This window comes from Schistocerca piceifrons, chromosome 1 (genome assembly GCF_021461385.2).
Source record: "Schistocerca piceifrons isolate TAMUIC-IGC-003096 chromosome 1, iqSchPice1.1, whole genome shotgun sequence".
Lineage (NCBI taxonomy): Eukaryota > Metazoa > Arthropoda > Insecta > Orthoptera > Acrididae > Schistocerca > Schistocerca piceifrons.
This window is the reverse complement of record NC_060138.1, coordinates 526,920,590-527,064,768: the sequence shown is the minus strand read 5'-3', so window position 1 is coordinate 527,064,768 and position 144,179 is coordinate 526,920,590. Positions and strand designations below refer to the sequence as shown.

Sequence of the window (144,179 nt, the reverse complement as noted above, 5' to 3'; positions counted from 1 at the left end):
AAATGCACGTGGTGGTTCACGTCGGTACCCATGATGTGTATCACTGTGGATCAGAAAAGATTCTCTCTCGTTTCGAGCGGCTAAAAGAAGTGGTAAAGGCTGACAGTCTTGCTTGCAAGATGAAAGCAGAGCTTACCATTTGCAGCATAGTCGACTGCAGACCTCTGGTACAGAGCCGAGTGGAGGTTCTGAATCAGAGTCTCAGACGGTTCTACGATCGTGTAGGCTGCAGATTCCTCGACTTACGCCAAAGGGTGGTTGGGTTTCAGGTTCCGCTGAATAGGTCACGAGTCCACTATACGCACGAGGCGGCTACACGGGTAGCAGGGACTGTGTGGTGTGGACTGGGCGGTTTTTTAGGTTAGAGGGTCTCGGTAAAACACAAAAAGAGCTTCAGTCACAAAGGGTGCAGGCCGAACACAGGAAGAAAGTAGATACGGGAACCATTGGTGTAACAGTTGTAAATTGTCGGAGCTGTGTTGGGAAAGTAACACGGCTCCAAGCGCTAGCAGAAAGCGCTGATGCTCAAATAGTTATAGGCACTGAAAGCTGGCTAAAGCCGGATACAAGCTCAGCCGAAATTTTTACGAACAACCTAACGGTGTTCCGAAATGATAGGCTAAATACGGTTGGCGGTAGCGTGTTTGTTGCTGTTAGAAGTAGTTTATCCTGTCGCGAAATTCATGTAGATAGTTCCTGTGAGTTAGTATGGGCAGAAGTCATTGTTGGCAACAGCAATAAAATAATAATTGGATCCTTTTACCGACCTCTCAATTCAGATGATACAATTGCTTAAAGGTTCGAAGAAAACTTGAGTTTGATTTCAAACACGTACCCGATTCATACGATTATAGTTGGTGGTGATTTTAATTTACCCTAGATATGTTGGCGAAAATATTCCGAAGGTACGCATAAAACATCATCCGAAATTACGCTAAACGCATTCTCTGAAAATTATTTCGAGTAGTTACTTCATGGGTAAAATAGTAAACAGTTGTGAAAACACACTTGACCTCTTAGCAACAAATAATTGTGAGTTAATAACGAGCATCAAAACGGTTACAGGAATTAGTGAACACAGCGTTGTCGTAGCGAGACTGAATATAGTTACACCCAAATCCTCCAAAAATAAATGAAAAATATATCTATTCAAAAAAGGAGATAAAAATCACTTGATGCCTTCCTGAGAGACAACTTCACTCCTTCTCTCAAATTAACAATATAAATGTAGATCAGATGTGGCTTAAATTCAACGAAATAGTATCGGCAGCAATTGAGAGATTTATATCATATAAATTAACAAACGACTGAACAGATCCTACATGGTGCGCAAAACGGGTCAGAACACTGTTCCAGAAACAACGAAACAAACATACTAAATTCAAACAGACGCAAAATCCCCAAGATTGGCGATCTTTTAAAGAAGCTCGAAATTTAGAGCGGACTTCAATGCGAGATGCTTATAACAGTTTCCATAACGAAACTTCGTCTCGCAACCTGGCAGAAAATCCAAAGAGATTCTGATCGTATGTGGCAAGAAAAAATCAGTGCCTTCTCTGCGCAGTAGCAATGGAGATACTATTGAAGACATTGCTGCCAAAGCAGACATACTAAAACAGGCTTCCGAAATGCCTTCACAAAAGAAGACGAAGTAAATATTCCAGAATTCGAATCAAGGACAGCTGCCAACATGAGTAACGTACAAATACACTCCTGGAAATTGAAATAAGAACACCGTGAATTCATTGTCCCAGGAAGGGGAAACTTTATTGACACATTCCTGGGGTCAGATACATCACATGATCACACTGACAGAACCACAGGCACATAGACACAGGCAACAGAGCATGCACAATGTCGGCACTAGTACAGCGTATATCCACCTTTCGCAGCAATGCAAGCTGCTATTCTCCCATGGAGACGATCGTAGAGATGCTGGATGTAGTCCTGTGGAACGGCTTGCCATGCCATTTCCACCTGGCGCCTCAGTTGGACCAGCGTTCGTGCTGGACGTGCAGACCGCGTGAGACGATGCTTCATCCAGTCCCAAACATGCTCAATGGGGGACAGATCCGGAGATCTTGCTGGTCAGGGTAGTTGACTTACACCTTCTAGAGCACGTTGGGTGGCACGGGATACATGCGGACGTGCATTGTCCTGTTGGAACAGCAAGTTCCCTTGCCGGTCTAGGAATGGTAGAACGATGGGTTCGATGACGGTTTGGATGTACCGTGCACTATTCAGTGTCCCCTCGACGATCACCAGTGGTGTACGGCCAGTGTAGGAGATCGCTCCCCACACCATGATGCCGGGTGTTGGCCCTGTGTGCCTCGGTCGTATGCAGTCCTGATTGTGGCGCTCACCTGCACGGCGCCAAACACGCATACGACCATCATTGGCACCAAGCCAGAAGCGACTCTCATCGCTGAAGACGACACGTCTCCATTCGTCCCTCCATTCACGCCTGTCGCGACACCACTGGAGGCGGGCTGCACGATGTTGGGGCATGAGCGGAAGACGGCCTAACGGTGTGCGGGACCGTAGCCCAGCTTCATGGAGACGGTTGCGAATGGTCCTCGCCGATACCCCAGGAGCAACAGTGTCCCTAATTCGCTGGGAAGTGGCGGTGCGGTCCCCTACGGCACTGCGTAGGATCCTACGGTCTTGGCGTGCATCCGTGCGTCGCTGCGGTCCGGTCCCAGGTCGACGGGCACGTGCACCTTCCGCCGACCACTGGCGACAACATCGATGTACTGTGGAGACCTCACGCCCCACGTGTTGAGCAATTCGGCGGTACGTCCACCCGGCCTCCCGCATGCCCACTATACGCCCTCGCTCAAAGTCCGTCAACTGCACATACGGTTCACGTCCACGCTGTCGCGGCATGCTACCAGTGTTAAAGACTGCGATGGAGCTCCAAATGCCACGGCAAACTGGCTGACACTGACGGCGGCGGTGCACAAATGCTGCGCAGCTACCGCCATTCGACGGCCAACACCGCGGTTCCTGGTGTGTCCGCTGTGCCGTGCGTGTGATCATTGCTTGTACAGCCCTCTCGCAGTGTCCGGAGCAAGTATGGTGGGTCTGACACACCGGTGTCAATGTGTTCTTTTTTCCATTTCCAGGAGTGTAGATATCCTCGGAGTAGTGACGCAACTTAAATCACTTAATAAAAGCAAGTCTTCTAGTCCACACTGTATACCAATCAGGTTCCTTTCAGAGTATGCTGATGCAATAGCTCCATACTTAATAATCATATACAACCGTTCGCTACACAAAGGATCCGTGCCCAAAGACTGGAAAGTTGCACAGGTCACACCAGTATTCAAGAAAGGTAGTAGGAGTAATCCACTAAATTACAGGCCCATCATTAATGTTGATATGCAGCAGGATTTTGAAACATATACTGTGTTCGAACGTTATGAATTACCTCAAAGAAAACAGTCTATTCACACATACTCAACAGGGGTTTACAAAACATCGTTTTTGTGAAACACAACTAGCTCTTTACTCGCATGAAGTGTTGAGCGCTATTGACAAGGGATTTCAGACTGATTCGGTATTTCTGGATTTCCGGAAGGCTGTACCACACAAGCGGCTTGTAGCGAAATTGCGTGTTTATGGAATATCGTCTCAGTTATGTGACTGGATTCGTGGCTTCCTGTCATCGAGTAAAACAGAAGTGATTTCTGGCGTTCCCCAAGGTAGTGTTATAAGCCCTTTGCTGTTCCTTATCTATATAAACGATTTGGGAGACAATCTGAGCAGCCGTCTTAGGTTGTTTGCAGATAATACTGTCTTTTATCGACTAATAAAGTCATCAGAATACCAAAACGATTTAGAAAAGATACCTGTATGGAGCGACAATTGGTAATTGGCCGTAAATAACGAAAAGTGTGAGGTTATCCACATAAGTGCTAAAGGAATCCGTTGAACTTCGGTTACACGACAAACCAGTCAAATCTAAAGGCCGTAAATTCAATTAAATACCTAGGAGATATCGATTACGGGCAACTTAAATTGGAAGGAACACACAGAAAATGTTGTGGGGAAGGCTAACCAAAGCTTGCGTTTTATTGGCAGAACACTTAGAAAATGTAACAGATCTACTAAGGAGACACTACGCTTGTCCGTTCTCTTTTAGACTACTGCTGCGCGGTGTGGAATCCTTACCAGATAGGATTGACGGAGTACATCGAGAAAGTTGAAAGTAGGGCAGCATGTTTTGTATTATCACGAAAGCGGGGAGAGAGTATCACTGAAATTTTACAGAATTTGGGGTGGACATCATAAAACAAAGGCGTTTTTCGTTGCGGGGGAATCTTCTCACTAAATTCCAGTCAGCAACTTTCTCCTCCGAATGTGAAAATATTTGGTTGAAACCGAGCTACATAAGGAGAAACGACCACCATGATAAAATAAGGGAATTCAGACCTCTTACGGAAAGATACAGGTGTTCGTTCTTTCCGCGCGCTAAACGAGATTGGAATAATAGAGATTTATGAAGGTGCTTCGATGAACCCTCTGCCAGGCACTTAAATATGATTTGCAGAGTATCCATGTAGATGTAGAGGTATAATAATGTAATCCTCAGGAAAGTAACTATGTGTCACCATTACATTTTTTTGATGTACTTGAAATTCTTCCTGTGTAATAGGCATTGTGCACAGGAAAGCTCGTCGATATAGATTAACTCTTATATAGAAGTAAACAGCAACCAGCCACTTTTTACAATTATATTTATTTATTTAAATAGCTCCGTTACTGGTTTCGAATATTACTGTTCATCTCTAGACGGCTAGTTCGCGTTAAGATACATTTTACATTAGGTTTCGCTTTTTGTTTTCCCAAATAATGAAATGAACAAAAAGTGAAAGCTAATGTAAAATGTATCTTAACGTGAACTAGCCGTCTGAAGATGAACTGTAATGTTCGAAACCGGTAAGGGCGCTATTCAAATAAATAAATGACATTGTAAAAAGTGGCTGGTTGAGGAGTCAACCTTTATTTTGTACGCAGCCACAGTCTCAGAATGTCAGTTTTCGACAAAATAACATAAAGCTCGTCGATACCTTTTATGTTTCTGTCGCAGCCGAAATCTCACTTTTCCCAGCAGTTGTTCTTAATGTATTTGAGGAAGCTTCCTCTACTAAAGACGAGTGTAGCCGTATTAAAATTGCGTGTCAGCAGACAATTCGTGCCATGGAATTTGGCCTCTCCAATCAGAGTTCACAACGTCACACGCGGACTGTCGTAGTTGCCAGTGCGACACAAAACAGTGTGACTTCGCTTGCAGTTGTCGAGTTATGTGGCGTGCTGGAGCAATGCGTTATCGAACACTGCAGAAAGCCAGTTTAACTGTCCACGGCTGCAGTGAGTAAAATCGCGTTCTGTTCGTGCCGGCAGCCTGCACTTTGTTGTTTCCATAGCGATGTTCCAAAACTAGATTCGATACGATATGTGGCGTCGATAGCAATATCTAAACCTCGACGATACTGGAACAAAAAATATCATTACCAACAGTACTGCAGAGTACTGAGCAATTTTATATGTTTTTAAGCTTTTCTAACGCCAAGATACTTATTTAGAACAGAAAGCATAATATGGATGTTATGCATGTTTGCATGAATCAAGGCGTCTGAAGTCAAACACAAATGTAAACATTAAAGTACAAATAAAAACACTTTAATAAAATATACTTTTATGTACTAATTTTATGTTCTGCATCTGTGGCTTTATTACGATACTTATTACAAGTTAATTTAGATCAAAAGCACTACCTCACAATGACATTTTTTTAAAAGACAAGAAGTACTCACTTTGAAAAATAAGGAAAAATATGGCATGTTGCTTGCATAAACTGACTTCAATCAAAAAAACCAACAACCAAATAGCTTTTCCAAGATAATCAGTACATGCTTAATGTCATTGGTTTATTAATAGTTTGGCAGCAAATATATAAATATTAGTTTATAAACTTAGACGCCTTTTTCTTGCTGCAATGTAAAATTTATTTGCGTCCCAGATGCGTTTCGCCTTCAAATTGAAGTAGAGTATTGCAGCAAGAAAAAGTCATTTGAATTTATAAAAAAAATATTACTGGTATATGTTGCTGAAAACAGTTATGATCATTATACAGAATAAGATATTTCAAACAGAATTATCTACTGACGTGCCGATCGATATGGATTTCAAAAACACCGGCCATGTGAAACCAGACTCATGCTTTATCACATATCCTAAGGCGATGGAGCGAGGCATACAGGTGCATGCCGAATTTATGGACTTCTGAAAACCATTTGACTCAGTGCCATACCAACGCCTAATTAGGAGAAGTAATACATATAGGGCACCAAACTTAATTTGTGACTTGATTGAAGATTTCGTATTAGTGAGGACGCAGCCTATTATTTTAGATGGGTAGTCATCGCCAGGTGTAAAAGTAACTTAGGTCATGCCGCACATAAGTGTATTCAGATCATTTATGTTCACGTTCTGTATTAATGATTTGACACACAGTATTAATAGTAACTTTATACTTCTTACATATGGTATAATTGCCTGTAATGGAGTACAATGTGGACTAAATAAAACTGAGGTGGAATATCCTTCTTGCATCTTAAGATGGCAACTTATTCGCATCCAGGTGACACGGGCTGGTGAATCTGGAAGGCTTTGGCCCACAGCGGACGATGGAAGTTAGGTTCTTTCAATTTGACACCCGTTATTGATTTTCCTACTCGGGTGGTAAAGGATAGCAGCTCACTGATAGATAACTTCTTTATAGACCAAGATCAGTTTAACCAGATAAATGCTCAGCCTGTTGAGAATGGTCTTTCTGATCATGGTGCACAGCTAGTTACAATATATGACATAGCTCCATTCAGCAATACTAAACAGTCCTCCAAAGTAGTACGTTCAGTCAACGATTTAACAATTGCAAATTTCAGGGAAAGCCTACAGCAGTTAGACTGGGATGAGGTGTACCGTCAACCTGATGCCAATTTAAAATATAATTTATTTCATGACATTTTTGTAAATGCATTTGAAAACTGCTTCCCCAAGAAAATAGTTAAATATACTCGTAAGAAACCTTGTAACAAACCATGGCTTACTAAGGGTATAAAAATATCTTGTAACCAGAAAAGGGAAATGTATCTGACAGCAAGAAAGAGTAGTGACCCAGAAACTATCAAAAATTATAAAAACTACTGTGTTACATTAAGAAAAGTTATTAAAAAATCCAGGAGTATGTGTATCATGTCTGAAATCAGCAACTCTGATAATAAAATTAAAACAATTTGGAATATTATTAAAAGAGAAACAGGTCAACCAAGAGCAGAGGAAGACAGTATTACCATCAAATTGAATGAAAACTTTACGAACAAAAAGTCAGAAGTTGAAAATATTTTTAATAATCATTTTCTAAATGTTGTGGATATAGTAGGATCCAGGTGTTCATTAGAAGATGCTAGGCTGTTAATGGAAGAGGCCATACCTATGCAATTTGATACAATTGAAATCTCACCCACTTCTCCCTCTGAAATAAAGAAAATAATAAACTTGCTTAAAAGCAAAAACTCACATGGAATTGATGGCATTTCCAGCAAAATACTAAAAGCTTGTTCTCAACAGATAAGTAAGATTCTCAGCCATCTGTGTAATAGCTCTCTGGAACAGGGCATTTTCCCTGATAGACTGAAATATGCTATTGTTATACCTTTGCATAAAAAGGGGGATAGATCTGATTTCAACAATTACCGTCCAATGTCCCTTCTAACAGCTTTATCCAAAATTTTTGAGAAAGTAATGTATTCAAGAGTAGCTTCACATATCTGTAAAAATGAAGTACTAACAAAATGTCAGTTTGGTTTCCAGAAAGGTTTTTCAACAGAAAATGCCATATATGCTTTCACCAGTCAAATTTTGAATGATCTGAATAACCGAACACCACCCATTGGGATTTTTTGTGATCTCTCAAAGGCTTTTGATTGTGTAAATCATGAAATTCTGCTAGACAAGCTCAAGTATTGTGGCATGAGTGGGACAGTGCACAAATGGTTTAATTCATACCTAACTGGAAGAGTGCAGAAAGTTGAAATAAGTAGTTCTCATAACATGCAAAGATCAGCACATTCCTCAAACTGGGGAACTATCAAGAATGGGGTTCCACAAGGGTCAGTCTTGGGTCCTTTGTTGTTCTTAATATACATTAATGACTTGCCATTCTATATTCATGAAGAGGCAAAGTTAGTTCTCTTTGCTGATGATACAAGTATAGTAATCACACCTGAGAAACAAGAATTAACTGACGAAATTGTCAATACTGTCTATCAGAAAATTACTAAGTGGTTCCTTGTAAACGGACTCTCACTGAATTTTGATAAGACACAGTACGTACAGTTCCGTACAGTGAATGGTATGACGCCATTAATAAATATAGACCTTAATCAGAAGCATATAGCTAAGGTAGAATATTCCAAATTTTTAGGTATGTCCATTGATGAGAGATTAAATTGGAAGAAACACATTGATGATCTGCTGAAACGTTTGAGTTCAGCTACTTATGCAATAAGGGTCATTGCAAATTTTGGTGATAAACATCTTAGTAAATTAGCTTACTACGCCTATTTTCACTCATTGCTTTCATATGGCATCATATTTTGGGGTAATTCATCACTGAGGAATAAAGTATTTATTGCACAGAAGCGTGTAATCAGAATAATAGCTGGAGTCCACCCAAGATCATCCTGCAGACATTTATTTAAGGATCTAGGGATAGTCACAGTAGCTTCTCAATATATATACACTCTTATGAAATTTGTTATTAACAACCAAACCCAATTCAAAAGTAATAGCAGTGTGCATAACTACAATACTAGGAGAAAGGACGATCTTCACTATTCAAGATTAAATCTAACTTTGGCACAGAAAGGGGTGAATTATACTGGCACTAAAGTCTTTGGTCACTTACCAAATAGTATCAAAAGTCTGACAGATAACCAACAAGTATTTAAGAAGAAATTAAAAGAATTTCTGAATGACAACTCCTTCTACTCCATAGAGGAATTTTTAGATATAAATTAAGGAAAAAAAGAAAAAAAACAAAAAAAATATTAAAAAAAATAAAAATAAAAATAAAAAATAAAGAAAAACAAAAAACACAAAAAATAAAGTTGTTATATTAACTTAAGTATGTTGTTAAATTAACCTAATTATGTCATGTATTGGAAAATTCGACTCGTTCCACATCATTACGAAATATCGTATTCATGATCCATGCAACTAGTATTAATCTAATCTAATCTAATCTAAGGTTACGTATCTTCAGGTTCATGAAGTATTTCTAAGCCAGTTTTGTTTCGTCTAGCAAGTACTATCTGAAAAGAGCTGAATAAATATCCAGTAAGATCTTGGCGAGATGTCCAAGTGGAGAAAAGATTGGAAACTTGCATTAAAAGATTATGCATTTCACAAAGCCTAGAAGCGTAAAATCCTATTGCTACAGTATCAATACTACACTCACAAATAGAAACAGTCAGCTGATATCAAATGGAATGATCACGTAGGTTCAATTGTAAGTAAATTTGTGGCACATTCTAGAAAAAGGAAGTCAATCTACAAACCACAATCTACAAACCACAATCTACAAACCCCAATCTACAAACCCCAATCTGCAAACCCCAACGTAAAACATTGCTTAAGTGTGAGGGGCTTGTACCAAATAGACTATTCACATACGAGGGTAATTTTAGAAGTAAAGAACGTTTTGAAATGACAACCCGCAGCATTATCCCTCCACGACGAGTTGTAGACCTTCCTAAACAGGTGGAGCCAATATGATGCTAACAGTGAGAAAGAAAGGGCGTTTGCTGTTTATTTTTGCGATTTTAAAATGCTTTAGAAAATTAACGCTCCACTTCCCCCCCCCCCCCCCCCAAAGTGTGAGAGGTTCGTTGTGTAATACGGTCTCTGAATGCCAAAACGTATGCTCTGTCGATATTTGCAGATGAATAATCGAACTTTATGGAAATCTGATGCATGAAACTTCCGTTAGAAATAGTGCATCATGAAGGACGATAAGGCTGGTATATAGTTGTGACTGATGAACTAAGGTCAAGAATAGAGGAAAAATTCAACAGGAGACGCGTTTCATTATTGACGGACTGATCTTTTGTTTTCCTGAAATTTCAGGATCAATTATTTATCAAATACTAGTGGTGATCAGGGCTGTAGACAAGTGTTTGCCGGATGTGTTCCTCTCGACTCATGACAAACAGATACAACAAACGAGTGAGAGTTGCCCTGATTTGCGTTAGGCAGTACAAGAATAGCGAGGAATTTTTGAACCACACTGTTAACGGCGACGAGAATTGTGTTTCGCACAAAAGTTCACAAACAATGCGCCAGTCAAAGGAATACGGCCATTCACAGTCCTAAAAAAAAAATTCTGGGCCAACGAAGTTGCGGCCACATTGTTTTGTGACCGAAATGCCGTCCTACTCATCTGCTTCGCGCCAAGAGAGGAGACAATAAGTGCAGTGGACTACTTGTCAGACCCTTCACCGATCGCACCGCTGCGTGGATTGTTGTCTAGCGGCACTGTGCTGCACTACAACGTTCTCCCGCGTCCTGAAGATTTGCTTCAACAGATTAAGCGGAAAATTTTTGAACAGCCGTCTTATAACCCGAACTTGGCCCCGAGTGCAACCATCTATTTTCCCGAATCGAAAGACTTTTGGACGTGAAGCACTGCAGCAATGACAACGAACTACAAGAGGGCGTTATGATGCTCGTTCGACAATTTGATGGTAACTCAGCAAGCAGAAGGCATAGAAGAGCTTGTCAATGCTACGACAGGTGTTTCAGTTTGAACAGTAACCATGTAGAATAATGGCTAAGAAATCAAAAGACGTCGTAAAATATGTTTTCTTTCATTATCTTTCTTTTAGAATCACCCTCATAGAAGGTTGACAAGGACGGACACAGGTTTGTTCAGTTTGTTTGACTCACACAGAGACACGGAAACGCTGAAAACCTGGAATGGTAGGCGCTTGAACCAACGATTCTACATATTTAACAAAGTGTCACCGATCAGTGTTCCACATACATCCATATCTATACTCTGCAAATCACTGCGAAGTGCACGGCATAACTACATCCCATTGTACCTGTTATTAGGTTATTTTCAGTTCCGTTCATGTATGGGGCACGGAAGAATCATTGTTTAAATACCTCCATGCGTGATGTAATTAATCTAATCTTGTGACAAACTCTACGGTAGCAACACACAGGCGGCGCCGCGCGGGATTAGCCGAGCGGTCAGAGGCGCTACAGTCATGGACTGTGTATCTGGTCGCGGTGGAGGTTCGAGTCCTCCCCTCGGGCATGGGTGTGTGTGTTTGTCCTTAGGATAATTTAGGTTAAGTAGTGTGTAAGCTTAGGGACTGATGACCTGAGCAGCTAAGTCCCATAAGAATTCACACACATTTGAACATAGGCGGCCGTCATTTAAAGATGTTTCATGAACCTTTGTGAACAGACTTTCTCAGGATAGTTTATATCTGCATTCAGTAGTCTGCCACTTCAGTTTCTTTAGCAGGTCTGTGATGCTCTCCCATGGATGAAGTGAACCTGTGAGCATTCGTGCTGCTCTTCTCTGTATACGTTCAGTACCCCCCTTTTAGTCCTATTTGGTACCGGTCCCACACACTTCAACAGTATCAGATTTTTAAGCAATTTCCTTTGTAGGTTGATTACATTTCTCCAGTGTTCTACCAATAAACCGAAGTCTGCCATCTGATTTTCCCATATCCCTACAAAGTGTTATACTCAGGAACGAGGAGCGTTCAATAAGTAATGTAATTTTTTTCTCGGCCGATTTCAACTGAAAAAATGCCGAATTTGTTGTGGGACATCGTGGCATATTCCTACTTCAGCTCCTGTAGTTTCATGAATTTCCGATAGCTGACGGCGCTGTACGTATCCTTCAAAACAGCGTCTGTAACGGAGGTGGATTCCAAGCAGAGCGTCCCAGATATTCACAGACGCTTGTGGAATGTCTGTGGAGACCTAGGAGTGAACAAAAGCACAGTGAGTCGTTGAGCGAGGCGTCCTCCATCACCGCAACAAGGTCGCTCTATCCGACATCCAGCGTGCCGCCCGGCCGCACACAGCTGTGACTCCTACAATGTCGCAACGGATCTCGCACTTTCCGACTCCCATCTGTTTGGCCTAACGAAGGATGCATTCCGTGAAAAGCAGTACTTGGATGTTGGGGAGGTTACTGATGCAGCAAAACGTTGACTCCGACGTCGACCAGTAGAGTGGTACCATGCGGGCATACAAACACTCCCAGTAAGGTGACGTAAGGCCGTCGCATTGAACAGAGATTATGTTCAAAAATAGGGTTTTGTAGTCAGCCAAGGTTTTTAAAAGAATTGCACAAAATCGAATAAGTGAAAAGATAGAAAAGGAGCTGAGTGTAGAACAGCATGGGTTTAGGAAAGGAAGAAGCACGATTGACCTGATGTTTTCTATCCGTCAACTGTTGGAAAAAAGTTGAGAGTATAACAAAAGGTTGATATTGGTTTTCATAGACATAGAAAAGGCATATGACTCAGTTAACAAGGAAAGATTCTGGGAAGATATGAAGAAGATAGATATAGAAGATGGATACATTAATGTAATAAAGACAATGTACAGAGGACACAATTGTAGAATTAGAACACCATTGGGTTGGGAAACTCTGAATACTTCGAAATAAGACAAGGACTTAAGCAAGGAAGTATTCTATCTCCTGCACTTTTAAATGTTGTGATGGAGGGAATGAACAGGGCAGTTAAAGATATAGTAAAAGAAAAAGACAAAAAGACGATTTTTGCAGATGATATGGTAATATGGAGTGATAAAGAGGTAGATGTACAATTACAACTTGATGCGTGGAAGGATATAATGAAAAGGTATGGATTAAAAATAAATAAAGATTATACTGATGTAATGGTATTTGGAAGAGAGAAAGGGATCAACGGAAATATTATCTTGGATGGAGAACCCCTCAAAGTGGTAGAAAGCTTCACTTATTTAGGGAGTGAAATATCTAAGGATGAAAGAATAACCAACGAAATTAATGGGAGGTTACAGAAGGGAGGCAATTTCTACCAAACAATAAAACACCTGATTTGGAATAAGGAAGTTTCAGAAAAAGCAAACTCCTTATGTATAAGAATTATTATTTTCCTATTGTCACCTGTGGAGGAGAAACATGGACAATGACAGAAAGGGACTGGAGCAAACTGCAAGAAAGGACCTTAAACAAGAAAGTATGAGAGAAGAAATTGAAAAAAAAGAGATTAAGATAGTATGGGCATGTTAAGATGATGCATGGGCAGAGACTCCCCAAAATTATAGAAGAACTAAAGAGGGATGGAAAAACATCTAGAGGGCGCCCAAGAACACGGTGGAAAATGGAGTGAGAATATCTGTGGAAAGGAGAGGAGTGACCTGGCAGCAAGTGGAGGAAGAAAAGTGGTGGGAGGACCGAGCCATATGGAGAGGACTCGTCAGCACCCAGACCCGGCAGTAGCTGGAGCGGGATCCGGATAAGGATAGATAGAAAAGTGGGGAATAATATGATGTAATGGAATCCTGAATAACACAAACTCGCCTTCAGAAAAAAAGTGTTGCGTTATTTATTTAACGCCCCTCGTATTTGTATGAGTAGATCAATTCCAACTCTGACTTGGTGATATTATAGTCATAAGGTACTAAGTTTTTTTAGTTTTGTGAAGTGCACAGTTTCACATTTATGAACACATAAAGCAGGTTGCTAGTCCTTGCCCACTTCTAAATCTTATCAAGGTCTGACTGAATATTTGTGCAACTTCTTTCGGACAGTACTCTGTTATATATATAACTGCATCGTCCGTGAAAAGTCGAAGGTTAGTTTTAACATAGTCCGCAAGGTCATTAATATATAGGGCGTTTCCGTAAGAGCGTGACAAAATTTAACGGGACACAGAGGATGCTCCATTGAACAATTTGAGGTAGGCAACTTGGGGTCGGAGAAACCAGCTTAAGGGGATAATACGAATAAAATGACATTACTGAGTAGTTTTTTTTTACTTACATTAGTTATAGTTAGCTGCAAATATCATCACTGACACAATGAACGTACCATTTGTACTGTGTCTTCTGAAATGTGTTTAATATGACGGCTATCAACCTCAATGTAAGTATAATATCAGCGAGCAACATTCTGACACAACCTGACGAATATCTCCGGTGTAGTCTTCACGTTGGGACCGAGCGGTTCTAGGCGCTTCAGTCCGCAACCGCGCTGCTACTACGGTCGCAGGTTCGAATCCTGCCTCGGGCATGGATGTGTGTGATGTCCTTAGGTTAGTTAGGTTTAAGTAGCTCTAAGTCTAGGGGACTGATGACCTCAGATGTTAAGTCCCATAGTGCTTAGAGCCATTTGAACCATTTATGACCGGCCGGAGTGTCCGAGCGGTTCTAGGCGCTTCAGTCTGGAACCGCGCTACCGCTACGGTCGCAGGTTTGAATCCTGCCTCGAGTATGGGTGTGTGTGATGTCCTTAGGTTAGTTAGGTTTAAGCAGTTCTAAGTTTTAGGGGACTGATGACCTCAGAAGTTAAGTTCCATAGTACTCAGAGCCATTTGAACCATTTATGGTCCTCATTTTACCAGGTCCCTCGTTTCTTCTTTCCTATGAACCAGTCTCCCGCATTCGTCGATCTGGAGAAATAAACACTCCTCGTGACGGATGGTGCCTGTTAGGAAATCGTTCCCCTTACAGCCTTTCAGCAGCGAGAACTTTGCAAGGTACTTCCCCAGACACAAGATGCACGTCAGTGAGTTCTGCGAAACTGTACTGGTACTGCTCCATCGTATTGTACTGTACGTCTCTGAATAGCACCGAGTAATGAATGCATCTGTTGTTGATTCACGCCGGCCGGTATGGCCGAGCGGTTCTAGGCGCTTCAGTCTGGAACCGCGCGACCGCTACGGTCGCAGGTTCGAATCCTGCCTCGGGCATGGATGTGTGTGATGTCCTTAGGTTAGTTAGGTTTAAGTAGTTCTAAGTTCTAGGGGACTGATGACCTCAGATGTTAAGTGCTCAGAGCCATTTGAACCATTTTGTTGATTCACAGCACGCTCTGTAATGGGGCAATGTAAACACGGTACAACAAAGCCACCTTATGGACAAGTAAAGTAAACAAAATCTGTCTTAGTAATAAGGCTCGTCGTCCTTGGTTCCTTGCAGGAAATAAAGAATGTAATTGTAAATAAACAGCACAGTACGTGTAAACTAGTATGCATGTTAGTTGTAAACAAGTTGGAAAACGGAATTGCCAGACAATGCAGTAGACAAGTTCACTTCCATATCTCCTTAAGCTGGCTTCTTCCACCCCAGCTTCCCTGACTCAAATTGTTCAATGGAGCATTCTCTATGTCCTGAAACATTTTTGCGCTCTCTTAGGGAACCGCCCTGTAGAAAATAAACAGCCGGGCCCCAACACTCTTCTCTGGGCACACCAGAAGTTACTTCTACATCTGTGGATGACTGTCTATACAAGGTAACTGCCGCATCCTCCCCACCAAAAAAATCATCAGTCCAGAGGAATTTAGGAAGACGCGCCGCTTCCTATGTATAGCTCCTGTAGAAACTTCTTGGAGAAGATTGGACTAATTACGGCTCTCACAGAAGCATTTAATGAGCCATTCTTCTGTCGGTCCACACGCGAATGGAATGGCAACGAAATGGTACAATAACAAGTATCTTCTTGCCACGCAGTTCACAGTGATTTGCATAGAATATATGTGTGTAGGTATACTACACATGGTGCGTGCGTGGTATGTATTTTACTAGCGAACTTTGTTTCACGCTTTCTTAAGAGATATTTCATGCTTTTTAATCCTCATTAAGCTATTAGCGCCTGCTTATTTTCCTCTACACAGTTCGACACTTCCGTAACTCTAAGGGGACTGAGAAGTTATTGGACGTCGATACCATAGGTACTCATGACAAATGTCAGATAACAAGTAGTTTTCAGTGTGTCTTATAGGCTTCTGTCTCGAAGAAAATCTCTTCTGCAACTCCGAAGTCTCTTCGGTATCTTTTCGTACTTCCGCAGTTCGTTGGAATGGCCACGGGACATCGATCGGCGCGGTTCAGTGACGTCACTCTGACGTCACGCGGCCTGGGGCGAGTGAGTGACGTCCCAGCCCAGCGCGCTCTTCAAAGCGCGCTCGCTCTCGCGCACACCAGCACAAACAAAAACACACGCTCGCGCGCGCGCGCTCAGAGCTCGTCGCGGGCTACGGTTAATTAAAAGGAGGGAAGGACCGTCGCGCCTTCAGGCTGGGCAGCAGTGGCAGGGCGGGGAAAGGAGAGGGGGAAGCTGTCACAGCTTGCCAGAACAGAAGCGCGCACGGTCCCTGACAAGACAAAAGAAGCACACCGGCCATTGTGGATTCCGTGCTACAATGCATCGCGCGACCATGCGCCGCAATTGCGCTGCTCGTTGCTCTGCGTGTACTCGCTTTATATTCACACGTCCACAACGTCAAGGATATACTTACAAATGTATTTTAATCACAGATGCCCGCAGGCGCGGATGCAGGAGGGCTAGGTCGGTGGGTCGGAGGGATATGGTGGTGGACGGGGGGAAGGGGGGGGGGATGGGACGTCATGATCCTTCGCCCCGTCCCCAAGAAAATTCTACTAAAAGCGCTTGTATTTTTGTATGCAGCAGTTCTAAAATTCTTAAAATTCTCAGGTAGCTTTGGGAGAATAAAGCAGCACGAAAAACTAAAAGTAACCAAGTTTGCTGTGTGTGCATCTGTTGGAATGATTAGCCAGTGATTCAGTGTTGCCCATGGGATGCCCGGGCGTGAATATTATGTTTAGTGTAGGGTGACCAGACGTCCGGATTAATCCGGACATGTCCTCCTTTTTAGCTCTTTGTCCGGGGTCCGGGCGGATTTTTACAGTGTCCGGATTTTTCTCAAAGTTGAGCGTAATACAGTTAAATTCATAATTCGCCCCGTTCTCTTGCTCTTTTCTTAAATACTTTAACTATTGGCACAGCCTTCGTGATAAACACGCACGAAGGCGGTGTTAGTAGGTGGCACCAGGATCGTCGATGTTATCGTTGATCAACCTATAAGCGAATGCAAATATCGATTGTTTAAAATTTTCGTTTCATATCCTCGCTTCGTATTGGCTTGGCTTCCTGTAGTGCACGTTTGATTTGTGAATGTAATTTTTAACCGAGTGAGTTACGTAAAATATTTGGCTATGCCTAAACGAAAGTGTACATTTTCTGATGTCCTCTCCTGAAAATATCCGGCTTTCAAGAAAGGGAGAAATGAATTTGAAGCGGAATGTAAGATATGTGGAGCTGGAACGTACGTCTCAGTGGCCAATAAAGGTGAGAAACAACTCAACAGATTAACTGTCATGGTTTTATTTCATTGTTTCATAGTCATTCCATTTATTTGTATTCAGAAGGTTAAAGTGCAGTTTACATGTAGTCAGCTGCTGCTTGAATGGTAGATGTTGGTAGCGGTGCGTCGAATGAAGGGAGGTGAATGGTCTTACGTTTTTCACTTTGTAAACAATTCCGTGTTGTTGACATAACAAACAATTGACGCCACACAGTCACCCCAATCAATGTTTTTAATTTTTTTATTGCTCAGTTAACTACCACCGGACCATCAGCAACAATTGACAACTAGTTTTAATACCCGGCGGAGACATGCAATCTTATTAGGTACCTGAACGCTATAAAACGAAATGCATGTTGGTTTGTCACTGAAATGTTAAATTTTTTGCACAGGTGGGCAAGATCTTGAACATCACATTGCCACTCAGAAGCATAAAAAAACCTTCAGGCTTCCAGTTCAATGTCTAGGATAGAGACATTATTTCAGCAACAACAATCTACTTCTGCTATAAGCCACAGAGTTCTTGCTGGAGAAGGAGCATTAGCATTCCATAATGTTAGGCATCATTTTATCTACAGATCAATGGATTGTACGCCAAAGAATGTATGTATGTTATGTCTATAAATAATAAACTCATTTATTAAAATTGAATGTATGTTTGATGGGGAATACTGCAGATGAGGATACCACCCGTCAGCTTTGGACAAGTCACATGAAAATAGCCAACCAGGAGTGGCGTTTAGGCAGCCGTCTTCGTTAAATCGTGAAACTACGCGTAAATATGAAAACAATTGATGCCACACTGTCACCACAATCAATGTTTTTTTTAATTTAAAATAAAAAAAATATTGTTCTGGTAATCCCTACCTGACTACCACTAACAATTAACTACCAGTTTTACCGGTAGTCACGTGACTTGTCCAAAGCTGACGGGTGGTATCCTCATCTGCAGTTGACCCGTTTGATATGTCCTCTTTTTTCTTCCTTTGTCCTCCTTTTTGAAGCTGTTTGTCCTCCTTTTTAAACAATTGCTTCTGGTCACCCTAGTTTAGCGTACTCTCTGGGAAGGCTCCTTCCCCTACCCATAATGGGTGATTACTTCAAGGACTGGTGACAGAAGCCAAATCCATCTAAAACAGAGGTAAATGCATACCGTCTTAATAGCCATGAAGCGAATCGCAAATTAAATGCAGCATTTGAAAATAACTTAACCTAATTCCGCCCGAATAAGCCACGAAGGCCCAAAGGTACAGACCGGCCGCCGTGTCATCCTCAGCCCACAGGCGTCACTGGATGATGATATGGAGGGACATCTGCATCTACATTTATACTCCGCAAGCCACCCAACGGTGTGCCACTGTCATTACCCCCCTTTTCTGTTCCAGTCGCGTATGGTTCGCGGGAAGAATGACTGTCTGAAAGCCTCCGTGTGCGCTCGAATCTCTCTAATTTTACATTCGTGATCTCCTCCGGAGGTATAAGTAGGGGGAAGCAATATATTCGATACCTCATCCAGAAACACACCCTCTCGAAACCTGGCGAGCAAGCTACACCGCGATGCAGAGCGCCTCTCTTGCAGAGTCTGCCACTTGAGTTTGCTAAACATCTCCGTAACGCTATCACGGTTACCAAATAACCCTGTGACGAAACGCGCTGCTCTTCTTTGGATCTTCTCTATCTCCTCCGTCAACCCGATCTGGTACGGATCCCACACTGATGAACAATACTCAAGTATAGGTCGAACGAGTGTTTTGTAAGCCACCTCCTTTGTTGATGGACTACATTTTCTAAGGACTCTCCCAATGAATCTCAACCTGGTACCCGCCTTACTAACAATTAATTTTTTATGATCATTCCACTTCAAATCGTTCCGCACGCATACTCCCAGATATTTTACAGAAGTATCTGCTACCAGTGTTTGTTCCGCTATCATATAATCATACAATAAAGGATCCTACTTTCTATGTACTTGCAATACATTACATTTGTCTATGTTAAGGGTCAGTTGCCACTCCCTGCACCAAGTGCCTATCCGCTGCAGATCTTCCTGCATTTCGCTACAATTTTCTAATGCTGCAAACTTCTCTGTATACTACAGCATCATCCGCGAAAAGCCGCATAGAACTTCCGACACTATCTACTAAGTCATTTATATATATTGTGAAAAGCAATGGTCCCATAACACTCCCCTATGGCACGCCAGAGGTTACTTTAACGTCTGTAGACGTCTCTCCATTGATAACAACATGCTGTGTTCTGTTTGCTAAAAACTCTTCAATCCAGCCACACTGCTGGTCTGATATTCCGTAGGCTCTTACTTTGTTTATCAGGCGACAGTGCGGAACTGTATCGAACGCCTTCCGGAAGTCAAGGAAAATAGCATCTACCTGGGAGCCTGTATCTAATATTTTCTGGGTCTCGTGAACAAATAAAGCGAGTTGGGTCTCACACGATCGCTGTTTCCGGAATCCATGTTGATTCCTACAGAGTAGATTCTGGGTTTCCAAAAACGACATGATACTCGAGCAAAAAACATGTTCTAAAATTCTACAACAGATCGACGTCAGCGATATAGGTTTATAGTTTTGCGCATCTGCTCGACGACCCTTCTTGAAGACTGGGACTACCTGTGCTCTTTTCCAATCATTTGGAACATTCCGTTCCTCTAGAGACTTGCGGTACACGGCTGTTAGAAGGGGGGCAAGTTCTTTCGCTGAAATGTGGTCAGCACACCGCTCTCCCGGCCGTATGTCAGTTTCCGAGACCGGAGCCGCTACTTCTCAGTCTTACTTAGTTCCTCAGTTTGCCTCACAAGGGCTGAGTGCACCCCGCTTGCCAACAGCGCTCGGCAGATCTGATGGTGCCTAACTTCGGTGATCTGACGGGAACCGGTGTTACCACTGCGGTGGCATTTGAGAATGTTCCTATGGAACATAACGTGTATCCAAAATACTGGGAGTCATTTTGGACTGGGCCCTTACTTTCAAGAACTACTTGGAAAGTACAGCAGAAAAAGTGAACACCACTACTGATATCAACAGAAAATAGGTGAGTCAGGATGGGGTGCAAACGCACATACTACCTGTACTGCTACGTTGCCATTAGTTTACTCTATGGTAGAGTACTGTGCTCCAGTGTGCAAATACAGTGCACACGCATGCAAAGTTTTGTTAAGCTAAATCAAGCAATGAGAATAATTAGTGGCACTACTAAATCAACACAATTTCCAAGATTTCCTGCATTACGTTATATTGCACCACCACGAATTAGACGAGATGCAGCAGCTGTAAGAGACTTCCAGATGTGTGCTACTCATCAAAACTCACTTGTGTATATCCAGTTACTGAATATGCCGGACAGCAGATTTAAATCCAGAAAATCATCTCAGGCCAACGCGAGATTCGCCTCTTGGATATGGTGTGTTTTGCAGAAGTTTCCTCCAGCAAATTCTCGACTACAAAGAGTGTAAATGGGTTTGGTCTTCCCAGGAAATTACGGGCAGCTGTCAACCGATTTTGTACAGGGTGTGGAAGGTGTGGTGCCTGTTTGTATGACTGGGGGTTCTAGGATGCCCCGACGTGCGACTGTGCTGTCACTGTGAAGCTACACAGCACCTGGCTCAAAAATGTTAATGACGAAAATTTCCCGGTGGGCACATTTAACTGCATTTGTTGACACCAAGGTCTGTGGACTGGTTAAGTTTTCGAATGTTTTTTATTATCTTTGCTTAATGTATTTTAATGCTTATTGAAGCATTTTTATAAGAATGCAAAATGACCATGTACACCACGAATTAGAGATAAAAATTAAAAGTCTCTAAGACGGTAGAGTATCCTGCGAAATAACAAGCTATGTCCAACCTTCTCACTTGATTGCCTGATGGTTTACCCACATGGCTAGGTTTCCGGCCCGGCCGGTTGCAGGTAACGTTCCAACCAGGCATAGGAGAAAACAGACTGGCTCACCTTACCTTCTGCCATCGGCAAGTCAGACAAGATTCGTGAATCCACGGGTGTAAACGGCAAACTACAGGGAGGCGAGGTTGACAGGTCAGGACGATCGTATAAACATACCGTCGTTTGACTGTTGCATAGACTCTCGTATGGAGCACATAGTAACCACTGGCTTAGGGATCCGATGGAAAGGCCTGAAAACAAATAAGTCTCCAGGTCCGGATGGAATTCTAATTAAGTTTACCAGAGAATACTTTTCAGCATTTGCCCCTTACTTAGCTTGCATCTGTCGCGAATCTCTCTCTCAGTGCAAGATCCCACGTGACTGGAAAAAACAAACAGGAGACTCCTGTGTACTAGAAGGATAAAATACGGACCCGCAAAATTACATCGGTTTGCTGCAGATTTCTTGAAGACAGTCTGAGTTCGAATACAATAATTTTCCTTCGGATGTCACCCGTGCGAAACTTAGCTTTTCCCTTTTCTTATTTGATATCCTGTGAACAGTGGCTGAAGAGCACGAGGCAGATTCGATACTCTTAGATTTCCATATAGGTTCTGACTTGTGCTCCATGCAGACTGTCAACGAAGATGCGAGCTTACGGATTAGCTTCCCAAAAATGGGAGTGGCTCGGAGACTTCTTATACACTCCTGGAAATGGAAAAAAGAACACATTGACACCGGTGTGTCAGACCCACCATACTTGCTCCGGACACTGCGAGAGGGCTGTACAAGCAATGATCACACGCACGGCACAGCGGACACACCAGGAACCGCGGTGTTGGCCGTCGAATGGCGCTAGCTGCGCAGCATTTGTGCACCGGCGCCGTCAGTGTCAGCCAGTTTGCCGTGGCATACGGAGCTCCATCGCAGTCTTTAACACTGGTAGCATGCCGCGACAGCGTGGACGTGAACCGTATGTGCAGTTGACGGACTTTGAGCGAGGGCGTATAGTGGGCATGCGGGAGGCCGGGTGGACGTACCGCCGAATTGCTCAACACGTGGGGCGTGAGGTCTCCACAGTACATCGATGTTGTCGCCAGTGGTCGGCGGAAGGTGCACGTGCCCGTCGACCTGGGACCAGACCGCAGCGACGCACGGATGCACGCCAAGACCGTAGGATCCTACGCAGTGCCGTAGGGGACCGCACCGCCACTTCCCAGCAAATTAGGGACACTGTTGCTCCTGGGGTATCGGCGAGGACCATTCGCAACCGTCTCCATGAAGCTGGGCTACGGTCCCGCACACCGTTAGGCCGTCTTCCGCTCACGCCCCAACATCGTGCAGCCCGCCTCCAGTGGTGTCGCGACAGGCGTGAATGGAGGGACGAATGGAGACGTGTCGTCTTCAGCGATGAGAGTCGCTTCTGCCTTGGTGCCAATGATGGTCGTATGCGTGTTTGGCGCCGTGCAGGTGAGCGCCACAATCAGGACTGCATACGACCGAGGCACACAGGGCCAACACCCGGCATCATGGTGTGGGGAGAGATCTCCTACACTGGCCGTACACCACTGGTGATCGTCGAGGGGACACTGAATAGTGCACGGTACATCCAAACCGTCATCGAACCCATCGTTCTACCATTCCTAGACCGGCAAGGGAACTTGCTGTTCCAACAGGACAATGCACGTCCGCATGTATCCCGTGCCACCCAACGTGCTCTAGAAGGTGTAAGTCAACTACCCTGGCCAGCAAGATCTCCGGATCTGTCCCCCATTGAGCATGTTTGGGACTGGATGAAGCATCGTCTCACGCGGTCTGCACGTCCAGCACGAACGCTGGTCCAACTGAGGCGCGCAGGTGGAAATGGCATGGCAAGCCGTTCCACAGGACTACATCCAGCATCTCTACGATCGTCTCCATGGGAGAATAGCAGCCTGCATTGCTGCGAAAGGTGGATATACACTGTACTAGTGCCGACATTGTGCATGCTCTGTTGCCTATGTCTATGTGCCTGTGGTTCTGTCAGTGTGATCATGTGATGTATCTGACCCCAGGAATGTGTCAATAAAGTTTCCCCTTCCTGGGACAATGAATTCACGGTGTTCTTATTTCAATTTCCAGGAGTGTATAATAGAATCCAGTACGTTGTCCTCGACTGCGAGTGTTGATCACAGACAATGGTATCATTAGGAATGCACCAGTGAAGTGTGATAGCACCACTGTCATTCTCTTCACAGACAAATAATCTGATGGACAGGGTGAGCAGCAATCTCCGGCTTTTTGCCGTAGTCTACGAGAAGGTATCGTCGTTGAGTGACGGTAGGAGGATACAAGACGATTTTCGTATTTGTGGTCATTTTCTCCCTTTTCGCATTTCCATGAATTATGCCTACACACACTTATACTCTCACTATTAAATCTATCGCAAAAGATATAATACTGTATTCCACCTCAGAAAAAAACAAAAATCTAACGACGACTCGACATGATGCTTTTGGCTTAACACAACTCTGCCATCTTGTGGCGCGTAACACTAAATGACAGGTCCTGGTGATTAAAATTTCACACTCTTTTTTAGAAATCACGAGAAAAAAGAAAAGGCCACTTTCATCTACTTTTCACTCCTTAATTTCAGAGCACAAGGATTTTTGTCTTGGACTGCGGCTTCCTTATCTGAAGCATTGCGATCGACAATCGCACGTTATTTTCCTGATGCTTTGCCATTTGTTACTTTCCTTCCCTTCGTTTTATTATTTTTTTGTCGTTGCTGTGGTTTGTCTCATTCATTGGTGATGCACGAAAAACAAGGCACACAACGAAATAATAATGGAGCATTCAGTTTTACAATCTGTGCACAATATAATTATATTTTCATAAAAATCTTATCCTTTACTGATAATCCTCATCTGAAGTCGCCAATTATAACATTACCGCATGTACTTACTCGAAACTTGCCTTATATTCTGAATCTGATAATCAAGAGCATAAATTTTTCTAGACATTATTTATCGGAATTCTATCTTTGGCGGTGATATAGAAAAACTGGGGCCTATTTTTATGTTTAGTTTACTGTCACCTATTTCGTGAAAATCAAGAGTGATAATAATACTGTCGATTTTCATTTAGTTTAAAACTGCAAAATAGCTACGGCCCAAAGTTACCTTGGAAATAATTCGTTTGGTATTTTACCGACTATAGAAAGAAATGAACTTTACCTTCGTAATAAATGCACTCAGAAAAATTATCGGACTTCGGGAAAAATAAATGACTGCAGGTTCTAATGAATGTAATATGCAAGTAGTAATAACACATAAAATGAATTTTGAAATAATCGTGAACCAAATGAAAAGTTATGTATTTAATTTCCTCTGGCTCACCGTAAAAATAGTTTTCAGGCTTCTGTAAACGGTGAAGGTAGTTGGGAAGCCCGCACAGACAATTTAAGAGTGTTTTTCATAAAGACATAACAAAAGTAATGACCTTACTGATTATTTACCCGCCGCCCCACACTCGCACCGTCCAACACTGGTTTTGAAAGCACGGTCGCCAGATTCCAATATTATTAAACCTTTGTGGTCCGCTTTGGAGAGAAGGGGGCGCGATCGCTGTCCGTCTGCATCATTTTTATCTGAATTGGCCAATGTTTAGCAGGAGGAATGGTATGAGATTCCATTGAAAACCATACGGGTCCTATATCCATTCCAAGACGACTGCAAGCTGTTTTGAATAGCAACGGATCTCCTAGACCCTATCAGATATGGTAATGTGTTTTTGGTGTTCCCAAATTTCTGTCTGCCCCCTCCCCAGTTCATCTCTTAATTCCTCGACGGCTATCTACATGTGTTGGTGACTTAAACAGGGTGTTGTAACGCCGCTTCCTTTGGACGAAAAATGATGAATATAAAAAATAGTACCCCAAAGGCCAAAAGTCCCAAAAATCAAGTTCCAAATTTCATAAAAGAAAAGAAAAAAAAACAAAGACCCTTTTGGAATAATGTTACTTGAATAGTAGCACGTAGATAGAAAAGATATTCAGTAGGACGTAGCTTAGTGTTTTGAAAAAGAAAGAAATAAAAAAAATGGAATCCCATTAGTTTCATAATAAAATCATAGTAGATCGCAAAGTACCGTAATTAGAAATGACGGAGTAGGACGAACGATCTCAAAGAATACTCCTTATGAGTACTCTTTGAGAAGCGTGTGTAATACCTAAGAAAGAGCCATGCATTGTTACTATGTTACGAGAGTTCGAGAGTTTGCAGGAGCAAGTCGTACCTCAGCGTGTGCTCGTATACATGGGCTCGACGAGATCGTTTTTTGAAAGCTAAAGATTTGCGATCTACTACGGCGCACTGAACTTGTAAGAAGTAAATCAGTAACTTCAAATAGGATATCACGTAGAATCCAGATAGTGAAAGATTCGAAATTGTCTTAAATTGAATATTTTCAATAAAAGACTGGACATTAGCCAAAGTTAGAAACTATTAATGATGGACCGATATAGAGACTAAACTTTGAAACCGAATTGTGAGAAAAGAATTAACTTTCGTAAAATCAGTTAATGGACTCTGAAACTTGTATAAGATCTTGGACTGAAGTGTACGTCATTAATTCCACCCAGATAGGAAAAGCTACTACCTTACGGCAATGTTAGGATGTGAAAATAGTGCAATAAACCAGCATTCAGTGTTATTACTGCGTTAATAACTTCTTTCAATCCATTCAGTATTGTGTACTCAGTGTTATTATCTGTGCAACGACATTGGCTGTCCAAGGAACGCGGCGTGCATAAGTATTCTTTGCCGCATTAACAAATTATCGCTCTGTTACGAGCTATTAGGCTCTAGTAAACTGAAAAACTGTAGTGGAGATGTTGGTGTTGTGTATGTACTGAAGCTATGATTAATACCGGAATAGGAACTGATATATCCCTACGTGTAGCTGTGATTAAATACGCCGGGAAACACGTAATTGCTTAACCTGATCGAAACAAATAATACGCACTCGGTGGGATTTCAGCGCAGCCCAAATAGATTTTTTTATATAACGTCAATATATACAGCTCTATCGAGAGTTAGCCAGACTGCGACGTTATAGAGTCTTTTCTAACAGTCATTAGGCGCATTTTTTTCTGGTGTTTCGGCAGATATTTGCAATTCAGTTTTTCCGACGTGTAGGTGGAATCAGCCCAAACAATGCTGCTCTTCACGTCTTTTCATGCAACTTCCAGTGTCAAAGGATATCACCGGTTTGTTTCCCGTTACAAACGACATGACTTTTAATGCGCAATTGCGTGCACATTCGCTAGAGGGGTTCAGTATTAGCTTAGTGCGATTTTTGTTTTATCGATATATGTTAACAGGGACAGTAAAACACGAAGAATAACCAGTACGCCAGCAGCGACTGAGCAGTGCTGCAGCATGGCGATGACAATGCAGGCCATAGTAGTGCTGCCACTACTGGGCTGACTCCAGCTAAACACTGCAAAAACGAAATTGTGGATCTCTGCCGAAACACTAGAGGGAATGCGCCTGACGACTCTGTGTAGCGCAGCACAGTTTTCAGAACCTCCTCATAACAGAAAGAATATAGGTTTTCCTTAATACCGATTAATGGGGAATCTGTTGCCCACAGTACTTCAGGCACCTGAAGGTTGTACCACGGAATGCTCGCAGCTACCACAGGGGAGTAAATATCACAGGACAATTCATTTGTGGGGTTTGGAGTCACTTGCATTTGTATCAATAACATTTGCTTCTCAGACGATTGAGCTCACGATCTACTTAGTGTATCTTCGACACAGAACAATCCTTCCATCAGTTGTGAAAATGTCGTTCATCGTAAACCAAAATCTTAATTTAGATGATCCTGAACACAAACAATCATGAATTCTTAAGAAATACTATTAGCCAAACTTTTACTGCGCACTCACACCAAAGTTCCGACTCGGTCTCTTTGACTGTTCAGAGATGTCACTAAACCCTCCCAAAGATGTAAATAACCATGCATGAGCAGCGCCTATTAGACGGAGGGGTCCGACAGCCGATCAGTTCCAGTCATTTCACCAGGAATGAGGTACACGGCTTGTGTTGTCTGTAGTTCAACCATGCCTAGACAGTCAATATCGCGGTTCGATGAAGTCCGCATTGTTACTTAGTGCCAGTAAGGGCTCTCAACAAGGGAAGTGTTCAGGCGCCTCGGAGTGAACCAAAGCGATGTTGTTCGGACATGGAGGAGATACAGAGAGACAGGAACTGTCGATGACATGCCTCGCTCAGGCCGCCCAAGGTCTACTACTGCAGTGAATGGCCGCTATCAACGGATTATGGCTCGGAGGAGCCCTGACAGCAATGCCACCATGTTGAATAATGCTTTCCGTGCAGCCACATGGCATCGCGTCACGACTAAAAAAACTGTGCACAATCGGCGGCATGATGCGCAACTTCACTCCCGATGTCCAAGGCGAGGTCCATCTCTGCAACCACGACACCATGCAGCGCGGTAGAGATGGGCCCAACAACATGCCGAATAGACCGCTCAGGATTGGCATCACGTTCTATACACCGATAAGTGTAGCATATGTCTTCAACCAGACAGTCGTCGGAGACGTGCTTGGATGCAACCCGGTCAGGCTGAACGCCTTAGACACAGTGTCCAGCGAGTACAGCAAGGTGGAGGTTCCCTGCTGTTTTGGATTGGCATTATGTGGGGCCGACGTACGCATCTGGTGGTTATGGAAGGCGCCGTAACGGCTGTATGATACGTGAATGCCATCCTCCGACCGATAGTGCAATCATATCGACAGCATATTACCGAGGCATTCGTCTTCATGGACGACAATTCGCGCCCCCGCCGTGCACATATTGTGAGTGATTTCCTTCAGGATAGCGACATCGCTCGACTAGAGTGGCCAGCATGTTCTCCTGACATGAACCCTATCGAACATGCCTGGGATAGATTGAAAAGAGCTGTTTATGGACGACGTGACCTACTAACCACTCTGAGGGATCTACGCCGAATCGCCGTTGAGGAATGGGACAATCTGGACCAACAGTGCCTTGATGAACTTGAGGATAGTATGCCACGACGAATACAGGCATGCATCAACGGAAGAGGACATGCTACTGAGTATTAGAGGTACCGGTGTATACAGCAATCTGGACCACCACCTCCAGAGGTCTCGCTGTATGGTGGTACAACATGCAATGTGTGGGTTTCATGAGCAATGGAAAGGGCGGAAATGATGCTTATGTGATCTCTATTCCAATTTTCTGTACAGGTTCTGGAACTCTCGGAACCGTGGCGATGCACTACTTTTTTTGATGTGTATAGTTTTTCCTTAATACCGATTAGTGGTGAATCTGTTGCCACAGTACTTCAGGCACCTGAAGTTTGTACCACGGATTACTCGCAGCTACCATAGTGGAGTACATGTCACAGGAATATTCATTTGTGGGGTTTGGAGTCATTTGCATTTGTAGCAATAACATTTGCTTCTTAGACGATTGAGCTCACGATCTACTTAGTGCATCCTCGACATAGAATAATCCTTCCATCAGCCGTGAAAATGTCGTTCATCGTAAGCCAAAAACGTTAATTCAGATGATTCTGAACACAAACAAACGTGAATTCTTAAGAAATACTATTTGCCAAACTTTTATTGCGTACGCACACCTAAGTTCCGACTCGGTAGAAGTTGTTATGTAGTATTAGGCGGGCAGTATAACGTGGCAGCCCTCCGCGACCGTAAGCAAACGAGAACCACGATTGGTCGTGGGGAGAGGACGGTCCGGGGTAGTAAGCCCCGCCTCCCCCTCGAAGGGCTGCCATCGTACGTCCGCGTCCTGTGTTTCCACGAAAGCAGAACTGACATAAAAGTCATAGGGATCGCTGATCTTTTTGTTGTGGCGAGAGTCGCATTCAGATCGCTTTATGCACGAGGACTAGTCTCTTCGCTCATTTCAAAATAAGAATAAAAGCAAGCAATGCGCAACACAAAGCGAACTGAAGTACACAAACCATTTGGCAGTGGCTACAGCGCAATTGTTTGCTGCGGTTGGCAGTGGTAGTTCAGGCCCGACCTCTACCGGTATCTTACGCAGCCACAGGTCAAAACACTCCCCACCTAAAACTGCGACGATATAGTGTCCGTATAATAGTTGGAAAATTTGGGGCCGATAGTCTTTTGTTTGCCACGCTGCCAATGTCGACAGCGCGACTACACAGAATAACATCTGCAGCAACGCAACCTTGCTGCAGCAATAGACACGCAATATTATTGTGTCTGCTTTGCTTATGAAAACTGCAATTCCTAATCTTAGAAAATTAAGTAGAGGAAGGTCCACCATAATTCAACTCAAAGTGCAATTAACAATGGTTGCCACACCAAGTATCTTGATTCATCTCCCATTCTATCAAGAAATTAATCATATGAGAAAGATTGGTACTGCATTTATTCGACATCATAAGGATAACTAAGGAGGAAAATGAAGGACACATGGTATTTACAATTTCGAGATTTCGAAAGCTGATATTAAGCAGTGATGCCTACGTTGTCAGGTCTATAGCTCATTGGATTGTCTGATTACCAAAACGGCATCGGGGAAAACCATAATATTAGTAACTCAAAATACCCAAAATATTAGCAACTCAAGTTGCCAAAATATTAGCAGCTCAAATTCCAACGACCTCTGCAGATTCGGTAACAGTAAGACAAGAATTTGGGCGCTCTGCGCTGGGACTGAAGATACGAGCTGCACTGGTACAATGGCGATAAAACTGATCTGTCTTATTTAATTATATCCCAGTAGAAACAATAATTTCAGATTGTATTGCATTGCGTCCACAGGTTTTAAGACTCCTCTGGTTTGAACAGCAAATTAGTTTTCTAACGCAAAAGAAACAGCTTAGTATATATGAAATCCGTCTAAAATGTGTTACAAATCTTATAAAAAATGTATCGTTTATTAGGTGTATGTATAGAAAACTTATGCTTGAAAACACGATGCTGATACACTCAACTTGCTAAACATGGTTTGTATGAACGAATGTAAAAGTGCCCTTTGCACAGGAACTGCTTAGGAGAATGTGGAATTTGTAGTATTCCCTGTAATTACCAGATTTATAACAGTCTACCTTCTCCAACAAAAACTGCTTCAGGTAGTCTGCATGGCTAGTTTGCAAATTCAGATTACTCTGAATATAACTTCTGTATTCATTGCAGTTGTATGGCACTGAGAATTTATGTTGTGCATCTGCAGAAACTTGAAATCGATTTGACGCCTTGACGATTTGCCACGGTCCGTACTCCTACTGCATTATAGTTTTCCTAAGATTTTGCTAATTGGGAACAGATACATTCATGTTGCTCGTCAAGCGTCTCGTCTCAAATTGCTAAGAAAAGTTATGGCCTAACGCAGGGACCCATTTATTGTTGAGAACTGCGTCGCGTCACGATTCCTTGTTTACTTACGGAAAATAATAATCGCATTCTAAGGTAGCTATCCAGCGACAATAGCAGGGTGTAACTAGTCTGGGATATCTCGGGCAAAGCCCCGAGATCCCCAAGGACAAAGAGAAGGAAGGAAGGAAAATAAAAATTAAAATGGAAGGGAAAAGTGAAAAACAGCAAAATTGATCAATCAAATGACCTCTTTCGCCAAGTTCAAGTCGTAACAGATGGTTCTGAAAATTCCTTAGAGACACGGATACACGAATCATTTACTTTCTTCACTCAGGTCAAAGGTCAGTCTACAAGACCGTAGGACCAGAATGTCAGTTAACTGAATCAGAGAATGAAAGGGCCTAGACGTAAGGAAATACTGCGCCCAAGGGTAGGGGAGACGCCCGCCGCGAATGGAGTATACGACTGTGTGCAAAAAAGAATTTAGTTTGAAACATAAAATGTAATGTGATAGAAAATCAAACTTAATTCAAACAGTAACTTGATTCTTTTTTGCACACAGTTCTATACTCCACTAGCGACGGACGCGTCGCCTATCTTTGGCCGCGATATTTCTTTGCATCTAGGCGCTTTTGTTTGCTATATTCAGTTAACTGATGTTTGAGTCCTACAGTACTGTAGCCTGATCTTTGACCTGCGTGAAGAAAGTAAGTGATTCGCGAATCTGTGAATCTAAATATTCAGAACCATTTGTTACTATTTGAACATAGCGAAAGAGCTCGCTTGATTGATCACGCGCAGGCAGAGGGCCCCACAGTACTTGCCCAGGGACCACCATGATTATAGGGGAGACCGGGGACAAAAGTAACAGGGTATGAAAGTAACATCCCTCCCCTAACTTCGCATGTAGCGCCGAAAATCACGTGATTCAAACAATGTATTCCCTTCATGTTTCCCAAGTGCCAATACTTGGCCAGTATTGGAGAGTCTCTGTTGGGTGTGGTGCAGTAAAACGGTTTTTCAGTGTCTCACATTACGTTTTCTCAATTTTCTTAGTTTTGTGATAACGGTGGCATTACGCTGTAAACGTAAGTCTACTGTAATAATTTAACTATGTGAAACTTTCAGTTTTATGCCACCATTGTCAACTTTTTCATTACTTGTATAGATTGTGTCTAAAATATCAATTAAAAGATTGCTGTATGGTGTGGCAGGTGGCAGTTGACGCTTAATAACGAAGAGTGTGAGGTGATCCACATGAATTCCAAATGAAATCCGTTGGAATTCGATTACTCGATAAATAGTACAACTCTCAAGACTGTCAATTCAACTAAGTACCTGGGTGTTAAAATTACGAACAACTTCAGTTGGAAAGACCACATAGATAATATTGTGGGGAAGGCGAGCCAAAGGTTGCGTTTCATTGGCAGGACACTTAGAAGATGCAACAAGTCCACTAAAGAGACAGCTTACACTACACTCGTTCGTCCTCTGTTAGAATATTGCTGCGCGGTGTGGGATCCTTACCAGGTGGGATTGACGGAGGACATCGAAAGGGTGCAAAAAAGGGCAGCTCGTTTTGTATTATCACGTAATAGGGGAGAGAGTGTGGCAGATATGATACGCGAGTTGGGATGGAAGTCATTAAAGCAAAGACGTTTTTCGTCGCGGCGAGATCTATTTACGAAATTTCAGTCACCAACTTTCTCTTCCGAATGCGAAAATATTTTGTTGAGCCCAACCTACATAGGTAGGAATGATCATCAAAATTAAATAAGAGAAATCAGAGCTCGAACAGAAAGGTTTAGGTGTTCGTTTTTTCCGCGCGCTGTTCGGGAGTGGAATGGTAGAGAGATAGTATGATTGTGGTTCGATGAACCCTCTGCCAAGCACTTAAATGTGAATTGCAGAGTAATCATGTAGATGTAAACAGAAAAGCGTAGTCGGGGACAAAAGAAACATTACTGCTGGGGACGAAAGTAAAAGTGTTTCTTTCGTCCCGTAACTGAAAAAGTATTATTAGCTGCAGGTTCCCTTTTTTTCCCGTTAGCGAACAGTAAATTAGGAATGATACTATTAGGAGTAGCAGTGTCTTGCTGAAAAAAACTTGTTGTTACTGAACAGACTCGTTATTTACATAGTTATTTCGTTACAGGGAATTATGCCACGAACACGGGTTAGGACGACTACAAGAGGACTAACTCCTTCTGCTGTATATCAAACTGCAGCAGAAAATGTTGCAAATTATAGTATAAATATTTGAGCAGCAGCAAAGAAACACAATGTACGCCATGTGACTTTGCATCGGTACATTAAAAAGAAAGAGAAACGTATGAGTGATAGCAGCACACCAATGCCTCGTGTTGGATATAGAAGTGTAAAACGAGTGTTCTCTGATGAACAAGAAAAAATTATAACTGACTATGTGATTAAAGCGTCGGATATATTTTACGGACTTTGTCCTAAGGATGTCCGTAAATTAGCTCACGAACTGGCAACGACAACCAGTATATCAATTCCATCAACTTGGGTGTACAATCAAACTGCTGGTCCAGACTAGTTTTCAGCATTCATGAAGAGGAATCCCCAGTAATCTATTCGGTCGCCTCAACCCATAAGTCTTGCTCGAGCAACGAGCTTTAATCCAACAAATGTGAATGCCTTTTTCAACAACCTAGCTAGCGTTATGGAGAGATACAAGTTAGAGCCCATGGATTCTGGAATATGGACGAGACGGGTGTCACCAATGTTCAGAAACCAAACAGAATTGTTGATAATCGGAGAATAAAGCAGGTAGGAGTTATTACGTCGGCTGAAAGAGGCAAAATGGTTAGAATGGCTATGAGCACTTAACACCTGAGGTCATCAGTCCCCTAGAACTTAGAACTACTTAAATCTAACTAACCTAAGGACATCACACACATCCATGCCCGAGGCACGATTCGAGCCTGCGACCGTAGCAGTCCCGCGGTTCCGGACTGAAGCGCCTAGAACCGCTCGGTCACAGCAGCCGGCTGAAAGAGGTGCTCTTGTTGCTATTGCCATCAATATCACCTGTCTTTGTATTCCCTCGCTTGAGGTATCATGACCATTTTATTCGAGACGGTCCTATTGGTTCCACTGGAGCAGGAAATGCGAGTGGCTGGATGCCAGAGGAAGAATTTTTGTTATTCTTGCACCATTTCGTAATTGCTAAACCAATTTCTGAGCACAAATGTTTACTGCTTCTCGACAATCACGAATCTCATATATCCATCAGGAGCCTGAATTTTTGCAAAAGCAAGGGGATTGTTACGCTGTCATTCCCTCCGCACTGTACACACAGGATGCAGCCTCTAGATCGTTCAGTTTACGGTCCATTTAAAAAGATGGTGAATGCTTTTGCTGACAACTAGATCAAGAATCATCTGGGAAAGACCATGTCAATTTATGACTTCCCTTCAATTGTAAGGGAAGCACTTTCACTTGCTGCAACTGCCAAAAACGTTGCAGCAGGGTTTCACTGAACAGGCATAGTACACCATTTAATAGGAATGTGGTCAGTGAAATCGATTTTGCACTATCTTGTGTCACTGATCGTCCAGCACAAGCTTCCAATTATGGAAAGCAAACTATGTCCTTAGTAGAATCATTAGCGATTTCTAGTGACCCATCTGAAGCTGGGAGGACATCTAATCCTGATCCAGTAGCAACATGCGAGAAAACACTTTCAAAGGTCACAGCCTGTGATGCAGGACCTAGTGGTTTACAATCATCTTTAGTTCGCGCATCCTTTTCACTCGATGGTGTTCATCCGTTACCAAAAGCAGGTCCAAGGCAAGAAACAAGAAAAGGAAGAAAAAGGAGGAAGTCTGCAATTTTGACCGACACTCCAGAGAAACTGGTTATGGAAGAAGAGCTAAATGTCCATCCCCAGGCGAAAAAAAGCGGAAAAGAAGCTAAATTTAAAAAGCAGCTGGCCAAGAGTGCGAAAGCAGAAAAAACCTCAAGAATCGTCATCGGAAGACAATGATAGCTACTGCCTTGTATGTGTCGAGCCTTTCCGCCACAGTCGTCCCAAAGAGAAATGGATTCAGTGTTGGGAATGTCAGGGTTGGTCTCATGTTGCTGGTACCAAAGGGGGGGGGGTAGGGTATATTTACTTGTGCCACAATTGTGAATCTGAATAGGATTAAGATATGCATTACTTTTCTCTTTTATTGACTCACTGAACATTTACTCATAAAGCCTGAATTCGTTCAGTGGCTCAATGGCTCTGAGCACTATGGGACTCAACTGCTGTGGTCATCAGTCCCCTAGAACTTAGATTAAACATAACTAACCTAAGGACATCACACACACCCATGCCCGAGGCAGGATTCGAACCTGCGACCGTAGCAGCAGCGCGGCTCCGGACTGGAACGCCTAGAACCGCTCGGCCACCGAGGCCGGCAATTCGTTCAGTGCTATTAATTGCTATTTCAATTAATATAAGAATTGTAAAAGAATGAGAACTGAAGTGTATTGATGTTTAATTAATGTGTTGTAATGGTAATGTACTTTAAGTTACTGTATGAGTCCTTTAGGTAATAAAATGTGGCTTAACTTATTATGTTACTTTCGTAACCTACTTGTGTTACTATCGTTCCCGGTAACGGGGACAAAAGTAACAGGCACACTGATGCCTTAAAACTAGTTTTACAAATACCAAATATATGTAATTTTGTGGAAACTAAATTCATTTGTGTTAGGAAACCTTCAGAGAACACACACATTAGTTCCTTTTGTTTCAAAAGTGTATAGGGAGGATTTAAAAAAATGCAATATGCAAAATGTTACTTTTGTCCCCGGTCTCCCCTTCACATGGTCCTGCTAGAAAGAGCACTATAATTTAATGGAATGTATCAACGATGTAATCTCATATTTCTATTTTCTTTAAACATCAAAATTGTACCCAAAAAAGCTTTTGAGCCGATTTTCGTTACCAAACAAGATGCACACATTTTTATTTTTTATTACGTGAGCTGCAATAAACAGAGCCTGATCGCCAAATATTGGCGATAATGTAACAACAATGTATTTCAAACATACCACATTAAGGTTCTCGTTACAGTTTTTATTATTACGTAGATGACCTTTCAAGTTTCCACATTCCTTGTAATTATTTGTTTACAGATAAATCTAATAACATTTTGAAGACGTAATCTGAAGAAAAATCCATAAAATACACTACATTTCGCTACCGGTATGATTTTGACGGGTTACAGATTACGCAATCTGTATCGTAATAATACGCCGCAAATGTTGGGAGCCGGTGTTGTAATATCTTTGGTGGGTGGATGTCAGTGACGAGAAATATGGAAGGTTGTGAAGAATGACAGGATCTAAGTAAACATGTTGTTTTCTGTTATTTTCGAAATATTTCTGTCGTAGAATGGGAGGATGGTTATACGTAGGATAATTGATATATTTCTTTTAACAGTTTTCGCTGAAGGTACGTACTGGAAAGAATACAAACGAAGTTTCGCTTAGCTTAAATATATAATTACACGCTGAATGTGTCATCTACTTGTTTATGGTATGTAAATGTTTGAAAAGTAAAGTACTCATTTTCATGTATTGTTGATACTGTGTTTAGGATTTTGCTATGCCTCAGACATTCCGGAATTACAAGAACGTGCTGTAGATCTTGGTGGGAACATCACTCTTCCTTGTACAAAGTCTGATGAATCTTCGGCAGTGAATGACAGCATTGTTTCTTGGGTGAGAGAAGGAAGAGAAGAAATTCGACGGAGAAGAATTCAACCAGATGGAGCGCTTGTTCTTACAGATCTGGAAAGAGAAGATGCTGGAATTTATTTATGCATTGTTGACAGTAGGCCTGGTTTTTGGATAGAAAACGGAGATGTCAGGGCTAGAATCAGAGTGGAAGTTAGAAGTAAGTTAAATACCTTGCACGTTTACTGCATGGTGATATATACCCCATGAAATGCCACAAAACCCTCTCATGCTAGTCTGTATCCCTCTGTAAGGCAGATAAAGAGTTGTGTATATTTACAGTCTAATGATTTTACTTTTTTGTAAAAGTTGTAGAATTATCGCCTATTGTCAGTTAAATTATTCCTGTCCGTAAATTGATCTTTTTTTTTTGTTTCTAATGGTGAATTAACTAGGTTCATGGCATCCATCAAAACTGTCATGTCTGTATTACAGTTTGAGACTTGTGGTCTCTGATATTAATTTTGTGTGTGTACATATTGTCCGTTGTTCTGTGCATCTACAGTTAAATCTGAACATTATTCTCTCTAATGCAGGAGCTACCATCCAGTGACAAATGACATGCATAGGGTATGTATCTGTTTCTTTGTTAACGGTATTCTTGGGCTTTTCAACATTTAGATGCTTCATTAGTGGAAAAGCATTATCTTGGAATACACACACCCTTTTTTCCATAAATTTAAAATTTTGGAATTTAATTAGCATTGTTACCATCTGTACATTCATAACTGAAAAGGCAGTTGATGCAACATCATTTTACAGCAGTTTCTTCTTTAGAATGCTTTTGTCTACTGTTGATTTAGTGCAAAGTCAAAAACACATTTTCAATTGACAGCGATATTCCACTGTAAGGAGACATAAATTACATAATAATATGAGTTATTTATTTATTTATTTATTTATTTATTGCCTCAGTCCTCTGACTGGTTTGATGCTACCCTCTACAAATTCCTCCTTTGTGCCAGCTTCATCTCAGAGTAGCTTTTTCACCTCATGCCCCCATTATTTGTTGGCTGTTTTCCAGTGTCTGTCATTCCCTGCAGTTTTTACCATCTGCAGCTCCCTCTAGCATCATGGAAGTTATTCCCTGATGTCTTAACACATATTCAATCATCCTGTTCATTTTTATTGGCAGTGCTTTCCATATGTTCCTCTTGTTGCTGATTCTGCGGAAAACCTCATTCCTTCTGTTACCTGTCCAGCAAATTTTTAACATTCTTCTATAGCACCACATTTCAGTGGCTTTGATTCTTCGCGTTCGTGGTTTCTCACAATTCTGTGGTTCAAACGTACATACTTAGAAATTTCTTCCTTCCTTTCTTAATCAGATCAATGTTTGATACTAATAGACTTCTCTTGGCAAGGAATGCCCTCTTTGCCTGTACTCAACAGTTTTTTGTGTCCTCCTTGCTTCGTCTGTCACATTGTTTTCTTGCAAGATAGTAAAATTCCCTAACTTCATCTAGTCAGTGGTCACTAATATTGATGTTAAGTTTGTTTGCTAATCTCATTTCTGTTACTTCTCATTACTTTTGCCTTTCATCAGTTTACCCTCAATCCATGTTCTGTACTCATTAGACTGTTCATTCCATTTGATGTGTCCTATAATTCTCCTTCACATTTAGTGTGGATAGCTATGTAATCAGTGAATCTTATCATTGATATTTTTTCACTGTGAATTTTAAACCCACTATTCAACCTGAAGGGCTGCATTCCTGTCTTACACCGTTTGTAATCCAAACACTTCATTCTTGGTCTTCCATTCATATTGTTTCCTCTTGGTTCTTGCACATTTTGCATATGAATTGTCTGTCTTTCCTTTTAGTTAACTCATATGTTTTTCAGAATGTTGAAAATCTTGCACCATTTTATGTTGTCGAACACTTTTTCCAGGTTGACAGATCCTTTGAACCTCTCTTGATTTTTCTTCACTTTTGTTTCCATTATCAACATTATCAATTGCAATGTCAGAACTGCCTCTGTGGTGCCCTCACCATCTTAAGAGCCAAACTGATTTTCATCTAAGAGATTCTCAATTTTCTTCTCTGTTCTTCTGTATAATTTTCTTATAAACAACTTGGATACATGAGCCATTAGGCTGATTGGTTGGTAGTACATTACAGCACTTGATATTTCCCTCAGTAAGGTAAGATAATGGCTTAGGCATTGGGTTCATAATAAAAGTGACAAGGTTATACCTAAATATTCATATTAAATGGCAAGTGGACTTGTTCCTTTAACAAGGTGATGAATGATGCCATCATACATCCTTTCCTTACTTTGCTCAATGATATTTGTTTGATGAATTCGCTGTTTATAGAATGTTAAACTGTAGGTTGATGACACATTTGCTCAGTGGCTGAAATTTCTGCAGTAAGGGGCTGGGTAGTTTTTACTATTCAGCATTACTTCCAATTAAACTTGTGTGCGTGTTGAAATCACTGGATAGCAGACTGCATGGTTAAAATGTAAGAGTGCACTACACAAATTAAAATGTTTTGACTATGTGGAGTTTTTGGATATGGCTCCTATGAACATCATCCAACAGCCAACTTGTTGCATTTAACCAGTGGAAAAAGGTGAATGATGACTCATAAGACTTTATCAGACACTATCTTTCGCATGAGGGTTTCCTATTTCCCTGGTACAGTTAGATTTATTTATTCACAAACACACTCTTTAAAAACAACTGAAAAATTAGTTATCAGCTGTTAATCTTTTTTTCAGAAAGGATATTTTTAATGTCGTCTTCATCATCCCCATTACAGTCGGAGGAAGGCAATGGCAAACCACCTCCGCAAGGACCTTGCCTAGTACACTGATGTGGGTCTCCCGCATCGTCCCCTACGCTCCTCGGAATATGGGACCCCATCATCAGCATCATCATTTTTAATTATTTTCACATGACGGATTACCTATAATCTTTGGTTTTCTGGCACATTCTGTAAAAGTTTTGAAGTTGTGTGTGTTTGCAAAGAAATAGTGCAGCTATGTATTGAACATAGTCTGTCAAAGTAAAAGTTCCTTGTTGATTTCTGATTCAGCTGGTAGTGCTAAGCAGCTAGGAAGTTTTAAGGATCAGTACCTGTTGTGCAGATTTAATTTCTGTTTCCAGACATGATCTGTGACTTGGTCTGCCTTCTCTTTCCATCTCACTTATGTTCACTTGATCCATATGTAGGCAATAAACTGATTAGGTATTCTGGAGGATTTTAATCTGATATTTACAATTGCTTAAGCAAATGTTCGGAAGCTTGGAAGTAACCCTTGTTCATTTTTCGTTAAGGTCAATTTTCACTGGGACCTAAGGCATAATTTTCTAGCAGTAATAATGAACACTAGTTTATTATTCATTTCTTTGCACAAAGATTAACCGTAATTATTCAGTTTTTTAAAATACTGTTTCTCTGAAATTGTTTTGCTTACTAACTCAAATGCCTCTTTTTCAGAGTTGTTAGACATTTTTATAAACATAATAAAATCCATTTTCAAATCATTAAATAAATGACTTGGAGGATGTTGAAAGATCAAGGCTTACTCATTTGTACACCACCCCCTCCCCTTCACATTTGTTCATATCATTGAATATTACATGGTTCTCGAAGATCACTGCTGCACCCCATTACCAAAACATGAAAGGTTATGCTAGGAATGTTGTGTTTTAGGGTTTTAGGTTTTATAATAATGTTGTTGGAAACTGTGTTAAGTTGCTCTGTACTAACTTGGTCAAAACATGTGCAAACATGAAAAATTTATAAATTAGTTATAACCAAATAAGATAGTGCATATATTGAGACACTAGCCTCAGATTTAGGAGGATGGAGGCTGATTCTCTGTCTGACAATCCTCATTAGGATTTTCATGGTTTTCCTAAGTTGCTTCAGATGCAGGGATGTGTCCATCAATAAGGTCACGGTTAAACATATACTCTATTATCTCCTTATTAAATAGGTGTGTGAGATCATGCGGTTTTACAAATGAAATGTTTCCTTCTATTACGTTGACAAATTCTGTATCGGTGTAACATGCTTCTTGGACAAATAAATTACTAGTACTAGATGAAATGAACACTTTAATATTTGCTGGTGACTTTGTAATTTAATCAGAAACAGTGACAGACTGAACAGCATTAATAGTCTTGAAAGATGTTCCAAGAGTAACGTTAACAAAAGTACATTGGTGCGCAAAACTTAAGCAGGCATGATGTGTCGCTGCCAAGTAACATAACCTGATGAAACTTGAACCATACTTAGAAAGAATTGCTACTGTACAGTTGAGATGGTAACCGGAAGAAATATGCAATGAGACAAACAGAAATGACACGTTTATACAAAGACAATAATTATACTGAAGTCACTGTGATTTATAATGGTCTCCTGGATATAACAAAAGGTGGCACATGATTCTTAATAGAATTTATGATAGTCACAGATGCCAATGTATGCTCTCCAATGTGCTGTTGTGCTGGCCACAAGGATGGCAAGGAGTTTTTGTGGTAGGGAATTCCATTTCTCCACCATTATGGTTTACAACTACTGGACGGTCGTAGGTCCATGTGGACATGCTGCCATATGTCTCCTCAATACATACCACACCCACTTGATGGGATTTAAGTAGGGGGTTGGGCAGGCCAGTCTGTGTGCCATACACATTGTCATTCCAAGAACTATTGCACCTGTGTGGTTCGATGTGGTCGCACATTGTCGTCCATAAAAATGAAGTCAGGAATGAGTGAACCCCTGAAAAGGTGTGTATGTCACAATAAAATTTACAGTGATTGTACCTTGTTCAGAGATTTGGAGGTCAGTATGCCCATGCACCATAACACCTGGACAACCAAAGCAATCATGTTCGACAATATTCCTGGGTGAATTACAAACCCCCATATGGTGAGAGGGACACACAATGCACTCAGGAATATTGTTGAGTGTGATGCTTGTGGTGGTCCGGCTGTTACAGTGTCGGGAGGCATAATGTTGCATGGGCACACTGAACTCCAAATCTCCGAACATGTCACACTCACTCACTGTTACAACGTTATTGTGACATTGATGTCCTTCCCCATGAGTCTTTTCAGGGTGCATTTGATCCTGACTTCATTATATGGATGGCAAGGCATGACAGCATTGAACTGTGCAGATGGAGGACCTTTTGGAACAAGAGGATATTGAGCGAATGAATTGGCCTGCCCACTCTCGCGACATAAATCCCATCGAGCATATGTGGGATGCATTGGTGAGATGTATTGCAGCACGTTTACATGCATGAACAATGATCCAGCAGTCGTCAACTACGCTGGGGAGGGATGGAATGCCTTATCACAAGAAGCACATGGCAGAGAATGCTACGTGTGGTGAACACATGCCCTATTGAGAACCACGTCATGCCTTTTGTAATGTCCAGGGGGCCATCGTAAATTGCATTGGTTCCAAGGTAATTGTTGTCTTTGAATAAAAGTATAATTGCTGTTCATCTCATTGTGTATTTATTTCGGTTGCCTTCTGTGCTGTACTGTAGCAGTTCTTTCTGTGTACGTTTTTTTCATCAAGCTATGTTACTTGCCAATGGCACATCATGCAAAAGTTGCTATCATCCTTAAGTTTTGCACACTAGTTTAGAATGAGTGTGATAATGTGTTGCTGAATTTAATGACAGTATTATGGAAAAGGCAGATTTCTACTCATTACCCAGAGTTGATGTTGAGTTGCAGACAGCCACAATCAAAAGACTGCTAAACATTTAAACTTTCTGCCCTAAGCCCTTCTGTGGAAATAGGAAGCACATGCGCATTCACACACACACACACACACACACACACACACACACACACACACACACGGCAACTGTCTCTGGCCGCTGTGACCAGATTGCTGGCTGCAAGTGCATCGGATGAGACCAGCAATCTGAGTAGGATGATGGAGGTAAGGAGGTGGCATGCAATGGGGGGGGGGGGGGGGGGAGGGAGAGAGATCATGCAGGGTTGTGGTGGGAACAGGGTAGGGCTGCTGTTGCAGAGACGGAAGGCTGTGCTCGAGGGGTGGGGCAGAAAAGGGTGAGGAGAGAAATAGTAGAAGGTATGTGTTGTGTAGTGCTGGAATGGGAGCAGGGGAGGGGATAGGCATGTGGATGACTGGGACTAGCAGAAATGGAGGCAGGAGGATTGCTAGATCAAATGATATGTTGTCACGAAAGGACTTGCCTACACAATTGAGTTAGATGGTGGTATTAGGAAGGGCCCTGATGGTGCAGGCTGTGAAGCAGTCATTGAAGTGAGACACAGTGTGTTGGGCAGAATATTTAGCAACTGAGTGGTCCAACTTTCTCTTGGCCACAATTTTGTGATAGCGCAGACAGCTTGGTAGTCGTCAGGTCCATGTAGAAAGCACAGTGGTTGCAGCTTAGTTTGTAGGGTCCATGACAGTTTTTACAGGTTACCCTGCCTTTGATGGGATAAGGGGATGCCTGTGACAGGACGGGAGTATGTGGTAGTGAGACGTTGTATGGCACAGGTCTTACACTTAGGTCTATTGCAGGGATATGAGCCATGAGGCAATGGGTTAGGAGAGGGGTGGAGTAGGGATGTACAAGAATATTGTGCAGATTTGATGGGCAGAAGAACACCACTGTGATAGGGGTGACGAAAATAGTGGGCAACATGGGAGCATGTTACAGAGAATGCATATACACTGAGAGGTAGTTGGAATCTTGGTGGAGAATGTGGTTCAGTTGCTCCAGTCCTTGCTGGTACTGACTCATGGGAGAAGTGCTCCTGTTTTGCCACACATTGGGTATGTAGGAGGTACTAGGCCAATGGAAAGACAAAGCATAAGGTATCTGTTTCTGACCAAGGTTGGGAGGATAATTTTAGTCTATGAAGGCCTCAGTGAGACACTTGGCTTATTTGGAAAGGGACTCCTCATCCCTACAGTTGCTATGACTGTAGGTAGTTAGGCTGTATGGAAGGGACTCCTTGGTATGAAATGGGTGAAAACTGTGGCCAAGAGACAGCTGGGCACCCATTGCTGAACATGTTGCCCAACATGATGTACTTCACTTCGAGACTGCTTCACAGCCTGCACCATTTGAATCCTTCGAACAACACCAGCTTTTCTGACTTGCATAGGCGAGACCCTTCCTTACAACACAGTCTTCGTTCCTGTGATCTCCCTGACCTCTGTTTTTGCTAGTCTAGTCCATCAATCTGTTCCTTCCCTGCTCCCACTCCAGCACTACACAACACTACCTTCAATTCTGCCGGTTCTTCCTCATCTCTACTTCTCTCCTCAACCCTCCCACCTCCAGCACAGTGTTCCATCTCTGCAACAGCAATCCTATCCTGTTCCCACCACGTCCCTGCATGCTCTCAGAGGCAGCACAGTACCTTCCCCCCACCTGTACCATGCTATCTTTTGCCCTCCTCATCCAATGCCATCTCCTTACCCCCACAATCCACCTCAGATTGCTGGTCACATCAGATGCGTTTATTTTGTTCCAGACTTTCCATTGTTCAATTTAATCTGGTGGTCTGAAGAAATTATAGTACGAAATGACACTAAAAATAGTAGATGAGTTTGCTGTTTGGACAGCAAATTATCTCTCAATGGTAGAAGTAAGTTTGACTTAAATGCCAACTGATAAAATCAGAGAAGAGTTTTTGAAAGAGAAATATGTTAAGACAAAATGAAATTTGTCAGGAAATATTTATTCTGAAAATATTTCTGGAGTGTTGCATTATATGAATGCAAACTGTGGTTTATAAACACTGCAGACAAGTAGAGAATTTTTTGAAATATGGAGGTAACAAAGAAGTCCAACAATTAGATATACCAGATACCTAATGAAGAGGGTCCTGAATTGACTCAAAGAGAAAAGAAATTTGTGATCTGACTTAGCAAAATGAAGAATTGATTGATGGGAAACATTGAGGCATCAAAGAATAGTTAATTTGGTGATAGAGGGAAGTGTGTGTGGAGAGGGGGGGCGGGGGCGGTGTTAAACTAGGAAAGTACCAAGAAATGAAACATTAATCATACACAGTTGATGTTCCTGAGACATACTGTGTTTCACCTTTACCTACAATAATGGTGTTGGCAGAAGCAATGAATTAAAATTTATACCAGCATTGGGATTTGAACCCAGGTCTCTTGCTGTTTTTTTTTTAAATTTCATTTTGTTCGTTGAATCTGATCAGGGCGGATGTCGTAAGACACCCTTTTAAGTTCGTTGTTGATTTATTAACTCAGTTTTTTTATTACAGAGGGCAGCTAACCCTCTGACCGAACATGCTGAGCTACCATGCCAGCTGCTTATTAGGCAGATGCACTAACCACTGCGCTACACTGGTGCTGCAGCTTATGCGAGTTTAGAAGGGTAATAGCAATCGGTTGAGACTTGAAATGGAATTTGTGTTGAGGGAGGGAGACATACTAGGGTAAACTGCTGGGCCGTGGTAGCTGCAGTGCCAATGTGGTGCAGTAGTAAGCTAATATGGCTAGTAAGCAGGTGGCCTAAGTTCAAATCCCGGCACTGGTACAAATTTTAATTAATTGCTTCAGCCTACATCATTATCATACATAAAGATTAAAATCAATATCTCTCAAGAACATCAACCATTTATGAGTAATATTTGACCAGCATTAACGCCATTTTGCTCATTGCTAAGGTGCTTTCCCAATATTGGAGAGCCTCTACAGCATTGATGTGAATTTAGAAGGGGAATAGCAGTAGGCTGAGGCCTGAACTGTAATCTGTATCAGAAAGGAAGACATACTAGGGTAATCTGTGCAGCTGTACTAGCCGTTGTGCCAGTGTGGCGCAGCAGTTAGTGCATTTGCCTAGTAAGTGGGAGATCCAGGTTGAAATCCTGGCAATGGTAAAAATTTTGATTCATTGCTTCAGCCTACATCATTATTGTATAAATGAAATACTTCCACTGGATAGACTAGTGTTTTGACTGGAAACTACAACTAGAACAATGGCATTTAAGAAGCTCAAATCTGGGAGGACAATGTTGAAGAAGCAGAAATAAAAATTGCCACTTTTGAAGTAGAATTACTTTACATAATGACTGAAATGAGAAAGACAAGAAAAGCAGACTGCTCAAACTGAGTGAGGTGTAACAGTAAAGACCACACATTTTGAGGTACAATGGCTCAAATTTCTGGGTAGACAATCAGCTTTAGTTCTACAATGTAATGCCAGGATGTTTCTTTCAATCAGGCCTGACCATTTCCTTGTCCTCTTCTGTCCTTGCCCTGCTAAGAGAACACTGGATCAGTGGTTTTAATAAAATGTTTGTAATTTTGCCTACTTTCTCTCCTTCCTTCTTTCAGTCATACATAGAGCTAAAAGCAATAAAATACCTCCTTCAACGAACATCAAAATGTGTGGTGATACCCATTGTATAATTAAGGAATGTGTGTTAAATTGTATAAACTTATAATGTTAATGGTACTCAGTGTTATGCATATTTCCCTGCCATTAGTTTTGGAATTTGGATCAGCTATATACAAAACATTTTCATTTTCAATGATAAATATAAAACAAAGCTGTTTTACTTTAGGCAGACCTAATATCTAAAAACGTGAACTGTGTTGCAGACTCAACAGAGTAAAGAAGTTTGTGGATGGGATGAGATTTGATGCATTTGAAATGTGATACTATGTAGGAACTGAGTCATTGTAAGGAAAAAAATTTAAGATTTGGTATGTGGGATTAAGGCATCCAGAATTTGTTAGTTTGGTAATGGTGGGGGATGCCTTGGAGAGAGGAGGTTAGGGGTAGGCAATATGTATCTCTTTCTTTTGAAGAATGTGCGTGTGTGGGGAGGGGGGCCTGGGGGGGGGGGGGGGGGGGAGCAGGGAGGTTATGGATTGAAGTTTGGCTTAATAATAATATGTTTCAGCTCCTCCGCCAGCACTAGTTAATGTCACTGTTCGTCCCTCTACTGTATTGGCGCTTTTGATGTGGGATGTAGCTGAAGATGGAGGGTATGAAATCACACATTTCACTATTCGATTCCGCCAGAAGTATCCCTCTGATGATGGCCAACCTAACACCTGGCGCTCAACCCTTCCTGAACATATCAGTCCAACTGCTGTAAGTAATTAGTTTATTTTCAGAGGATTTTAGATAGATAATTTTTCTGTTGAGTGACTTGGATGGTTTCTTAGTCACATCTACTTAATAATGCCAATAAAAGAACATTTTTCTAGTACAGCTACTCTCGTTTCTATATTTCAGAAGTGTTCTTGAGATCGTTGTATCTTCTGACAGAGAAGTAAGTAATTCTGTGCTATGAAACACTTATCCTTGCATTGTAGTGCCACAGAATGGAGTGTGCAGAATACTTTACTGTAGAAAAATTGTTTTCCTGATTTTTGGTTTACTAATAGGATGGCTCACTGCATCTGTTAGTTGCATAGTTTAGTTTGTGACTGAAATTTCTAGATAAATATGTAGCTGGAAGCTAATGAACTTCATTGATGAGTGCAGCAGATCTTTGTACAGATTGTAAAAATCATTATTCTACTAATTCCTTATCCTTAGACAAAGTTTATTTGGGTTGAATATGTAAACTGGCGTAGACTTATGTCTTACTAGAAATAATTGTCTGTTTGGGTGTGCACCTCTTGGACAAACTGTCCCAACAATTTTTGTAAAATTACGTAAATTAATGACATTTCCAAATTCTCACTATTATTTTACTATTATTTTGCAACTGCAGTGAAGCATGGAGTGGTAAGAACACAGACAGTTTGCATTACTCTCTCTCTCTCTCTCTCTCTCTCTCTCTCTGTGTGTGTGTGTGTGTGTGTGTGTGTGTGTGAAGGAAATATGACAAAACAACAATAGGAAACAAAGTGCAGAACCACAGTAGTGTGTGTGTGTGTGTGTGTGTGTGTGTGTGTGTGAAGGAAATGTGGCAAAACAACAATAGGAAACTAAGTGTAGAACTACAGTAGTGTGTGTGTGTGTGTGTGTGTGTGTGTGTGTGTGTGTGTGAAGGAAACATGACAAAAGAATCATACGGCAAAAAGTGCAGAAATACAGTAAGGGTTGTAATTAAGGAAAAAATGTGTGAAAAGAGCATGATTTAAGTATTCATATTTGGTAATCACAAAACTGTCAAACTCAGGCTATATGTTTTAGTGAACTGGTCATTGATAAATCCACATTTTGTATCCTGATACTAGTGAATGCTTTAAACTGTTGTCACATCAATGTGCTTGTTGAAAATTTGAATTTGTATGTTCTTTTATTGTGTTCTTGTCATTACGATGTGCCTCCCATGTCTTTCCGATTATAGAACAAGAAGAAAAAGTTTAATGTGTGAATGTCAAGTGGATGTATACTTCACAGCCGTTGTTAAGTAAGGAGAGGCAGATTGTAGAAGAATTGTGATGGGTGTCTGAGTTATCCTGCATAGTAGTCAAACAAAACGCTCTTCACAGTTAATTTTGGTCTACTGTGAGAAATTTCTCATTACACATTAGGCTACAGTGTACTGTAAACAGTCTATGAGAATAGCCTTCTTAAGTTTTTACAAATGACAACTAGATGGTGCTGTTGAGATGTGACAGTACTGTTACCGTCTAGTCAGTGAAGGAAAGTTAGAGGAAAATTTCATGTAGTCACAAATTTTTGTGCAGTGGTATGGAGGGAGTGTTGTGAACAACATCTTAAAAATCCTGACTGGTGGAGTGTGAGCTTGAGGCTGGGGGAGTGTGAAGGTCACTTTTGTAGGCTTTTCATGAATGTCTTGACAGCCGCAGCTTCAAGTGAAACTTTTTCCCAGTACGAAATTAAATCATATTAATTTTTGTATAAAGAAAGGTCCTATTCATCTTTTCTCTAGGACTAATTATTTTCCCATTGCAAGGAATAATAGTGTTTTAATGGTGTGTGTGTGTGTGTGTGTGTGTGTGTGTGTGTGTGTGTGTGTGTGTGTCAAACATCATTTAAGTGGTTAGTATAACATCAAGAACACCAGAAGTACCATGTGGGTAATTTTTTACCCACAAGAGTTTTTCAAAGGCCTTAACCCCCTCCATAATCATCACAGGACCAAATGCTCCTGTGACTTTTCATCATTTATGGGGTTGTACAACTCACTAAAATTTTATCCCTCCAGCCCACCTAGAAGTATGAAACATTTATCAGTTCTTCTGGTAGCACCATGTGGATGATTTCTGACTCATACGCATTTTAGCGCAATTTGATATCAATAACACTAAATAGTTTCTGAGCATACCTTAACTCAATTCATGAGATGTTGGAGTGTATTAAGACACTTTGGGCCAAAAAGACCTTGAAATACAAAGAATTTGGAGGTCGGGCGATACTTTATATCAGTGTGGCTTTCCATTTTCTATGGTCTGGCAACATGCAGACCTATAAAGTGACACTGATGAGCCACAGAATAACATCCTACATCGCAGGCTGGGGCACTGCTAATAGTTCCCATACACAACAGCAAATGCCAGGTGTGTCATACTTAATGTTTCCTATCTGTACTTGACCTGAGTAGGCTGAGGCAGACCTGACACCAACAACGTAAGCTTGCAGTTTATTTTCATGAGTTTGTGTCACTGAAGCTACGATTGCAAGACGATGTGGCATTATGAAGAGCGAGATTCTCTACTGTCTGGAGAACATTTTACTGGTGCAATTGAGTGATGAATCCAGTAGTGAGACAATTCCATTGGAGGACAACAATTTGTTCCAGTGAAAACCGCTGACTCAAGTGATTCAGACACAGCAAATGAACAGTCAGCAGCATCTGATCCATCTGACGATGACCTTCTTCTTACACAACATAAGCATGAACCATTCTAGCTATATTTTTGAACCAAAGAGCACACAGTCAACTGTACAGCTTTCTTCCTTCTATTATTTAGATGTCAGATTTACAGATTCTACCCGAAGGTCTGAACATCCCTCTCAATGATGAGCCAAACATGCATACAATGTAAGACAAGGCCTTCAACAGGGACAAGGATGGTGGGGCAAAGGAGTTATCGGTCAGCCACCTGATGGAGTCAGCAAGTCACTGATAAATAAAACTTTATTCAAAACTCAAATGCAATGTCACTGATAATCTAATGTAAACACTTAAGTCAAATTGCGTCGTGGCTGATCTTTTGCCATTGTTCCCACTCTTTCACCGGTTACAAAGCATTTTGACATGTCACAAGACAGTGACGGCATGGCTGTTGGTGCAGTTCATGGAGCAGCGAAAGGTGGACTGGTCACAGTCACGGTATACTGAGTGCCACACGTTGTGCAACAGCTCATGTCAGTGATCCAATCCTGAAACTGATAAAGTACACTGAAGAAAACGCTCACAGCACAGTTGGTAATAATGAGTGATTCCTAAGCCTGGAAGAACTAGATGCTTTTATTGGATTACTTTAGACTTGTGGAGCATAGGGTGCTTGGGGAATTTCATACAAAGACATAAAGCAATAAGTGGGGACCTCCTTTCTTTCAAAGCACCGTGTCAAGTAACAAATTTGCAGAAATATGCAGTCATTTGTGTGTGATTATGTGTCATCAAGAAGACAACATAAGAAAACTGATAAATTTTGCCTTGCTTCAGAAATAAGGAATCTGTTTACTGCCAATTGCTTTGTCTGCTAAAAGCCAGACAAGACAATGACTGTCGACGACCAACTGTATCCTTGTGAGTGCAGGTGCCCATTCATACAATACTTGCTGCGTAAGCCTGATAAGTATGGGATAAAGTACTGGATTTTGTGTGATGCTGACAACTGCTACATCCTGAATAGATTCCCTTACCATGGCAAAGATGAAACTTGTGATCCAATCAAGAGTCTTGGTCACCATATCGGTATGAAAGTGGCACAGCCATTCCCCAACTGTGGTTGTAACATCAGCAACTGACAACTTCATCACCTCTGTGAAACAAGCGGATGAGCTGGAACAAAAAGGAACAAGTATAGTTGGCATGCTTTCAATTTCACTGAAGGAGATTCATCCTACGGTGCGGAGTGGAGGTAATGTATTGTATGCAACACACTTGTACAAGTCAGGTGACAATCTTTTCTCAGTATACCGAGAGAAAATGGAAAATATGTCCTTATTCTGATTGACATGCATGCTGGATGTCAGGTGAATGAGAATATTGAGCAGAAACTTCCGCAAAACTGTAAAGTCTTAAGGGTGGAGTCAGTGTAATTGCTCAAATGGCTAGATGCTGCAGTGTCTGAGCTGGAACCCACTGGTGGTGATGTTACCTTGATCAACACTAGCTTGAGTTTTAAGTTACTTAATTACTTACCTCTAAGAAGATTTGACGCTGAGAGATTATCCTCATAGTTGTAGATGGGCTTGCTGCTCCTTACAATCTGCAGTGAGGAGCTAGTCTCCCCTTGCAGGCACTCGATACTGGTGCTGGCCAATATGGAAATAGAAGGCGTTATCAAATTCACGCTTCCTGCAAATAACAAAAGTGAAATAAAATGTCAAACTTATGCTTCAAGTGCAACAAGGTTGTGTGCGAAAGCTGCTAAGTACAAACTCTTATCTGAACTGTGAGCCCATCCCAGATTAGACAATTCTGTCAACTCTTTGTTCCTAAATGTTTCTAAGTATAGACTAAAGTTGTTGATTCGAATGCTTTAATTCCCTGATTGCAATAAGCAAGAAAACATGCAGAGCGTTTTAGTCACCTGCTGCATTTTAGAATCTTTCACAAAAACCTGGTACTCAACGTATTTGTCTGTAAAAGTAAAAATACTACTAGTAATCACAAAAACAGTATGTTTTGGCTCTGTTTCAGTCTTTATTTATTTATTTATTTTTTTTTTTTAAAGGAAACATTGTAGCATTGTTTTACTTCTTTTGGTGATGATTTGTGAAACACTGTGGAATTTCTAGTGTAAAATGAAAAAGAAAAAATCTGAAAATTTATGTTTGACAGTGTGCTATTCATTTTAGAGACCAAATTATCCTTTGACTAAACTTTAGAGACTTCCTGAACGAATTGGCAACACGGCGACACTCAAAATCAAATACGAATAAAACTGTGGTTTCCTACTGTGGGTAAAAAAATCCCACATGGTACTACTAGGGGTACGGCAAAGTCCAGCACTTCTAGTGTTAAGGGATAAATTGTGTTCTGGGGGGTGTAACAGGGTGAAAATGTGGGGTGTAGGTTAAAAGTGTGAGGGAAAGTAGGATGCCGAACTGCGATCATGCACTTTCCTCCTCCATACGTCTGCCGAAGGACGAGAGAGTGGACAATTTCCAATTCTCTCTACCACATGGTCAAAAAAAAGTAACTCCAGGGTGTTTCACAAAGTTACACAGATCCTTTTGCAACTCGCGATATGAAACACTGGCATTGAAGTGTGCATACATGCATGGGAGTGTTTACTTTCCACAAAGTGAGGTAACACTACATGGAATGCAGATATGAGTTGCTGATAATACAACCCCAAGAAAAGCATATGGACAGATTCTACATAAATCTCTGTACAGTTTTCAACAAAGATAGAGGAAAATTGATTCTTAGCCATCCTGTACAGCAGATTGAATTTTTTTCTGGGAAAGGCAGCTTCCCCTCCCATGATTGCCACTCTCTTTTCAGTTAACAGACTGACTATACCTACCTAGCATTTCCTGTCCAGTTCTCTCATGTGAGGAGACAAAATAACTTCAATGAACTCATGTTTATATAGTGGAGCTATTTTCAGTTTATTTAGTGAGTATTTCACTGCTAAGTCAAAACATTATGACCACTGCCCACAGAAACATTGGATACTGCCTGGTGGCATTGTGGGCACACGATACAGTAACTAAAGAATGTAATCAGAGTAGACATGGCTGGGGGATCACCATAGCGAAGATGCGGGCTGGAAATGGGGAAATCCATTGGGATAAGCAACATTGACAAATAGCAGATTATTATTATTATTATGCAGAGCCTGTGAGTGAGTATCAAATGTTCATGTGCTACTGCCATGAGCCTCTGCGGAGAGAGGTAGAACAACAGTGAAACTGCCACTAGCTGCTAAATGGTTGGATGTCCACGTCTCTTCACAGAACATGTAGTTTGGAGGCTTGACTGCTTTGTAAAGGAGGATAGACGATGATCTGTGGCATCTCTGCTGAAAGAGCATAATGCTGATGCACGCACCAGTGTTTCAGAATACACCATTCATCGTACACTGTTGAATAAGTAGCTCCGCAGCAGACCACCCGTCCACATTCACAAATTGATCTACATCTACATCCACATCCATACTCCGCAAGCCACCTGACGGTGTGTGGCGGAGGGTACCCTGAGTACCTCTATCGGTTCTCCCTTCTATTCCAGTCTCGTATTGTTCGTGGAAAGAAGGATTGTCGATATGCTTCTATGTGGGCTCTAATCTCTCTGATTTTATCCTCATGGTCTCTTCACAAGAAATACGTAGGAGGGAGCAATATACTGCTTGACTCTTCAGTGAAGGTATGTTCTCAAAACTTTAAAAGCCCGTACCGAGCTACTGAGCGTCTCTCCTGCAGAGTCTTCCACTGTAGTTTATCTATCATCTCCGTAATGCTTTCGCGATTACTAAATGATCCTGTAACGAAGCGCGCTGCTCTCCGTTGGATCTTCTCTATCTCTTCTATCAACCCTATCTGGTACGGATCCCACAGTGCTGAGCAGTATTCAAGCAGTGGGCGAACAAGTGTACTGTAACCTACTTCCTTTGTTTTCGGATTGCATTTCCTTAGGATTCTTCCAATGAATCTCAGTCTGGCATCTGCTTTACCAACGATCAACTTTATATGATCATTCCATTTTAAATCACTCCTAATGCGTACTCCCAGATAATTTATGGAATTAACTGCTTTCAGTTGCTGACCTGCTATTTTGTAGCTAGATGATAAGGGATCTATCTTTCTATGTATTCGCAGCACATTACACTTGTCTACATTGAGATTCAATTGCCATTTCCTGCACCATGCGTCAATTCACTGCAGATCCTCCTGCATTTCAGTACAATTTTCCATTGGATCCAATGTTATCATCAATTTTGATTGCAGTGGGATCGGGGCCATCAGGATTTGACCATCAATCAATGGAAACATGTCAGCTCTTCAGGTGAATCACATTTTTGCTTCACTATGTCCCTAGTTGTGTCCACAAATGCTGTCATTGAGGTGAATGATGGCTTGAAATGTGCAGCATGCCACGGATGCAGGCTGGTGGGAGCAGTATTATGCTATGGGAGACCTCTCCTGCACTTGCATGGGACCTGTGGTAGTAATCAAAGACACTGTGACAGCTGCAAACTATGTGCTTCCCTTCATGCTTGATGTCTTCTCTGGCGGCAGTGTCATTTTTCAGCATGAAATCATGTTGATGTCTTGGTGACCAAATTTACCTGATATAAATCCTATGCAACCCCTCTGGATTGCTACCATGTACACAAATCAGTGGCCCATTCATCATCATCATCTTCGTTTCCCCTCTACCCAACATCTGGTCGGGTTGGGGAATCAATGGTACTTCACCATTTTACTCTCTCTTTCCACCATTCTTCTTCCACAATTTGGAACAGGTTTCTCCTCCTTAAACTCATCTGTTTCGTATCAATCCATCTTGTTCTTGGCCTCTTGCCTTCAATCTTGAACTCCAATGTTCTTCTTGGTATTCTTCTCTCTCCCATCCTCTTCACATGCCCAAACCATTTTAATCTATTCTAAGCGCCCCCCCCCCCCCCACACACACACACACCCGGGGTTCAAGGGCACCTTTCTTGATAAAAAGTGCAGTCATTGGTTAGAGTTGCACTTTCACAACATCCATGGCCTTTAAACCAAATAAATAAACTTTCAGAACTCATTTTCACAACATCCGTGGCCCTTACACCAATCAAATACACCTTTAGTACTCTCTACACTGCGTCTCCTATGAGTGTGGAGAGTTAAGGGCTTACCAGAATAGTAACAAGACCTAACCCAGATCCTTATTAACTGTCTCACCAATATGATAGATATGACAAGCAGTCACATTAGGAATCAAAACCGTGCAACCCAGCAGTGGCAGGAGCACTACTACCAGATTATTCAACAGCAACAGTAAACCAACTATTACTATGACTGAAGCTTTCATTATTTAGAGTACTAAAATTACAATTATGTCCTATAAATACACATGCTCCATCAAGAGTAGAAGTATTGGTGACTTAATGCAGTTTCGTTTTTGCAACAACCACTCTAGTGCCACTCTTTGTTTGTACGTTAATAACGCTCATGAAAACAGTAGCGCAATGACGCACATGTCGACAGCATCTGTTGTGCATCGTGATTCAGTAGCACCATCCAGTGCAGTTGCCTGTGCAGCAACCCAGTCCGATTCAGATTGGCAGTGAGACCAGATATGCCACTGCTTATAGAGCTGATTACACTTATCAACACTGCAACTTCTGGCTTTGGCCTCACATCACCCTCGGTGGCCAGAGAAACTAAGGCTGCTGAGTGGGCAGGACCACACTTTGTGAAAAGCAAACACCCAAAGGCATGTCTGCATAATGTGCCACCTGTGATTTATAAGACGAGCTGCAGAAGGGTTGGTATAACTTCGTGAAATACCCTGTAGTTGCCTTTTTGACAATGTGCTTTAGAGAGAAAGGGAAATTGCCTGCCCCTTTTCATTTTGCAGACCTATGAGGTAGGAAAGTGTATAATCACAATCTGGGAATCTAGCTTCCCTCATACTTCGAAACTCCACCCCTGCATTTCCACCCTGTTACCCTCCCAGAACACAGTTATCCCATAATAATGTTCAACTGCACTTAGATGTGCTAGAATAATTTAATGTTGGTTTTTATCAAGTTATTTAATAATAAACATCAGTGTTATACAATTGAAACAGTATTCAACAATCTATTTTAGGAAGTTTAATTTTGTACTGGAAAAAATTTTCACCATAAGTTGTGGTTTTCGATGTATTCATTAAAAGCCTAAACAAGTTACTTTCATGCCCCCACCTTTCCCCTATGTTCACATACCACTGGTTATGTTGTTCATGACACACTCTGCTACCACTGTACAAAAATATGGGACTACACAAATTTTTCCTTTTGTTGACATTTTTTGGTCTTTGGTGCCTTGGCAATTACTGTAAAATTTGTCATTCATTATCATTAAAACAATGTCAGCGAGAAATGAGTCAAGTACTTTGTTCACAGTAAGAATATAGAGAAACAGTGTTGTGAATAATGGAAATTACATGTGAGAATTTTCATTGGATGATTTTATACAATTTTCAGTGAATCCTAATTCAACATCACTGCCTCAAAGTGTTTCTTTCAACTTTGGTAATCTGTTGCCTCCAGTAAAGATAGTTTTCAGCTGGGTACATGGTGGGGAGGGGGGGGGGGGGCGATAGGTGGGGAGAAGAGCGCTATCTGGTGGTGGCATGATGAGTCTGCCACCAGGTGCATCATAAGGAGGCGGTGGGGAAGGGGGGGGGGGGAGGAGAGGACAGGCAAGGGGAAAAACAAGCATGTGCATTGGCAGAGGATGATGCACAATGAGGGTGAGTGGACATGAATAAAGGAGGTGATAGGACAGAGGGGGTGGAAACTGTAGGGTGTGGGGACAGTAGGTTACCATAGGTCAAGGCCAGGATAAGTTCGGGAGTGGAGAATATGTTTAAGGATAACTCCCATCTGCACATTTCAGAAGTGGTGGTGGAGATGAGGATCCAGATGGCCTGGATTGTGAAGCAGCTAGCCAGATATGACACGATTATTGTTGTCTAGCGTTCAAATTTCTATACTGTTCATCCAGGCATTCCCAACCCCTCCCCCCACCCCCACCCCTCCTCCCTCACCCCTCCTCCGCACCCTTCCCTTTTTAATCCCTTGATTAAATCCCTTCACTAAACAAGAGGAAATTCAGAGACAGGTTTGTTTGCGCAGGAGGCAGATGAGAAGGATGATGACACTAGCAGGCATGCACACAGGAATTTTTGGTGTGGGGCAAGGAAGGGGGAATACTGTAGAAATGAGTGGATGCCAATAGGGAAAAATCCTGGGGGAAAGAGGGAGGTGGGAAAAGTAGGGAGAGGTAGAAATTCTGGATGTGTGTAATTGATTGGGACAAGACAAAAGGGTAGAGACAGATGACTTGCAAGGGGGCAAGTTGAAGATAGGAAGCAGCAGTCTCCAGCTGATCTTGATGGTATAGTTGAGAAGCAGCTGTTAGTCATTTTTAAATAAAAGCTTTTTGGTATTCAAACCAAGTCATTTCAAATAAAATTCTGTAACTTTTAAAAGCTGTTTCTAGCATCATTGTCAAGTAAAACTACAAGTTGCCCTTGTTGGTTATGTGCCCTATTTACTGTATATAGGTAAGGCAGCAGCTTCTGGAACCTTTCAGAGGATGCTCGGAGATACACCTATGGGAATGCAAGGTGAAAAGCTTCTAGCTTCTCCCTTCAGACATGGCACCTGAACACTCAGTAGGTTTATTCTTGATGGTAGTAACAGAGACAGCTGTTGAAAAATCTATAATTTTACCTATAATGGCAGAGCTCAAATATCAAGAAGATGTAATAATTTTCATGTTGGCCAGCAATGAAACAGCAAAATTATATGCAGCATGGTTGTACTCACAAGTGGTTTGCTTCTGCTCTGATAGGCTGTATGCTTGTTTAGTAAGCACGAGAGGATTACAGAGATACTCAACAACATGTAGTGGCAGATGCTACAAGAGAGGTTTTGTGCATTACGAGAGATTTACTGTTGAAATTCTGTGCGCATACATTCCAAGAAGAGTTGGGCAACGTACTACTTCCTTCTTCGTACATTTGACAAATTAACCATGATGAGAGTATCAGAGAAACTAGAGCTCATACATAGGCTCACTGACAATTGTTCTTACCATGCACAATTTATGATTGAAACAAGGAATGGGAGAAGTATCCTCTGCCGTATGGTGTAACATGACCAGTAGAATATAGTGGTACTTATAGGCTAGAAGTTTTTCCCTTCATAAATGACAGAGGTTAAGAAGTATTGGTGTTTCGACAAGAACTGTGGCTCACCTGTAAACGGTGTGTAAAGCAGTCTTTCCCTCCCTCTTCCCTCCCTCCCCCTTCCCCCTCCCTCCCCCTTCCCCCTCCCTCCCCCTTCCCCCTCCCTCCCCCCTTCCCCCTCCCTCCCCTCCCTCCCCTTCCCCCCTCCCTCCCCCTCTCTCTCCCTCTCCCCCCCTCTCCTTCCCCCCCCCTCTCCCCCCCCCCCCCCTCTCTCTCTCTCTCTCCTCTCTCTCTCCTCTCTCTCTCTCTCTCTCTCTCTCTCCTCTCTCTCTCTCTCTCTCTCTTCCCCCCCCCCCCCTCTCTCTCACTTATAGTGCATTTGGTGCATAATAATGATCAGTTCTTGCAATCATACCACCAGTTATCAAAGCCTTTAGAGCAAGGAGGCAAGAGTATTGTCTCTGGGTAATTGCTGTGGATGAAATAATTCCACACATTTACCATACCAATAAATCACTCAATCGTCACCTTCTAACAAATAAATCAACACAACGTGCCTCTGCCCACATGTACAGGTGAAAATCCAAGAGTACAGCTTAACTGTATTTTTCATTGTTGATCAGTTAATCTGTGGCATGGTGTAAATGATATGTACAACTTTGTGTAGCCCCTGAAGTAGTAATCTGTTAATTTACTGACAACCCCAGTGTCCTCGTTTGTGACAGTTTCAAATACTGGTACCTTGGAAACAGTTGCTAATGGAACATATATTTATCCGATGTTTTCCGTTCAGAGTTATTGATACTATTTGTCTTAATATTTGTTGTTTTCCTTGTGAATCATCTGTAGAGAGAGAGAGAGAGAGAGAGAGAGAGAGAGAGAGAGAGAGAGAGAGAGAGAGATTGAAAATGCTCTTACATTTCCATGGGACATACCCGATGTTACTTAAGTTTATTTTGAAAGTTCTCTATCCATTATAATGAACTGGGTGTGTAGTCAAATACTCAGTTGCGTATCTTCAAAGATACCATACTTCACATGATTATATATTTGTTAGTAGTTGATGATGCAGTACAGTGTTGAACACCTTTTGGAAGTCCAAGATGATGGGCCCTAGCTAATCATCTGTCTGCTCTGAAGAATGTTTGTTTCAAGAATTTCATTTCATTTATTGTTTTATGCAGATTTACAGAGAACTATAGGGTTCCTACGTACAGCTAGTCCTGAAATTTCTCTAGGTGTTTCATCGCCAAATATTTACTAGGTAGCTGGCCAAAGTGGGGTTAAAACGACAGAAAAATTAGTTAATAGACACTGATTTTCCTTCCAAAAATTTGTCATGAAATTAACAAAATTTATATTGTCTATTTGATGGAAATGGTTGCATTGTTTTTGCTTCATTATAGATGATTTAATTTGGCAGATGAGTGAGAATCTCACAACTTCCTAAAAACGGCGTTTGAAGACAGTTTTTTTGTTTTTGCACTAAACTCAGTCTGTAGGCAAGTTATGAATAAAACTATAAATAATTTGTTGATGAGAGTTATTTCCCAAAATATCTGTGATCCTTTTCTGTCAGTTTCAAGGTATCAGTTGCAGTTTACTGCCAGGTCTATGTAAGTTTCACAATGTGGTTTTAAGTACAGTGTTTTATTGGCATGTGCATGTTATTAGAATACCTATATACCTTGGAATTCATCTCGTTTCTGCCAGATTAATTTACTTTATTGCCACATAGCACTATAATTCAAAAATAAAGAAAATCTTGTGCTGATAATTTAACAGCATAGGTGAAACAATCTGTCAGAATATTCAAGAGACTTAAACATATAGATGTGATGCAGGAACATTAGTCCTAAAATTAAATGTAAGTTTCCGAGTCACTTGTGAGTATTTGTCTTGTGCAGACAGAAGAAAACAGAAGTTGTGCACTGTAGTGAGCACAGTGATTTATTAATGGAAGAAATAGTGTTAGCACATAATGATTGTGCCTGTTGAAAATTGCACTGTACTACACCACAGATTTTTAAGTTAATGTACAGGAAACATATACTTTTTAATTTAACATATGCTGCAACTTGTTTTCAACAAAGAAGTAACCTACTCTGCTTGAAAACTCATACTGAAATAGACAAGTTGTTTACTTTAAACAGTTGTTTACTACTTAGTGTGTGCTACTTTTTCATCTTTGGTATTCCCTCACCTTGAACATTTAAGTCAGTTACTTTACACAGCTGATTAGTGTCTAATATAAGGTACTGTTTTGTCAGTGGCCATTATTGACATATCATCATATATATTTTGGCTGAACATAGTTCAAGAGGAAGTAGTCATAAATTATTAATAAGAAGTGGCTTGAACATTTTTGTGATTAATTTTTGTTAATCAGTTTCTGTAGCTTCATAGAAGCTATATCTAAAATTACCCAATTGTTTGCTTCTTGAATTCACAAAAAGGAATTGCATCTCAGATACTACGTATTTGGTGTTTCTGAGGTACATGTTTATCACATTTGTTTATGTGGTCTGGAAAGAATAAAGTTGTTCCTGTAGGTAGTCTAGATATATTTGTTTATTGCAATAATGAAAATTACAGACTGGAAATGATAACCACAACACATGGGCCCCTAAACACATCCACTCACAACTACTCCAGTAATAGTTACTGTTGATTTGTTCTGGTCATTGTCAGTATGCCCCTGTTACAAATGGAGTTGTGCACAAAACAAACCAGCAAAGAAAGTAATCTAAAAGTGTTGTGTAGGTTAATCACATTATCCAGGCATGTCCTGCTCTTATAGAAATGCAGGTTTTCTCAGTGGATTTAATTGATGAAATCTTCTTGGGTTATCAGTCTAGTCATGGCATCATATTGCCACAATGCCTGAAAGTGACAAGCGGGAAAATAATTGAAATGCATGACTAGGCTGATAACCCTGCAAGGTTTCATTTATATCATTATCTAGAGATCCTGAAGGTAGTTGTCAGATGTAGGGTAGGGGACAAAGAAAAGGCATTGATATTTTGTCCAACACTGTAAATAAAAACAAAGGCCTTCCAAACCACGCATAATAGAAGAAAAATGGCTATTTACCAATATTTAAAATGCAAGCAGTTCAAACAGAAGTGATAGAAATGCAAAAGTTATTAAATAAATGTATGGTAGCTGCTTAACAGAAGTAAAGACCAGAGAAGGAGATTAAAAGAATTGCAAGAATAATATGGAAAGGAATAATCACTCAGAAGCATGGACCCAAAATGTGTGTGATGACACGTTACTTAGAAGTAGGTGGTTCAAATCCTGGTGGTGGAAGAAATTTTCATCACTTTTATCTGACTTGGCAAGGGAAGGACATGGTGACATGGAGTTAGTGGCTTTCTATCACTGTCCTGTGTTCAATTTCTCCCCACAGTGTCTCATGAATAGATGGTGTGTAATACTGCTGATGGTGAACCATCCAACAGACAGTCTTGTTGATACTATTTGGCTGTGTGTTGGCACTGGGTTTCACCATGTCATCTCTCTCTCTGTCATCAGCAACACAAACACTACTCCGTACATACTCGAATCAGTCACCTACACTCAACAGACACGACTCTCACACTTTGTGAAGGAATGGTGTCATTTTCAAGTTAGCTGTCTGAACCTAGAATGCATACAATATTACTTGGCCACTAGTTGCGCAGAAGGCGTGGTAGGGGAGGGGACACCAGTAGTGGTGGGGGCTCCCTTGCGGACAGGACAGCGCGGTAGTGGAGGTGTTGCTCTACAGCAAAAGCCTTTGTGCAAACACGTACCTCACAGAACTTGTGAGCTACAGCTAGTGAGACTGAAAATGATCGTATTAACAGGTTAAGCCAGTACGATAAATAATCCAACAAGCCGACCATTTATTATTAAAACCACAATGGGTACAGGATCATGCTGAAATTCGATCAGAGAGAGCAATTTATTTTCACCTATCTTGTTCACCTTATTTTCTTTTTCATGTTGCCATGTTAAAATTAGCTTCTTTTCCCAAAACAAAACAGTGTTTACAAAGTTTCACCTCACTGACATGCTAATGCAGTTGCAACAGAATCCTGCAACAGTCTACTATTAATAAAACTGTCAAAGACAAATGAAGATCAGTAACTTAAGAAAAGCTCGTGCTTTGTATAAAAATAAGAGTGTGATTGCTTCATTTATGGTGTTACAAAATCCATACTAATTCTCATTTCGCCAGATATCGATAGCCCATCAAAGCATTACATTATTTCGTTGAAAAAAAATCTCTAGTCACTCGTATATCACAGTAGATAATAAAGTTTCACATGATGGATATATAACTTAATACCCTCCGCTTTTCATGCAATCATTTGCCAAAAATTCATTGCAATATTTCGAACCATGTATGAGATCTGAAGGATGATATGAATATTTCACCTCCTCTCTCATTTGAGCACATGACCAGAAATGAGTGCATTTCATACAGTCAGTTTCCTCAAGATTGGTGGCAGGTATAGATCTCGTCTCAAGTTTAAAGAAAAATCCAGTATGTTACTCCATGCCAGAGAATGTCTCTTTCGTAACAGCTGAAGCTCATAGCTCTGTAACCGATAACCAACTGAGGCAGCCATCCATTTGGAACACAGGGGTGGACTCACCCAGCACGGAGAGTGAGGATGTGCTTCTGTGGACCAGCCAAGTAATCCTGTGCAAGCTCTAACCCTTGGGGTCTCCCAGCCAATGATACCATACATCTTTAATGTACAGTACAAAAGAGTTTAGAAGCTAGAGTATTTGTACGAGAGTTACAGAGAAACGAGAATGCTAAGATGCAATCAGCAGAAATCATTTCTGATGCATTAATTTTAACTTGATACATGCTGGGAACATTTTTATTTATTTCTCTTTGCAATCAGCACTGATTCCTGTTGTTATGAGACCCTGATTGCCATCTTTTTTATCCCACTGTTAGAAGTGCTTTTCATATTCTTTCATCCACTGCCTCTTGAACCTCATCATCAGCAAAAGTTTTTCCCTGCAAGTCTTCCTTCAACATTGAAATAAGTGGAGAAATGATCATTGTGTATGTTTTGGATTGTACAATAGTGTGTGTATACTTCCCATCTGAAGGTAGTTCCTTGGTGCCACACACAGTGTACACATGGGTGCAGTCACAAAATACAGTTTTGTAATGTCTCAGAGTAGACATCATCATCATATTGTACCCCATAGCCAAGTATTTCTTAAGAACTGATTTTCCTGTCTCAAAAAATGATTATCATGATTAATTCATTTGCATGATATTGAGGTATGGAAATTGTTCCTTAATATTTCGAGAGTGGAATCATTCTAATGATTGTCACTTTTGTTCAGGAGTTTAGTGATCTAGGTATATGTTACTACAGTGTAGTCAAACAGATTTTCTTCTGCATAAATGCTGGTATGATAGCTAGTGAATTTCATTTTTGAGCTTCAACCAGTATGTGAAATTTCAGCTTTTCATGATGTATTGGCTGCTTGAAAAGCCCAAGTTATTGTAGCAGTGTACAATTATGTCTGGCACCTTATGTACACACATTTTCTGCTAACGCAGCATGTCTATCCATTTAATGAACCATTTTTGACACATCTGGACGTTGGCCGCAGTTTCTCATCTGTTAGTGTGTATGTTTTGAACAAGTTTTGTTGTCAGGGCTACAGGTGGCACTCCCTTCTTTGATACTTCTGAATATCGTTACTGACATTTTTTAAATGCAACACCATTTGACCACTGTTTGCTTGTTCAAAACATTTTCACCCAAAAAAAAAAATGAGCTGGCAAAAAAATTCAGCTGTTCTTTTCCTCTTCCATGCTGAAGATCAATTGCAGCCTAAATTTAATTCAAGTTAGTCAGTATAAATCTGGCATGAAATTATAGTCAGCAAACAGGAAAACTACTCTTTACGGAATATGCTTCAAATGACTACCATTGATGTTGATACATAATCTCATTATTGTTTAGATTATATTGTCATGATGTACCACTAAATGTTTTTCAGGCCAGTTTTAATTTAGCTACCCTGCACTTAGTGTAACATGGAGTAGTAGTAATTACTTTGAATTCACTTTACCTAAAACTAAAACCTAGTACAGCATAACATGTCACACGGGCAAAAGAATAAATGGCAGTATTGGAAACTCTGAATAAAATAACTTTTATTCAGTTTTTGTTTACATTGTGTCTTTACTGTTTTGATGAACAACATGCCATCTTATCATCCTCTTCAACAAACCATTCTATTTCTTTCTTTTGATTTTTATGCTCAGTTTGATGGTTGCATCTACTAGAACAGAATGTATATGTAGTTGAGTTGTGTACATCACAATTTATGAACTTGGAAGGCATATTTTTTCAGTGGTGATATCCAGATGAAAATGTTTACTGACCTGGTAAAAATTACAGCCAATTTATGCCAGTGACCTCTATATGTGTGGGTGTTGCCAAAAGGATCATAAAAACATAGTATGGTTGTGAATTGAATTTTATTTCCAGTTGTTTCTTTGCCAGGAACTGATTCCATTCCACGAGACCAAATTGAAATGACTTGTCATTAAAGCCATGTAAAGTGACAGAATATATCTGTACACAATAAGCAGTAACTTTTGCCCAAAGATTATGAAGTTCCCTCCAAATTTTGTAATATAGGCAGCTGAAGGTGGAATTTTTATTTTACACCTGACATGAAGTGCTACAGGTGCAGTAATGAGCACAAATTAGTATCATTAATGTGGTTTAACACAATAACTGTTTTCAAAGGAGCTAAATATGCTCCATATATAACATTGTGAGAGTAATCCAGTATGAGAATGAATCAACAAATTATCTTTCCATGGCAGAACACAAAATGAAACAAGCAATACTGTATTTTCAGCAGGACAACAACTATAAAATATAAACAGTGTTGTATGTAAAAAAATTTGCACTTAATCTGCCTTTTGTTACTACTGTGCTACAGCTGGTAGTTGTCGTGACTTCTAAATAAATTTAACAATGGCATTGAAGTTTCACTCTCAAAGTTATCTTAAGTCTAATTATTTTTTCTAGTGTTTAGCACATTGCATGAGTGCAGTATTTCTCCTCTTTCTCCACCAGCTGCTTCCTCTTGTACACAGGCAAGTGATGCTATGGATTTGTTTTTTCAGAGGCAAGTTGATGTTTATCATTTGAAGCCAAATACTACATATATATTTAGACTGTGGGCAAACAATCAGCTTGGAAAAGGAGTGGTGACAGTAATGGAAGCAACTACTTCACATGATACACAAGAGATTGGTAAGTTGGTTTGGAACTTATACAACTTCACTTTAATTTCAATAAAAAAGTGTCTTGGATTGTTACATTTGTGACCTATGAGAGTCTGCTTCCAATAGAATGTAGCAATATTTGAAGTGCACTTAATTAGCTCACACTTACATTTTTGAGACTGAAATTCACATATGGACAAAGAGCAAATTCTAAACATTGTTTTGGGTTGGTGTAATTATATACTGTTGTTCTGCAATAGAGCAGCAAAAAGGAACTTTGTTGTTTGAGAGGAAGCACTGAAGATAACTGGGAAGAACCTTAATACATAGCAATTTTATTGATTGGTCACATCAGATAGGCTTTACACTGCTATTGACAGTTGAAACATAATATGATTCCCAGATGGTTTGTGAGTATCAGAGGGAAAGGAATGAGGAGATGGAGGTGAGATTTGCCTATTATCAACTGATGGAGTGTGCTTAAGATACTATACTTGTTTCCATGACGGTATCAAGTGCAGTGGGACCTGGTTGTGATCTTTTTTTTTTTTTCTTTCTTTAATTAAAAGAATTCGTTTGAAAATAGGTAACAGTATTGTGGTGTACACAGTACAATGGGGTGTGCCCAAGCTGAAATGCCGTGTAGTAACACGGTTCACGTTTTCTGCCGCACTTCACATAGCGTAGACCGGGAACTGTCTCCTAGGCATGCCCGATGTGAACTGACTGGGCACGGCCCGTGCTGCCTGAGTTGTTGTTGTTGTTCCGCCAGCGGAGGTCACGGCCGAATTCCCGCGTGCCCTCTGGTGGACGGGACTCTACTTGCGGCAACTACCGTCTGTGACGCGCTGTGCTGATGTGCGCCTCCCGCGATCTTTCTGGTAGCTATTGCACTCCTCCCCCTTCAGGGAGTGAAGCCACTGTGATCCACTGCATCAGAAAGTGGAGCGTCGTGCAGGAACGATGACCTCCACGTCCATCGGAAGGCTGGAGTCGAGGGGATCTGCCAACCCTCGAGCCAGAACCTTCGAGTACGGCTGGAAGTGACGCCACACGAAGAGGCCCCCATCGTCCCACCACCGGAGCCCGGGACAGAACGGGAGACAAGCCGTCGAACTCCGGATCCTGGTCCACCTCGGGAGGGACAAGACCCAGTGGCGGGGACGATGGGGAAGGGACGACCACAGGTGAACCTGCCTCCTGAGGAACTGGGCCTGCGAGGGGGCCGGCTCTCGCTGGGGCATCTCTAACGATGGCGCTGCTGTTGCTAGAGCTACTGGAGGCTGCCAAGGCTGAGAACCATCGCAGTGCGGCTGAGTCACAGGGGGGAGGGGCGGTAGCATCCCCTGAGAAACCAACACAGGTGCCGTCAGTGGGGAAGCCGGTGCCCGAGGAGTCGGAGGGTGGCTGCCCAAACGTGGACGTAGCTGATTTTGGTGATGATGTTCCTCCCGGTCTCCTGCCTGCAAGGTATAGAGCCGGCAGCCATTGCGGCGCAGGACCACTGCCGGTATCCAATGTAGATTGCGACCAAACCCATGTGCCCAGACCGACATACCCGGTGGAAAGCCAGGTACTCCGTTTTGCGAAGACTGGCGAAGACCAGGCTGGAGGAGGCGCAGCAGAGTCCTAGGTTGGCGCCTGTGGAGGAGCTCTGTGGGGCTGCGTTCTCCCATTGGTGTGGTCTGGTATGCAGTCAGGAAAAAGTCAACGCCTCCTCCGCAGGAAATTCATGCACATACTTTTTCATCTGCGTCTTAAATGTGCACACCATGCGTTCGGCTTCCCCATTCGATTGTGGATGAAAGGGGGGAGAGCAAAAATGCCGAATACCGAAGCGCCTACAAAAATTTTGGAAGGTCTGCGAAATAGACTGAGGTCCATTGTCCAAGACCAGGGTGACTGGCAGACCTTCCAAAGAAAAGATTTTTGCTAGAGCCTGGATTGCGACTTTTGAAGTGGTTGAGGAGCAGCGAACCACATATGGGAACTGGGAATAAGCATCAATGACAATGAGCCAAAAGCCATTGAGAAACAGGCCCGCAAAGTCAATGTGAACACATTCCCATGCCTGGGTTGCAGACGGCTATGAAGAGAACGCTGACCTGGGAGATGCCTGTTGGCTCGCACACTGGGAACAGGCGGCCACCAAGTGCTCAATTTCTCTGTCAATACCGGGCCAGTACACATGTGTGCGAGCCAAGGTTTTAGTACAAGAAACACCCCAGTGCCCCTCATGTAATAACGTGAGGACTTCCCTTCGCAAACTTGCAGGAACAACCAAGTGAGGAGCTGTATCATTGGTAGCCAGAAGGAGAACTCCTTCCAAGACGGAGAGGCAGTCTCGCAGAACAAAATAATTACGAAGAGGATCCGAGGCCCAGCCTGGAGGTCGGGATGACCACCCATGCTGAATGAGGTGAACTACTTGCCGGAGAACCGGGCCAGCTGCCGTTTCCCTGGCGACTCTAGAACTAGTGATCGGGAAGCCATCAACCGCTTGGCGGGACGCCACATGCAAATGAAAACACATAATCTCCTCTTGATCGAACTGAGGATCCGGGCCCACCGGAAGATGGGAAAGAGTGTCTGCGTTGGCATGCTGTCCGGTAGGGCAAAAATGAATGTCATAATGGTACTTAGAGAGGAACAAGGCCCAGCACTGTAGTCTGTGGGCCGCCCTATCCAGAATCTGAGAGCTGGGGCCAAATAACAATAGTAACAGCTTATGGTCAGTGATTAACTGAAACTTTGTGCCATACAAGAAAGGGTGAAACTTGGTAACAGCGTAGACAATGGCCAAAGCCTCTTTTTCCACCTGGAGTAATGGGCCTGCGCGGGACTAAGACTTTTAGACACAAACGCCAGTGGCTGCTCGGAACCATCCACGTTGCGATGGGCCAGGACTGCCCCCACCCCATACTGCGAAGAATCGGTAGCCAGGACCAACGGCTTATGGGGGTCAAAAGTAGCCAAACAAGGCCCTGACGTGAGGAGGCCCTTCAACAAGGTGAACGCTCGCTCGCATGCAGGCGACCAATCAAAAGGAACACCCAAGCGCAGAAGGCAGTACAGGGGGCGGGATATGGTGGAAGCCCTGGGAATGAACCGGTGGTAATAGGCAATCTTGCCTAAAAAAGCTTGTAACTCCTTCAGCGAAGCGGGCTGCGGAAGGTCGACGATACCTTGGACCAAACGTCCTAGTGGCTGGACGCCATGCCGAGAGATGGTGTAGCCCACATACTCAATAGACGGTTGGAAGAAGTTTGACTTACGCAGGTTGCAACGCAAGCCCACGGACCTGAATTTGAGAAAGCGGGTGTGAAGGTTGTGCAAGTGTTCCTTCGTGTTGCGGGCTGTGACAATTATGTCGTCTAGGTAATTAATACAATAAGGGATTGTCGACGTGATGTGCTCAAGATAACGCTGGAATATCGCCGGGGCCCTGAATATTCCGAAGGCCAATCGCTGTGTGGGGCGGCGGGTGGATATTTTTTAGAATAAATGTTTTGTATTTATGCTGTTTGCCGTTCTCAACACTGGCTCTCTAACTACAATATTGGCAACCAGAAAGTGATTAGCAAAACGTGAAGCCTGTAATTAGTATTCCTAGTGCCCACTTCATCTGAGAAATACATTTATAGCTACAGCTTATAGCTCTGAGGAATTAGGAGATTGTCTGGGATTCATAATCAAAAACCATTCTCTCTAAAATGTTCACTATATTCTGACAGTCACAGACCAAAAAGAATCCACACAATCCAACTACCAGAGCAGTTCAGAGTCTAATGCGCTGATGCCACTATAACTGTTCAAATTAAATGTTTAAGTGAACGTCATCCCAAAATTAACACTTCACTCGAAAACGATTTCATGGTTACGCGTATCCCGAGTAACTTATTACTGCATCCGAGGCAGTTTATATCAACGATACCGACGCGACGCGACTCCCGGCACAGGTGGTGCGCTAATCAGCGTCTGGAGAGAACTGGGGTCTTTTTTCCTCACGCAGCGTTCTTACATATAAAGCCGCGGTGCGGATGGCTAAGGGAACACCTGATCAAATCTGCTCACCCGACTAGCCGCTGGGCTAGTAATGCACCACTTTAAGTTATCGAATAAATCATTGCTTCCTTTGCCGATGGCCGATGAAGCTCTCAATTTAAATGTGCAATCAGCACACAGGTAAGTAATCATAATAAAAGTCTGATGTGGCTAAGTCAAATATTTTGTGCGAGATAATGAATTTAATTACACTACATGCAGTAGACGAGCTCTGAACTTGCCCTTTGGAGATACCCTATCGCCATAGTTTTATTGTTATTCAGTTGAAACTTCTCACATCTTTATGATTATAGCGGATCTCCCTTCTACTTAAATTTAAACATCCTAGCTTTATTTATTCGCCTACTTAAATCTATCTTGCTTCCTTAATTTTTAGGATAAAAACCAGAAAATCATGAATTTCAACTAAAATTTTAATTTGTGAGATCCAGAATACTGTTTCTACTAAATTATTATGCAAAAGGAATCTAAATATAAATTTTTAAGTTTCTAGCTCTTTTCTGTTGCGCCAATGATTTATGACGTCAGAGCTAGTTATAGCGGACTGGCTGGCACACAATGGAAAGACTGATGTGAATTTTATAAGGCGTGAGTAGGCTGCTTCCCTACATCACCCTCTACTTAATTTTTTTGAATGTAAATGAAAAAAAGTTAATTACAAAAAGGGGAGCAAGAGTACAGCTTAACTCCCTATGAAAAATTAAAATTGAAATCTAAACATATAGAAATATTAAAAGAAAACTTATTACCTACTTCAATTATTTAAATTGCTGGCATGTTCACTGCCTCTTGAGCAACATTATCACTCAAAATTTATGCAAAATCAATGAAACACTTTGGCATACATACTGCCTTAGACAGACAGACACATAAAAATATGTAAAATTATGAAAGTCTTAAATCCATTAAATTGTCTGTAAGTATTTTTCATACACAAATTCAAAGAAAATAACACAGTTCTTCATGATACATAATCAGATAATTATATCCTGGGGCAGATATGGACTCTGACCACAGCCTATTGGTTGTGAACTGTAGATTAAAACTGAAGAAACTGCAAAAAGGAGGGAATTTAAGGAGATGGGACCTGGATAAACTGAAAGAACCAGAGGTTGTACAGAGTTTCAGGGAGAGCATAAGAGAACAATTGACAGGAATGGGGAAAGGAAATACAGTAGAAGAAGAATGGGTAGCTATGAGGGATGAAATAGTGAAGGCAGCAGAGGATCAAATAGGTAAAAAGATGAGGGCTAGCAGAAACCCTTGGGTAACAGAAGAAATATTGAATTTAATTGATGAAAGGAGAAAATATAAAAATGCAGTAAATGAAGCTGGCAAAAAGGAATACAAACGTCTCAAAAATGAAATCAGCAGGGATGGCTAGAGGACAAATGTAAGGATGTAGAGGCTTATCTCACTAGGAGTAAGATAGGTACTGCCTACAGGAAAATTAAAGAGAGCTTTGGAGAAAAGAGAACCACTTGTATGACTATCAAGAGCTCAGATGGAAACCCAGTTCTAAGCAAAGAAGGGAAAGCAGAAAGGTGGAAGGAGTATATAGAGGGTCTATACAAGGGCGATGTACTTGAGGACAATATTATGGAAATGGAAGAGGATGTAGATGAAAATGAAATGGGAGATACGATACTGCGTGAAGAGTTTGACAGAGCACTGAAAGATCTGAGTCGAAACAAGGCCCCGGGAGTAGACAACATTCCATTAGAACTACTGACGGCCTTGGGAGAGCCAGTCCTGACAAAACTCTACCATCTGGTGAGTAAGATGTACGAGACAGCCAAAATACCCTCAGACTTCAAGAAGAATATAATAATTCCAATCCCAAAGAAAGCAGGTGTTGACAGATGTGAAAATTACCGAACTATCAGTTTAATAAGTCACAGCTGCAAAATTCTAACGTGAATTCTTTACAGACGAATGGAAAAACTGATAGAAGCCGACCTCGGGGAAGATCAGTTTGGATTCCGTAGAAATGTTGGAACACGTGAGGCAATACTGACCCTACGACTCATCTTAGAAGAAAGATTAAGGAAAGGCAAACATACGTTTCTAGCATTTGTAGACTTAGAGAAAGCTTTTGACAATGTTGATTGGAATACTCTCTTTCAAATTCTGAAGGTGGCAGGGGTAAAACACAGGAAGCGAAAGGCTATTTACAATTTGTACAGAAAGCAGATGACTGTTATAAGAGTCGAGGGATATGAAAGGGAAGCAGTGGTTGGGAAGTAGACAGGGTTGTAGCCTATCCCCGATGTTATTCAATCTGTATATTGAGCAAGCAATAAAGGAAACAAAAGAAAAGTTCGGAGTAGGTATTAAAATCCACGGAGAAGAAATGAAAACTTTGAGGTTCGCCAATGACATAGTAATTCTGTCAGAGACAGCAAAGGACTTGGAAGAGCTGTTGAATGGAATGGACAGTGTCTTGAAAGGAGGGTATAAGATGAACATCAACAAAAGCAAAACGAGGATAATGGAATGTAGTCGAATTATGTTGGGTGATGCTGAGGGAATTAGATTAGGAAATGAGACACTTAAAGTAGTAAAGGTGTTTTGCTATTTGGGGAGCAAAATAACTGATGATGGTCGAAGTAGAGAGGATATAAAATGTAGACTGGCAATGGCAAGGAAAGCGTTTCTGAAGAAGAAAACTTTGTTAACATTGAGTATAGATTTAAATGTCAGGAAGTCGTTTCTGAAAGTATTTGTATGGAAGTGAAACATGGACGATAAATAGTTTGGACAAGAAGAGAATAGAAGCTTTCGAAATGTGATGCTACAGAAGAATGCTGTAGATTAGATGGGTAGATCACATAACTAATGAGGAGATATTGAATAGAATTGGGGAGAAGAGGAGCTTGTGGCACAACTTGACTAGAAGAAGGGATCGGTTGGTGGGACATGTTCTGACACATCGAGGGATCACCAATTTAGTATTGGAGGGCAGCGTGGAGGGTAAAAATCGTAGAGGGAGACCAAGAGATGAATACACTAAGCAGATTCAGAAGGATGTAGGCTGCCTTAGGTACTGGGAGATGAAGAAGCTTGTACAGGATAGAGTAGCATGGAGAGCTGCATCAAACCAGTCTCCGGACTGAAGACCACAACAACAACAACAACAACAACAACAACAACAGTCTTTTCTAAACCTGAAAGAAAATTTCACAAATCATGACACTCCACGCTTTCACGCGGCTGCCAGGCTGCCGTTATCTGGTTTGTCCTGTAGAACAAACAAAAAGATTGCCTCAGACTCTGTTCACTTAATATCTAAGAGTGGGTCACAATTAAATGGGGATATATACATTTTATCTTTCAATATGTTGCTGGAACAAAGTTAACAGAACTTTTTCAATTTTACTCTCGTGGTTACTTAACTGTCATAAAATCGGTAAACAAATGGCTCAAAACGCCGTTAGTCACGTACTAGAGAAAATTTATGCTCAAGGCATACAATCATAAATCCTATTTAATCTCAATTTATAATTTCTGGGCCAGAACACTGAACCAATGCTCAGTACATTCTTGATACATTTGTATTTTATTTACTTAGCTGACTCATCTTCGATTACCTTATTCTTAGAGATAGTATGAGTATATTTGATTAGTAGTTGTCTTCTCAGCCTCTTTGTACATGTGAGTAACTTGTGGTAATAATACAGTTCTGAGCGTTCAAAACACACTACGTTTAGTTGACTACTAAATCCACTTATTGGTCTTTTGCTGCTGTGTCAGTTCCACATCTGCAATTATGTACTTACTTCATCGAAGTGTATTTATGCTGAGCTATAAATAATGTTTCACATCTGCCATTAGGTTACTCAATTATGTTGCTAGTGTATGTACTTATTTAACACTCACTCTATTAACATTAACGCATAGGATAGCACATTTATTTCATATCTATAGTGTATCGCAGCTGATCAGTTTGCTCACGTTGCAATCCATTTCCACTTGATTGGATGCTGAAACCACAGGTAGTCTCTCTCGACCTACCACTAAAGTGCATTAAGTAATTATGGCTGAGCGTAATGCTAAATTCCTTAAACCTATGGGACACCATGAGCTGCTCTCTCTCATCTAACATAAGGGTACCTATGGTTGCATTCACGCCTCCAACTCATAACCTCAATACATGTAGGTGTGTCCTGTCACACACTACACCAGATAACGGCCAGCCCCAACCTTATAAATATTTCAAGGACGTGTCCTTCACGTCTCAGCCACAAACACTGTTCAATTCTATTACACTGCCATTCCTTGCTACACGAGGTGAGTTCATTCTTACAACTTATCTGCATATTTTTCATAACACTAAGCAATCTCTTTTACTATTAATTAGTTAGCTCTACAGCATACAATAGGTTTCACTGCCACTTCAGATCCTGCTTGTACACGAATTTGTATATCTTTTTAAATTACTGTTGGTGGACCATTTCCAATAAAACATCAACTTTGTACTTATAATATTACCAGGGTGTCTATACATACTTGTTACTCAAATACCTTTGTATCTTAATTACATCATACTTCTCTGTTGTTTATGTCACTGTTATTAGGTTTGTCACATTAGGTATTTTCTTCACTAATCGGTGGATAGAATGGTTACAGAATTCATGGCTTGATAGCCATGACGGAAAATTTTTGTATTGCAACGGAGGAGTCGAAACTTTGGTGGATAGGAAAGATGAAGAATGATTGAGACCTTAAAAGGAAAGAAGATCTCACACAGCTGGGACTGCACAGCTGCCACACTGTGTAGAGGTTACAGAACAACCTCCTCCCTACAGAATTCATTAGTTTATTATTGGCTTGATAACCATAATGGAAAATTTAATGTGTTGGAAAGAAGAGGTCGAAATTTTAGGTGAATAGAAAAGATGAAGAGAGAGTGAAATCTGAAATGGGAAAGAATATCTCACACAGCTGGGACTGCACAGCTGCCACACTGTGTAGAGGTTACAGAACAACCTCCTCTCTACAGAATTCATTCACTACCTATGAACTTCTTTAGGTCGGTCACGTTCCTGAGACCGAATAGCTTTTTACTCTTAGGGTACTCTAGCCTATATGCATTGGCATGTGGTTTTCCTATGAGCCTTGAAAGGTCCTTGGTGTACGAACATGAATTTCTTTGTTTCTGCATTTATTTTCTTTGATTTTTTCTTGGTTTTGACAAGGACTAACTGACCTATTTCAAAACTGGTGGGTACAGCTTTTGCGTACTGGAAGGCAAATTCCACTACTCGTTGAGATGCTTCCTCTGTAATAAGCCTTATACTTTTACTAAGATTAACACCTTCATCCCAATATCTCCTATTTTTCAGAGCTCGTATAGGCAGCTCCCAAGTTTCATCATTAGTTACTACATGTTTATCAATAAAAGGTACCATAATTACTCCGGTTATCAGCAAGACCAATTTTAACTGGCTTCTTTCAAAGTCATCAACACTCTGATATTTCGGCAAGAAATCTATGCCAATTAAAACCTCAATACTGAGATTGTTTACAATTAAGCATGGATGATCAATTAAATTACCATTAATATCAAAGGGCAGTAAAACTTCTTGCTTTACCGTTTTTGGCACCTTGCCAGTAGCACCAATTATTCTTAGTTCTGATTACTGTAAGCTCGTCTTTACCAGGTAATGCATCAAAGGAGGTCTGAGATATCACACTCACCTCACTTCCACTGTCTAAGAGACAACGAACATTGTTACCCAACATATTCACTATTATTATAGGGTGGCTTATTCTAGGTTGTACAGGTGGTTCCTCAAACTCATCCAATAGTTCCTTTTGGATTTGTCTCCAACTAAAGTGATTGACATCTGTCTTCATTACATTTAGGTCAAAGTGTGTAGGGGTTTCCTGAATTACATTTTCAGCTGCCTTTTCCAGTCGGTCTATTAATTTTAAATCGAAACACCGCACGACTTCATTACATTTAGTTTGCTGAACACAACCCAAATTACTGTAGTCTGATCAATTCTGCGCTTCCAGACCAGGCATAACCCTAGTTACAGCTAAACCACTTTCACTATTATCTACGGGTTCCTTCTCTAGTGACAACTGGTCACAGCTACTGGGTTCATCGACCCCCAACAGGCTATCCTCTACATTCTGACTTACCTCCTGTTCTAAATCTATTAGTACAGTATCAACATCCTGCACAGGCACTTTAGATAAGAGCACATCATCCTCATTGTAAATATAAGCATGAATTTCTTCTGCTTCTTCACCTGACAATTCAGTATTTTGTAGCTCTTCCCTACCGTTACACTGCTGCGGCTTCTCTTTCTCTTCCCACTTAGAAAGTGTCTCAAATGCGGTATCTATCAAATACTGTGAGTGGTTTAATATTTCTGCAGTATCATTGGATGCTACCGACCCATCATCCGAATCCTCAGTTTGAGTATTCTGATCTGTCATACTAATTACTGTAATTACTGGCTTAGGAAAAGCAACCGCCTGGTGAGCGCCAGTATCCTCATAGACGGGAACTAGTTTTCCAGCCTCTGCCTACTACTGTTACCTTTATTTGCATTATAGTTCACTGGCACAGCATTGCTTTCAACACTGTTGTTTACTTACACATTTTTGTTAGGAACAAAATTACTATCATTTGGATGCCATTGTTGGTTCTGGTAATTATTTCTCCAATTCCTACCTTTCTTAGGATGGCAAACACCTATTGTTCTGATGTTTACATTGCCATTCTGCTCGTTCTTAAAATTACTACTAGTGTTATTAGCATTTCTGTTACTACATGCTTGCTCCTCATTGGCAGCCACACACTCTACACGTTCCAAATATTCAATGAAACGATCCAGATTGTCTCTAGGGGCAGATATAATTCTAGTTTGCCAATACCATGGCAGTTTGGCTTCAAGACCTAGTATTACCATTTCAGGTTTTAGCTTTTCGGCCAAATGTGACAAACGTGAGATCCATGACCTGGCAAACTCTTTAATAGATTCCTTGCCTGCATTGAAGCGTTTTCCACTCCAAAATTCTCTCAACACTTCATTTTGCTTATTGCTAGACCAATACTCATTAATGAAAGCTGTTTTAAATTCCACTAATGTTTTACACTTCAATATAACATCAGCTGACCAACGCATGGCGTCACCCGCTAAATGGCTTCTAATAAATGAGATTTTCTCTCGTTCAGACCAAGTTGGTGGAATCACATCTTCAAAATCGTTCCAGAAATCTAGCGGGTGGATATTTTTATCTGGATCGAACTGCAAGAACTGCCGACAGCCGATAAAAGCGGCGTTTGCAGCTACAACTTGTTGCATACTACCATTACCAGAAGTTACTGAAGCTACTTTACTCTCAGTGTTAGCACTAATATTTTCTACTCTCATTTCAACATTATCTACTCTTTGCACAATATGAGCAGTATCAGTTTTGATTGCATCTACTTCTGCTTGACATATGTTTACTTTTATATTAAAATCTTTAAACCTATCTGACCACAGTTCAGATTCCGCCTCGATCTTTTCTGTTAACTTGTGCTCCAGCTTCGCATCTTCCATTTGGAAGCCTTTGCGAACTTCAGCAACTTCGGATTTTACTGTTTTATACATCTCAGATAACTGTTGAGCAACCTTTTTCTTAATATCCTCATGGTTGTAATCAGTTTTATAATTTAAACTGTCCAGATCCTCTTTCAACTTATTGCAGCCAGTCTTGAAGGAAGTTTCTAATTCAGCTTTGTTGGATTCTAATTTATTGTCCATTGCCTCAAACCGTTTATTAAAATTGGTTTGGCTGGCCACAATCCTGTTATTTATCTCAATTATATCAGATTTTAACTCAGCTGTCATTCTAGCATTACTGGCTGACATTTTTGCATTACTGGCAGCTATTGCTTGTAATATTACATTTAAATCAATAGCCTCAGTATCTTTGGGTTGCTCACTAGCTGGCTTTTTATCACACTCAGGTGACGAAAAACTAGCTCCAACACCAGAATCATCAAAACTAAATGAAACTTCTGATTGATCAGTCATATCTAACTTCTCCTTTTTAAACTCTACCATCTCTGATGACTGTTTCTTTTTTAATTCATCAGAGAAACTATCATCCAACAAATTAACAATTTCTGATTTCTGCTTTACTACAGGGGTCTCTATTATTGAATCATTGCCCCTTTTCACACTGCTGTCAGGAGACAATACTTCATATTTCACTTTAACATTACTATTTTCATGCATATTTACACTTGAACCATTGTCTGGATTTTCAGTTCCCTCAACAGACATAGGTTCTGATTTAAGTTTAACCTCAGTTTCTTCTGGCGGTTCCATCACCGACAGTCTTTTAGTGCAGGATAGTAAAAATTGTAACAGCTTTTCACTTAACTTAGTTCCTTCTGCACGACGTATGGCGTTGCCGGCGCAGCGTACCAGGATTACTGATGCGACGCGGCACGTTGAACTGCAGACGGCACTTCGACGGCTGCTGTGTGTTTGTGTGGCCCGCAACTGCAGCTGCGGCTCCGGTTGCTCCGGCGGACGACTGCGATGAGACGAAACTGGCTTCTCGCGATGCCGGCAGCGCCGCTAGACTCAGTGCCAGCTCCGTCAATCCAGATGCATTGTTAATCCAATTGCGTCGTCTACATGCACACGTAACACTATCACTGTTCTGTTACTCAGTTGCGTGTCGCATTTCACTCCCGAATCCGAATATTTAAAAATCACTTTCACTTTTACTCAGTTTCTTTCCTGGCCGATGCACCATATGTGGGGCGGCGGGTGGATATTTTTTAGAATAAATGTTTTGTATTTATGCTGTTTGCCGTTCTCAACACTGGCTCTCTAACTACAATATTGGCAACCAGAAAGTGATTAGCAAAACGTGAAGCCTGTAATTAGTATTCCTAGTGCCCACTTCATCTGAGACATACATTTATAGCTACATCTTATAGCTCTGAGGAATTAGGAGATTGTCTGGGATTCATAATCAAAAACCATTCTCTCTAAAATGTTCACTATATTCTGACAGTCACAGGCTAAAAAGAATCCACACAATCCAACTACCAGAGCAGTTCAGAGTCTAATGCGCTGATGCCACTATAACTGTTCAAATTAAATGTTTAAGTGAATGCTCGCCATAATTTGATGATAATGTTCATCAAACGCCACGCTAATAATGGTAGAATGTCTGTCCTGCGGCGGCACGTGAAAATACGACATACGCAAACTAAAGATAGATCATTAACGTCATCCCAAAATTAACACTTCACTCGAAAACGATTTCATGGTTACGCGTATCCCGAGTAACTTATTACTGCATCCGAGGCTGTTTATATCAACGATACCGACACGACGCGACGCGACGCGACTCCCGGCACAGGTGGTGCGCTAATCAGCGTCTGGAGAGAACTGGGGTCTTTTTTCCTCGCGCAGCGTTCTTACATATAAAGCCACGGTGCAGACGGCTAAGGGAATGCCTGATCAAATCTGCTCTCCCGACTAGCCGCTGGGCTAGTAATGCACCACTTTAAGTTATCGAATAAATCATTGCTTCCTTTGCTGATGGCCGATGAAGCTCTCAATTTAAATGTGCAATCAGCACACAGGTAAGTAATCATAATAAAAGTCTGACGTGTCTAAGTCAAATATTTTGTGCGAGATAATGAATTTAATTACACTACACGCAGTAGATGAGCTCTGAACTTGCTCTTTGGAGATACGCTATTGCTATAGTTTTATAGTTATTCAGTTGAAACTTTTTATGATTATAGCGGATCTCCCTTCTACTTAAATTTAAACATCCTAGCTTTATTTATTCGCCTACTTAATCTATCTTGCTTCCTTAATTTTTAGGATAAAAACCAGAAAATCATGAATTTCAACTAAAATTGTAGTTTGTGAGATCCAGAATACTGTTTCTACTAAATTATTATGCAAAAGGAATCTAAATATAAATTTTAAGTTTCTAGTTCTTTTCTGTTGCGCCAATGATTTTTACAGAAAAACATCCAAATTTCGAAAATGGTTAAAGTTATTGAACTAATAGTCAACACATATTGATTTAGTATTACTCCTGACATGCTAGAAACATTTCAGGTTATTTACTTGATTTTTAAAGTATTGCGCAACATTTATGACGTCAGAGATAGTTACAGTGGACTGGCTGGCACACAATGGAAAGACTGATGTGAATTTTATAAGGCTTGAGTAGGCTGCTTCCCTACATCACCCTCTACTTAATTTTTTTGAGTGTAAATGAAAAAATAATTAATTACAAAAAGGGGAGCAAGAGTACAGCTTAACTCCCTATGAAAAATTAAAATTGAAATCTAAACATATAGAAATATTCAAAGTCTGAAACACACCCCAGGCCCTCGTCAAAAATATCCGGAAAATCAGAGATCAAAGCTTCCAATGATTGATAGGGAACGTCTTCGGAGACCAACTGTTTGGTGTCAGCGATAGAAAAACCGAAAGCCTGAAAGGCATCCAAGCCAAGAAGGTTAGCGGAACTCGCATCACTGACAACAATAAAAATAATAGGCCGAGTGACTGATTTGTAAGTCACATCGGTAGTGAATTGACCCAGTAGGGGAATGAACTGTTTACCATAACCGTGTAGATGCTGGTAAACTGGCACCAACGGGGGCGACCCAAGGTCGTAGTAAGTTTGTGCATTCAACAAAGAAACTGCCGCGCCCGTATCAACTTGCAGTTGTAATCAGCGCGACCGAACCGACACCTCGATAAAGAGTTTGTGTGCCAATGCATTGGGAGCCTGGCCCAATGAAACTTCCTGAATGTCAACGTCCATGTCCTCTGTACCTGCTTCCTTCGATTCTTTTGAGGCTGAGCGGCAAACTTTAGCAATGTGTCCTTTTTAATTACATTTGTGACAAACGGCCCAACACTGTGGGGCACTCTGATCGACAGTGATGTATATAGCACGACGCACAGGACGGTAACAGGGGCCGGCGGCCGGAACTCTGTTTACGCGCCGTGCGGGAGCGGCCTTAACGGCCGGATTGTACTGCTCGCACGTCGTCCACCCCGGACGCAGTGGACACGACTGCGCCACCCTGAACCGCCGCGACGTCGCACCACGCTTCCAACTGTTGACCTGCGGCGTGAGAGACTTCATATAATCGAGCAATGGACAGGACTTCCTCAAGGGAAGGGGCTTCTAACTGCAGGGCCCATTGCCGGACCTCCCTAACAGGGGCCGAATGAACAATGAAATCGCGCACCATAACGTGGGCATACGACTCTCGCGACTGCTCCGTGACAAAATGACACTTGCGACTAAGACCGTGCAGGGTAGCGGCCCACGCCCGGTAAGACTGATGGGGCTGCTTCTTGCATTGATAGAACTCGACCCTAACCGCCACAACATGCGTGCTGCGGTGATAATATGAAGACAGCAATGAACACAATGCATCAAAAGACAAGGACGATGGTTCCTGCAACGGCTCTAGTTGCCACAAAACTTGATACAGCGAGGGAGATATCCAAGACAAGAAAAGAACACGACATACCTCCGCATCGGCAACATGAAACGCCTGGAAATGCTGCCGAAGGCGATGTTCGTGTGTGTCCCAATCCTCCACCGTCTCGTCATACGGGGGAAAGGGAGGAGGGAACGGCGCTGGAGCAGACTGCGTGGAGAGCAACGCCGGAAGCACTTGTTTCATGGTTGTCATGAGCTCCATCTGCTGCTCAACCAAAACCCGCACTAAATCCTCCATGCCGTGGATAAGCTTCGAAACCGGAACGACGATGCAACACGCGAAAGAACGACCCTACTCGTTGCCAATTGTGTAGTAACACGGTTCACGTTTTCCATCGCACTTCACATAGCGTAGACCGGGAACTCTCTCCTAGGCATGCCCAATGTGAACTGACTGGGCACAGCCCGTGCCGCCTGAGTTGTTGTTGTTGTTGTTCCGCCGGCCGAATTCTCGCGTGCTCTCTGGTGGACAGGACTCTACTTGCGGCAACTACTGTCCGTGATGCGCCGTGCTGATGTGTGCCTCTCGCAATCTTTCTGGTGGCTACTGCAGCCAGACCATTAGCCAGGCTAGATTATCATGTAAAGATGTTATTTTGGTATCAGAACAAAGCTCTAACAGTAAGAAGACTGAGAGGAGATGTTCACATCATTTCAGGCAGAAGGCTATAGCCAGAGGGAGCGTCCACTTTTGTCCAGCATTATAACACCCAGAGTATAGCATTAAATGCGGTGGCTTTATTGAAATATAAAGAGAAAATGACAGTATATTTTCTCAATAAGTCAGTATAAAATAGAGGATTACAACCATTGTGGTCTCCTCTTAAAAACTGATTACAATTAAACTCAATACTCACAATGGATGTAATAGAACGTAACACAATATCGTGTAACAAATTAATGGAATTGACTTTATAATGTAAAAATTCACTGTGGAACAGTAGTGGCAATTAAGCTGATTAGTTGTCTGTAAAAATGTAACTTTGAGGACAAAATTCGGCAGTGGTGATTTAAATCTTTTGGTATTTAAACTTGACTTTTCCTGTAATACATTTTGTGAAGATGTGTGTGGTATGTCACAGTTGTGACAGATCTGTCACTCTCTCAGTGAATGGTACTTTTAATAAATCTTGCAAATATAGAGTCACCTTTTTTTACTGTTCTTGTGGTTTAGCTAATCTGTCCCACAGCCATGCACAAACTACTACTTCCTATGGACTTTGTTTCCTTGCAGGATGGTGCTTTCAGAAAGTAATAACTATTCTGAGTTACTAAATGAAGTGGGCTCTTCCACAAAAACTCTTTTGTATTTTAACTATCCAACTCACTAATAGACAGCTCCCAAATCAAGTAGCTCACAAATAGCTTTATAAATAAACTTCAGCATAACATATATGATGCCCGACTTTCTATTTGTATATCAAAGTTAGAATTTAGTGATACAGCAATTCATTTGTTTGGGGTCACCATTGACATTGTCAGTGGCTGTCTTCCAGAAGTGCATGACACCACCAGGTCATAGTGCCAAAGCATAAATGGGCCCATACAGCAAGTGAATTATTCTATTTCATGTCACAGCTTGCCACTACTCTTTACTGTTACTGCTCATGCACTATCTGCACAAACCAAAGATTGGTGCATGCTGCCCACTTACATATTACTTAATAAGTTATTAAATGACAAAATTATCGTTAGGTATCCTGAAGGCCAGTAGTGGAACAGGGCATTCCTAAGAATGCCTTGTTACACTGCAACTCACAGAAACAGCTAATGAAGTTCATTAGTTAATAAAAGCTCTAATGATAGTGGGATATCGGACCTCGTGTATGAAGTATGTTCTCTAAATAGTATGCATATTAAATACGATAAGAAAGATCATTCAAAAATAGAAAATAAAATCCATGTCTGTAGTCGTACAAACTTGTGCAGTCAGGGTATAAGTATACGTAGCTGACAAAATTTGCCTGGGAATGAATCAAAATTCAGACTCAAAATTATACTTTCACAGGGCTTAACTATAAGTACATATATGCAATAAAAGTTATATAATAAATGTGAAACATAAAAATGTGTTGTAATAGGGATTTTGACTTGGAAGTACCTCAGAATGGATGTTATGCAAACTGTAGGCATTGTTACTTCTCAAAGTGTAGCAGCTTTTTGAAACTACCAGCTAAGGGGAAATCATCTCATGAAAATAAATGAAGCTGATTCAACGTTAATTAAGGAAAAGTCAGCATGTGTGTGGCACATAGCATGTGACATAGACTTTTCTTTAAATATAAAATTACGTGTGGTGATAAGATAGCTGCAATGTGATAGTACTTGTTAGTAAAACTTTTTGCAATGTATGGCAGGGATGATAAGTCAACAAGTAATATAAGATGAAGAAACAAATAGTCTGTTTGCAGGGCTATCATAATTATTTATTTATCAGTGGCACATTTTTCCTGATTCACACATCCTCAGATTGGCTCATATTAGATGGTGTTAGGCACATGGGATATGGGATACCGAGAACACAGAATATCCCAGCAAATAACTTCCCTCATCAAATATTTGGAAACATTGCGTGGTGCACTTGTTGAAATATGCAACATAGTCCAATGAATGCAAAAGAGGATTAGATCTACATAGATGTTTGAAAACCATGGTGAAAACTTTTAGCTGTCTTTTATTTTGCACACTGCTACTAGTTTGTCGTAGACCATTTTCAGGCTTAGCAGGCACAAATGACTGGAATGTTGTACCATAATATAAACAATTAAAAGTTGCATTGAAGGCCAACAATAGCCAATAAAATTGTCAGCAGTATAATAATTGTTAAAATTCAATAACTTATTGACTTCTAATTGTTTACTTCATGGTGTGACATTCCTGCCATTTATGCTTTCTAAGGTGGAAAATGATCTATGACTGAAACTGGTAGTGTTGTGCAAAATAAAAAACAGCTGAAGATTTTCACCATGTATTTCAACTGCTATGTACTAGCTGATTTTCTCCACTTGTAGAGATGTAGTTGCCCAAATCCGAACTATGCACAGAGTACTGGATATGAGAACACACTTAGGCATGTGCCAAGTGTCATCAGCACACAGCAGATGATATGGGCTGCAGATACTTGGCACATGCTTCAGTGTGTTCCCGTGCACAGTACTATGTACAGAGCCCAGAGATGAGTAGCTACACTTCCTACATTTTTGCATGGTGACAGATCTGTGTAGGCCTGATCCTATGTTGCATTCATTGTCCCACAACAAGGACACCACATTCGACGAGGGTAGTTATTTGTTGGGGCATTCAGTATGCATGGTATCCCATGTACCTGACACCATCTAGTATTAGCCAATATGAATGTGCCTGAATCGGGCAAAACACGTCATTTGTAAGTAAATAGTTACTACAACCTTGCAACCAAAACTGCTTGTTTCATCATCTTATCTATTAGTGATTTTCATGTGGTTGTTACACATGTCATATATGCATTAGAATTGTGGAAGTGATGAAAGAAGTCACAGTTGTCATGTATTATTGAAAGTTTGTTTACTGAGGGCTGTGTACTTAAATTCATGATATGATTAAACTAAACAGTGATACAGAGTCCAAAGAAATGAACTCTCACCCTATTACTGTGAAATAAGAATACTGGCAAAATATGATACAACAATATAAAGCAAATATAAAATTAAACTAGTATTTCAGCTACCTGAAATTGTTTTAAATACTAAGGCAAAGTATATGGTTGCAAAATAAGCGATAAGGCAAACACTGTCTATGATAATTACCAGAGAGATGAGGTTACCATCTTCTTAGGGTCACAAAAACATTTCTAATACCTTTGTTTATATAAAGCAAATCCTATAGTTCCTCCTAAAAAATGTAATAAGTGATGAAGAGACAGAGTGCAAAAGTGTGATAGTGAACTTTGTTTTTTGTTCCTTGCTATGGCTGCATAGAGAGTTAAGTTAGTGAACAGACTCGGTAGCTGCCTATGTCTTGAAGTACACTTTAAATGTATTTTTTTCTCCTTCAGCTTCAAAATCAAAGTGTAAGTTTAAAAAATATATATTAATCAAGAAATGTAACATGCTAGTTAAACTTAAGTGTCAACTTAAACTCTCTTTGAAAAATAAATCTTAGAAAAATATTTTTTACCTAAAATCCTAGGAAAAGTGACAAAATAGCACTATAAACATTATATAGAAGAAAGGAAAGAAAATATTAAAGTATTTCTGTACAAGGAATTCACATGTGGTATTTAAAAGCTCTTCAGCAAAAAACCATGTGGAGGCAGAATAGCAGAGATTGGGGATGGAGCTCATGATGCATCAGTAATACGTGATGGCTGCCCAGGAGAGGCAACAGGAGGAGAAGTAACCTGGTACCATAAGCCCTCTCTCTGGGAGAGGAGGCGTGAAGCAGGAGTGAGTTGCACACTTGGCTGCCTTATGAGTAACAAGGCTGTAACACTTGTCATACATACTCGTTGCCCACACCGACAATGAGCCGACTCAAGATGCTCACTGCAGAAGCACCAGGCTGCTATCTTGTGTGAACAAATTATGCTAGAACTATGGAATATTGTTACTTCCACGTCTTAGACTCATCTTCCACACTGTTGCTTAGCTGCTGTAGAAAACACTTTCGAGCTTGCCCATAACAAATGCATGAGAAAATACATGACACAGGGGGAAGTAGAACTTTAAATATAAGGGTTCATTCACATTGCAGTAGCAGAAAAATAAGCACACCTTTTTTTTAGTACGTTACTAAATAAAAGGACACATTGTATCAGATGCTTTTTAGGAAGGGTTTTAAAGGACGTGACCGCCTGTTCAGTTCGTCGTGGTGTATCAAAAGCCAAAGTGTTGGACACTTAATTGGACTCCTACTTCACCTTTGTAGCTGAAGTCAAGATGTCACAGTAAATAGATGGGCATCAAGATGATACCTTAAGGTATGTAATGAAGTAGCTTCTCCTTCATGGAGATAGCAGGTTGGAGAGATTTAGGATAATTCGTTGTTTCCAGTTCTTCGAGTCAATTTCTGTATTATAAGGGCAGGACCCATGAGTGCTGTGTCATTTGTTAACTTTATATGTGTGTTCCATGGAGCAGTGAGACAAACAGTGGTCCAGCATCTTATTGCTACTGCATTCCAGCATGCAGTAATGTCTGAGGGCTGCCATACTAATACAGAGGCAGTGTAATGACTGCAAGAAAGATTGTGGTGCGCCGACAGGATGTTCAGTGACAATGTTACACAGGTACAATAAATGGGAATAATAAGATGAACCTGATACATCCTTTTTAGTGGTAAAGAAAGCATAGAGTGTAAAACACAGGAAATTGGATGCTGATCTTCAGAATCAAAAACTAGACAGAGGGTCTTCAGAAAATATCTGACCAACATTACGTAGGTTAACATAAACAGACTGGGCTTGTAGCACTTACCGGGGTAAATTACATTTCACAAAAAGCTCATCGAAAGGAATGCAAAAGAGAATACGAAGAGACAGCCACCTCAGCTCTAAATTATGTGGCACTTCTTAAATAGAACTTAAAATAGCATGAGCTTATATGTCCACGTCCAAGGCACGTGAAGTAATGAGACAGTTAGATGAACAAAATAATCATGGTACCAACAAAGCCCACCACCTCCATAGCCAAGTGGTTAGAGTCACTACCTTCGATGCAGGAGGAGCCAGACTAGATTCCTGGTACCTCCTCAGATTTTTCTGATGTAGGGAATAATGACTGGAGGAATAAGCGACGTGCTGATCACATGTTCCATGATCGTAGACTGCTCCTTCTGCTACTTTGTAGGCTGCAGTCAGACAGTCGGAAAAGGCTTAAAGGCCTAATCTGTGAGTGTTACTTACGTTTATGAACAAAGCCACAGACTACATGCATAAAATACATCTTTTAATAAAAATCAATAAGAATGAGTTGTTTTTCAGTGGTAGCTCAAGTATTTTGGTTGGTTATTGCAGAAATTCATTCTAAGTGTTAACTTTACTGGCCTGCAGAAAGTACTAGTGCAAGGTTCACTTTTAACTTGTAATAAAAGCTTTCTCAATTTTTTTATCAATAAAAATTTAATTTCCTTCATCATCATTATCAAAACACAGAAGAAACAGAGTTCAGTCATCAATCTTAATCCGTACAGGTGATCAGGACGCAGAGCGCATCTTTTGGGTGCTGGGAGTGAAAACTTCTTATATTGTTTAATCCTTTGTGAAGTACCAGGTGTGGCTTGCAGAGGATTGACAGAGCTTACAGCTAGTGGTGGTGTCACATACTGTAGCATGTCAAAATGCATGATGCAGTGCATTCAGCTAATTGTAGTACAGCGTTCACAGGTGATGTGAGTTGCAAAATCCAGTATGATCTTTTGTAAGATGGGGAGAATTTCATCATTCTTCCCTTTTTAATTGCAGGATTTCTCATCTGATATGATTGTAAAATTATATCGTTATTACCTCTTATTAGTTGCCTAGTGACCACCCTAGAGTTGTTCTGTTGCACTGTCTTCTGTATGACTATCAGTCTCCTTGCTAGTCCTTTAACTTCACCTGAATCAACACCTGCCGTTAATTTTTCTAATTCAAAAGGGAGCTCATTTTTCACCCCTAAACTACCTCGAAGGGAGTATACTGAGTCAACCCTATAATAGGCATATGTAATTACAGCAAATATCTTTCCCTGTCATTGTGGGTTTCAGTCATGTAATAAGACTGTGTTCCATTCACTGTAGAACAAAAAGGTATTGACATCCATTTCCTATTTCTTAAACTTTTACAGACTTGAAGAAATAATGAAGAATGAAATTTGTTCCTTGAACTGTAAAGTATTGCATCATGATGTCTAAATGGTAGAACCAAGTGTGTGACTAGTACTCTTGCCACAGTTTCTGCTGTCATGTCGGCAGTGGCGATCAGGACTAGGAAATACGAGAAGTGATCAGTGATCAACAGTATGTATTTATTTTCTTGCTCTGTTATGGAAATATTTCTAGGATGTTCAAAGCTACTATTTCAGAGGATCTGTTTGAAACCTCAGGTAGTGTTTGCAGTGGAATATTAGGCTTATTTTGTTGTGCATCCTGTGCACAAGACATGCAGGCACGAATATGATCTTCAGTGTCACATTGTTGACCTTTCTGCCAATATTTAATCACAAGCTTGAATACTGTCATGATACTGTGCAATAATATGGCACTGAAGTGCTTTTGGTATTACCAGTCAGTTTCCTAGTAGGGTGCTATGATACATAAAATACCATATTCTGACACAAATGTCAGTAGGGAGGCAAATTTGTGGCATTCTTCATATTGCATCAGCTATTTGGGTCTTTTAATTTAGAAGCCACAGTAGTACAGCTTGGTCAGTAGTTACTGTAAAATGTCTACCATAAAGATAGCACATGAAATAATTTGCACTGCATGCCAAAGCTTGCAGCTCCTTCTTGGTGGTGCTGTAATTAATTTTTTTATTATTAAACTATTGGGTTGTATAATTAATTGGTTTCACAATACTGTTTTATTCTTGACTTAGACCACAGCCAGTACATAATCAGGAGCTTCACACATTGGAATGAAAGGTTTTTCAAAGTCCAGATAAACTAGTAGGTGAGATTTTGTCAAAATGTATTTGATTTGTTGTGTTGCCACATCATATTCAGTGCACCAATTGAAAGTTACTCCATTTTTCGGTAATATAGGCTTTATGTCCTAGGCATTATCTTACATGAATCTGTGATTATAGTGTGCGAGACCCATAAATGATTGTAGTTCTTTTACATTCAAAGCAGGAAAGTCATCAACAGCTTCTATAAAGCTTGGTATGAGTTTGATGCCCACTGAACATAATTTGTTATTGCAGTGGAGACTTTCCAAAAGAATACTTCTCTACTTTTAGGCTCAAGTTAGAATTTCATATATGTGACAGTACTCTTCTTAAGCATTCTGCACATTCCTTGATTGATCTACATCTACATCCATACTCCGCAAGCCACCTGATGGTGTGTGGTGGAGGGTACCCTGAGTACCTCTATCGGTTCTCCCTTCTATTCCAGTCTCGTATTGTTCGTGGAAAGAAGGATTGTCGGTATGCTTCTGTGTGGGCTCCAATCTCTCTGATTTTATCCTCATGGTCTCTTCGTGAGATATACGTAGGAGGGGGCAATATACTGCTTGACACTTTGGTGAAGGTATGTTCTCGAAACTTTAACAAAAGCCCGTACCGAGCTACTGAGCGTCTCTCCTGCAGAGTTTTCCACTGGAGTTTATCTATCATCTCCGTAACGCTTTCGCGATTTCTAAATGATCCTGTAACGAAGCGCGCTGCTCTCCGTTGGATCTTCTCTATCTCTTCTATCAACCCTATCTGGTACGGATCCCACACTGCTCACTGCTGAGCAGTATTCAAGCGGTGGGCGAACAAGCGTACTGTAACCTACTTCCTTTGTTTTCGGATTGCATTTCCTTAGGATTCTTCCAATGAATCTCAGTCTGGCATTTGCTTTACCGACGATCAACTTTATATGATCATTCCATTTTAAATCACTCCTAATGCGTACTCCCAGATAATTTATGGAATTAACTGCTTCCAGTTGCTTACCTGCTATTTTGTAGCTAAATGATAAGGGATCTATCTTTCTATGTATTTGCAGCACATTACACTTGTCTACATTGAGATTCAATTGCCGTTACCTGCACCATGCGTCAATTCGCTGCAGATCCTCCTGCATTTTAGTACAATTGTCCATTGTTACAACCTCTCAATACACCACAGCATCATCTGCAAAAAGCCTCAGTGAACTTCCGATGTCATCCACAAGGTCATTTATGTATATTGTGAATAGCAACGGTCCTATGACACTCCCCTGCGGAACACCTGAAATGACTCTTACTTCGGAAGACTTCTCTCCATTGAGAATGACATGCTGCGTTCTGTTATCTAGGAACTCTTCAATCCAATCACACAATTGGTCCGATAGTCCATATGCTCTTACTTTGTTCATTAAACGACTGTGGGGAACTGTATCGAACGCCTTGCGGAAGTCAAGAAACACGGTATCTACCTGGGAACCTGTGTCTATGGCCCTCTGAGTCTCGTGGACAAATAGCGCGAGCTGGGTTTCACACGACCATCTTTTTCGAAACCCATGCTGATTCCTACAGAGTAGATTTCTAGTCTCCAGAAAAGTCATTATACTCGAACATAATATGTGTTCCAAAATTCTACAACTGATCGACATTAGAGATATAGGTCTATAGTTCTGAACATCTGTTCGATGCCCCTTCTTGAAAGCGGGGATGACCTGTGCCCTTTTCCAATCCTTTGGAACACTACGCTCTTATAGAGACCTACCGTACACCGCTGCAAGGGGGAGGGGGGGGGGGGGGGGGGAGGGGAAGTTCCTTCGCGTACTCTGTGTAAAATCGAACTGGTATGCCATCAGGTCCAGTCTGTGTGAAATCGAACTGGTATGCCATCAGGTCCAGCGGCCTTTCCTCTTTTGAGCGATTTTAATTGTTTCTCTATCCCTCTGTCGTCTATTTCGATATCTACCATTTTGTCATCTGTGTGACAACCTAGAGAAGGAATTACAGTGCAGTCTTCCTCTGTGAAACAGCTTTGGAAAAAGACATTTAGTATTTCGGCCTTTAGTCTGTCATCCTCTGTTTCAGTACCATTTTGGTCACAGAGTGTCTGGATATTTTGTTTTGATCCACCTACTGCTTTGACATAAGACCAAAATTTCTTGGGATTTTCTGCCAAGTCAGTACATAGAACTTTACTTTCAGATTCATTGAGCGCCTCTCGCATAGCCCTCATAGCCCTCCTCACACTACATTTCGCTTTGCGTAATTTTTGTTTGTCTGCAAGGCTTTGGCTATGTTTATGTTTGCTGTGAAGTTCCCTTTGCTTCCGCAGCAGTTTTCTAACTCGGTTGTCGTACCACAGTGGCTCTTCTCCATCTCTTACGATCTTGCTTGGCTCATATTCATCTAACGCATATTGTACAATGGTTTTGAACTTTGTCCACTGATCCTCAACACTATCTGTACTTGAGACAAAACTTCTGTGTTGAGCCGTCAGGTACTCTGTAATCTGCTTTTTGTCACTTTTGTTAAACAGAAAAATCTTCCTACCTTTTTTAATATTTCTAGTTACTGCTGAAATCATCGATGCCGTAACCGCTTTATGATCGCTGATTCCGTGTTCTGCGTTAACTGTTTCAAACAGTTCGGGTCTGTTTGTCACCAGAAGGTCTAATATGTTATCGCCACGAGTCGGTTCTCTGTTTAACTGCTCAAGGTAGTTTTCAGATGAAGCACTTAAAAAAATTTCACTGGATTCTTTGTCCCTGTCACCCGTTATGAACGTTTGAGTCTCCCAGTCTATATCCGGCAAATTAAAATCTCCACCCAGAACTATAACATGGTGGGGAAATCTAATCGAAATATTTTCCAAATTATCCTTCAGGTGCTCAGCCACAACAGCTGCTGAGCCAAGGGGCCTATAGAGACATCCAATTACCATGTCTGAGCCTGCTTTAACCGTGACCTTCACCCAAATTATTTCACATTTCGGATCTCCATCAATTTCCTTCGATACTATTGCACTTCTTATCACTATAAATACGCCTCCCCCTTCACTCTCCAGCCTGTCTCTGCAGTATACATTCCAATCTGAGTTTAGGATTTCATTACTGTTTATGTCTGGTTTCAGCCAACTTTCTGTTCCTAGTACTATATGGGCATTGTGACTGTTTATTAATGAGAGCAGTTCTGGGACCTTTCTATATTGATCACGAGAAGACAGTGATATCCTAAGCAGTACCAGACACATGGTGAATTTCAGTCCACAAAATAGAAAATGTGCAAACTGTTGTAAAGTAGCAGGTGTATTTCTTAGTCCAAAAGGCATTCTGAGGAATTCACCTAGACCAGAAGGCATAGCAAATGCCATCTTGGGTCTCTCCTGAGGGGCTGCGGGTATTTAATGAGAACCCATCCACATATCTAAGGTGGTGAAATAGTTGCAGTTTGGAGTTTGGTGTAGAGTTCTTTCATCGATGAGGAGGAGGGGGGGGGGGGGCGGCAGCAGATATGTATCTTGGGTTGTAACATAATTTACTTCTCATATATGAGCACAAAGGCAGTAAGCTTTCTCTCCCATTGATGCTCATTTCAGGTACTATGACAATGGGTGTTGCTCGTGGTCTCGTTCCAACATCCAACTTCTGTTGAACGCTGTAGTCTGTGACTGTAAGTAAGTGTAAGCATCCCCTGTTGGAATTTCATGCTGTTTTAGGTCTGTGTAAATATTATTTTTCCTTAAACAACCCTGCAAATTTGTCTAATACCTGCTGCAATGGGTTCCTCACTGACTCTGAAAAATGTAATAATTTATCTCAGTTGGTTAGGTGGCACGAAGGGGACACTTCCCAGTTCATCAACATTTTTTGGTTCTTAAAGGACTACCTCCTGTGTCTTCGAACACAATAATTGTGAGTCCCATAAATTTCCTGAGACACTATTTCTTGTACACTGGCCATTACTGCTCCATGTAGAGTTATTACTTCATGTGCTCCGAAGTTATCTAAGCACACAGAAACACACATTTCTCTGTTAATACATTTGGCTCTGCAAATGCTTTGTTTCCCATCTACTTGGAGGTGTTCTTGCACTTTGTTTGTGGTGGGTGGGTTGATCAGGAAGTAACTGCGAGGTCATTAATCTCTGTTGTTATCCAGAGAATTTTACCCATTCCATCACAGATAAATTCAGAATTGTGAGCATTCAACACTAAGGTACACGGTTTGGTGTTAGCTAAGGAAGGAGGATTTTTTGCATGACTCACTCATTCCTTTGAAGTGTTTTCGTTAACAAATTGGTGCACTGAGTCACCTAGTTGGACAGTTTGCAACCTAAAGTCCACAATTCTCTGAAGGTGGCACAGCATTCCCAGAAATAACATAAAAATCCTGTTCTCTTCTCCTAAGCAGTTCCATGTCAAAATTATATTTTCCTTCACTGATCCCCATCTCAGCATGGCATGTTTTTAATGGATTAATAGTTTCTGTTCTGAATCCACTGATGGCTTTAATGCCTCTTTTTCACCAGGACCTGAAAGTAATCAACTGATATGAGCACCTGTGTTGTTTAAATTGTTCATTGGTTTTCCTTTCAAGTTGCCTTTCACAGTTCCATTCACCATCTCAGTTAACCCTTGCTAACTAACAAGATTAATGGATTCATTGGGAGCTCAAAGCAGCTGCTACACTGGATTCTATTCTATTTCTCATTACCTCCGTGCCCTCAAAATATGCTGCAGCCTCCAGCATATTACGCAAACGATCACATTCAGTAATAAGGTGACTGATCCCTTTTACATCGAGAATAGCTGAGGTCACAACATTTATTGGCTGTATGGGCTGCATGGTTACAATGCCTCCAGTTTGTCTCTGCAGTGAATACATGTAGAGAATCATTCCCATGAAAGGAAGACAAGACAAAATACTTTACTTCTTCTCCCAGCAGTGCTTCTTGTGAAGATGGTGTGGGGGGAGGGACACAAATTTTATTCCGCTTTTAATTTGCAGATTTATCACCTAGTTAAACATGACCATAGCTCTGGAAACTGCCTCAACATAAAGCCCATCATTTGTCCCTTTTGTCTGGTCCCAGGACATCAGTATGAAACAAACTGAGTGGATACAGTCGGCAGAAACTTCAACAACTTGTCCCTTATGTTGACAGGTGTTGGACAATGAGATCCAGTAAAATCTCACAGCTTTGTTGATATATCATTCAGTTAACCCTATGGCCAGTACATCAAAGCTGCTGGCTTTACACAGTGATTGTATGGAATGTACATAAGATATTGTGTCTCCTGTTAATTTTAGACATGCAATATACAACAGTATCCTATCAGACTGAGAACACATTTGCCCAACATCGCACATATTGTGCACATATGTGGTGACATTTTCAGGTGTCTTTGCAAAGAGTGATGTTATGAAATTAACAGGAAAACTGCTGGTCGCATTAGACTATAATACAGGAAGAGGAATTGCAGCTTGCCTAATGGAATTTTTGTGAGTTACCTGAATGCGTAAGTGTACTTTTCATTCAGATTGTTATTGTTTTGTGTGCATTCTTAATAGTTAGGACTACTATCTGATCCAGTGAAACCCGAAATGGATCATGACTGCCTGCCTCTGTAGTACCATTTCCCGTGAGCAGTCCGTGGGCATTTCATCCACTACAGTTAGTGAGATTCTTTTTCCAAGTTCTAGTTTCTTCAGCTTCTCAGTGAAATGCCTCTAGTCTTTTATGTATGTGTTGGACTTTCTCATATGTGGCTGAAACAGAGGGGCAACTTTTCGCCAGTATATATGTCAATGAGCTTGGAACACTTACAGTTGACCTTAATGGTACATCACATTACAGCCAAGATGATAGGACTTCTGTGTTGAGCAGGTTCCTCTGTGCATCTGCCTAGAGAGAGAGGATGCTGTGATTAACCAATTCATATTCCATGTGACCTGCTGCATCAAATCTATGCTTGACCTTTTCGAGCACTCCTGACTCACCAACGTACGAACTATTGAAACAGAAGACCTCTCTTCTTCAGCCACATGTGGGAAAGACACATACATGAAGGGCTTGGGACTTTTCATTGAGAAGCTGAAGAAACTGAAAAACCCTGGTCAGTTTTGACATTGCAGGTTGTTTTTTTTTTTTCCAAAGTGCCACTCACTGACTCTGGAGTTTATTGGTTCCCTTTTTACACAGGAGATCACCACGCGGAAAGATGATTTCTATAAACAGGTTGAAGGTGTCACCACTGATAGTTCACTTAGTCTAGTAGGTTTGTCCTTTTATTTATTTATTTATTTATTTATTTTAGGCATAGGCATTTCAAAAGACTGGCGCCAGACCTGTCACTCCATAAATCTAACGTGTGTTGTGGGTGTGTCGGCAACACCAGGTACATAAAATTTACACTGGGGGTAGCAAAAGAACAACAGTTACCCTTTTTAGATATGCTGGTTATGAGGAATGGTAAGAACCTAGGAAACAGCTTGTATCTAAATAGGCACTTACCAACTGATATCTGCACAAACCTTTCAAATCATCTGAGGCAGAAAAGAGGAATGATTAATGCACGCAAGATGAATATGTGAACTGAAGCAACTTGGACCCAAGACGCAACACCTGGAATGTATTCTAAAGAGCAGTCAGTGCTACAATAATTACATAAGAAATGTTACAAAACCTATCACTCAGTGAAATGACAGCTTAGAAGAAGAATTATCAGGCATGGCATTTCTCCCATACGTCCCCAGGGTGATAAGCAGAATCATCCATATATTGTGCAAACATAGTTTAAAGACTATTTACAAACTGATCAAGGTGATCAGAAAGTGTCTCAGATTGGCAAAGGACAAAAGGAACCCAATTGCAGTGTGTGGGAATATGCTGCTTAGTGTGTAAATGTAGAAAAGCCCATGGTGGAACGGTTGGACAATCCATCAATACCAGAAGAAGAATTATCAGGCATGGCATTTCTCCCATACGTCCCCAGGGTGATAAGCAGAATCATCCATATATTGTGCAAACATAGTTTAAAGACAATTTACAAACTGATCAAGGTGATCAGAAAATGTCTCAGATTGGCAAAGGACAAAAGGAACCCAATTGCAGTGTGTGGGAATATGCTGCTTAGTGTGTAAATGTAGAAAAGCCCATGGTGGAAACGGTTGGACAATCCATCAATACCAGGATCGCCAAATGTAAATGATACTGCAAGTTGGAATACGAGGTGGATTCAAGTTCTAAGGCCTCTGATTTTTTTTCTCCAGACTGGAAAGAGATAGAAACATGCGCATTGTTTTAAAATGAGGCCGCGTTCATTGACAATACGTCCCAGAGATGGCAGCACCGTACGGCAGATGGAATTTTACCACCAGCGACAAGAATGAGAACTGTTTTAAATACTTAAAATGGTGACGTTTTCCTTACTTCAACAGTGTGCAATCATTCGTTTTCTGAATTTGCGTGGTGTGAAACCAATTGAAATTCATCGACAGTTGAAGGAGACATGTGGTGATGGAGTTATGGATGTGTCGAAAGTGCGTTCGTGGGTGCGACAGTTTAATGAAGGCAGAACATCGTGTGACAACAAACCGAAACAACCTCGGGCTTGCACAAGCTGGTCTGACGACATGATCGAGAAAGTGGAGAGAATTGTTTTGGGGGATCGCCGAATGACTGTTGAACAGATCGCCTCCAGAGTTAGGACTTCTGTGGGTTCTGTGCACACAATCCTGCATGATGACCTGAAAATGCGAAAAGTGTCATCCAGGTGGGTGCCACGAATGCTGACGGACGACCACATGGCTGCCCGTGTGGCATGTTGCCAAGCAATGTTGACACGCAACGACAGCATGAATGGGGCTTTCTTTTCATCGGTTGTGACAATGGATGAGACGTGGATGCCATTTTTCAATCCAGAAACAAAGCGCCAGTCAGCTCAATGGAAGCACACAGATTCACCGCCACCAAAAAAATTTCAGGTAACCGCCAGTGCTGAAAAAATGATGGTGTCCATGTTCTGGGACAGCGAGGGCGTAATCCTTACCCATTGTGTTCCAAAGGGCACTACGGTAACAGGTGCATCCTACGAAAATGTTTTGAAGAACAAATTACTTCCTGCACTGCAACAAAAACGTCCGGGAAGGGCTGCGCGTGTGCTGTTTCACCAAGACAACGCACCCGCACATCGAGCTAACGTTACGCAACAGTTTCTTCGTGATAACAACTTTGAAGTGATTCCTCATGCTCCCTACTCACCTGACCTGGCTCCTAGTGACTTTTGGCTTTTTCCAACAATGAAAGACACTCTCCGTGGCCGCACATTCACCAGCCATGCTGCTATTGCCTCAGTGCTTTTCCAGTGCTCAAAACAGACTCCTAAAGAAGCCTTCGCCGCTGCCATGGAATCATGGCGTCAGCGTTGTGAAAAATGTGTACGTCTGCAGGGCGATTACGTCAAGAAGTAACGCCAGTTTCATCGATTTCGGGTGAGTAGTTAATTAGAAAACAAATCGGAGGCCTTAGAACTTGAATGCACCTCGTAGGTAGAAAAATTGGTCACTGCAGGGCAGGCATTGTATGAGATAAACCACATCATAAAATTCACCGACTCAAAGGTTCTCACTGTGGAGAAGAGATATTATGCCCTCTTGCCCAGGGAAGCCGTAGATATCTTAAAAAATGACAATAGCTTCATCAAGAAAGAAGAAAACCACAACATAAACGGATCCTTGATTCCTGTGCTTACAGCAACCAACCATTGTAGTTAACAAGGGGAAAACCACAGCAGTAATGGCCGTGGGAAAGCCCTCAGAAGTTGGCACAAAAGATACATACAATTTTTAACCCTGAGCTCAACTCCAGTGTGCCACTGGCAATGCCAACAACTCTTACTGGCGAAACATCAGGAAAATCGTTAAACAAATGTTGGCCGAAGAATCTAAGACAGAGCCAACAGGTAATGGTATCAGATATAATCAGTGGCCAAATAATGTGCCACATGTTCTTAAAGAGGCAGTGTAATGAGTACCTTGACTTGTTTTGTTCAAAGAAAGGCATGCTTCTATCTTTGTACCATGTTGTGAATAAAAAGATGGTTCAAGGAACAGATAGTGTGGGCTACATTAATAAACTAGCCTGCATAATTATTTTTAATATATATTAAAGATGGAATTACAGAAATTGTAACAGCAGCAATGAAATCAGAAGGGACTAAAGTGTAAGATATGTGCTAGAAATGGATTGCACCTTATCACCCCAATTCAAATTCTCAAGCTGATCAAGATGCCCAAGGTTTTAAGTATGCACTGGAAGCTAGTAAGTCTAGTAAGTCTGATTAAACATCCAACCTAGATAAACTGTGTACCTGGTTATGTGCCTATCTCAATGCAAAACCCAGCCATGATTATGTTTAGGAGGGATTGATTTAATCAGTCAAGCCTAATAAAATTCGTTGATGTACAGACAAAACCCAAATTAATACCTGTACCTGTTAAGTCATTCATTCAGTGTGGGAGTTTTTATGCACATGAGAAATGATATTAACACAGATGCACAGAAAAATGATGTAGCTGTAAAAAGGGGAGGAAATGTTATGTATTGTATAAAATATTGTAATGGTACTGTTCATAGGACACATTTAGACTAATGTCATGTCTTCAACTTAAGATATACTTTTGTGATCTGGACACCCAACACAACCAAGAGTTTTAGTACAACTTTATTAGACTGCGGGATGTACGCCAATTGCCATAACATTCACTAAACACAATAAGATAAAGCAAATGTATACAAGCACTAATAACGTGATAACTGTGCGAGTGTAGCGCACAGGGTTTAAGTAGGCACTCACCTGTGGTGGTCTCTATCGGATGTTCACAGTATTGCTCTTTCATGGTGCACTCTCATGGATGACAACACACTGCTAATGCATGTGGCTTTCAAGTGTGAACACATTGCTTTGTTCCTCTTCCCTTGGGGAACAGGCCAGATTTGTGAGATGCCCGTGGTGTCTTTCCCCGCGAGGCACTGACTGAGATGAGGTGTTATACTGGAATGTATGGTTGGCAGTGCTTGGGGTGCGGGGAGCATCAAAGTCTGCCTTCTCGTGTCAACCTGTATGGTAGGATGGATGACGTTGGCATGAGCTCCATGTCCACATCAGGTTCAAGGCGTGGTGGTGGTGGTGGTGGTGGTGGTGGTGCCACTACAGTTGGTGGTTGAGGCAGAGGAGACTGCTCCGATGCGGACGGGCGCTGGTAGGGGTGCAGAAGAAGCTATGCCAGGTTCGTCCACCGCTGACAGGGGCCCTTCGTTTGTTGTGCCAGGGACTGAGTCACATCAGGTGATCTACCAAGCGGCACAGACTGGCGTGGTGATGTCAGTGTCCTGGCCGAGGTTGTCTGGTCATCCACACGCACGTGCAACTGGTCATAATGACATGCACACAGGCCCTCCTTTGTACAGATGTCACAGTGACAGTGAGTCTGGCATCAGGAGATGATGGCGAGAAGCCATTTTGGATGACAACCAAACCCACGTGCCCAGACAGCCACACTAGGCTGGAAGCTGGACGATAGTTGCACGGGTGGCATATCTGGCCAGGCTGCAAGAAGTGCAGGAGCATTTGGGGTTGAACCCATGCAGCAGTTTAGTATGGCTGTTGTCGTCGAATGGTGTGAACCAATGGGAAGACAGAAATTGATCCAAGGCAATGTTAAACCGGGACAGAGTCACATACTTTTTTATTTGAATTTTGAGCGTTCTAACTAACCTTTTGGTGTCACTGTTGGACTGCAGCTGATAGGGCGGATCAAAGATGTGGTAAATCCCATGGGCATTGCCAGAGGCAGCAAAATCCTGGGACACAAGCTAAGGGCCATTATCAGAGAACAACATTGCTTTAAGTCCTCAGTTGGAAAATATTTTTGACGAAACTGTCATGGTGGCAGAGGCTGAAGCTGACGGGGAAATGAACAACATATGGGAACTTAGAGAATGCATCAGTTTCTATTAAACAGTATGCATTAAGGAGAGGACCAGTGAAACCAATGTGGAGACGGTCCCACTGCTGTGGAGGTTGCAGTCACGGAGACAATGTTGCCCACAGGGTAGTGTGCTGCAATGTGCATTGAGAGCATGCTGTAATCAAACTAGTGATATCACCATCCAAACCAGGCCATAAAATACGATGGCAGGCAAACAACTTGTGCGTGAACCCCCACCCCCAATGATCAGTGAGCAGCAATTGTAAGATCTCCAAACAGAGAGCTGAGGGAACCACTATGCGAGGAGCTGAATAGTACACATCAAGGAGCAGAACACCATTGAGTACAGAGAAACGATGCCAAAACACACAGTAGTTACGGAGGGGGTTGGGTGACTGCAATGGAGGTGCCTCAGGCCAGCCATGTTATATGCAGTGTATCACTTTTCGTAAAATTAGATCAGTAGCACGAGCCTGTGCAACCCAAGTGCTAGTGATTGGGAAATGGTTGACGGTTTTTTGAGCGCATTCATCGATGTGGAAACAGAGTGACTCCTCTTGATCAAAAAGTATGCAGACCAGCCGCCAGCCGGAAAATGCCAGAGCACATCAGCATTCACATGTTTAGCCGTGGGGCAGAAGTGAATGTCTGGCAATGACGCTGGGGGTGGGGGTGGGGGGGTGGGGAGAGGGGGGGGGGGGCAACCAACACAAATCATTTGGGCGGCATACGACTCCTTATGTATATCAGTGACAAAAGTGACAGCAATGGCTTAAATCGTGAAGCTCAGCTGCCCAAGTCTTATAGGAATGTTTCGGTTTCTTGTGACACTGATAGAACTTAACCTGGACAGGCATCCGTTTACAGTAGTATTTCAAAGAAGGCGTCACAGATTATCAAAAGAGAGTGAAGATGTATTCTGCAGGGGGGCCCATTTGGCAGAGAAGTTGACACATGTGAGGCGATAACCAAAACAAAAAGAAAGCTCGGCGTAAAGTGACATCAGTTCATCCAGATGCTTGAAAGTGCTGCTGCAACAATTTTTCGGAGGCTTCCCATTCTTCGACAGACTCATCGTAAGCCAGAAACAAGGGATAAACAACAGGGTAGCAACAGGTAAAACAGGAGGTGCAAGGGGTGATGCAACAGGTGATGTAACAGGTGATGTAGATTGAGACAGACCCGAACTGGCCAAAGCAAGGGCAATTGTTTGTGATACCTGGGTTAGGTTGTGTTGTGGTGTGGTAAACGCCTCCAGCTATTGACTGAGGTGCTACAATGTCACAGTAAGAACCCCTTGCTTATCAACCAGCTGGCATAAAATCTCATCAGGAGCGCCATCAGACATCTTAGATGCAACAGAGGATGAAGCAGAGACTGAAAACCGCATGGAGAAGAATCCCACACTCGTCGTCACTTGCGTTATAACTTGGACACACAACAAAACCAAGAATGTTAGTACAACTTTATTAGACTGTGGTATGTACACCAGTCACCATAATATACACTGAACACAATAAGATAAGGCAAATGTATGCAAGCCGTAATAACATAAGAACTCCGCAAGCGTAGCATGAGAATGTTAAATAGGCACTCGCCCATGGCGGGCTCTATCGGAAGTTCACACTATTGCTCTTTCGTGGTGCACTCTCATGGATAACAACACACTGCTAATGCACACAGCTTTCAAGTGTGTGCACATTACTTCAGTAGTTGATACAAATTCTGACCCTGCAACTGACAGCGTGCCTGAGTCTAGCACTTACCAGCCCTTGTTAGTTAGTTAGTTAGTTAGTTCGTTGCATGTTATGAATGAGCCACCTGTGGTCATCCAGAATAATGGACATATTATGACAAAAGTTGTTTAGCAAGTTGTTCAGGATGTTCAGTGTTGCATTGTAGCTTTAGGATTATTAAAAAACCAGAAAAAAGCACTCCATAGTCCTGGACTGAACTTCTTGAACAACACTCTCATCTTTGTTCACTCAGTAACTGACACTTGCAGAACAGGACTGCTACACACATTATCGTGGCTAATTCTGTCATTCTTCCCTTCCATTTCATTTGACTTTATAAACTTTTGTCATTGTTTGCTGTACATTTGTTTGTACATTGTATATTGTTTGTTGTACATGCACATTTCCATCTGGGATGCATCTGTCTCCTTTTAATTCACTTCAATTTGTCCTTGTGCTTATCCTATAGTTCTTCCAAATGAGTGACTCATTTAAGACACTGGATTTACATTTGGGAGAATTGGGGCTATCAAAATTTATGTTTTCCAATGTTTTCGCAAATCATGTATGGCAGATTTTGAGATGGTTCCTCTGGAAATGAAATGGTTGATTGTCTTATCTGTTCTTCCACAATATGAGCTTTTGCTCTGTCTCTCTAGTGATTCCATTGTCAATAGGATATTAATATCCAAAGTTACTTCCTTCTTCCACTATAGTTCTGTTCCTAGGGGCCACATCAGTAGTGTCACCTACAAAAACTAGACCCTAGCTAATGTCATATCATGTTGCGTCACTCCAGCTTCATACTGTATTTTTCTGCAACTCACAAATTTTATTTCTCCACTTTTTTCTTTTGCAACTAACAACACTATTTGGTTATTTTATGGTAGATGTGCAATGCATTTGGCACTGATGATGATCTATGTAGGTTGGACCATTTGTACTATAGTCTAACTGTGAACTGAAGAGCAAGAAAATGAGTCCCCACACAATCTACCAAGCTACATCACAAAGAGCACTTAAGGCTGCTGGAAAAGCTTATACCAACCATTTCATGGAACACCTTTTGAATCAGTGGTGACCCAGTGTATAGACACTCCCAAATTGTGGCCATTTTCCATTAAATGTGTTAACACTATGCAGAATTCTGACATTGTTTTATTTATTTATTTATTGTTCTGTGGGACCAAATTAAGGAGAAGACTCCATGGTCATGGAATGAGTCAATACATGAAATTATAATACGATAGTAGAAACAGATAAAATGAAATACAAGAAACATATTCAGGCGACAACTCGTAAGTTTAAATAAAGAAAATCAACAATTTAACACTGGAATTTGCTTAATTTTTCAGCTCTTCCAAGAGCTCCTCGACAGAATAGGTGGAGTGAGCCAAGAGGAAACTCTTTAGTTTAGACTTTAAAGCGTTTGGGCTACTGCTAAGATTTTTGAGTTCTTGTGGTAGCTTATTGAAAATGGATGCAGCAGAATAGTGCACTCCTTTCTGCACAAGAGTCAAGGAAGTGCATTCCACATGCAAATTTGATTTCTGCCTAGTATTAACTGAGTGAAAGATGCTAACTCTTGGGAATAAGCTAATATTGCTAACAACAAATGACATTAAAGAAAATATATACTATGAGGGCAATGTCAGAATTTTCAGACTGTTAAATAGGGATCGACAAGAGGTTCTCCAACTTACACCACTTATAGCTCGAACAGCCCGTTTTTGAGCCAAAAATACCCTTTTTGAATCAGAAGAATTACCCCAAAAAATAATACCATATGACATAAGCGTATGAAAATATGCGAAGTAGACTACTTTTTGTGTTGAACTGTCACTTATTTCAGATACTGTTCTAATGGTAAATAAAGCAGCATTTAGTTTCTGAACATGGGCTTTCCACAACAGCTTACTATCTATCAGAATGCCTAGGAACTTGAACTGTTCCGTCTCACTGATAATATGCCCATTCTGTCTGATCAAAATATCAGTTCTTGCTGAATTGTGAGTTAGAAACTGTAAAAACTGAGTCTTACTGTGATTTAGCATCAAATTATTTTCCACAAGCCATGAACTGATTTCATGAACTATATTATTTGATAATGTTTCAATAGTACACACAAGATCCTTCACTACCAAGCTGGTGTCATCAGCAAACAGAAATATTTTTGAATCACCTGTAATACTAGAAGGCATATAATTTATGTAAATAAGAAACAGCAGTGGCCCCAGCACCGACCCTTGGGGAAAGCCCCACTTAACAGTGCTCCATTGGGACTGAACATCACTACCACTCTCAATATTGCGGAGAATTACCTTCTGCTTTCTATTCTTAAAGTAAGAGGCAAACCAATTGTAAGCTGCTCCTCTTACTCCTAATGGTCCAACTTCTGCAGTAATATTTTGTGCTCAACTCAGTCAAAAGCCTTCGTCTAATCAAAGAAAACACCTAGCATTCGCAACCTTTTATTTAATCTGTCCACCTCACAGAGAAAAGAGAATATAACATTTTCAGTTGTTAAACCATTTCTAAAACCAAACTGTAAATTTGACAGTAAATTATGTGAATTTAAATGCTCCAGTAACCTTGTATATACAACCTTCTCGATAACTTTAGCAAACACCGATGGCATAGAAATAGGTCTATAATTGTCAACATTATCCCTGTCTCCCTTTTTATAAAGTGGCTTCACTACGGAGTACTTTAATCGGTCAGGAAACTGACCACTCCTAAAGGAAAAGTTACAGATATGGCTAAGTACTGGGCTGACATACATAGAACAATGCTTCAGTATTCTGCTAGATACCCCGTCATATCCATGAGAGTTCTTGGCCTTTAGTGATTTAATTATTAACTCAATCTCCCTCTTGTCAGTATCATGGAGGAGCATTTCAGGTAACAGTCTCGGAACACTTTTTTCTGTGAGCGCTATATGATTCCCTGTTGGGACTAGGTTTCTATTTAGTTCACCTGCTATATTCAGAAAGTGATTATTAAATACTGTACATATATGCGACTTATCGGTAAAACGGACATTCCCACTACACACTGATTCTATATCCTCGACCTGTCTCTGCAGACCTGCCACTTCCTTTACGACTGACCATATGGTTTTAATTTTATCCTGAGACTTAGCTATTCTGTCTGCATACCACATACTTTTTGCCTTCCTAATAACTTTTTTAAGCACCTTACAATACTGTTTGTAATGGGCTGTTGCATTTAGATTTTGACTGTTTCTAACATTTTGATATAATTTCCACTTTGTTCTACAGGATATTTTTATCCCTCTAGTCAGCCACCCAGGCTGTCTGTTTGTGCTAGTACCCTGTTTTGAACGTTCTAATGGAAAGCAACTTTCGAAAAGCACGAGAAAAGTCTTGAGGAAAGCATTATATTTATCGTCTACTGTATCAGCACTATAAACATCTTGCCACTCTTGTTCCTTGATAAGGTTTACAAAGGTCTCTACAGCAACTGGATCAGCTTTCCTAAAAAGTTGATAACTATATTTAACATGTCTTGCAGCACAAAAATATTTTAGAGTTAAAACTTGTGCATCATGATCTGAAAGGCCATTCACTTTTTTGCTAACAGAATGCCCTTCTAGTAATGAGGAATGAACAAAAATGTTGTTTATGGTTGTTCTACTGTTCCCATACACTCTCGTTCGAAAGAATACGGTTTGCATAAGATTATATGAATTAAGGAGGTCTACCAGCATCCTTTTCCTTGCACAATCACTTATACAATTAATATTGAAGTCACCACATATAACTAACTTTTTGTATTTCCTATAAAGTGAACCAAGAACCTCCTGTAGCTTTAGCAAAAATGTTGTGAAATCGGAGTCTGGGGATCTATAAATAACAACAGTTAGAAGTCTAACTCCACTAAATTTAACCACACCTGCACAACATTCAAACACCTTTTCAGTGCAGTACTTTCAAACATCAATTGACTCAAATGGGATACCATTTTTCACATATATGGCTACTCCCCCACACCGCAAAGAGCTCCTAGAGAAGCTGCCAGCCAACCTGTATCCTGGTAAAGGAAGCCTCTGAATTACCTACTTATTTAAGAAGTGTTCAGATATACCAATAATTTCATCTCTAATACCTTGTATATTTTGATGAAAAGTGGTTTCTCTGTTAGAGAGACTCCCCTTAAGCAGGGATACCTATCAACTGACTTCAATCTAAAAAAGGTGCAGCTCTAACACCCACTAGTACAAGAATTTCCCATGAGTGCTTCGCCAACTCCCCTTTTCCATACCTGTTGAGGTGCAGGCCATGTCTAGTGAAACCCGTCCTGGTGATAGACTCCACCGACACCACTGAAATGTGACTCATGCCTTCTGTCATCAGTGCACCCCCAAGTCTCATGTTATTACGCTTGACGGCTGTATTAAGATGAGGCCGATCGTGACGCTGAAACAGTTCCACGAAATGCACATTCGTGTTGCCAGTCTGAGTGGCTATCTTTTCCAGGTCACCATCTATGTCATACTCCCCATCCCTATCAATACTATTACCAGCCCCACCCACAATCACTACCTGATCCTCTTTAGTAAAATCCCTACATAACCCCCCTATGTTAACAGTCACCTGAGCCAATCCTGCATTAGGCTTCACAATGCTGGTGACCTGGTGCTCATTCCCCAACACTTCCTGCAACTGCTGGCCTTCACCTCTACCATGAGAACTACCTAATAGCGGAACCTTCTTCTTTCTCTTAGACTTTGCAACTGTCCTAGTCACCGTAACTGCTGAGGTCTGCTGCATACTTCCTACATCTACAGCTACTAGAGATTCCTCTCCACTAGACTCTGACAGTTGGTCATATCTATTGCAAACACCAATAGTAAAACTATCTGAAAATCTCCTTCTCCTAGCAGATCTCTTGCCAACAGCCAGCTCTCATTTCCCAACCCCCTTCTCCCTCCTCATCCTATCTAGCGCATCCTGTGTGTTTCTCAACTGCACCTGAAGGACACAGATCTTAGGCTCCTGCTCCTCTATCAACTTACTCTTGCTACATAATCTGCAGTTCCAGGAGAGGATCTCACCAGAATGCCCACTGGCTTCCCCACTGCATTCCCCCCAGTGAAAATACTTTGAACAAGTCTCACACCGCACTCCACTACTCACGAACCTACGGCAAAGCCCACACTTCTCACTCATGGTAAAATTTTACAGTTATTGAAACAAGAAAACTACTTTATCTAAGTTCCACTAGTGCAATAAGAAGATGTTAAAAAAGCTGACTACAAAAATCACAAACTTACTCTACAAGGGAAGTAACTACTATTATTAACAGTATTAATCAACAGCAAATGAGAATATAACAAAAGACTAACACAGAAAGAAAATAAAATGTCTAATGACACAGTAATGAAACTGAAAACAGTTCCCAAAAATTTCTTCTGAAATTATTTCACCAGAAAACACCAAGAACACCTGTTGGAGACTACTAAAGTTCCTGAATAAACCACTATACACAAACAATTAATTAGTACTTAGCTTTCGATGCGCCGCTACAGCTGCAACTGGTCAGCATGGAATGTAAACACAGGTAAGAGGTTAAGTTGCTCGATACGAAACACTCACAAATATCAGGTCACAACACAAGAAAGGCGGAGGTGAATGAAGAAACCACTAATAAGTCACTTATATAGCAAATATTATCACAAAAACCATTAAAATATGTATCTGAAACCTAAAAATATATGAAAACTTAGAGAGTGATCTCACACGCAGTCACGTGCTTATGACGTCAAACCAATACGTAATTCGTATAACTAGTGCAGGAGATGCACATGAATAGAATTAGAATCTATGTAAATCACAGCACGCTGTAATGCGATATTAGATGGAAAATTGATCTAGTTATCCTTCCTCCTCCATCACAAACATGTCTTCAAGAAATTGCATACATTGTAAAGGTGAGAGAAATTCCAATCAGTTGTCTGCGTATGAAATTGATGAACAGCCTGTCAACATGACCAGTTCTTGCCGGATGTCATAATGCTTTGTCTTACATATATGGAGCCGGGTCCTTATATGTCACAAATGCTGTAATATTGAACTGCATATTATTTTAAATTTTATGGTTGTATGTTTCTAGAAGGTTGTAGCTCATGTATGTTGGACCCACAATGGTTGACTCCTTCTCATAAATGGAACAGAGTAGGTCTATCCACACAGCACCTCTTGCATTAAATTGAAGAATGTGATGATTTTCTAACAGGGTTCATTATAGGATGCACACACACATGCACTTGTATGTATAAAGCACTTCCATGAGTCTTGCAAGGTTAGGGTGACTATGTTTTTGGAACATACATATTGTTGAAATTCCAGCCTCATAATCAGACTATTAATGCCACAGCTTACTGAATGATCTGTAGGTACTTCAACTAGTTATATGTGTAAAATGACATGGGCTCCAGGCAATGGGTGTGATTCTTCTAAATGACAATGCCTGCTTTCACACAAAATAAACACATGTTATTTCAGATATTTCATAGGGAATGCTTGGAATATCTACTTTATAGCCCTGACTTCACCTCCAGTGGTGTACATCTGTTTAGATCCCCTAAAAATGCTCTGATTGGGCAGCACTTTGAAGACTGTGAGGCTGTAATGCAAGACTTCATTTGTTGGGTGCAAAAGCTGCCACGATACTTTTCTATAAGCTATAATGTTTTTGCCATATGTGTCATGAAAGGCATATCCACTGAAGTAACTTTATGTAATTTGATTATCTTTCATGGACAGTTAAACTGAGAGTCATGTATTAAAACAAGATGTAATTTTCATAATGCTTAGTAAGATAAAAATCACTTGCTTATTTCATTAACAACACTGTGGTACTTGAAAAATCGCAAGCTCTGTAAGACTAGGAAATTTCTTTATGATTGCTTATCTTTGTAGTTATCATGTTTGCTGCAGAGTTAGCCAGACATCTGCTGGAGGGAGCTGAGAACTTTGACACCCGTGTATGGGTTGCAGCTGTTGCTGTCGTCATGGGAACACTGCTGATGCTTGCTATTGGCACTTGTTACCTGCTGTACAAGGAATGTCACATTCCATCTAGTAAGTACCATTCTGTAACTGGAACAACAGTATTAGTTTTTAGCAACATGTACTAACTTTGTCTGTTAACTCTGCATGCAGCTTTTGAAAGTGAATGACTAGTAAATAATAATGATTGCCAGATATGTAAAAAATAAGAATACTGTTAGAATCATAACCAACATATCATAAGCATGGCTGTATTAAAGTTATTTTGTGTATCAGCTGTACTTGACATTAATCTTTGGTCACAATTTGTTTATTTCCAACTCTTTTACAGCACCGTAGTTTATCATTTTCTTGAGGTTTACGGGCCTACTTCACTGTTGAACAGGCATACTTCTGAATTTATAATCAGCTTCATTTTTCATTCATAGTTTTGTCTGTTACTTCTTTTACAAATGTCTATCAACAGTCTATATATAATCATCCAAATTATTGTGTCAACTACACAGTTCATTTTATATGACTCATTATGTGTGTCACATGAACATCTAACTAAACATGAATGTATTCTTCGACAATATAATTTCCAACCCAGAAGAAACTGAATTACAGTGTGTTGTAGTAGATCCTGTGCTGTCGGTTCTTCTAGGCTTATGGATGACTAGTGAAAGTGTTAATTATAATGTACAGCAACCCTCCTATATTAAGAAGTTCAGAACATTAAAAGCAGATTACATTATGCACTTGAGGGATGGGTTATCCGAGGTTGAGAGGGGAATTCAGAGTAACTGTGACAACATTGGCCCTATCTTTGATATGTTTATTGATAGTCTCTATAACTTACTCAGTAAATGTTGCCCACAAGTAAGAATAACTACTCCCCTATGTAAAAGAACTAAGAGGTGGGCTTTTTGCCTTGTACACCATGACAAAAGCTGGCAATCCTGTTATGAAACAGAGATATGGGGTAGAATAATAATAAACACACACAGGACAGAAACGCAAATAGCAGGAAATGCAAAGCAGCCTGGAAGGTACTAAACTTCATAGTGGGGAAACTCATAATGAAGCAAGTGACTCCAGTCTTACCTGATGTGCTAAATAACTTCTTCATAAGCAGTGCAAGTCATGGAGAATCTACTATCTCAGCAACAGATGAAAACAGTTCTGAAGTTACTTTGGGCAATATAGGTGTACCTGATTTGTTACTTTCAAGTAGACTCAGATTAATTGCCAGATTGTATACCAAACTGTGTCTAAACAAGGTAACTCACGTAGTGAAGATATCTATGGCTTCTCAAATTACATCCTAAAATGTGTAATTGATATTATAATGTTTCCTCTGACTTACTTTATAGACTGTGTGCTTCAAGCTGGAAAATTCCCTGGTGTCTTGAAATTTACAATTGTTGCCCCAGTTTATAATAAGGGAGATAGAAACAGTCCTGACAGCTACAGGTCAGTATCCCTCATTCCTGTTGTATCTGTTGTCATAGAATACTGCGTGAAACAACTACTTTGCAGCTACATTGCGAACAATCTGCTAATATCTTCTGTGCTATACAACTGTAGGCCTGGTCTGTCCACCACTGAAGCTCTAAAATCTCTGGTTACAGATGTTGTGGGATGTTTTGAATGCCATTCTTTTGCCTGTACTGTGCTCCTGGATCTAAGTACAGCATTTGAACTGTGTCATGTGATTTCCTAAATCTAAATTTGAAAAATATGGCATCAAGGAAAATGTATCAATAGTATCTCGTAGCTAGGAAACAAGTTGTTAGCATAAATAACTATAGATCAAGTGCCCTGCCTGTTACTACAGGAGTGTCACAACACTCTGTCCCACGCCTTTTTGTTTTTCTTGTACAAATTAGAATGCTCTGCCTTGTTCTTTTCCCTGCAAGGCATAACCCTTTTACAGTCAGCCATTTTGAGTGGTGAATGCTAAAAATGTCATATAGTCTTTATACTGTCAAACAGTGTTCTATTTAAATTGCCACATGTCATGCTACTTTCAGTATAAAACTATGAAAAAATGCCATTCACCTACAGAAGTAAGTAGTTTATTATGGTATACCCAGATTTTCATGTTTCATCACTTTAAATTGTTTATAAGTGACAAAATAAAAAGTATTTAATATATATATATATAAAAACAAAGATGATGTGACTTACCATACGAAAGTGCTGGCAGGTCGATAGAAACACAAACAGACACATACATACACACAAAATTCTAGCTTTCGCAACCAATGGTTGCTTCGTCAGGGGGAAAAAAGGACAGATATACACTCGCGCACACACACACATATCCGTCCGCACATACACAGACACAAGCAGACATTTGTAAAAGCAAAGAGTTTGGGTAGAGATGTCAGTCGGGGCGAAAGTACAGAGGCAAAGATGTTGTTGAAAGACAGGTGAGGTATGAGCGGCGGCAAATTGAAGTTAGCGATTGAGGCCTGGCAGATAACGAGAAGAGAGGATATACTGAAGGGCAAGTTCCCATCTCCAGAGTTCTGACGGGGTGGTGTTAGTGGGAAGTATCCAGATAACCCGGACGGTGTAACACTGTGCCAAGATGTGCTGGCCGTGCACCAAGGCATGTTTAGCCACAGGGTGATCCTCATTACCAACAAACACTGTCTGCCTGTGTCCATTCATGCAAATGGACAGTTTGTTGCTGGTCACTCCCACATAGAAAGCTTCACAGTGTAGGCAGGTCAGTTGGTAAATCACGTGGGTGCTTTCACACGTGGCTCTGCCTTTGATCGTGTACACCTTCCGGGTTACAGGACTGGAGTAGGTGCATGGGACAGGTTTTACACCGGGGGCGGTTACAAGGGTAGGAGCCAGAGGGTAGGGAGGGTGGTTTGGGGATTTCATAGGGATGAACTAAGAGGTTACGAAGGTTAGGTGGACGGCGGAAAGACACTCTTGGTGGAGTGGGGAGGATTTCATGAAGGATGGATCTCATTTCAGGGCAGGATTTGAGGAAGTCATATCCCTGCTGGAGAGCCACATTCAGAGTCTGATCCAGTCCTGGAAAGTATCCTGTCACAAGTGGGGCACTTTTGGGGTTCTTCTGTGGGAGGTTCTGGGTATGAGGAGATGAGGAAGTGGCTCTGGTTATTTGCTTCTGTACCAGGTCGGGAGGGTAGTTGCGGGACGCGAAAGCTGTTTTCGGGTTGTTGGTGTAATGGTTCAGGGATTCCGGACTGGAGCAGGTTCGTTTGCCACGAAGACCTAGGCTGTAGGGAAGGGGCCGTTTGATGTGGAATGGATGGCAGCTGTCATAATGGAGGTACTGTTGCTTGTTGGTGGGTTTGATGTGGACGGACGTGTGAAGCTGGCCATTGGACAGATGGAGGTCAACGTCAAGGAAAGTGGCATGGGATTTGGAGTAGGACCAGGTGAATCTGATGGAACCAAAGGAGTTGAGGTTGGAGAGGAAATTCTGGAGTTCTTCTTCACTGTGAGTCCAGATCATGAAGATGTCATCAATAAATCTGTACCAAACTTTGGGTTGGCAGGCCTGGGTAACCAAGAAGGCTTCCTCTAAGCGACCCATGAATAGGTTGGCATACGAGGGGGCCATCCTGGTACCCATGGCTGTTCCCTTTAATTGTTGGTATGTCTGGCCTTCAAAAGTGAAGAAGTTGTGGGTCGGGATGAAGCTGGCTAAGGTAATGAGGAAAGAGATTTTAGGTAGGGTGGCAGGTGATTGGCGTGAAAGGAAGTGCTCCATCGCAGTGAGGCCCTGGACGTGCGGAATATTTGTGTATAAGGAAGTGGCATCAATGGTTACAAGGATGGTTTCCGGGGGTAACAGACTGGGTAAGGATTCCAGGCATTCGAGAAAGTGGTTGGTGTCTTTGATGAAGGATGGCAGACTGCATGTAATGGGTTGAAGGTGTTGATTTACATAGACAGAGATACGTTCTGTGGAGGCTTGGTAACCAGCTACAATGGGACGGCCAGGATGATTGGGTTTGTGAATTTTAGGAAGAAGGTAGAAGGTAGGGGTGCGGGATGTTGGTGGGGTCAGGAAGTTGATGGAGTCAGGTGAAAGGTTTTGTAGGGGGCCTAAGGTTCTGAGGATTCCTTGAAGCTCCGCCTGGACATCAGGAATGGGATTACCTTGGCAAACTTTGTATGTAGTGTTGTCTGAAAGCTGACGCAGTCCCTCAGCCACATACTCCCGACGATTGAGTACCACGGTCGTGGAACCCTTGTCCGCCGGAAGAATGACGATGGATCGGTCAGCCTTCAGATCACAGATAGCTTGGACTTCAGCAGTGGTGATGTTGGGAGTAGGATTAAGGTTTTTTAAGAAGAATTGAGAGGCAAGGCTGGAAGTCAGAAATTCCTGGAAAGTTTGGAGAGGGTGATTTTGAGGAAGAGGAGGTGGGTCCCGCTGTGACGGAGGACGTAACTGTTCCAGGCAGGGTTCAATTTGGATAGTGTCTTGGGGAGTTGGATCATTAGGAGTAGGGTTAGGATCATTAAATTACTTTTGTTTGGTAAGTCACATCATCTTTGTTTTTATAATATATATATTTGATTTTGTTTCCATATAATTAACACTACACTTGATTTCAAGAAAGTTCACAAATGTTCAAAAACAAATACAAATACAAATTTCTTAGTAAAATGACAAAAGAAAAATGAATTTTTAATATTATTTACAGAAATAATAAGTATAATAATTGGACAGTGTGTTATAGTCTTCCTGAAGTATGCAGTTCTGTATCACCTGACACTTGTGTTTTGGAGCAGAATACATTTTACCATACCATGGAAATGCCTTAGATGGTTTTGTGCTCCTGAATGAAAACAGTGTAGGTCTTTCGTTGAGTTCTGTATTCAGTATGTTTTGTTGATTCCCATATTCAGTAAGCAGGCTGTAAAACCTATTACTGTAGCTATTGTGATGTTCTTCCACTCTTTATTTGGCTGGACAAAGTAGCAGCATGTTTGGATGTAAATTGCTTAGCCGAGTGGTTTATTTTGGTGACAGTTGAAGTAATGCTACAGTGAAAAATAAACTGAAATATTCAGTTGCATAAGATCCCACTGGATGTGGCAGCAACTGTAGTGTTTCAAGTGCATTCACTTCAATGTAATGTGTATTTCCCGTTCTGTCTTCATTTTCAAGCAATATACCACCAAGAACATCACTGCCACTTTCTATACAACTGCTACACATACTAAAATACTCTGTATCACTAGTATTTTTCAATAATTCATGAATTACATTGTTCGACACTTTTTAAAAAAAAATTAAATTACTAATGCAAATGCAAACACAAACCAAAATCATTAACTTAAAGAAAAATTGCACAGAAACAATATTAAATAACAAAACCGCACAAAAACAGCAACTGTAGATGAAATAACTAAATGCAAACAAGTATTATGAAGAAAAATGTCTAAATGAACAGTGCATTAGCAGAGTTATCAGTTGTTGAATATCACAGTGACAATGCTCAAAAGTTGATAACAAGTGGTGTACACACAAATCGAAACATCGAGCATCATACCAAGCACACTAGATACATCTAATGGTGAATTTTATAAGTTAAGCAAAGTAAACAGAGTACCAATAAAGTGGCACTCTGACAGTACTGTTGTCGGTAAGGGATAACAATAGATTATTGCCTTGACATTCAAAAGGGGTAATATATGGTGATGATACAATCCTTATAATGACAAATCCTAATACAAATGAAATGGAAAGGAAAACACTGAGAATGGTTGACAAGTCTGTTCAACTGATGCAAAAGGATGAGCTAATACTAAATAAAAACAAAACAGAAATTAAGTACTTACATCTACTTTGCAAAAAAGTGAAAAAATAAATCTGTCAGACAGAATCAGTTTGGACCTACATCTTAAGTGGAATGCTCAAGCAGATCAATTGTGCATTGTATTCCAAACAGTGTCATGCTGACCGCATTTCAAAGAATTAAACATATTAACTTGCCTTCTCTCTATTTCAAAGACTGTCTTCTGTCTATCCACAATTATTGAACAAGGAACAGAAAGAATATAGGCTTATAATGTCTAGAAAGTTCCAAAATACTTTCAAATATACTGGCAGAAAATCCGTATAATAAGCTACCCTTCGCAGTGACAGACTTACCATACAATTTTTGTGAGAAGTATGCATAGAACCTACTAATTGACAGCTGTGTTTATGAAGTAGAATAATTCTATAACACTGTGGTATCCTAAACCATACATTTATTTTTTAATGTAAAATATAAATCTTATGTCTAATTTTTAATATAAATTGTATTGTTTTGTACATACCAAAACCCTTATGATATACAGGATCAGCAGTTGACGAATAAATTTGAAACAAATATTAGTAAAGGCGTACATCTGACACCATATTTTGATCCAGTATAGCTACATTTATCCTTGAGGCATCATCTTCAAACTCTTGTTTTTAAGAAGATTAGAAATGGTATGCTTTCTCATTGAAACTTTGTTACAGTGAGCTAAGCATATATCTTGAGCTTCCATTCCACGACTTCAGTCTGCTTTACCCAGTCTCATTTCACTCTAAACTTCAGTCACCAAGTGGTGGTGAAGACCGTGAACTTTGGGGTGGTGGTGGTGGTGGTGGTGGTGTGTGTGTGTGTGTGTGTGTGTGTGTGTGTGTGTGTGTGTGTTTCACCACACTGGTTGAAATTTTCTGTGGTACTCCAAAGTGCTTCAGGTGACTGCCAGAACAGTTCCTACAATAGGAAACCACAGTTGATGTGAAATGTTATTCTCTAACCTCCCTCACTTCACAGAAGATTTCTTGCTAACAAAAGCACTAACTCTGCTGGATAAAGGATATTCAGGAGGGACTGGCACTTTTAACACTTCTTCATTTTCACTGAGTTGAAATCGGGACATTTACGACCAAATTCTAAGAGGTAGAAGGAGAAAAGTGATGGCAGGTTGACCCTGTGAGGTATTGAGCTACATGCAAGACAAATGCTTCCAGAAAAGACTTCATACAATTGCATTTTATATTAATTCTCTTTTTCAGGTAAGCTTTTCTTTCTAGTGTGATTTAACATGTTATTACAGATTTATTTCTACCTTTAGCAGTTACTTTGTTGGCCAAAGAACAGAATTCATCTACTGCTTTCGGTGTCTTGTTTACTAATTTAATTCTCTCCAAATCTTGTGATTTGATTTGAATACACTCAATTACCCTAGTTTTACTTTTATTCCTCATCACCCTTTAACCTCTTTTTCCACACATTATTCATTCAATTACACTAACTTTCTCCTTTTTCTGTTTCTAAGAGAGTTAATATGACATTGGCAGATCTTAATGTTTTTATTTCTTCTCTCTGAATTTAAATACCTTTTCCAAATTTCTCTCTATTTTTCCTGTACTGCTTTCTCAATATACAGATTGAGTAACATAAAACCCATCTCACTCATTTCGCAGTGTGGGGAAAACAAAGCAAGCCTCTAGTGAATATGAAGCTAAGCATTGTTGTGAAGACAGTCTACAAGAAAGAATTCCACACCTACAATTTTGGATTGCTACTTGTAGTTGTTGTAGGGTGTCACTATATTGGTTTTCATTGATTCTAGTGTTTCTTGGCATTAAATTGACCTTGAGAAAACCACTTATATCCTAAAAAACTGTTGCATTGTTGTTTTTTAAGTTTGTTTGCATTTTCACAGGTTTTTTTTCTGTGATGAGGGATGATGCCACTTGAGTGGTTGACACTTGATCTCTGTGATAAAGTGAGATACCCATGTCTTATTTCTAGTAACTTTTTGATAAAGAAGGGCATTTGCATCTGCTTCATACCACATCAAAAATATCAGTGATGCAGGAATTTTCAGTTGTAGGGGAACTAGTCAAGCAAAAACTTTACTATGGGCCTGTGTGTTAGTATACAGTATCACCAGTTGCAAAAATGTTTGGGGAAAAATGTGTTGTTGCTCTAGGGCAACACATCGTGTTTCACAGGTTTCTTCTTTATTTGAATCTTCAAGTCGTCTATGAGTATTGACACAGATCAGGGTGAGTTTCACCCATTGTTGAACATTTAACACCAATTTCTCAAATTTCTACTGTGCCACCACTCCCTACAGTTGACTGTAAATTCCTTCAGGTTTCAATTTCAGTGCATTTAAAAATCAAATAAACCTCTAGCATCACATTTGGAAATAATTTGTGTTGCACAGTTCATTTTAAACAGTTACAGAATACACAATAATAATTTGTTTGACTGGCACTCACATATCACTGAGACAAGATGCTGAGGTTGAGTTTGACCATGTGTAGAAGTCTGATATCACACTGCACAGGGAGCATGGAGTGTAGGTTGTTACCTTATGGATTACTCTCATATTATCTTACATGTTCCGTTATCTTCTTCTTCTTCTTCTTCTTCTTCTTCTTCTTCTTCTTTTGTTTTGGCCATCTTAGGACTATGTAATTCATTTCAGCTTCATTTCTTCTGGTCTTTCTTCTTTCCCAATATTCTTTCATTCTGATTATTTGCAACCTTCTTCATTCTTCTGTTGAAGATGATTTTGTTCTGGGTCTTGTTCTGTGCTTGAAAGCTTTGAAGGCCTGAATTTTTTATTTAAAAATCACCCTTTTGTGTATCTTGTTCGTGTCTTCTCATTTCTTCCAGATCTCTTTGTATCTCTTGGATCCATCGTACTTTGGTTTTCTTGTTCATTAGAAATTGTGCGATTCACCATGTTAACCTCACCTGGTCCATTCAGAGGATGTGTCTGAAGAACATGCTCCTTCTTTTCTGATGACGTCAGAATTTTTCTCTGTCTTAGTATACAGTTCCTGGTTGGCTCGGTTTCTAAATTGACCATCTTCTGTTCTTCGGTATCCTAATATTCTCCTGAGGATCTTTCGTTCTATCAGTTCTAGCCTCTTGATCACTCCGGTTCTTGCTAAGTTGAGAGTTTTTGCTGCGTATAGAGCTTCAGGGTGGATCACTATTTGGTAATGTTTCAATTTTGCGTTTATTGAAATATTCTTCTTATTATAGGTGTTGATAGTTAGTTTATAAGCTAAGTTCATTTTGTTTATTCATGCTCCCATTGCTTCTTTTTTGGTCATTCCAATGTCTATCCATTCTCCAAGGCATTCGAATCTCTCCACCTTCTGAAGGTTCCCTCCTTCTGTTGTCATCCATTTAGGAGCTGTCATGATGTTTGTCATATGTTGTGTCTTCTCAATAGAGATCTGTAGGTCTGCTTTAGCTACCTGTATGTGCAGTTCTGAGGTGTGGTTAACAGTCTCTTCTAATAACTCGGACAAGATCACAATATCATCTGTGAATGCTAGACAATCTACCCGTATTCCTTTATTCTTACACCCTAGTTGTATTCCACCCATTCCTTTCATTCCTTGTCACTACTCTCTGATCACCTTATCAAGGACACAATTAAAGAGCAGAGGGAGAGTCCGTCTCCCTTTCTCACCCCGATTTTAATCTTAAAGGCCCCCGACAGCTTTCCTCTGAACTTGACCTTGAATGTTGTGTTGCTTAGGGTTTGCTTAACCAGTTCACTGGATTTTCTATCAAAGCTCGTCTCCCCTAAAATTTGGAACAGTATGTCTACAGAATCATAGGCTTTCTTGAAGTCTGTGAATGAAAGCACAAACTTTTTGCTCCTCTGTTTTTGATAAGTGATTATCAGTTTTAGCTTCAGGATCTGTTCTGCACATGATCTCTCCTTTTTGAAGCCCCCTTGGTACTCATCAATCTGTGGATTTAGTTGTTCTTCCACTCTATTTAGCAGTGCTTTTGACAATACCTTATAGGCCACAGGTAGTAAAGAAATTCCCCTGTAGTTCCCAGGTTCCGTCTTACCGCTTTGCTTGTGTATAGGATATGTATTAGTGCCGATGTGCAACCTTCTGGAAGCTGGTCTTCTTTCCAGATTTTTCGTTTAATTTGTTAAATGTAATACATGTTTGTTTTTGTAGATAATAATTTGTTACATAATAATCATAGATTTGGTATTACATTATAGTTTTTTGTAGTTAAAATTGTCCCGTTATTAGGTGAGAAACAGCTTTTTGTAGTGCAATTTCAGTGTGTTAAATTAAAATTTGTTTCTACTTATGATTTGTGGTCTTATTAGTGCATATGTGCTTAGCTGGAGAAATAGTTTGACGGTTTGTGTACCCAGGCTGTCCCAGTTTTCAGCATTTTATGAACACATTTCAACATAACACCTCACTTCTACAGTTTGCTGTATTTTAGTGTGGTTTATTTGCTGTATGATGTAGTGTGCCAACTCTCTCTCTCTCTCTCTCTCTCTCTCTCTCTCTCTCTCTGTCTTCCCATATATATGAATAAACAGAGATGACAATAAGCACAAATTTAACGTTTACAGAATGCGAGCAGCAACAGTCATAAATATACATGTTACATCAAACCACCCACAAAATCAAAAAATAGCAGCGTTCCAACATATGATACACAGATTTACTAAAATTCCTCTCTGCAGAGAAAATGAAAAAGAATTGGAAACAATACAACTCATATTAAAAAACAATGGATACAACACCAATGTAATACAAAAACTCCACCACAAAATCACAATAAAACTAAAGAAAAATGTAAATAAAAAGGGAACACAAAAAGCACAAAACTCCCCAGACCTGCAGTACATACAACATACAGAACAGAAAGATCCATAACGAAGATCGCTAAAGCACGCTTGTGTGGTAGTGCTTTACTTGGATGTCAGCTGGTTCGAATCCTGTTGGTAGATGAAAGGGAAGCAGAGGTGGTGGCATATGATTCTTGATCACCAGTTTTTGCGCCAACATCTTTGATTAAGTTCCAAACCTTTCCGCAATTGTCTTGTGAATTGAGGACATGTGTCACTGCTGATGGTGATCCGTCCGTTGGCTAGTGCTGTTAAGCTTGGTGGCCCCCTTACGCTATTTGCGAGGAGAGGCTATGTGCTGGCACCAGGTTTCACCCTCTCCCTTCTGTCATCATCTCCAACATGATCACGACACTACACCACACATATTAGCACATTTGAGACACAAGTCAGTGTTGTACACATAAAAAAGACATCCTCTGCATATTGAAACTTGTTTCACAATGTACTCTACATCCTAACTATAAAGGAAGTTGTGTATGTTTTTACAATGTCAGAAAAGTTTGATTCAGCATGTAAGCTACCAGTGGGAGTGTAAAAGAGCATATGAAACTTTTCTGAGGCCAGTTCCCTCATTTGTGTTTTGGTAATCATTTGAGTAGAGCGCATGCACTCCACTGATGGAAGTGTCCGAGCCATCAGTGGGGGTGACATTGCCATCACTGTGTGTTTATACCTTCAGTTGATCACACACACACACACACACACACACACACACACAAAACACCAAATCAGTGTACAGTGTGTGGCAGTGGTACTTTTTAACCTCCTAGTCATTTCCTTTCCTGTTCCACTCACTAATGGAGTGAGAGAAAAAATGACTACCTTTATGCCCACATAAGAGCACTAATCTCCCTTACTTTGTTCATTACACGAGATGAACATTGTAGATAGTAGAATCATTGTGCAATCTATTGCAAATGCTGGTTTTCTAAAATCAATAGTGTGTCACAAAAATATTCTCTTTGTCCCTCCCAGGATTCCCATCCAAGATTACAAAACATTTGCACAACACTCTTGTGGTAATGAAATTGACCAGTGACAAATACAACAGCACATGGTGATCTGTAACTCTTATGTAGTACTCAAAAGGCTCAAACAATTGCTCTGTCTGCAGTTCCTGTGTAGGTGCAGGACTCACCCAATAAACCAGTTAGCCATTTATCTTCCTTGAACTAATGCTATGTGCTCATTGCATGTCATGTCATTTTGCAATGTATTTATTTATCATGTCAAAAGTGTGTGTGTGTATATATATATTTGACATAATTATACATAAAAGAAGACCAAAAATTGGACACTTCAAGTGCATTTGGTGTAGCTCTCATAAGGTCGTGCATGGTGCAGGTGGTTGGTGATGAGGAACACTGAAGGAAATGGCTTTTAGTCTGCTCAACGCCACAATGTTGAATCTAGATACTTAATTGAGGTGGCTGAGTCAAGCAGGTTATCATTAACAGTGTTTTCAAGCATTACAGGAATGTACGTCCCATCCATTCACATTAACTTATGTTAATCCACATCAACTTCCATTTATTCACATTTTATACAAGCTGTCAATCATTGCACCAAATAGAAATTTTGTCCAAGTCATCTTGCACCCAGCCACCCTGGTTTAGGTTTTCGGTGATTTCCCTAAATCGCTCTGGGCAAATGCCGGGATGGTTCCTTTGAAAGGGCACAGCCGACTTCCTTCCGCACTCTTTCCTAATCCGATGAGTCCGGTGACCTCGCTGTTTGGTCTCTTCCCCCAACCAACCCAACCCCCTCCAAGTCACCTTGAATATCCCTACAGTCATTCAATGTCAGCATTTTCTTATACACAACAGCATCACAAGCAGGCAGTCTTTAAGATTGCTGCCTACCTAATCTGACAGATAGTTCATGTACATATAGACAGATCGTTTATACACATGGAGAACAAAAGGGGCCACTGTGACTACCACATTCCTTTCCCAAAGCAGCTCATTCATTAAAACTGAATCCCAAGCCAGGTTTGAAATGAGTTCTTTTTGGTTTGGTACTTTAAGAAACTTTTCAAACTTATCACACAATTTCTTAAATCAGATAAGAGGACAACCACACTGAAAATTTGAGAGCAAGGAATTAGTTTTTTTCTACTTGCATTCTGTATTAGGGAATGCATTGTGCTGTCATCTAAATTGTTATCTAACAGCAAAATATCTTTTGAAAACTCACAGTTTGTGTGTGTCAAAACAAAATAGCAACAGTAGCCTTCTATGTATGTAAGAATAGCCAAATTTTCACTTTTTAGTAATTTATGATGAATTAACTTCTGTTTTATCATATAGCAGAATTCTCAGTGTCATTATTTGGTACATGTGACAAAATATCTTTTATGGATTTTATACTAATCTTGCCGAAAACTGTTGATTTTAGATTTAGCCTAGTTACAAAATTGCAAGTAAAGCTTCTGCTCTACCTGATACATATGCCTGATGCATTTTGCTGACCTCCACATAACTGCCCATCATTTACGAATTTCTCCCTTAGCAAATTACTTTGAAACTTTCCAGAAGAAAGTAGGAAAACTGCAACTCAGTAATACAATATTCAGAAAATTTTATAAAACCCTTTGTTGTTTGCATTAATGCTGAATAAGTTTCTTTTGTTAATGAGCCCTAAGGATGTCGGATGTTTATTTTTTACCATCTATTTAGCCATTCAATTGTTCCCTTAAGTTATGCATACTTGGATTCAGCTGCTGTACATTGGTTTAAAGGGCTCATGAATGCATCATTTAACCTGTTACATTTGAATGGTGTTTTCACATTTATTATTTTCTACCATTTTACAGACAAACTAATGTAATATTCTGTTTCTACAGTGTGAGATAAGGAGTGTTTTGGGCCTAGTGTTCTAGTATTTGAAGGGCATTAGCTGTGACATCATCAAAAACTTGCAGAACTAGTTTAGCAGCTTGTTTTTAGAAGTTATTTGGTCCTATTACTTTCAAAATTAGACCATAACAATATGTTGCCAGTTTTTCATATTCAGGGTCATCAGTAAGGTGTCAAAGCATGCGTAATGCATATGAGAATCACTTTTCTGAAATGTGGGATAAATCATACAGGAATTAAACAGTGGAAACTCCAGGTAGGAATACCAATAATGTAGGAAAAGATAGACTACTACTTGCCATAAAGAAGACACATTAAGTTGCAGACAGGCACAATTAAAAGACACTTACATAAAACTTTGTCACTGCCTTCATCAACAAAAGAGGAACACTCACCATTCATACACAATGAAGATCATCCAGCACCTCAGGCCGGCCTGAGATGCTGGAGTTGTTGGTCATGTGTGCATGAGGTGTGCTTGCTAGTGTGTATGAACAGTGAGGGTTCCTCTTTAGTTGATGAAGGCTCTGACCAAAAGCTTTATGTAAGTGTGTTTTAATTGTGCCTGTCTGCAACTTAATGTCTCTTCTTCACTGTCAGTAGCAATCCATCTTTTCCTACATTGTTCATACAGGAATTATCTTTTTCTTTTTTATTTTTCTTCTTTTTTGCTTTAAACAGCTATACCAGATGCAGTTCATAATGTTCACTCAGTAAGTTAAAAAAAAAGTCACATGCTGAATTTTTAGGATGGTTATGTACATGAGAGACTGAAGGTGGATTTAAAAATTATGATATTGCCTTTCTCTTATCAGAATTATTATATGAAATTACAGACAATATTTTGAATCCTGTCTCTTCAAGACACAGTATTATTCTTTTATTCATTGGTATAAATTATCACCTTTTAATTTCTAGGCTAGTAAGATATGAACAACATATTTAAAATTCCTCAGAATACTGCTAATCATGAAGACATATTTTGCATTTGCTGTCAAACATTCATCATTAACCATACAGACAACACTTTCTCCTTTGTAGTCAAAATATTCTTTTAGATATATTTCATCTTTTAGAAGGTTGACATGATATTCATCCAGTTTAAGAAATTTACATTTACCTCTTATATATGGCAAAAAATGATTTTCACATTGCTCCTTCTGGGGACCTAAGTAATACCAAAACACTCTTTGAATTGTTGATAGAAGAGGGCCTACAAAAAACCTGAATCTCTAATAAATGTATAACCACATAGAGAAGTACTGTAAGATAAACAATAAAATATCATGTATGGTGGAGTGTGTGAAAGTTTCTTTGATTTTAGTAATTTCAACAATTCAATGGGAAAGTGTATGTTTTTGCTCTTTCTGTACTCAGATAAAACAAGTGTCTGAAGAATCTCACATACAAAACTCAAAATTTGCTCAATATAATTTGGTGCATTCATGTCCATATCAACTTTTTCCACACAGTCTAACACATTACCTAATTCACCCAAGCTTGACACACTTGGTAAAAACTTATCCCCGTTTAGGCTTACCCTGTTTGTTTGTTTGCTTGGTCAAACAAATACTGACACATCAAGAGTTTCACTAACAAGAACAGAATATTTTATCGCAGGAGCAGGAACTATTTGAATGTTAGCAAACCATACAGATGTAGGTTTTGTAACAATATCCCTGAAATCAGGTAGTTTTATCATTGAAAATTGTTCCTTTTCCTCAGACAGCAACTTGATGAACGATCTGGTTGATGGTACTGACAGCGGCATTAGACTGTTTGCCGATGATGTTGTAGTCTACAGGAAAGTAGTACCACATGAAAGTTGTGAACAAATCAGTAAGGATTTGCAGAAAATAAATGCGTGGTGTAATGACTGGCAGTTATCTCTCAAGATTAGTAAGTGTAACCTACTGCATATAACACAGCGAAAATCCCCATTAATGTATGAGTACAAAATAAATGCCCAGCCTTTGGAAGCAGTAACATCGTCAAGTATCTTGGTGTGACTATTTGAAATGATCTCAAATGGAATGATCAGATTAACAGTAACAGGTAAGGCAAACTCTAGATTGCAGTTTATTGATAGAATCCGGAAGCAATGCAGTCCTTCAACAAAGGAAATAGCTTACAATATGTTAGGTTGTCCAGTCTTAGAGTATTGTTCATCTCTAAGGGACTCTTACCAGTTGGGTCTGATTCAAGAGGTTGAGAAGTTCCAAACAAGAGTGGCAAGATTCGTGACTGGTACATTTAGCCATCGCGAGAGTGTTACAAATCTCATAGAAAGTTTTAAGTGTGACACACTTGCAGATAGACGGCGCACTAAACAGAAGGGGCTGCTCACTAAATTCCGAAATCCAATCTTCACCGAGGATGTAGAGCATATATTATTACCACCAACTTTCAAGTCACACAATGATCACCATTCAAAGATAAGGGAAATTAGAGCTTGTACTGAGGCGTTCAGACAGTCATTTTTCCCGTGCACGTACCACGAGTGGGATGGGGGGAGGGGGGGGGGGAATATGACTTTGGCGTGAATTGTGCTCTCCGCCACACACCGCTTGGTGGCTAGCGGGGTATATATGTAGCTGTAGAAAGAATTGACCTTCCAAATACATTTCCCTCTCCTACAGACTCTACTGAACGACTGCCTGAATATTTTCCTCTTCAAGTTTCTGTCTTTTTGTTTCGGGATCCACTCTGTAGCTTCCAGCTTTGCTCAAGTAGAGAGAACAACTTGGGAAACAGATGGAACTTCTGTTGAAAGCAGATTTGGTCCATTGAGTGTGTGATGTACTTCTCCATTTCTTCTGCTATCCTGAGAAGATCATATAATTTCATGAGCATGAAAATGCTGTTCATACATCTACAATCAATAATCCACATGGCAATTACACAGAACTGATGCTCGTAATAATATTAGTTAGGGACTAGTATAAGATAGTTTATCTTGGAAACTTTCATATTTGTAAACACTAAATACTACATTTCATAACTATTTCTAGTTATCATAAAGACCTTGGTGTCTGGCCATTCATGTTAGGCTGCCTGTTCTTTCCCAAGTTACATTATTCAAAAAGCACGTTTGTTACTCTGTAGAAGCCAACTAATAAAACACAAACATAGAGTCGGTTCTCTAATCTTTTGGGGGTAAGATGTAAACCTCTACTCTTGCCAACTTCCTTGAATTGATGCCTTGTTTAAATTTCTACCAGTAGCTCAGTTGACATAGTAATAACCTCACATAGGTAGTGTTCTAAATTGATAAAAAAAAAAGCATCTCTCTAAACACATGACACAGAGCATACCAAAACATTTGTGCACTTTTGTACCAGACTTCACTTCACAGCAAGCAAACCACTGATATGGAACAGGAAATAATAAAATGTTGTAAACTAAAATTTGCAGACAAGTGTTACATGCATAGCCCAACAATAAATTGGTAGTTTAGTGTCCTCTAACTGTTATGAATGCAATGACAACATATTGAAACATTCATGGAAAATTTCAAATGAACGGGTATTAAATCTGTATATAGAGTTTATCTAGAGCTGTGGACACATTTCATGCACACTATTCAGTTTCAATATCCCACTATGCAATAATTATAATAATAATAATAATAATGATAATAATAAGATAATACTGCCAAAACAGTAACACAATAAGTAGTAAGTTATGTGTAAATTGAAGATCATGCTTCACATTATTTATGTTATACAGCAGTATAATCATGAAGTAATGTATATGACTTACTGTTGTTGTTCTGCTACTAGTTGAACTTTCCCTTGGGCTAGCTTGTTCCCATTTTTTGAATAATTATTTTTTTCTTTGGATATGAAAAAACTTGCACTTTCAGTCATGTTGAAGAATTTCCTGTACACCTGGTCACACAACATATGGAAGGTATTTTGTCCATTATGACCACAAATTTGACCTGCACACCACATGAATAACATAAAATAATTTCAAAACAGTCACTGTGTAACTTTCATGTGTTCCCTACTCAGCATAATGCTACACCATACTAGTTGTTTGCTGCTGTTATGATCCACCACACTGTTTGTTTGTAAGCAGTGCACAGGTGTCCTTAAGCTATGTGGTTTTGCTTCCATGGGACATTCCAGAGAAAATTTTTGTCTCTATTACTTTTGCCATCCAGAGTGAAATACTGGGTTCTGTGGCTAAAAAAGTTTTGAGCCATTTGCGTATTTTCAAAACAGTGCCATATGCTTGGAGCTTTTTATGTGTCGAGGGACAGTCTGCCTATTGACCTGAATCCAAAGTTCACAGGATATTGCATATGAAAAGGGCAAACTGTGTTTTGCACAGGTGATGCTTTCTAAATTCACACTAATTTATAGATAAAATTTGAACTGTCTTTCTAGAATTACGTGTGTGTGTGTGTGTGTGTGTGTGTGTGTGTGTGTGTGTGTGTGTGTGTGGTGTTAAAAATGTCTGGCTTATTAAAAATCTCATTACAATTACAATATAATTTAAGTATCTAATCAATATTAAAAATATGAATTTGGTAAATACTTTTATTTCGATCTAGCCAATACGTTTTGAGAGATCACATTAACATTTGTATCATTTGATAAGGCAGAAAACATTTTGTGTTGCATGTGGCATGTTGCACTGCTAACTTCTTAAAACTTCAGCTATTGGCATTGATTTGCAATTATTGCAAGTTGTAATAGACTTGTTAATATTTTCTGAATGAAATGTGTAATGCCTGAATATTTCAGCCAATCGGCAACCACCTTCTAAACAAGAGATAACTGAAAGTGCTCTCTGATTCAACAGCTCGCAAGATGAATGTACACATGTAGCCAATATTTTTCCATTCCAAAGAAATGTTATAGTTATAATATATTTTGTTATTGTAGTTGTGTAATCATTGTGTTTATAGTTTCTTGCACTGTTGTAGTTTGAGGCTCGTGCTTCTGTAGACAGATTTGAGCATGTCCTGGTGTAATTAGTGTAACTAATAGCCTTAAACATATAAACAATCATGTTAATTTACATTCTCTCACTACTTTATTCAACTTCAATTGCAAAATGCACAATATTTTGTGTGTTATCTTGTTAGTTGTGAAAAGATCACTGAAGAAATGTACCTGTTTTGTCTACATGGGGTGGTCTCTTGTTCTTCTTTCATGCTTGTTCCTTTTTGAGAGTAGACATATTTAGTAAGTCTGAATATAATAAGTGTTCTGCTAGTTTTGTTATTGTATATTTGACTGAGATTGTAATGACAGCTAATTTTTAAAGAAAGTGAATTATTTGGTATTATACTTTCATAGTGTTTATGTTGAAATATCACACCGTGTAAATTGTTATTTTTTGTCTTCTGTATTCAGTGTGCTGCTCAAAAATATGCTGTGTTTATTATTATGTTTCGTTCGCATATTGTGTTTTTCTGTTGTTTTTCCTGAATGGCCTCCATATCATATACATTGCCAGCTGTTAAGTGTTATATAGTGTAAAACTGAATCCAAAGCCCCACATATTTTGTCAGTAATGTGATAATGTTCTTTTCTATTCATTCATACCATCATTATTGCTGTTAATGTTGTGCCATCACAGAGTTCTCTCAAAATTAATGAATTTTTGGCAGCTTATATTTTGCTAGTTTTCTGCTGTCGTGTGATATGTGACTGTAAAGTGACATATCAGACATGAAGGATCACTTACCAAATTGGATATGACAAGAAGGCCAATAGTAAGATGACATTCCAGATTTTGAAGCCAGGTATTTCAGTTCCGGAAGTGGAAGAGGTGTGTCCCCTTTCATTTACAATTTCTTCCTTTGTGTTTTGACTACATACACAATGCTCTTCATTCTTTCAGCCCTATAACACATAAGCAGGATTAACTTAATCATTTTGTTGCTATTTTTCTGTTATCATGGGCAGGGGGTTGTGATGTTTCGGTAAACAATATATAAGTTTCATTCTTTTGTTGAAGTTTTTCAGGCCGAAAATTTCATAATCTAATTGTAGCTGTTGCCTTTTGCTGAACCATATGTGTTTATGGTCAGTTTGAGCATCAAATTGTAGTATATTGTTTGCTTCTAAAAGTTTCCCTGTTTTGTGGTTCACTTATCTTTTATACCACTCTCTTGATTGCTGGTATTTCGTGCATATTTTGAAACTTTCATTTTTGCCTAACAGAGAGCTTTTTGTTCTGTTAATCTCTGTTATACTTAAATGTTGTCTTATGGCTAGGTCCCATGTATTTAATATAACGTTATCACTGTATGTGATGTGATCTAAGTTAAACTTTTTGTTTTTCATTGTATTACTTGTCCAGAAATTCTGGAATTTTGTTTGTTTTATATCTGCGTTATCTTGTTCCAGCAATAATAAGCACAAAAAACTGTATCTGTATGTATTATTTTTGTTCACTTCAACTGTATTTTATTTTCTGAAACGTACAATCAGCAGACATTCTTAAAGTTATGCTTATTAGTATTGCTTGTTCTTTCACTGTCTTGTGTGTGATTTGTGGAATATTTAAACATACAGCATTCAGTATTAAAAAATATCGTTGAGTGAGTTGAATAGTTTATACATAGCAACATTGTTTTTTGGTTCATAATTTTAATCAACATTTCGCTTTCACTATCAGTAAGTAAAGTAAATAGTTTGATAGTATTGATACTAACTTACATTGCTCATTATTCAATTTCATTCCTCAGCTGAGTGAGAGGCTACATTGGTTTTTGAATACCACAGTTTCCCAGGAATTGAATTTTCCTTTGTCCTTGTGTTTTGCTGATCTGAATGTGACTTTCAGAGTGGTGCTCTGAATATCGTTGCATGTTCATTTGTATGAGCTTTAAAAGTAGAATCTCACCTCTTTTGTCAGATTTTTCCTTGCCTTATATCATCAAGATGTGACAAATCATCCTGTGTCATCCCCTTTAAAGATACAGCTATTGTTGCTTTGTTGTGAGAGTGTTGATTCTGTGCAGATTGAAGGTAATTGATGAAAAAGCATGCAAAAATACTTAGTTGGTATTTATCAGAGTTGTGTAGTAAAAGAGATGTTCAGCTTTCACTGGCATCTTCAGAACATATGTAAATATTGATCTTGTACACAAATCATGCAAAACAGTATTGTATATTCCGTCCCGATGCACCGTTGCCTTTAGTGCTGACTTTCTTTGTTGATATATGTTCAGGACAGAAACTAATGCAGTCTTCCGTGACAGTGATGTAAGGGTACAGTTAAATATTTACGCTGTTTAAATAGTTTATTATAGAAATACATGAAATGTGCTCCTAAATGGTGCTGGAGTAATTCCAGAATATAAAATAAGCTTTAAAGAATTGTCTGTTATAGAGACTTTACTGTAGTAGCTGCAGTGTGTCACAGATACTGTTGAACCTTTGATTCAGTAACCAGATTATGATCATATTGTGTATTTCTTGTTTTCTTTATTAAGCAAATATATTATTTTTTTCATTTCTGAGTTTTATTATTTTATTTTAATTACCCAGAACACGCTCCTTTATTTCCCATTCCAATGCTGAAGACTATATGTTTAAGTGTGTACAGATATTGCCACTTGATTGACGAATACAAACTTACCAGAAAGACAATAGCTAATGATTGTGAATATAGGTTGTTAACAGGGCAGTGATAGTTGAAGTACTAATTAAATCCTATTATTCATGCACACAAATATGATTTTAACCACTTAATTGCTATTTTAATCTCCTTGTTAGTTACTTTATCGGTGTTATCCAGTTCTTGCACTATTGGAAATCTGTATAGTTTAAAAAGACATTTCCTTACTATCTGCAGAATAGTCAAATGAAAACCACAAAGTTCGGGAGTGGCTTTCCATGTTGATATTGTACAATTTCAAACATATCTTTGCCTCACTTGTTCTGTGACATCATCCAACACTCTCACTTCCACAAATTTGATTGATGACTGGTAAGTGTAAAAGTAACAACTCACTGTGTAGTTTAGGTGTTGTATGGTCAATAGATATAAATGAGACTGAAAATATTTCAAGGCTTTGGGACTATTTCCTCCCTCAGAGCTAACTAGTAAACAGTTTGCTGTTGTGGTCTTCAGTCCCAAGACAGGCCTCTTCTTCTTTGCATAACTACTGCAACCTACATCCATTTGAACCTACTCACTGTATTCATCACTTGATCATGCTTTACAGTTTTTACTCTCTGTGCTTCCCTCCATTACCAAATTGATGATTCCCTAATGCTGTATTAACCAATCCCTTGTTTAAGTTATGTTGTGCCATAAACATTTTTTTCCGCAATTTGGTTCAATATCCCACCATTAGTTACTCGATGTATCCATCTAATCTTCAGCATTTTCTGTAGCACCGCATTTGAAAATCTATTCTCCTTGTGTCTGAACTGTTGATCATTCATACAAGTCATTTTCATTCAGTTGTAAGTTCAGATGAATATCTTCAGAAACTAATTCCTAACACATCAGTTTATATTAGATTCAACAGATTCCTCCTTTTAATATTTATTTTTCTTGTTCTAGTCAGGCGTTCATTTTGTATCATCTTGCTTTGACAATCATCAGTCATTTTTCTGCTCAGAAAGCAAAACTCACCAAGTACTTATAGTGTCTCATTTTCTAACCCAATTCCCTCAGCACGCACAGTATACACATACATATATACAACTGCACATCTTCATTGTCCTGATCGACTTTATTGCCCTGGCACTACAGCTGGACAGGACTCACAGTCTGTGTGCGTGGCTGTGTATTCTGTACTAGCTAGCTCTCAAAATGAGCTTCCTTCGAAAGCTTAACAGTATTTTCAGTCTTCTTATGTGCTTATTGGCCGCACAACAACTCAACTGTACAGTGAATTAATTTCACTCATTTCATAATTTATATTCCACCCAAGAATTTCCATTATTGTAATTACATTGATAATTCACACTTCTGTGGTGTAACTTGACTCAGAGGCAGCCTGTTTAAAACCTGATTATGTAAAAATTTCTGACCTCCATCTTTTGGACAGGGGAGGGGGGGGGGGGGGGGGGGAAGATCTCATAGAATAAAGGCAAGTAACACTATTGATGATCAGCCTTCTGGGTCAGGATATTAATCTCAATGCCTTCTTTCGAACTATTTGAGAGGAGTAGGCTAAGTACCAGCACTGAGTTTCACCCTCTCCCTTCCATTATCGTCATCTGCATCAGTGAGGCCAACAAGACAAACACAAAATTGCTTATTGCAAACATTATAGCCCTTTAAATGAAATAGTTACAGTTGGCACTCTCAAGCAATGTCAACTACAAAAGGCCTTTTTCTGTTGTATCTGTACCACATTTAAAAGAAATGCCTGCTGAGATGATCTCTACCATACAGGGTTCAAAAATCCCATTGAATATGCAGAATTTGTTTCTTCATATGAAAATGCACAGCAAATCTGTTCAGAATCGGTAAAAGCATCTGTTATAGAACAGTATAAAAGCCATCACTTTTTGGTACTATGAATTGGTACAATTCTATTATGTGTGAGAAAATGTGTTGTATTTTGTTGTAAAAATGCATGATAACAAGCTTTATTAATCTCCACAGTTCATTTATATTCAGTTAGGTAGTTGTAAAGCTGTTTAATAAAGTATCCAATACATTGTTTGAGGAAAATACTATTCAAGGATTGTAATGACATGGTAGTTAAGACTGTAATTGTTATTAGTGCTTACTATTTATGAAGCCAATGTTAATGAGTTTGTTACACTTTCTTTTACTTTGGAGAATAAACAGGTGTAGATAATAGTACATTACTAAACAATGGCATGGGAGTTGGGTACTGGACTTGGATTTGGGAGAACCAAGGTTCAAATCTCTCTGTGTGCATCCAGATTCAGGTTTTCTCGTGGTTTCCCTAAATTGATTACAGTGAATGTCAGAGTAGTTCCTTTGAAAAGAAGGGCTGATTTCCTTGCCCTCTCAGAGTGTTTGCCTTATCTCTGGTGACCTCATTGTCAACAACACATTGAACCCTAACCCTCTAACTGCACACTGACTATTGTGCTTCTTTACTCACAAATATAGCAAGCTCCTGAATATCTTGAGTTAATACGAAACTGAGACTTCACAAATAACTGAAAAGCACAGATAATCCCAAATACTATGTTCTTACTGCAGCCTGCTTTTTCCTATATGTATAAATGTGTAAAAAATCATATTTGAAAGCCCACTGCATTATTTGTGCAATACACACAGGAAACTGATGTCTTATTTACAAAAAGGCACTTAAGACACACTGTAATTCATTTTTTAACTCACTTGCAGTTCACATTCAGAAAATACTGTCCATTTTCTTCTGTCTTGCTTCACTTGTTTTTCCTGACAAAGGTTCTCATTCTCCTGAGAGTCAAAAAATTAGCACAGTCAGAAGAAATTTTTGTGGATACTCTGATAACAGATTATTGCATTTCAGTGCTTTGGTGTGCCTAATAAAAGGTTCCTTAATCACCTCATCTTTGCTGCCTTTCTGTACCAAATGCACTTTGTTCCCTATATTGTGCCTCTTTGTTGCTCTCATCTCAGTTCACAGGTATTGCTGTTAAATCACTCATGGATGTTTTTTCTCATCTGTGTCTTCACATCCAGAAATTTTTATTATAAACTAAAGAACTATAGTAGTGGAAATCAGTGTAAAGGTGGGGTTCTGTGAAAGCAATAGTACAATGTCTGAAGCGTATATGTATCGAATTCACTATGAAAGTAGTAGATACATATAAGACATAAACAGCTGTAACAGAACTAAAAAGTTTCTTTCATAACACAAATAATAATATAAGGAGCTTGGATCTCCTGGATGGGAACTGGTATAAAGGACTCAGTGTCCAGTTGTGTTATTTCATTGTTATTACATTGTCAATCCTCCTAATTGCCTCAAAACAAATCTCCTAATTACCTAAAAAATCCTCTTCGGCATAGATTTCATTAGGGTGTATAGTTTCAGCAGTGAGATTGTCGCCCACTCTTCGTATATTGCTCTTTTCAGCTCATGCACAGCCTCAAATTACCTTTCATTACAGTAAACATACCTTGCAAGTGTACTGAGCTTCAAGTCTAGGCTATGTGCACACCAGGGCAAGACATCTATACCTTTACATTCGAACCACTTTTTGATTGTAACAGAACCATACACAGATGCTTTAATGTGTTAAAACATTAGACTTTTATCCCCTGGATCCTCATACATTCTAATCAATCCTGTTTCTGCATTTCGTTGTACATAGGGTTCACTCTAGTGTTCAGCCAACCAATGCGTAATTTACCTTCAGCGCAGCAGGCTGCCAAAATAACAACACTTTCACATTTAAATTACTCCTCATTCTTACCTGCTGCTCTGTTCTTTGAAAAAAAAAATCCAATAATATTGAAATTCATCCTGGCCATCTAAATTAAACGTCTTCTCATCATTGAACATCACTGTATCCCATTCTGAAGTTCATGACATATGTGTTTCAGTAAACTTAAATCTAGCCTGTTTATATTTGGGTTTTAATGTGGGTTTCTGCACTTGTTTCTTGTGTCATGTGGCAAAATTTGTTGTACATGTCTGGCAGTTACTGGTAACTGTAAATCAGCAACAAGTTGAGAAGAATAATGGCTTGTGGCTCTGGATTTGTGCAAAAATAACTCTTTCTATGCCTCAGATAGCTTTCTACTTTGGCCACATTTTCCGTTCTGTCCACATGGTGTGCTTAGTCTGACAAAATTATCAATCAGTGTACTTGATCTGTTCTTTTTCTTGGCAATTTGATGATTAGAGAGTCCCGTTTCCTTGTATGTAGCATTTTTTTCTTTTTCATCACCATGATAATTGTTTTCTGCACGGAATTGTCACAGTCATGGTTTATGTGCACAACATTCACTGTCACTAATGGTGTCTGTTTCCTGTCTGCAGTAAAGGTATGTATGCACACATTAACACCAAACAGAGCTGACTGTCTTTATACTGAGCTCCATCTTCTACCACCAATTGTTGATGTCTTGTTACACACTCTACTACTGACACCAATTCGATACCATTTGACTCCACATATTGTCATACTGGATTTCATACTGTTGCATACACATTGTGCACAGCTATTCCAACCAACAAAGTTAATTTTCCTGCAAATATCCATGCCTTTGTACTGATATCCACTACTGTATTTATAAGAGAATACTACCCCACCCCCTTTTTTTCCTTCTCTCTCTCTCTCCTTTTTTTAAAAAAAAAAAAAAAAAGAAAAAAATAGATGAGTAATTCACAAGCTGAATAATCTGCACCCAGATAATTAGAAGTTTGCTGTCTGTCATTTCTGAAAATTATATTAAATTGACTTGACCATCCATTTAAATTAGTCACAAATAGGCATTAAACTTTGTGAATAAGAGATTATTTCTGATGAAGAGTGGTGGCGGTAGTAGTAGTAGTAGTAGTAGTAGTAGTAGTTTGTGGTGGGAAGTAGAACACTGTGTTCTTATTTTTAAACTTACATAAATCATTAGAAAATGAAAATATATTTTATAAAGGCATTGTGCTTGCCAAAATCAAACAGTAACCACAACTGGTAACAGAAATTATTTACTTTGTGAGAAAAAAACACTGAAGACTAAAGTTGTACTTTGACACTTTGGTGAATGGTAGTGTAGAGTATGGTCCTGATGTCAAGCAAAGGGGTTATCCAGAATACAAAAGTAGAAACAGCCCAAAATATTCCAGAAGTCCTTATATTTTCACATTAACTTTTGCACACCTTAAGTTATCTTTCCATGTAATCGTCACTAATAATGTTTATTTCAGCATCATTGAACTATGTGCTCCTTCAGTCAGTTTATTAGACTCCTATGACCTTTATTGCTGCCTGCCAATGTCCCCCCCCCCCCCCCCCCCACTATCCACCTATCCACCCCTACCTCCCACACATTTTCTATTCTATCCAGGTGTAGTTTCAGGCTCTGAAATAAGTAACTACTAAAAGTTAATAAGTGCCAGAGCTATAGTGCACAATAGTTGTTTCAGAAAACTTCTAACTCAAAGGACTGTTTCGCCATGAATACACACAAATTTTGTCATCCAGTTAAGTTTGTGTAATAACACACCTCAGTGTTTGACTTCAGAAATGTGATACAGCTATTGTTGCATATTATAGAAGCTATTCAAATTGCTAATGTGCCCTCATTGAGAAGTTATCATTTCCTGACTCAAAAAATGGTTGCTATAGTTCTTTGTATTGAGGTTAGTTTGTAATTTTTTGTTGTTATGTGAGTGTTGCATAGACTTAAGTTTGTGATGGCAACCTTCAAATGTTTCATCATCTGATTTGATATGATCCAAGAAATTGCATTTCTATTTCCTCAGATCATTGTAATTTAGAAACAACTTTTTAATTGCTGCAGTGCCAGAACTGAAGTCTCCTTAATATGGTATGATAGCCAGACCTAAAGAGAACAACAGTACTGATGACAATGTATGAATGCTGAACAACCTGAGACTTGCACTCCTTTTATTTTATGAATGGTTCAAGGGAATGAAAGGAGAATTTTGGAAAGCGAAAGTAGGCAAGATGAAATATAATTTTGTTGTATGTTTAATATTTGTAACTTTTGTGTAAATTAAAATATTAAAACAAGTATACCATTTTTCTAAAATGGTGCAGTATACTTTTTAATGTCATTCAGAAGCTCCTGAAAAGGTAAATACGATGATATTCATGCTAAGCTTCATTGTTCTATACAGCAAGAAGATAGACCTATGCCCCTAAGGTAAATGAACTTTATACAATGTGGGTACAGAGTCAACTATGATTGTTGTAAATGGACTGTGAGCTAACTTCTAGTGTATCAGAAGATGCTTAGGAAAGCTATTTCAAGTGAGTGTAGATGCTCATTTTTAACTGAAAAGATTTCGACAAACAAGTAAACAATAGGAGCACCATTTCTTGGATATTTTTGTGACAAAATTCCAATTCCAAGATTAACAAGTGTTATACCATGGTACTCGTGTACCAAATGCCATAAGAAATTACATCTGGCTATAAAGAAAACCACACTTATTTCAGTATCTCAGTTGATACAAGCATTAAGAGTAGTACCTGTGTAGCAAAAGTATATGCCCCTCTGCCTTTTATCACGTGACAGAACCTCATTTCAATATCCTGAACTATTCATAAAATAAAAATGGATCAAAGTTTGTTGATTCTCCCATTATAGCAGAATTTTTGTCCTCCAAAACACTGGAGGACATGTAATGCTTGGTGTGCCTTTGGATGATTTCTTGTAAATGAAAAGTGTTCTTTCCTTTACAGAACTTCTAGGTGAACATCTTATGTCACTAACAATGTCAGAAGTGCAGCAATATGCCCATGTCACACTGTAATAGAAAACAGCCAACACCTAGTGTAACTACTTGCACCATATGTGCAGCAGACAATTGAATCAGGAATAAATAGTTACTATTCTACTATAAATGGTGCTGTAAGGTCCTTCGTGAATGACAGGTAATGGAAGGAGTATAGCAGAGATGTTGAGTGGTTGACGGGCACATCACTCACATATCCTCCGCCCCCCCCCCCCCTCTCTCTCTCTCTCTCTCTCTCTCTCTCTCTCTCTCTCTCTCTCTCTCTCTCTCTAAAAATAAAGATGCTGTTACTTACCAAACGAAAGCGTTGGTATGTTGATAGGAGACAAAAAACTTATAGAATTACATGGAAGAAGTACAATAAAAATACTGATACAGCAAAATTAAACCATGCATCACAGTAATCAAACCTGAAATATTACATGCAAGAAACACTAATCAATGTAGGTAGATTACTAACTAGACACAGAGAAAGAGGACAGGAAAATACTAAGGAAATTTTTTGTACCAGTTTGTATTGATTGGATATGGATATTTGTCCCAAGGGAGAATGTCATTGAAATGATGAAAAAGCTGAAGTGGCTGAAGCCTGATGATATTGTCTCCTATCAACATACCAACGCTTTCGTATGATAAGTAACAGCATCTTTATTTTTAGATATATTTTTCCCGCGTGGAATGTTTCCCTCTATTATATATATATATATATATATATATATATATATATATATATCATCAGGCTTCAGCCACTTCAGGTTTTTCATCATTTCAATGACATTCTCCCTTGGGACAAATATCCAGTCAACACAAACTGGTACAAAAAATTTCCTTAGTATTTCCCTGTCCTCTTTTTCTGTGTCTAGTTAGTAATCTACCTACATTGATTAGTGTTTCTTGCATGTAATATTTCAGGTTTGACTACTGTGATGCATGGTTTAATTTTGCTGTATCAGTATTTTTATTGTACTTCTTCCATGTAATTCTATAAGTTTTTTCTAATTTAATGATTCTCTCTTTGTTTCCTGTATGACTTACTCCTGATGGTTGGATGACTTATCATGAGTATTTAAATTTGGATACTTTGGTATTTTGCCAAATTATGTCTCTAGCAGAACCGTCATCTAGAACAAGTTTGAACAGTATTGGGGATAGTCGATCTCCCACACAAGTCGCTTTGGAATTTTACTTTTGAACTGGTACCAGTTAACGTTTGTTTAATTGACTGTCTTGTCTTTTGATCCACTTTAAAATCTTCTTGTATATTAAACAGTGTGCATCTGTCTATTGAAACATATGCTTTTTTGAACTCATTAATATCTGACATGTACAGTAAGGGTCCTAACATGCTTTCCTGTGGCATGCCTGAAGTTACTTCTGCTTCTGTTTATGTCTGTCCATTCAAGGTAACATACTGTGTCCTCTGTACCGAGAAATCATCAGTCCAGTCACAAATTTCATTTGATTCCCATTATGATGATACTTTCATTGATAAGCATTAGTGTGACACTGAGTTACATGTTTTGCAGAATGTGTTCTTGAGTTCTAAAGCAATGCGATATATGATACTCAGTGGTAGGTTTGTGGATCACTTGTGTTACACTTAGTACAGTGTGTTTCACTATTCCTATTACAGGCTTCTTGGAGTTGTGGAGGGGAATTAGCATATCAAGTTTTGATAAGGAACCCATGTTCAGAAGTGTACCATTTTGATATAAAATAAGTTTGAAGTCTGAATCACTCTCAAATCTCCCTCTTCATAGTGTGGTACACATCGGTAGAGCTGCACAAAATGCATGTATCAAGAAAGATTTTACAGATTTCCCCATTTCAATACATAGTCTGGCTACAGCAACGGCTGTGAGCAACTGGTGCGTACAAACTAAGAGGATTAATTGTGGTCCTCCACAAATGTGCACAGGGTTTTGTGGACATGTGCATGAAAGCATGTGTTGCAGATACACCGTGTCCAATGAATAGTGAGATCATGACAAGAAGCACGTCATGTAGAGCATGCAGGTCAGAGCTCATTGTTTCCATGTTGTGCGTACCATGAAGTGGGAGATTTAAAGTTATTCAAACTTATTTGATATCCAAACAGTACTTTTCCGCACGAGTTTCTTATCAAAAATTTATCTACTATCCCTTCCAAACCTTGTACAGACAGGTGTGATGTGTGCTTTCTTGTAAATGTGGGAACACAGTTTTAATTTGAGGGATCTACAGTCTATTATAGTCAAAGAAGGTGCTATCCTTGTTGCAAATTCAGTATAGATTCTAATGGGGATGCTATTGGGCCCTGAAACATTGTTTAATTTTAGTGATTTCAGCTGTTGCTCAATATTGCTGACATGTGATTCATCTTGACAGTGGTGTGAGAATTAAACTAGGGTCGTACGCCTATATCTTCCTTCATAAAGGAATATTTTGTATCACATTTCAGCACTTCATATTTTGTTTTGTTGCCCGAAGTTCCAGTTCTTGTGTCGCCCACGAATGTCTGGACTCTAACTTTGATCGCGTTGACAGCCTTTACATATGACCAGAATTGGTTAGGGGGTTGTGAGAGGTCTTCCAAAAGTGTCTGCTATGATAGTTGTTGAAGGCATCACACATTAATCTTCTGACATTTAAATTCTTTTGTGTAGCATCTTTTTATCTAACCATTGTTTTACACCATTTTTGCAGATTCATTAGAAGTTTCTTTCCAGGGACTGTATATCGATTATCCCTACCACCATGAACTATGCTACTGGGTACGTATTAATCCAGTACTTGGTCAGCTGTTGTTCAAAGTTGAGCTTTGGTCCCTCTACGTGCTCATGTCCAGAGCTAAAGGTTTTTAGTTCTTCCTTGAAACATGACACTACTGCCTCTTTATGCAATTAACTGAGCATGTAAATTGTCCTCTTTGTTTTAGATGTTGTTTATGCTTTGGTAATCTACATCTACAGCTACATCATACACTGAAAGCCACCTAATGCTATGTGGTGGAGGTTACTTTTGGTTCCACTATCTGATTCCTCCAATCCTGTTCCACTCGCGAATAGTACGTGGGAAGAATGATTGCCAGTAAGCCTCTGTATTGGCTCTAATTCCTCAAATTTTCTCCTCATGGTCAATATACAAGATGTATATGGGGGGAAGTAATAAGTTGTCTGACTCCTGAGAAGTGCCGCCCTGAAATTTCTTCAATAGTAAATCTCTCCATGATACACAATGCCTCTCTTGTAATGTCTGCCAGTGGAGTTCGTTTAGCATCTCCGTAATGCTCTCTCACCAACTAAATGATCGCATGACGAAACGTGCCGTTCTTCGTTAGATCTTCTCTATCTCCTCTATCAGTCCTACCTGATAGGGATCCCAGATAGATGAACGAGACTCAAGAATTGGGTGAACAAGTGCCTTTTAAGCCACTTCTTTCGTGGATGAGTTACATTTCCTTAAGATTCTTCCGATGAATCAGAGTCTGGTGTCTGCTTTTCCCACTAACTGTTTTATATGGTCATTCCACTTAGGTCGCTCTGGATAGTTACGCCTAGATATTTTATGGCAGACACTGTTTCCGGTTGTTTGTCATCAATAGTGTAGCTGTATAGTAGTGGATCTCTTTTCCTATGAATGCGCAGTATGTTACATTTATTTATGGTCAGGGTCAACTGCCAGAGTCTGCACAATTCATCAATTCTCTGCAGGTCGTTCCGTAAATTCTTACTATCTTCTGGCATTGCTACTTTGGTATAAACAACTGCATCATCTGTGAATATCCTTAAAGAGCATCCGACGCTTTCTACCAGATCATTTATATATATTGTAAACAGCAACAGTCCTATCACACTTCCCTGTGGTACTCCGGATATTAACTTTACATCTGTTGATTTAGTTCCGTTGAGAGTGACATGTTGAGCTCTGTCTGCAAGAAAGTCATGAATCTAATTGCAGATCTGTTCCAATACTCCCTAAGCTTGTATTTTTCTCATTAAGTGGCAATGCAGGACGGTGTCAAATACCTTACTGAAATCGAGGAACAGGGCAACAACCTGAGCGCCGTTGTCCACTGCGCTGTGGATCTCATGGAGGAACAGAGTGACCTGAGTTTCGCAGGATCACTGTTTGCGTAATCCATATTGATTTTTATAGAGGAGATGTTCATTTTCGAAGAATGTCATAATTCTTTAGCCTAAAACATGTTCCATAATTCTACACCCCTGTGGTTCTGGGGATTAGAATAGGCTTGAGGTATTCCTGCCTGTCATAAGGGGTGACTAACAGTAGTCTCACATGTTTCGGCCTTTATGTGATGGTTCACTGTAGGGTTTGACCTCCATTTTCAGAATTTTGCTGCAGAGCAAGCCAATTGGGGAAGGGCACTTTACATAGTGCATCGTGTCCATTGTTCCGTTAGATCTTTAGCCCACTTTCTCATCGTTGTATTGCAGTCCAGCTCACTCTCCATCTCTTGGGCGAGGACACCTTCCTGGGTGCGTTTTCCACCATGCACTATGCAGTGTCGCTTTATGCGCCAACGATGACCATGGACTTCTTTGCACCTCATATCCAGCACAGTAGCCAGACTGTTGTGGTGGGGCTGCCTCCTGACAACACAGGGTTTGCTTTGCTGATGCCTGCGCCGTTAAGTCCCCATGTATGCCAAGGAGTAGATGCCTGTCACCCCGGGGCATCGAGACTCTTGGCAAAGGCCATCCTGCCAGTTGGCTTTTGCTGTGGCTAGGTGGCACCTGTCGGGAGGGCCTCTGGTGGGAGTGAGTGGCTTCAGGGTGGATGACGCGCGATGAAGCATACCACACCATCACTTGCTGGTGATCAGATACCAGCAGTCTCTAAGTGTTCCAAGTCTCAGTACAATGCAAGAAAGTATGACCCTAAATCATTCCCCTCCCTGGCCGCATCATGGGAGGAACTTCAGACTAAGGATGGCCATGAACCTTATCCCCCCCGGTACCTCTTATGAACGAGAACTGATGGGGACTCCTTTGTTTCGATGAAGCCACAGTTTTTTGTAGAGCATTTAGAGGACAAGTTTGGGGAGATGGAGGGCTTGTCCAAAATGCACTCTGTGCCAGTCTTGATAAAAACAGCATCCTCTGCCCAGTCACGGGCTTTACTCACTTGTAACAAGTTTGTGAATGTTTTTGTTACAACCATGCCACATAGTTTAAATGTGGTCCAGGGTATTATATTCCACAGAGACCTGCTTTTGCAGTCTGATGACGAGCTGGACACCAGTTTAGAGCGATGAGATGTTCATTTCGTGCAGCGCGTCCATTGGGGTCCGAGGGATAATAAGGTTGTCACCGTTGCCTTCATCTTGGCCGTCGAGGGTGACACCCAATACTGCGGAGAGCATCATTCACCTTGCTCACCAGACTGCAGGATTTTACAGAAAGAGAGGTAAACCATGTAATACAAGACCCTGAACCGACTGCCCTACACTGAGGTTAAGAGAAAATATGAGTGCCCACATCCTGTGGCTATGACCTCCTCATACGCCAACGCTACAAGAACAGTTGTAGCCCCATCAGTTCCGCAATTTCTGGTTGGCTCTCAGAGTCAGAAGGTTACACCTGCCCCCTTGATGGTGGGGGGGCAATTCCCTCCCCCCTCCCCCATTGCGCCCGCACCACATACTTCAGGAGCACTGCCCCCTCCCCCCCCCCCCCCCCCCCCCCAACCATAGGGGACACCAGTCCCCACTTCTCAGCCGGAGAAGCGAAAGTCTTCTTCGGCTCCTCTCTCCAGGAAGGGATCCCTTGGCTCACTCCCTTCCCAGGTTTCTGCTAGAGGGAAAGATGACGCCCACCAGTGGCTGAAGTGCCCAAAAGCAACTGGTTGTAGGGCTTCATGATCCTCCTCGGTCCTGGAGACTGAATCAGTGAAGCCCTCCCAGCCAGAGAAACCCAAGGAGCAGTGAGAAAAGTCCAAAACGAAGACCCCTAAGACCAAGGAAATTGTGGTGGCACCCACACCACTGCTACCTATAAGCTCTGCGTCTGGGGATGAGGTGGAGATTCTGGCATCCGCTGAGGACCTAGATCCAGCAGACCCTCAGACACAATGGATATAGACAGCTCAGGTAATAAGTCGGTGGTAGCAGGTGACCCTGAGGCATAAACTGCCTCATTGAATGTTCAATGGCTTCCCATCTCACGATGTCATCCTCCAGTGGAATTGCGGCAGTTTTTCCACCGCCTGGCTGAACTATGGCAACTGTTAAGTTTTACACCTGCTTTCTGCATTGCCCTCCAGGAAACCTGGTTCCAGGCAGTGCTTACCCCTGCCCTCCGTGGCTATAAGGGATATTACAGGAACCGTAGTGACTATAATCGAGCATCAGGTGGAGTTTGCATTTATGTCTTAAACTCAGTCTGTAGTGAACCTGCGCCCCTTCAAACCCCTTTTGAAGGTGTGGCTATCAGAATAAGAATGGTGCAGGAAATAGCTGTCTGCAGTGTTTATCTTCCTCCAGATGGTGCAGTATAGCTGAATGTATTAGCTGCACTGATTGATCAACTCCCTAAACCTTTCCTACTTTTGGGAGATTTTAACACCCATAACCCCTTGTGGGCTGGCACTGTGCTTACTGGCCGAGGCAGAGATGTCAAACTTTACTGTCTCAGTTCAACCTCTACCTCTTAAATACTGGCACCACCACACATTTCAGTGTGGCTCGTGGTAGTTACTCGGCCATTGATTTATCCATTTGCAGCCCAGGACTTCCCCCATCTATCCACTGGAGAGCACATGATGACCTATGTGGTAGTGACCACTTCCTCATCTTCCTGTCACTGCCCTGGCCTCAGGCCCATGGACGCTTGCCCAGATGGGCTTTAAACAAGGCAGACTGGGAAACTTACACCTCTGTGGCCACTGTTGACACTCCCCCACATGATGACATCAATGTGATGGCTGAGCAGGTGACTACAACAATCGTTAATGTGCCAGAAAATGTGATCCCTCGCTCTTTAGGGTGCCTCCGGCGAAAGGCGGTCTCTTGGTGGTCGCTGGAAGTCGCTGAGGCAATTACAGAGTGTTGACGAGCTCTATAGCGGCCCTTCCCTAGGGCACCTCATAATCTTTAAGCACCTCCGCGCCTGTATTTGCCAGCTTATCAAAAGATGGAAACAGGAGTGTTGGGAGAGAAATGTTTCGACCATTGGATGCCATATGTCACCTTCCCAAGTCTGGACAAAGATCAGATGTCTCTTTGGTTACCAGACCCCAACAGGTATCCCTGGAATTAACATCAATGGCGTGTTGTCTACTGACGCAAATGCGATTGCTGAGCACTTTGCTAAGCACTATGCTTGAGCCTCTGCATCGGAGAACTACCCCCCAGCCTGTCCTCTCATTCACTACATGCCCTATAATGCCCCATTTACAGAGTGGGAGCTCCCCAGTGCCCTTACACATTGCCCCAACACAGCTCGTGTGCCAGATCGGATCCACAGTCAGATGATTAAACTTCCCTCATCTGACTACGAGTGACATCTCCTCGTCATCTTCAACCGGATCTGGTGCAGTGGCATCTTTCCATCGCATTGGCGGCAGAGCACCATCATTCCCGTGCTTATCCCGGTAAAAACCCGCTTGATGTGGATAGCTATCGGACCATCAGCCTCACCAATGTTCTTTGTAAGCTGCTGGAACGTTTCCATCCCATTGGCGGCAGAGCACCATCATTCCGGTGCTTATCCCGGTAAAAACCCGCTTGATGTGGATAGCTATTGGACCATCAGCCTCACCAATGTTCTTTGTAAGCTGCTGGAATGTATGGTGTGTCAGTGGTTGGGATGGGTCCTGGAGTCATGGGGCCTACTGGCTCCATGTCAGGATGGCTTCTGCCAGGGTAGCTCTACCACTGATAATCTTGTGTTCCTCGAGTCTGTCACCTGAACTGGTTGCCGTCTTTTTTGATTTACGAAAAGTGTATGACACCACCTGATGACATCATATCCTTGCCACATTATGCGAGTGGGGTCTCCAAGGCTCGCTCCCAATTTTGATTCAAAATTCCCTGTACCTTCGTACTTTCTGTGTTCAAGTTGGTGCCTTCCATAGTTCGCCCCATATCCAGTAGGATGGGTTCCCGCAGGGCTCCATATTGAGTGTATCTCTATTTTTAGTGGCCATTAATGGTCTAGCAGCAGCTGTAGGGCCGTCCGTCTCACCTTCTCTGTATGCAGATGTTTTCTGCATTTCGTACTGCTCCACCAGTACTGGTGTTGCTGAACAGCACCTACAGGGAGCCATCCACAAGGCGCAGTCATGGGCTCTAGCCCACAGTTTCCAGTTTTTGGCCGCAAAGTCGTGTGTTATGCACTTCTGCGGCATCATACCGTTCATATGGAACCAGAACTTAATCTTTGATGATCCACTCACTGTAGTGGAGACATATCGATTCTTAGGACTGGTTTTCGATGCCCGATTGACTTGGCTTCCTCACCTCCGTCAGCTTCAGTGGAAATGCTGACAGCACCTCAATGCCCTCCACTGCCT

General features: G+C 40.6%; 1 protein-coding gene across 1 annotated transcript; it reads left to right on the top strand.

Annotated features, from left to right (window-relative positions):
- The first annotated feature begins 36,096 nt into the window (after window positions 1–36,096).
- Window positions 36,097–128,766, top strand: LOC124798463 (protein turtle homolog A). The gene is made up of 6 exons (XM_047261896.1): window positions 36,097–36,244; window positions 36,389–36,688; window positions 46,433–46,626; window positions 64,701–64,830; window positions 107,679–107,822; window positions 126,040–128,766. Exons 1-6 carry the CDS (start codon window positions 36,193–36,195, stop codon window positions 126,087–126,089), a joined length of 870 nt encoding a protein of 289 aa, XP_047117852.1. The 5' UTR covers window positions 36,097–36,192; the 3' UTR covers window positions 126,090–128,766.
- Window positions 128,767–144,179: the final 15,413 nt, after the last annotated feature.

Excerpts from the sequence above, each read along its gene's own strand:
- LOC124798463 (XM_047261896.1), top strand. The coding sequence starts at position 36,193 with ATGGTTATACGTAGGATAATTGATATATTTCTTTTAACAGTTTTCGCT. Across the intron at positions 46,627-64,700 it reads AACATATCAGTCCAACTGCT|AGGCAAGTTGATGTTTATCA; the intron begins GTAAGTAATTAG and ends TTGTTTTTTCAG. Across the intron at positions 64,831-107,678 it reads ACATGATACACAAGAGATTG|AGTTAGCCAGACATCTGCTG; the intron begins GTAAGTTGGTTT and ends TGTTTGCTGCAG.